The 140,168-nt window shown below is 50.1% G+C and overlaps 6 protein-coding genes across 18 annotated transcripts in view; 2 read left to right on the top strand and 4 right to left on the bottom strand.

Moving 5' to 3' along the window:
* ANKMY1 (ankyrin repeat and MYND domain containing 1) overlaps positions 1–6,165 on the bottom strand; it is a 23,541-nt gene extending 17,376 nt beyond the window's left edge. For 5 of the 7 annotated variants that reach the window (XM_054220949.1, XM_054220950.1, XM_054220954.1 and 2 more), the window contains exons 1-3: positions 5,899–6,165; positions 4,643–4,789; positions 532–968 (exon numbers count right to left, since the gene is read on the bottom strand). In XM_054220949.1, the coding sequence (XP_054076924.1) occupies positions 532–968; positions 4,643–4,789; positions 5,899–6,021 (707 nt within the window). In that variant the 5' untranslated portion in view covers positions 6,022–6,165. The remainder of the gene's footprint in view (positions 1–531; positions 969–4,642; positions 4,790–5,898) is intronic. The other 2 variants (XM_054220951.1, XM_054220955.1) reach the window with 2 other exon arrangements.
* Positions 6,166–32,752: 26,587 nt separating this feature from the next.
* LOC128917502 (ficolin-2-like) lies at positions 32,753–41,684 on the top strand. The gene is made up of 9 exons (XM_054220696.1): positions 32,753–32,967; positions 33,835–33,948; positions 34,677–34,730; positions 36,332–36,367; positions 37,698–37,733; positions 39,189–39,320; positions 39,706–39,852; positions 40,406–40,540; positions 41,437–41,684. Exons 1-9 carry the CDS (start codon positions 32,889–32,891, stop codon positions 41,682–41,684), a joined length of 981 nt encoding a protein of 326 aa, XP_054076671.1. The 5' UTR covers positions 32,753–32,888.
* A 3,499-nt stretch (positions 41,685–45,183) lies between these two features.
* Positions 45,184–88,221, bottom strand: LOC128917357 (dual specificity testis-specific protein kinase 2-like). 6 transcript variants are annotated; one of them, XM_054220214.1, is made up of 10 exons: positions 63,689–63,849; positions 59,999–60,104; positions 59,667–59,866; positions 55,019–55,140; positions 54,815–54,863; positions 53,932–54,081; positions 51,756–51,929; positions 51,075–51,158; positions 49,898–49,984; positions 45,184–48,510 (listed from the first exon to the last, which is right to left on the bottom strand). In XM_054220214.1, exons 3-10 carry the CDS (start codon positions 59,853–59,855, stop codon positions 48,409–48,411), a joined length of 957 nt encoding a protein of 318 aa, XP_054076189.1. In that variant the 5' UTR covers positions 59,856–59,866; positions 59,999–60,104; positions 63,689–63,849; the 3' UTR covers positions 45,184–48,408. The 6 variants fall into 6 exon arrangements, with proteins under 6 accessions (XP_054076189.1, XP_054076187.1, XP_054076190.1 ...); XM_054220212.1 differs by lacking the exons at positions 59,999–60,104; positions 63,689–63,849 and adding an exon at positions 88,087–88,221; XM_054220215.1 differs by lacking the exons at positions 59,999–60,104; positions 63,689–63,849 and adding an exon at positions 86,724–87,262.
* DPP7 (dipeptidyl peptidase 7) lies at positions 87,346–113,209 on the top strand. Its single transcript, XM_054220211.1, has 13 exons — positions 87,346–87,488; positions 87,641–87,754; positions 91,453–91,592; positions 92,214–92,377; positions 94,153–94,288; positions 98,569–98,650; positions 100,311–100,477; positions 101,657–101,717; positions 110,235–110,353; positions 110,435–110,591; positions 110,906–110,970; positions 111,768–111,838; positions 112,351–113,209. The coding sequence occupies exons 1-13, from the start codon at positions 87,428–87,430 to the stop codon at positions 112,490–112,492; spliced, it is 1,479 nt and encodes a 492-aa protein (XP_054076186.1). The 5' UTR covers positions 87,346–87,427; the 3' UTR covers positions 112,493–113,209.
* LOC128917359 (kelch-like protein 9) lies at positions 102,547–109,219 on the bottom strand. The gene is made up of 4 exons (XM_054220218.1): positions 108,177–109,219; positions 106,626–106,878; positions 104,630–104,790; positions 102,547–102,945 (listed from the first exon to the last, which is right to left on the bottom strand). The coding sequence occupies exons 1-4, from the start codon at positions 109,209–109,211 to the stop codon at positions 102,547–102,549; spliced, it is 1,848 nt and encodes a 615-aa protein (XP_054076193.1). The 5' UTR covers positions 109,212–109,219.
* Positions 113,210–113,874: 665 nt separating the features above from the next.
* Positions 113,875–137,997, bottom strand: MAN1B1 (mannosidase alpha class 1B member 1). 2 transcript variants are annotated; one of them, XM_054220209.1, is made up of 13 exons: positions 137,775–137,997; positions 135,433–135,541; positions 134,658–134,794; positions 133,454–133,614; positions 131,628–131,743; positions 129,430–129,615; positions 127,009–127,157; positions 126,178–126,366; positions 125,001–125,191; positions 123,460–123,580; positions 120,345–120,542; positions 119,923–120,054; positions 113,875–119,067 (listed from the first exon to the last, which is right to left on the bottom strand). In XM_054220209.1, exons 1-13 carry the CDS (start codon positions 137,904–137,906, stop codon positions 118,864–118,866), a joined length of 2,025 nt encoding a protein of 674 aa, XP_054076184.1. In that variant the 5' UTR covers positions 137,907–137,997; the 3' UTR covers positions 113,875–118,863. The 2 variants fall into 2 exon arrangements, with proteins under 2 accessions (XP_054076184.1, XP_054076185.1); XM_054220210.1 differs by having other exon boundaries at positions 131,634–131,743; positions 137,775–137,996.
* Between the last annotated feature and the right edge of the window lie 2,171 nt (positions 137,998–140,168).

Raw genomic sequence — 140,168 nt, 5'->3', positions numbered from 1 at the left:
TGATGTGCAGTTGGCAGTTCTACTAGCTGTAGACTTGCTGCAGCATGTTTTGTATAGCCTTAAAGGAGAACAAGAGTCAAAACAACCACAAAAAGGTATCATTGGCCAGAGTTTCAATGCTTCCGAAAATCCGGCTCTATGCGTCTCCATATTTCTACCCCTACACAAGACACTACACTCTTGGAACAGGGGAGATCAGAACAGGTCTCTACAGCCCTTGCCTCCTAATTCCTTTCAAAACTGGACTTCCAGAAACTCTGACATGCTAATGAGTAATGAGACTATTTTTACAGGTGTAACCAGGATAAAATTGATGTTTCAGTAAAAGGAATAAAATTTGTGAACTGAGAGATGAATATGTTGGTTTTTTCTTGTTCTGCCAATCCTCATGGCAACTTGTGTAACCTCAAGGCCATAAAAACCAATCTGGAGTGCAGCTTTTATCCTGCAACATCATTTTGAAAATAATGAATACTCATGGATAATAATTTCTAAAAATCCATACTTAATAAACAAATCATCAACAGTTACCTGTGCTTATAAACATGCATCTGCATTCTAACGAGTAGAGGGGTTACATTTGCAACAGGCCATGGGTCTTCCTCAGGCAGCTTTGGGGTGTTCTGAAAATACCAAGCATCACACTCTTCCAGGAAGGAGCGTGTCAAAGTAAGATGATCTGTGTTACGAGAATATGCAAAGACTCCTTCAGGAAAAATATCCTTATCATCAAAAGGGAGATGTTTATAGTCTCGGAGAAACGGGTCTTCCTCAACTGAAATATACTTCTTTTGAGAACTGTCATCAATGTATCTGTAGTGTGCTGGATAATCCAAGAGAGAAAAATAACCAGGTACTTCAGTACACAGTTTAATTAGATGATTCCTGAGCCACAAACCAACGTCCTGACAGCCATCTGGATAGCTCTCAATCCCTGGTCCAAATCGCTCATCAGTTTTGTACAGCCCCTTAAGAAACAAGTAAACTCATTAGTATCAGTCAGAGACCAAACAAGTCCGGTTTCTATTTAAACTAATCTGTCTGGTTCCGGCCTTACCGGTCCACTTCCTAGTGCCAGAACAATAACTGCTGAAGCCCATCTGAACAGCAAAGCTTTCACACTCGCTTTGGTCCATTTAATAGCAAACACAAGTCTTCCAGCCCAGGAACAGTGGAAGGCCCTAAATTTAACTACAGTGGGATGTAATGTTTGGATGAAACTTCCTGATGGGCTTAGGGCCTGAGCAAGATTTTCTTTTTATTTTTATTCTGTTGTTACCTGAAATAAAAGCTCCCGAAACCAAAAGTAGTTTAGAGAGGAGATACTGCTTTATTCAATGTCTAGTGCTAGGGGGAAAACCCACAAATCTAGCACACTTTACTGGGGATATTCACCCATTATTTATACACCAAAGATTCTCATAATTCGACCTACCTAACACATAACTCCACCTAAACTTACATATTCATTAGGATGACCGAATAGTCTTTTTGCACATGCGTATCAAATTTTGCTGCATCGTCAAAACACTACTGCGCAAGCATGAGTGTTTCGGTGGTCGTTTGGGTGAGAAGACCCTTCCTCACATCACCCTTTTAAGGTGTTGAGTCGTCTCAGGACAGTAAAAGTTTAGTGTAAGTTTGCCAACTTCTTGAGGATGATAAGGATGTTCCTTGAAGTAGCCCCAGCTCTGTCCTACTTGGTACAGGAGTACATACTTGACGCATAGAAGAAGCTCGAAGTGATTAACTACTTCTTGTTATCCCATCCTTGGTGATGAGCTACTTCTGGCTGTCTCCTCATTATCACTATCTGTAACATCAGCTCAGCGACTGACTATTTTCTCCCACAGTAAGAAGGTTAGCAGGAAACAAACAACAGTTTAGTTAGCACATGGTTATAAACAAAGCAGAAGCTGCCTTTGCTAACGCTGTGACCAATTTTAGATTTATTATCCAGGCTGCTACCTTTCAGGCCAGGACAGATTTATGGTTAGCTTTTCCTACCTAATCAAAACAAACACATCTGGCACACATCTACACAGACACAGAATCTGGAATGGACAGTTATTTCCTTTCTTACAATGGTAACCAAATTTAGGATATCTACGACCTTACAAGCACCACAAGACATGCCAACAGAAGAGTCTCAGTATCAAATAAAGCACTACAGGACAGGAGTTTTAGTCTTCCTATAAGGGTATCCTAGTTTGGCCATGACACTACAGTAAGTAAGGGATGAGCATTACCAAATTTACGCAGACTCATGCATGTCTGGATCGCCCATATGTGTTCTTGAACCCACCTGTTCAAGACAAGTTCAAACTAAGCTATCACAACCTCAAAATAGCTATTTGGAGCAAAAATTAGCAACTTCACATTGAGCTGTTTAGCTACAAAGATAAAGGAGCAGGAGGAAAGCGCTACCACTGGCAAGAATAAAATTCTGAGTATGGTTATGATCTGAAGCTTCTCTATTTCCCCCCTGCGCTTTAGATTATGCATCATATACCCAAATTCATTATCATATACCCAAATTAAATCTGTATATACCCTAAATCTGTAATTAGTACCATATTAACAACATGCAGCAAGAATGCTATGTTCTTGTTGATCACCCCAATGCAAAGACTGTCATGTTGTTTTTCTATATGTTTTATATTATTTGACAAATTGCAGAGCTACCCAGGGATCAGTAGGAACGGGTGGGCAGTGTTCCCCTATGCTTGGGACTTTTCAGATATACCTTCTAATGAAGAATCTCTTAGAAAACAAGATTTCCAGCTTCTACTAGCAACATCAGGTCTGAAAATGATGCAAAACAGGTAACTAGCTACCTGGACAGTTCAGACTGCTGTCTATCTCCACAGTTGCTTAAAATGCAGTATTTTTCCAGTTTCATATTGCTGGCATCCTAATATGCCTTTTGAGAGTACTAACTAACAAGATCTTCATCAAAGAAGATGACTAAATACTGAATTCTTATATGTTAGATACCAGAATAGGAAACTTTTCCAGGCATCGTTTTTTTAGTTCTGGACAGAGGGTATCACATCACAGGGCTAGAAGGAGGATCCAGGGAACTACAGGCCCATCGGTTTGACCTTGGTGCCAAGGAAGGTTATGGAGCAGATCACCTTGAGTGCCATCACATGGCACATACAGGACAACCAGGCAATCAGGCCCAGTCGCCACGGTTTATGAAAGGCAGGTCCTGCTTAACTAACCTAATCTCCTTCTATGACAAGGTGACCCACTTAGCGGATGAGGGAAAGGCTGTGGATGTTGTCTACCAAGACTTTAGAAAAGCCTTTGACACCATTTCCCACAGCATTCTGCAGGAGAACTGGCTGGTCGTGGCTTGGATGGGCGTACGCTTTGCTGGGTAAAAAACAGCCTGGATGGCCGGGCCCAGAGAGTTCTGGTGAATGGAGTTAAATCCAGTTGGCAGCTGGTGACAAGTGGTGTTCCCCAGGGCTCAGTATTGGGGCTTGTTCTCTTTAATGTCTTCATCAACGACCTGGATGAGGGGATTGAGAGCGCCCTCAGTAAGTTTGTAGATGACACCAAGTTGGACAGGAGTGTTAATGTGCTTGAGGTTAGGAAGACTCTACAGAGGGATCTGGACAGGCTGGATCGACGGGCCAAGGCCAATGGTATGAGGTGTAGCATGACCAAGTGCCGGGTCCTGCACTTGGGTCACAACAACCCCGTGCAACCGCTACAGGCTTGGGGCAGAGTGGCTGGAGAGCCGCCCGGCGGAAAAGGACCTGGGGGTGTTGCTCAACAGCCAGATGAATACGAGCCAGCAGTGTGCCCAGGTGGCCAACAGCATCCTGGCGTGTATCAGGAGTAGCGTGGCCAGTAGGACTAGGGACGTGATCGTCCCCCACTGATGAGGACGCACCTCGAGTATTGTGTTCAGTTTTGGGCCCCTCACTACAAGAAAAACAACTGGAGTGTGTCCAAAAAAGAGCAACAAAGCTGGTGAGGGGTCTGTAGCACAAGTCTGATGAGGAGCGGCTGAGGGAGCTGGGGGTGTTCAGCCTGGAGAAAAGGAGGCTGAGGGGAGACCTTCTCGCTCTCTACAACTACCTGAAAGGCGGTTGTAGCCAGGTGGGGGTCGGTCTCTTCTCCCAACTAACAAGTGATAGGATGAGAGGAAATGGCCTCAAGTTGCATAAGGGGCAGTTTAGATTGGATATCAGGAAAAATTTCTTCACCGAAAGGGTTGTTGAGCATTGGAACAGGCTGCCCAGGGAAGTGGTTGAGTCACCATCCCTGGAGGTATTTAGAAGACATGTAGCCGTGGTGCTGAGGGACATGGGTTAGTGGTGGATTTGGCAGTGTTATGTTCACAGTTGGACTCAATGATCTTAAGGATCTTTTCCAGCCTAAATGATCTGATGATTCTATGATCATGTCCTTCAGTATTTCCCCATGCAAAAATTGAGTACAGCAGAAGCTAAGCTGTTGAAAAGACTGCCCTAACTCACTGGAGATCAAAGCATGACGAATTTGCTCTAAAGAACCAAAACAATAAGGGAGCTGCTTGAAAAAAAACCACAGTCAAATTTTCCTGTACTTATGCTGACTTTGAAAGGCAAGGAAATCGCAGTATTAAAACAGCATTTTTCGTTACCTGAAATTTTCTGCCATCCTTCCATTCCAGGGTCCCATAGCCTTCTAAGTGGCCAAGATAAAGAGCTCCCGTGAATTTGGAACCATCAGGCCAGTAGCAAATCCCCTTCCCATGGCGCTGATCCACGTAGAACTGTCCCACATATTTCTGTAATCCACAAAAGAGGACAAAACAAGAAGAATGATACAACTGACAGGACAGACATAAGTGAAATGCTTCCTGACTGCAACAGAGCAGGACAAACGAGGTGCAGGAAACTGACACATGAAGAGGAGGAATCTGTTACACGCTTAAGATAAGACGGGGCATGGTCTCAACTTCATTTTAGTCACGGGCTTCAAAACTCAGCTGGGATTCTACTAATTCCTCTAGAAGCTCTTCCATCATGTAGCAATCAGTAGTTCACACTACTTCAGCAGATGTATCTCGGCATTCATATCCCTGGATCCATGGCCAGATGATGCAGGCTAAACCAACATCTACTCGATCGTTCAACAGCTTTCATAAAGACCTGTATGCCAATACACACCTAGCATTCTGCATTCAAAACAGAAGGGAAATCAGCATAACCATGGAGTCCTCAATTATCAGATGCAGGTGAAGTGACTGGATTATTAAACCTTTACACACCACTTGCTTAAAAGATAAATACGACTGCTACTCCAAAACTGCCACCTTACTCTTCAGTAGAAAGCACTGACAGAATTTCACATCATAGGTAAACATAGTGCCGGACTGTATGAAAGTGGCAGATGCTAAGTCAAAAGGTTGTCCATAACCCCCTCTCTCTTCAGTGAAGAAAACCTATCAAATCAAACTGCAGTCAAGAACTGTCAGATGAGCAGGCTGAAATTTGGTCAACTGGCACTGATTTCAGTAACAAACACTTTAAGGTGTTCACTATTTTGAAGCAAAATCAGACATTTGGAAGATATTTCATGTCTGGGAGGCAGCCCAGGCAGCCCTGCCTTTCACGACCCCTCTCCGTACACAGAGGCGATGCCGTGAGCTCCCCCACGGAGCCCCCAGGGCACCCCCACCCAGCCCCGGCGGACGGGGCCCAGCCGGTGCCTGCGCAGCGCCGGTACCAGACGGGGGACGAGCGGGCCCCGCCGCCGGCCCCTGCGCCCGCCGCCGCTGGAGGCCCGGCCGGGCCCGCGGGACGATGGTACTCGGGCGGCGGAGAGGAGGCGCCTCCGCCGGCCCCTCTTCCCCCGCGCCCAGGCCCGCAGCCCCGCTCTCCACCGGCGCCGTACCTCGCCGGCCCACGGCCCGCGGGACAGGCCCTGCCCGGGGCAGGAGCCGCAGCCGGCCGCCCTCGCCGCCTCTCCGCCCTCAGCCACCGGCAGACTGGAAACTCTGCCGGCGCCGACCGCCATGGTAGCCCCACCAGCAGCGCTCCCGACCCCGGCCGGTGGGATGCGAGGCCTTGCGTTGCCATGGACACCCGGGCGGGCCCGGAGCGGGGCAGGGAGCACGGCCCCCGCGGCGGCGGGGCGCGGAGAGGCCCCCGCGCGGGCGCGGCTGAAGGCGGGGCGGTGCCAGAGGCCTGAGGAGCGTCCGCGGGAGGCAGAGGCGGCCGCCCAGGGGCAGGACCGCTCGCTCCCGGGGGTGGCCCCGTGGGCCGCCCGGTGGGGCCGCGGGTGGAGCCGCGAGCCCGGCCCTCCACACCGCCTTCGGGCCCGGCCCCTCGGCCGGCGCGGAGGCTCTCCGGGGCCGCTCGCCCCGCTTTGTCCACGCTGGTATCTACCAAACCCACAGCATTTTCCCGATCGATTGATGAACTCCAAGCTCCAGGCCAGCGAGAGCAGGGCCGATCGTTATTTTAGCGTAAACGGCTGTCACGGAAATAAATGGAGTCGATGTCAACCCGGGTCACCAGGCGGCTGGGGCAGCGGCCTCCGCCAGCCGGGACTTGGCACTGGCCCACCGTTAGGTTAGCGTGGGTTGTCTGTCTGTGTGAAAAAAATTGTATTAAAATCCTCCAAAGTGCCAGATTTTCCAGCATTGTTAGAGAAGCCAACTAATCAGTTTAAACACAGCGAATCTGAAGTTAAGTCAATACATGGCAAAGTTTTTCCTTAATCTCCACTGAGCAATAAACCCCTGAAATGGGCTTAAACAAGTCACTTAGCTGTAAAGACTTCAGATCTGCTTTTGTAATTCTTTTTTTTTTGTTTTAATTGTTTATGAGAAACTTACAGTCTCTGGTTTAATTTGCAGAATTACATTGCAATCTGAAAGCCATAGACTGCACATGCAGTGCCAGGGTGTGGAAGATGCCAAACAGTAACTGTCTGCCTCAGGCGTTTACACGCGGCAGTGCGCTCACTCATCACCTGCCAACTGCTGCTGGGCATATCGTGGTATGAATTTTAGATCACACAGCTTTCAAAGAAATCTGGAGTGTTTCTCTTCAAGAGATATGGAGGACTTTCTATGCTAAATTGTAATGGGAGGTTATAGCTTATTAGAATGAAATTAGGGATAATTTGCTGTTGACAGAAAACTGTAGGACTAGAAGAGGCCTGCTGGAATTTCATCGTGATTATTTTTCTTTTTTTCTTTACTACATTTTTCAGAGTCACAGACTGGCAGGGGTTGGCAGGGACCTCTGGAGATCATCTTGTCCAACCCCCTGCTCAAGCAGGGTCACCCAGAGCAGGTGGCACAGGAACGCGTCCAGGTGGCTTCTGAATATCTCCAGAGAAGGAGACTCCACACCTTTCTGGGCGGCCTGCGCCAGTCCTCTGGCACCCTCAAATTAAAGTTTTTCCTCATGTTGAGATGGAATTTCCCGTGTTCCAGTTTGTGCCCAGTGTCTCTTGTCCTGTTGCTGGGCACCACTGAAAAGAGTCCAGCCCCATCCCCCTGACACCTGCCCTTTAGCTATTGCTGAGCAGTGATGAGACACCTTCTCAGTCTCCTCCAGGCTGAACAACCCCAGGTCTCTCAGCCTTTCCTCACCTGAGAGATGCTCCAGTCCTCTGATCATCATCGTAGCCCTCTGCTGGACTGTCTCCAGTAGTTCCTTGTCTTTCATGAACTGGGGAGACTTCATGGTAAAAGCAGTTAGATCTTTCGCATCTTTATTCCTTTTTAAAAAGCAATAATCTCACTGTCTCGACAGAATTATAAATGGCTTTCATATCCATTTTCTCTTGTGTTAACACCTCTTCCCCTTTTAGTTCCTCTTGCCTGATGAAAATACTACACACAGTTCTGGGTGAGATCCTCTTTTAGCTTTGAGGCCAGAAATGAAAATGTTAGTCAAGATCAGTCCCACACTTGATCCTCAAGGGAGGTCGCTAACCGCCTGTAGTCAGCTATACAGAACCCTGTTGAACATTGATATTTTTTACTTTGATTTATCGAGTTCCTCACCCCCTCCCCATATCCATCACTTACAGCATTTGCAAAAATGTGCGCTTTAACTGGAAGAAATTTTTTTTTCCAGAGCCCTGCACCAAATCTTTTACTGCATTCCAGAGACACTAGAGATATTGCATCTCCCTTTTCCAGGGAGTCGTTTACCCCGTCAAAAAGAGGTACTGGCTTGGCACAAGCTACCATGATAAATCGAAGTCATATTTACCACATTTGCAAAATACTCCCCATACACACAGGGAAGATCAGTCCCCTTATAAAATGCAGCCAGGCTCTGCTCTTTGGAAATCAGGCCAGTAGATGGAGCAGAGAGTGCTCAATGGGAAGGACAGAAGGGTGCCAAGAGGAAATAGAAGAATCCCTCTGCCCGTCGAGGGTCCCGCGTGGGATAACCTTGCCCACCAGCTGACAGAGACATGCTCTTTCTATCAGCTGGGGTGACAGCAAGTGTAACTAGTAGAAGTAACCTGAAGGTCTGGTGACAACTCCGTTAGCCTGAGAGGTGGGAGAGGTGAGACTGAGCCCTGTCCTCCTAAGGGAAGCTTTAAAGCTTACTCTTGGCACTTCTGCGATCAACGTGCTGTACAAATATGACAATTCATTCTGTAATAACTGTTTTTAAAAAAATCTGGGGGAAAAAAAAAGGGTAAAAGTAGTTGACACTTTCATCACAAAATACCTGGGAGATGTGTAATGTGTCAAGCCAAATGAATAGTTTGCATTTTGATTAACATCAGCATTTTATAAAACCTCCTGGGCCCTCAAAAAATTCAGTTGTTCTAGGCAAGGTGCAACATGCTCGTATTTCTCTTTTCTTTCATTATAATCATCAGTTATATCAGTGCTTACTGTAACAGTAGTTTTCCAGTGAGCAACAGCCTGAATTAGGTGGTTGTTTACTTTGAATTTTTTTTGTAACAAGCTGTTATCAGCATGGGGGCTGAACCAATACAGTCTGGTTTACAGTTGATCCACGAACTCTGAAACAGCTTTCAGTTCTGAAACATTTCATTCACTCTTTCAGGCAGCAGGACCCTCCCCAGTCCTTGAGGTCTGATACCGGGTGGGTGCAACAAATACAGCGCAGCAGAGATCTCAATGGAAAATGATATGAAAGTTCAAAATGCTGCTGGGGAAAACAGCACTTCTGATTAATTGAGGTTAAAATATCACTTTGTGCTCCTTTTCTGTTCTTAATGCTCCTCAGGGCAAGCAACCTGTGCTGACACTGCACCCTCTGTTTGCAGCGCTCCAGCTTTGAAAGGTCACTGTCTCTGTGCTTATCAGCAGTTCTAGGTCTGCATTGGTTAAAGAACTCCTTCCTCAAGAGGGAGACAACTTCTGTGTTAATACCTCCCGCCAGCAACCATTCCCCAGCCTTCGACAAGCCAGAAGTTATGTGGGAATGTGGTAAGGGTGCCAAGACCCTGCAGAGCTGCCCAGGACAAGCACAGGAACCAGGCAGCAGCAGTTCACAGCACTGTGCCACCCAGGTTTGCCAGAATGTCTCTAGTTTGACTCTCCTGAAGTTTCTCTCTAGGCCTCCTTGTATTCATGCCATTCTTTCCCACTCTCTTTCATCTGTAGAGCTCCCTGCCTCTGAAGGACCAGCTAATGCTTGCACTCTTGGGTATGTAGGAAGTACAGCAGCTCTGAGTGCACAGCAAATGATTGGTTTCAGGGACCAAATCAACAACTTTGCTTATATTTCTGGTTACAGAAGATCTCAGGTAGAGAATACGAGCAAGCCGGAAAAGGAGGATTACCCTCTCCTTACTTGCAGTGCTCCTGGAACGTCAAGTGTTTGAGAGCAGTGCTGGTTTTAGGACAGGCTGGGACATCCTGTGATGCCCTGTGCACTTCTGAAACCCTCCTTTGCCTCCTTCTGTCTGAACTGTCAGGATTTGTTTGCTGGGCAAAGTGGCTATCCACGCCATGGAAATCGGAGGGCAAATACACTCCGTCTCTGTCACCTTCCCTGACTGTCACCAATCAGAGAGGAGACCTGCTTGCAAAAATGAAGCAGCTCCAATGCCACAGACCCAGCAAAGGCTCTGGCAGAAATGCAGTTGTTTTCAAAGATCCCTTGGGAAGATCCCTTGGGAAGATGAGCTGAGGCCTTGGAGAGGGCTTTTACCTCAGACTCACTGAACCCACTTGCCAGTCCCATCAGGAGAACTGCAACTGCAAGGAAATTTTCCCTTTCTCCCCACTATTTTGTTAACAAAGCAGTACCTGGCTGGCAAGATCTCACACCCTTCCCTCCCCACATCATCTGTATGAAGCGTCCCCTCTCCTGGTCTTGGTGGCTTCTGTCTGCCAGACCATATATCACACCCTCTATGCAAGTTTCAGCAGGCAGATGCAAGCAAAAGAAGTTTTATAGCTTCCCATCTTCCTCATCTGCCATCACCACTGGCAACTCTCAGCGTGGGGCCGTTTCTAGCAGAAGACGTTTCTCCGTGTTCCCTTCTGAAGGAGAAGGAACAAAAGCAAGATGGTGTTTGAGTGATGCTTGCCATGTTTCCCAGGTTGGAGTCAGTTCGTTAGTGTTTGAATAGATACTCTAAATTAAATTAAATAACCTTCCTGGCAGCCTTGGAAGAATAGATTCAGCAGCAAGGTGTGATTTAAGAGCAGGCGATGACCCAGTGGTGACAGCTGAAAAAAAAAAATGAAGCATTTAAAAGCAGCTGAAGGGAATATAATTTCTTTGATAAAATTTGCAGCATGGCAGGCTGCATACTTAGGACAGGTTTGCCCGGGCTGTTTATATGGGACAGGTTTGCCCAGAGAGATCAGAGGCTGCATCCTAGAAGCAGGTAACGCTAAGGCCAGTTCCACAGGAAGGACTGCACAAGCTGTGACTGATCCTCTCCATTTGAAATGGATCACATACAGAGGTCTTTTTCTGACTGAAAGTACCTAATTATAAAACTGCACTGACTTTTACTAGCAGTGACTGAAATTACAAATGGCTTTGCAGCAAATCTGATGAAGTATTTTCTTCCTTAACCCACTCCCACCCTCCAAAGGAAAAGGTTTTAAAAAGCCCATTTGTTCAGGGCTAGAAATTGCCAACTGTAATGGATTTTTTTTCCTTGTTAGTTTTGAAATGACACCTGGATTTAGCAATTGCTGAGAGATAATCTTGAAAAGAAAAGATCTATCAGAAACGTGAAAGCTGTTCAGGCAGTAAGAAAAGAGACAGGATGGAGATTACCAGATACTTCTTTCAAGTCTATCCATGACAATTTTTTTTTTTATTCTGCCAGGCAACATACTGTTCAGTTCTTTCCATGTTGCAGTGCTCAGTTATCTACCCAGATTTCCTACATTGGCTTATTAGTGGATGCACCTCATTCCTGACAGCCTGAGAAGTGATCTGTGGAACTCATGTGTGCTCAGAGCTGCGTGCCGGAGAAGGCTGCACATAAAATATTCTCATTTGCTGAGATCACAGAATCATAGAATGTGCTGGGTGGGAAGGGACCTCTAAAGGCCATCCAGTCCAGCCCCCCTGCAGTGAGCAGGGACATCTTCAACTAGATCAGGTCACTCAGAGCCTCATCCAGCCTGGCCTTGAATGTCTCCAGGGATGGGGCCTCCACCCCCTCTCTGGGCAACCTGGGCCAGTGTCTCACCACCCTCAGTGTAAAGAACTTCTTCCTCATGGCTAATCTAAACCTGCCCTGCTCTAGTTTAAACCATTGCCCCCGTCCTATCGCTACACGCCCTTGCAAACAGCCCCTCCCCAGCTTTCCTGGAGCCCCTTTAGGGACTGGAAGGGACTCTAAGGTCTCCCCGGAGCCTTCTCTTCTCCAGGCTGAACCCCCCCAGCTCTCTCAGCCTGTCCTCACAGCAGAGGGGCTCCAGCTCTCTGAGCATCTTCGTGGCCTCCTCTGGCCCCGCTCCAACAGGTCCATGTCCTTCTTGTGCTGAGGGCTCCAGAGACAGCACTCCAGGTGGGGTCTTCCCCGAGCGGAGCAGAGGGGCAGAATCCCCTCTCTGGATCTGCTGGCCACGCTGCTTTTGATGCAGCCCAGGAAGCGATTTGCCCTCTGGGCTGCGAGTGCACATTGTTGGCTCCTGTCCAGCTTTTCACCCACCAGTGCCCCCAAGCCCTTTTCCGCAGGGCTGCTCTCTGTCCCACCATCCCCCAGCCTGTATCGATGGCGGGGATTGTCCCGACCCAAGGGTAGGACCTTGCACTTGGCCTTGCTGAACTTCATAAGGTTGGCTCAGGCCCACCTCTCCAGCTCGCCCAGGTCCCTCTGGATGACATCCCATCCCTCTGGCACATCGGCTGCACCACTCAGCTTGGTGTCATCGGCAAACTTGCTGGGGGTGCACTTGATCCCACTGTCTCTGTCATTGATGAAGATATTGAACAGCACCGGTCCCAGTACGGATCCCTGAGGGACACCACTTGTCACCCCTCTCCATCTGGACATCGAGCCATTGACCACCACCCTCTGGATGCGACCATCCAGCCAATTCCTTATGCACCGAACAGTCCACCCATCAAATCCGTATCTCTCCAACTTAGAGAGAAGGATGTTGTGGGGGACCATGTCAAAGGCCTTGCAGAAGTCCAGATAGATCATATCCGTAGCTCTCCCCATGTCCACTGATGCAGTCACTCCCTTGTAGAAGGCCACTAGGTTGGTCAGACAGGACTTGCCCCTGGTGAAGCCATGCTGGCTGTCTCGAATAACCTCCCTGTCTTCCACGTGCCTTAGCATAGCTTCTAGGAGGATCTGTTCCATGATCTTCCCAGGCAGAGATGTGAGGCTGACAAATCAAGCCTGATCAAATCAAGTAACTCCAAATGAGTCATTCAAAAGTAGTGAGTACCTTTGACTGGTGTCATCTCCCTGAGCCTCGGATTGTAACAGAGCCTGCTGATCTCGCAGAGGTCTTATGAAGGTTAATTAATGTGTCTGAAGCTCACAGAGTTCGTAATTAAGTCTTTAATCAAAAAGAAAGTGAAGAAATCAATAATGCTGGATTCAGGGAGTAACTTCAGCACAAGTGGTCTAGTACCCCGCATTAAGCATAGAAGGTGAAACAAAATGCAAAAGTCTGAGCACTGTTCGCTTTGTGCCCTGAAAGAGGCAGGAGAAAGTACAGATGTTCATGGAATTAAAAGTAACGTATGGATAACCACCTGAGGGACAAGTTAAGGCACTCCCAGTGTAGTTACTCACACATAATATACACTTCTATCAGTCTGTCTTATATCACTCTGGTTCTAACATCTTCCTTTTATCTTCACAAAAATATTTTAACCTTGCAGTCACAAAGCTAAGGCAGACAGCCTGCATGCAATATCAGTCTGGATAAATATTTAAAACGGCACTGGCACAGTCCTAGTTCTGCAGATGCCTGTTATACCAGCACCTGATTTGATCTTTTTTCCTCTCCCTTCTACAGTGTTATCGCATGCAAGTGGATGTTATGATCACATCTGTGTGCTGTTCAGGATTTGCTATTTCAGTCTCTTGAAGGAAACAAAGCTGACACCAACCTGCCATCTGTGTGTCTGCTTGACCCCTTGTCAGTTTTTCTGTTTCCCCATCCCTCAAGAATTAAAGCTGGTTTGTGAAAGTAGGAGATTGACCCAAACAACCGCTGCCTGCAGGGAAACCATCAAACTGTGCCCTTAAGTGTTCTGAAGGCCAGTGAGTCTATCAGCACATGCTCTCAATAACAAATTAGCTTACCAAGAGCTCTAAGCCAAATAAATGGTAACCAGAAAAATGGGTAGAAGGCTCGGGAAGGTTGCTGTATTAACTGTAGAAGGGTTTGGGTATGAGGAGAATTAGCAACATTGCAAGGAGGATTTGGAGACAGGGGAGTGCTGGTTAGAAATTGTAGGGGCTGTAAGGAGAAGATTTTGGTAGTTGGGGAGAGTATTCTGAGGATGAACTGGAGTGATTTGAGTAAAAATTACAAGCTGCTGCTTTGAAGTTTCCATTCAGGTACTTCAGGGAGGTACTAGATGTTGTCTCCACGTTTCACGACACTGGGAAACCCTACAAAGCCAAGAGAGGCAAAGAGCATAGTTTCTATAAAACTGTACCGTCTTGCAGCCAAATGCTGACACTATAATTCATTTATCCTGAATCCTTACTCAAGTCTTGTACCATTGAACTTAAGGATGCTTCCTATGAGACAAGCTAAGCAAGGAGCTCAAATCCTGTAAAAACAGGGGGAGCTGGTATCTCAAAAATCCCATTTTGCTCAGATAACTGCAATTAACATTTTTATTGAATACTGCATTACTACCTGATGCTGAAATTAAGCTAGGATAAAGCAAATAGCCTTCCTTTGGGCCCTTTAAAGTGCACATGGCTTGCAGGGTTAACTCTTGTAGCACACAATTGCTATTTTTGGTTTCAGGCCCTTTGCGATCTTTCAGAAAATACCCACACGCAAAGCTTTCTCCAGAAAAATCCTAATTTTAAAGGAGAAATCGAGGTGTTCCAAATGGAAAGCATACATCCTCTAGCTATGAAGCAGCATGTAGCTTGTTGCGCAGGCTCACAAGCTGGACTTTTGAGCCTGGAGCAAAAAAAAGCTCCCAAATGATGCTCCCAAACTTATCCGAAAAGATGCTTCACTGGCATGCCTCTGCTTAGCTGCAGCTCCTAGCGAGCACATATCTTCTCCAGTGAGGGGTCTTGTACCATGCTATTAAGAGATGCTGCCATACGCTTATTTAGTTTTTTGTTTTTCTTGCTGCTGTAGACCACATATTTTGGTGATTTCTGAGCACTGTAATAGAACAAAAGAGCTGGAGAATGTCTGGTCATGTTTGTGTTTCCACCGTCGGTCCCCAGGGTGAGGAATTCAGCAGGGCTGTTGCTAAACAACAGGAAAAAGAAAACCTTAATGCAAAACATATTGCACGCAGCCAAGGCCATTTAAATCTCTTGTGGTTGCTCCCGGCAATGCCCAAGCCACATCAGCCTTGCTCCCGAGAGCTGCCGGCTCCTGGCAGGGCCCTTGGCTCTTCCCCAGGTTTCCCTGGCTCCAGGAACCCTGCTGTCTGCCTCAGCCTAGTGCTCAGCCACAGAACTCACCCTTGCTGCCACTGCGTTCCTCGCCAACTTGGTCAGTCCACAATACATAGCTATTTGTGAATCGAGACCGAGAGCAAGATCCTGACTCAAGTCAGTGAGCAGCAACCTACAAAGGTGCTTGGTGTTCAGTGATTCCCCAGATTCCAGTTTAAATAGGATGTATCAGCATGGACAACATGAGACATTTGCAGATGGTGAAATCTGGGAGACAGACAAAGGGTACTACTGCTCCTACAAACAGACAGAAATGAAATTCCACACAGCATAGCACAGCAGGAACTGATCCAGATCCAGTTATTTTTGTCAGCTTCCCCCGCCATTTCTGTACCAGTGTAGCACTGTTCTTTCTCAGCCTTAAAATTTGAGCCATTTGGAAATGCGATTGCTCATTGATCCTGATTAACCAACAGTTGCATCATAAAGCCAGTACAGAACAAAGTGGGGAGAAAAAGAATAGCGAATGGAGAAATTGAGGATATCTGAATAGCTTGTGTGAGCTGCTTTTCATTGCTAATCATTCGTAGAAATTAAAAAAGCTCTGAAATGTCAAGATTTCTTTGTTTCAAACAATTACAGCTGGTATAGCAATCTCCTTATAGCTAGCTCTCCAAGTAAGATGTCTCCTGCAGTCTTGTCTGGTAGTCACATAGGGCTCTTATAGGGGTGGATAGAAGAGACGGTTTGTTATGGGGTTTTGGACTGGTTTAGCTCCTTTGGAAGGTGTTTGTATGACCAAAGGTAGAACTTCATTAAATGACTCTTTCGGTATGCAGATTTCTTGAAAGGTTCAATTTATTTTACTCCACTAGGTAATGGGGATAATCAAGTGAGCCAATGGATATCTCTACACCGCCTAGCTGGTCTTCCTGACTAACACCTACATCTGACCACTCACATGTGTCTTTTGGAAAACTGGGGAAAGCTCTAGAAAACTAGAGAGTTAACTCCTGGGATATGTTTGAGCCTGGTGTATTGCACAGACTGAGCCTTACATCTCATTTCCAGATAGAAAGGCACCAGACTTGGTGCCAGTGCATTAATAACAATGCGCTATACAGTTTGGTGCTGTGGACTAAGTCCATGAAGGAGAAACGTTCAGTACCAAGCAGCATTGTTATATCACTGGGCGTTTCTGCCATTGCAGAAAAGTCAAGAGCAACAAAATTTTGTTTACTCCTGCTAGAGACTGGCCAGTAAACAGCAGAACTAGAATTTAAGACTAGAATTTAAGGCTGAATCACTGTTAAAAGTCACTCCCCTGTGTCTCAGAGCCTATACAGAAAGCAAGAGAGGAAACACAGAGAAATCTGTAAGGGACATGAAAAGGAAGGCTGACCATAAATGGGGGCTCTTTCTTCACATACATATTGACTTTAGTGCCTCTTTTTCCCACTTGCATCTAAAACCTCCCATCATCCATCCAGACACCAGCCTCTCTTACTGTGCTGATGAGACCATGCCAAAGTTCACTATTGGATCTTGTAAAAATGTTTCGCTCCTGGAAGGTTTATTCCTCCAGTTCAAAGAGGACAGAATAATAACCACGTAGCACAGTAGAGAGTTGGCATCTCATACCGTCGCTATTTTCATCTGCAAACATTTACATGCTGTACAGAGAAAGAGTGCCATGATTGTAGCTAATCAGAGGCACAGAGGTTTTGTCCGTATTTTAGCACAGATGTAGGCTAACGCAGTTCCTATGACTGGATGCTGCGCCTGTACAGCGAGTCTCATGGCTGGGTTTCCAACATGTCCATAGACTGCACATGAAACCAGAACCTTTGTGTGCTGCCAGGTGTACCCAGGTAGACTCAACACAGACAGTTTAGCGGGCCTCTGTTGTTGGGAGGTAGAAAAACTGCAGAGCAAGGCCTACTCTGTACTGCTTCACTGATTGTTCAAGATCAGAGGGACTCAGAGGATTAAAAGTTGCTCAGGAGACAAATGGTAGCTGCTCCTTGCCTTGCCTTGTCTTGCTTTGACTTGCATTGCCTTTCCTAGCCTTCCCTTTGCGTTTTCTTGCCTTTACGTTTCCTTGCCTTGCCTAGCCTTGCCTTTGCCTTGCCTTGCCTCGCCTTGCCTCGCCTTGCTTACCCTGCTCTGCCTTGGCCTGCCTTGTCTTGCCCTGCATTGCCATGACATGACCTGACTTGCCCTGCCCTGCCTTTCCTGCTTGCCATGCATTGCCTTACCTTGCCCTGCCCTACATTGATCTGCCCTGTCTTGCCCTGCCCTGCGCTGCCTTTCCTTGCCTTGGCTTGCCTTCCCTTCCCTGTCCTTGCCTTGTCTTGACTCACCTCACCTTGCCTTACCCTAGCTTGCCCTGCCGTGCTCTGCCTTGCCTTGCCTGGCACCGCCATGCCTTGTCTTCTCCTGCACGTCTGTGACCTGCCTTCCCTGACTTGACTTGCCTTGCCTTGCCATTCCTTGTCTTGCCTTCCCTTGTCCTGATCTACCTTGTCTTGCCCAGCCTTGCCCTGTATTCTCCTGCTGTTCCTTGCCTTTCCCTGACTTACGTTCCCTTGTCTTGCCCTGTCCTGACTTGCCCTTGTATTCCATGCCTTACCTTGCCGTCTCTCGCTTTGCCTTGCCACCTTGACTTGCCCTGCCTTGCCTTGCCTTGCCTCCTTTCCCTGCTTTACACTGCCTTGCGTTACCTTGTCTTGCCTTGCCTTCCCCTGCCCAGCCCTGGCCTGCATTTGCATGCCTCTCCTTGCACTACCCTTCCCGGCCCTGCCTTGACTTGCCTTGTTTTGCCTCTCCTTGCCCGTCATTGCCTTGCCTTGCCTTGCCTTACTTTCCTTGCTTTGCCTTGCCTTGCCTTACCTTGCCTTGCCCTGCCTTGCTTTGCCCTTCCCCTGCTCTTCCTTGCCCTGCATAACCCTGCCCTGCTCTTCCCTGCCCTCCCTTCCCTTCCCTTCCCTTCCCTTCCCTTCCCTTCCCTTCCCTTCCCTTCCCTTCCCTTCCCTTTCCCTTCCCTTTCCCTTCTTTTCCTTTCTTTCTCCTTCTAAGCTCAGCTGCTTAAATCCTTGCCCTGCAAAATCCAGTGGGATTAGCAGGCTGAGCCAGTCAAGGCAGGATAAACTTTTAATACAGGGACAAAATTCTTTGTCTCTGGTAATGTACGTCTATTTCCAGGTAGGTTTCCTTATATAACATCTGGCCATAGAGGAAAATGAATGCTTTTCCCTTGATGAAATGCTCTGTAAAAGCTCCAGCGTGATGCCAGGGGAGGTCATGGCGGTGGGCTGGGTTGATAATGGCTGCAGACAGTTGTCAGAGGCCAGGGGAGCTGGCACAGCTCCCAGGAGAATTCCCCAATCCTTATCCTGGGAAAAACAGGGAGGAGGAAAACAGATAGCAAGAGATGGATGCTGCTTGTTTTCCAGACCCAAATTCCCTCGACCTCTGATATTGGCTGTCACAGAAACCTCATCCCTGCCCTGTCATCTCAGAACAAGCCCTCCTGCAGAGCCAGGGGGACTTCTGCGTTGGCTGGTTGTCCTGGTTTGGCCTCAGATGGACAGAAGAACCAGGCGGCCGCTCTCTCACCCCCCCACGGCTGTGCGGGAGCATCGTAAGAAGAGGCCAAACTCTGGGGATGAGACAAAGGCAGTTTAACACAACAGCAAAGGGAACAAGAAAACAACAACAACAACACGGATAGAGGAATGTAGAAACACAATGACGGAACCACCGCTCACCGGCCAGACCTGGGACGCCCCATCCTGCTCCCAGCGGTGACCTCCCACCCCCTCCGCCGGCAGCTCCTGGCTCCAGCCTGGGCATGGCTCCCATGGCATGGAATACCTGTGTCCCTGCCGGAGCCTGCGGAGAATTAATCCTATCCCCGCTGGAACCACGACACTGATGAATGGCAGGGGCTGGAGAGGAATTAATGATGGCGGATGATAGTTTTCTGAAATTAATGAAGGCAGATGATAGTTGTCCGAAAGGGGAAGATCAAGAAATAGGGGCTAGAATGAATTGCAAGCTACTGTATTTAGCCCTGTCCCTGGGCAGATAAATCTTTTTTAACCTAGGATCAAGGAGAAAGGATCTAAACCAACTTACTTGCCTCTGCCTAGAAGAAGCATACCCCAGAGGAAACACCAGAAGAGTCAGCACAGCACCTCATCATGGCACAGTGTTGGGGGATACGGCGGGTCCGTAGACCCCTTGACAGAAGAGACAGAGATTGCAGTGTACCCATAAGAAGGCCGCGAGTTGTGTCATATAAGGACAATGTAACAAAAAGGAGAAAGAAGAAGATTGCTTCAAAGAACAAGGAGAGTTAGGCTGTGAGAAAGGCAGATTTTGAGCAATGTGAACAGGATTTCGATAATCAATCGTATTGTAGCTACGAGCGCCTGTGCTGTGTAACCTAACCGATTGAATGCGTAGAAAGAACGCGTGAACGGAGCGTGAACAAAAGATCAGATATATAAGAAAGCCAAGTTTGTAACAAAGGAGAGAGCTTAACTTAACTCTTCAAGGAGAGTCTTGTCGTTTGTCCGTCCCGACTGAAATGACAGCACAGCTCTTTCTGTGACTTGGGAATTTTAGTATGATGGTTGTGGGGTGTTTTACTGAATGATGAAATCCCAGTTATCCAGGAGTAATTAAAGAGTTCACACATTTTCATGCAATCCGTGCTTTCTTGAAATATCCGATTCTGGCTTCCCCATTGGGTGGGGTTTTAGTCCGATCCAGCCTTGCAAATCCAACTGGAAATACTGCATCCGCATTTTTACATTTTCCTTCCATGGCTCAGGGCATAGCAGATATATTTCCCCCGTCTTCTGAGCTTTCTGGGGGAGCAGATTCTGCTGCGCATCTGAATCTGATCACTTCCACACAACAAACTCTCGCATCTTCCTCCAGCCATATGTGGGTTCTGCAAGCCGCAATGTGAACAATGGGCACCTGAGTGATTTTTCTCGAGTCAGATGATTAAAAGTGGCATGTCTTTTGATTCTTGATTATTGAGCAATATCGAAATAATTTTTTGAGAGTTGTGGCTGAAATTTAAACTGCTATTTCTGCAGCTTATTCAGTCTCTACAGATCTTTTTTTAAGGGATTCTGAACTCATGGGTTCCAGAAAATAAGTTTTTTCTCCCTATAAATGGAGTTGTCTGCTCCTTTACCACCCAGAGGACAACTGACTCAGTTGTAATTCTCACCGAGTGTGATGGTTATTTCAGTCATTTCAGTTATTTCAGGACCTGTCAAATACCACTCCTCCTCCTATCACAGGCATGGCCAGGTTCTGTTCCTGCTACTCCTACAGTCTTCGGTAATAATATTTTTGCCCAGGTTACTGATGAGATATCTCTTCCACTGAGTCTTCAGTGTGTGTCAGCAATTACATAAATCTTAATTTCAACTGTCTTTTTTCCTGCAGCGGAACGCATCATCTTAAATACAAAGCAGTTTTTGGAGAGCCATGAGCCGTGACAGTCAAGCTTACGAGGAGGTGTTGAGCAGTGTACAAACAGGGGAAGGAAAAATTCAAACCCTTCCAGCTTTTGCAGACCCTCCCCTTCACCAGAGTAACCAGCACTTTATCCTTGTCACGTTTGTCTTTCCACCCTCTTCTCCCCATCTTGTCGTACCTCTGGGCAGGGTTGGTGAGTCAGGGTTTGACATACACCCCATGGTTTGTTTCTGGTGGCTTCTGTGTCCAATACCCCCCAGTGCAATGACCCATCCTGAGATGTCTCTTCTTTGCAGCACAGATCAAGAAGCAGAGCTCCTTGGATAACAGCTTTGGGCAAATAAACCTTCCCAGGCCTTGCCGAGCAAGATCCCAGTGTCAAGGCCCAGAAGTCACGCCAGGGGGACCTCTGGTTAAGATGATGACGACATCAGAGAAAACCCCAGGAAAACAGGCAGGTTGGACCCGCTCAGCCCCATGGGGAAGCATCGGCTGCCATCGCTAGCCAGTGCAGCTGCCCTGGGCACGCGCTGCCCATGCACACAGCGTCAGAGCGTGCACAAGACCCCAGTTGAGAGTGTGCACAGGGATCGGCCATGTGCTGCGTGCAGTGCAGGAGTGCTTCGGCCAGGGCTCAGCCTTCACCCACACCACTGGATCAGCACTGGCAGGTCCTTACTGCCATGTCTGCCATGGCCAGAGCTTTGTGACTGGCTCTGCCTTTGCTTGACAGCAGCAGCTGCCCATGTGCAAGGTGCCCACAGCTCCGCGCAGCCAGCTCCAGAAGGTCCTCGCTGGGGAGAGGTAGCATGAGTGTCCACAGCCCTCGTCCAGGCTCCCCCACTGCCACCAGCTGCACGTGGGTGAACAGCCTCACACCTGCTGTGTGGACACTGCTCATGCACTAAGGTGGGTTTGGTGGCCCCCACAGCCGCCCTCTGTGTGCTGGGGAAGCTTGGGGCAGGGTTGCCATCTCCAAGCCCCATAAAGCCCTCTTCAACCTGTGTCCCCTTCGGGAAGATGGCAAGGAGAGGAAGCACATGCAGCCAGCTGGGAGGTGTCTAGGAGAATAATTTTCCTGCTGGTTTCATGTAGTGATGTACTCCTGCCAGCTCTGGTGATTACACTTCAAATGAGAGGACTTGATGCAGCTACCCACAAGCACAGACTGGATTTTATGGCATAGAAGGCCCCTTTGAGACCTGTTACACCACTCATCAGTAAGCTATAGCATTGAAAGAAACTTCCATCTATTTATTATCAGTCATTATCTATATCTGCTGTAATGGCAAGTGTGCAAAGGATCTTTCAACCCCTGCATTGTGCAGAACATTTCTTCTGAAAATGAGTTAAGTCAGGGAATTCCCATAGCATGAAGCAGGGCAGGTGAAGATTGTGAATACGCTCAAATGACTCGCACCAGGGGTGCTGGGAAACACGTATATCACACTAATTGTTGTCCAGTCTTATGTGCTTGCTAGTAGAACATTGCACTTAGATAACGTGAGTCTGCTATGGGCTCAGGGACACCTCATCTATCCGCTTGAGAATCCTGGCCCGTTGTTCAAGATCGAAGCGCAGTGGGAAAACTAAGCCTGCTGGAACTCTTGAAATACCGTCAAGAACAGGGAGTCTGTGCGCTCTCGCTCTCTCCCTCTCTTGCTAACAAGGCCTCTCTTGCTAATAAGGTCTCCCTCTCACTCCGCGGTGCCTGCGTCCCCTGCTCGTGTGCCTCTGCCCGGGTGCTGCCTCAGAGATTCCCCGATCCCCGAGGTATCAAGATTAAATTTGTACTTTGCCTTTCATCTGTGGTCTTGTGGTTGTTCCTGCGTCCTGCCTGCATCGGCTCACACACTGTGTGAAACAATGAGAATCTCCCATGGGCTTCCTGACACAGCCTCAGAGCTGATAAAGCAAAATCTAATAAAATAAAGTTATTTCCTGCTCTGATTTTGCATGGAATTAGTAGAATCAGTAAGATAGGCGAGAAAACACGGAGAGAAAATACATGCTGTAAAGAGCGAAAGAAAGACAGAGGACAGTCAGTGTCATCTACAAAGCCTGTAGACACTTTCTGTTTTCCTTCTTCACGTGTAATGCATGTGGCGTGGTTCTCCACCAGACCCCTCGGGGCTGCAATACCCTGTGTTACCAGCATAGAAATGGCTTGGAGATGAAGACTGAAGCTTTCGTTCCCATATGTGGGTAAGCTGTGCTGAGGGTTGCACTTTTTCCTTGCCCTCACAGATGACGTGTCTCTGTTGCCAGACAATGCTAAGGTTTCTGGGTCTTTGTTTCTACATAGAACCATAGAATCACAGAATGGTTTGGGTTGGAAGGGACCCTAAAGCCCACCCAGTGCCACCCCCTGCCCTGGGCAGGGACACCTCCCACCAGACCAGGTTGCTCCAAGCCCCGTCCAGCCTGGCCTTGAACCCCTCCAGGGACGGGGCAGCCACAGCTTCTCTGGGCAACAAAATGCACTCTATTTTGATTTGACAGAGAGAACCAAATTAAGCCTTTTTTCCCTAACCTGCCCAAGGTTGATGGTGAAATGTACAGTAGGTCAGGGAGCCAGCAGCAGGTCTGTGCACTGCTTCTGCTCTCAGCATTTCCGAGTATGCACTTGGAAACAGGACCAAACACTCAACAGCAGCTTTGCAATCAACTAGATAATGATCACTTTCATACCGAAAACAGACTTCAGCTAGTGATTAAACAAAACCTTTCCACACAAATTGTCGCAGGTTAACAAGTGGGAATGGGGGGAGGGAAGGCAAGCTGGGAGTCTGACGTTTGGGAAGTGCTCTTCCACTGCTTATAAGAGGCTCAGAGGTCTGAAAGAACAGGCAAAGACACTGAGCTGATTCTGGAGAAATCACCGCCCACCATGGGGAGGACTGGCCAGCAAACACCTCTTGCTCTCCTCTGCCTAGCAGCTGTAGTCCTGATGAATCGTGTCCAGGCAAGTGAAGGTGAACCTCCTTCCCCACCAGTCCTACGGACCTTCAGTCAGCAGAGGTGCCTCTCAAGTCTGCTGAATATGCAGTGCCTGAGGGACAAAGGGTGGGGAGCGTCCCCAGGACTAAGGATGTAGTTTTACAATAGGATTTCAGGCGCGTGAAGTCACTACAAGCGTGTTTCAGGGTTTTGTTTTGTCTGAAGAAATAGTTTCAGGGCAGACTGCTGAGGGCCATGATGCTTGCTGCTGGTGACAGCCCGTGGTGCCGTGGGAAGTGCCTGGGCAGAGCACGGACACTGAGGTGCTCTTCCAGGGAAGCCCTCCCACATCCCGTGTCCCACGTCCCGCAGGCTGTCATGGTGATGCTCCTTGAAGCAGAAGAGCATCTTGATGTAGCCTTGGGGTTTTTGGGGTTTGGTTTCTGCTAAGAATGTATTTAATCCCTTGCCAAACTAATTTTTTGCTCCTCTCTCTCACACACGCCCTTTTTTTCTTTTCTCTCTCTTTTTTTTTTTTTAATAAATATCTTGCACTTTTCCTATTATTTTACAACCCTTTATAGCTTCTGGGCCAGAAACCCAGCAAGTATCGACTGGTAAGGATTAGTCCAGGTGTGTCTTGGTGAGAGGTTTCTGCTCACTTCTTTTCCCGCCAGGAAGTCTAAAAGATGTCAGCATATGGGTTTTCTACATTATTCCATAAATCAAGGAAAGAAAGTTACAGTGTACCTGCTTTACAGGAGTCAGGTACCTGCGCACCGGGAGGTGTGATGGGCTCCCCATTGCTGTTGTCAGACAGCAAAACTGAGCCATACAACTTGAGAAATCTGTCTCCCTCGGGGAGGCGAGTGGCTCCTCCACTCCCCGCAGCCCTTAGGGGCACCTGGTCAATGTTCCACAGAAACCTCTGGGTCTACATCATCCGAATAAAACAAATTCAAGCACATTTCTCCCATGAGGAGTGCTGTCTCCATCCGCAGAGATTTTCAAGACCCAACTGCAAAAAGCTGTGAGCAACCTGGTCTGAGCTCAGCACTGAACCTGTTTTGAGCAGGAGCTTGGAGTAGAGACCTCCTGAGGTCCTTCACAGCCTGAGCTATCCCCTGATCCTGTGGTGACGTAAAAAAGACATTCCAGGTGGAGACTGGTCTCCTCTTTCCCGTTCTTCTTAAAACTCATAGACTTACATGTCCAATAAAGTATACTCTTTTCAGAAAGAAAACTCAAGATCTGTTTAGTAATAACTGCACAACAGAAACTATGGGCTGATGATTTTATTATTTTATTGCACAGAAGAAATAAAGAGGTTTTCCGATCTCTACTTACTTAGGTGCTTTGTGTTTTTTCTGGCAGATGTGCCAGACCTATTGTGTAGAAAAGGTGGGTGTTTCCCAAAAAACCCATCTTGTTGTCTCTTTTTTTTGTTGTGTTTTATATCGTCTGGTCTTTTATATCATGTCTGTAATAAAATTTCATTTTGCAACTGAAGGTACACAAATCTACAAGGATCTACAAAAAATTCTAGAAAATCTAAAAAAAACCCTAAAAAAAAAAAAAGCCAAACGGAAAAGCTGCTTCGAGCTGAAATGAAATGATGGGATTTGGGGAACATGTGCTTCGGTCAGTCTCTTTAGACAGAAATATGTGTCTCTGAATAAATTCTTGCGTACATCTCCATCTAAAAATAAACAACCTGAGAATAAGACCTGTGCCCAGCTGAGTTCTACCCAACTATTGTCAGCACTTTCCTTTCCCTGTATTTATACAGTTTTAAAACCCCTAAAACTGTGACAACCTTGCCAGCAATTCTAGTTTCCTTTTCCAGTTCACTCACCAGTAATTAATTCTCGGTTTAACATCTACGTGGGAGCAACAAGCTGCCAGGAGCTGGTAGCCAGAGGTGGGTCCTACGTGGCTGGTGCGTCCCCGGGACTGCCGCGCCGTGGCTGTGCTCCACGAGGTGGACCTGGATGGGGTGCTCTGGAATTTGGATAATGAGGTGAAATCTCTGTGCTCAAAGAACAATTAAGACTGGCTTTGCTACTCTTAGAATCACAGAATCATAGAGTCTTCATGGTTGGAAAGGACCTTTGAGATCACCAAGTCCAACCATACACACACCAAAAAAAAAAAAAAAACCACCAAAAAAACCCAAAACGAAAAAAACCCAACCAAACAAAACAAAAAAACCCCTACAATCTCTGCCACTAGAGCATGCTCCGAAGTGCCACATCTAGACTTTTCTTAAACACCTCCAGGGATGGTGACTCAACCCCCTCCCTGGGCAGGCTGTTCCAGTGCCTGACCACTCTTTCAGTAAAGTAATTCTTCCTCATATCTAACCTAAACCTCCCCTGCCGCAGCTTCAGACCATTTCCTCGGGTCCTGTCATCATTCACCTGGGAGAAGAGCCCAACACCCACCTCTCTCCACCCTCCTTTCAGGGAGTTGTAGAGGGCAATGAGGTCTCCCCTCAGCCTCCTCTTCTCCAAGCTAACCATGCCCAGCTCCCTCAGGCTCTCCTCATATGCCCTGGTCTCCAGACCCCTCACCAGCCTGGTCGCTCTCCTCTGGACACGCTTGTGCAACCCAGGGGAGCGGAGGCTCATCCGGCCATCGTGGGATGAAGACGAGGAGGGAGCTGCCTTGTGTAGACAGGACAGTCCTACCCCAGGTTGTATTGTTATTGTGTTTGCTAGCAATATTAACCTTCATTAATAGCGCTGTTGTAGTTAGTGAATTTATCAACGGCAATCTCGAATCTGTTCTGTCGCTCTCAATAAATAACTAATTTTGATTCTTGTGAATCTGATGCTGCGAAGGTCCTTTGCTGGGACTCTCGATAAACAAATCAGTGAAAGTCCTGGGACTCTGACAGACAGATATCGAAGCTACATTCCTTTTAAGGTGGCAGGCGGCTGGCTGGTGAGTGGCCCGGAGCAGAGGAGTGAGGCTGTCCCGACGCCTGCGGGCGCGCAGCTCCCTGCCCCTGCACCGGCCAGCAGCAAAAAGAGCTCCAAAACATCTTGTCACACCGGCTTTTTGACTGTGAAAGTCTGGGGGTCTTTAAACTAGAGTATTTAATGTGTGAAGCATAAAACACAGAAATAAATATCAACCTCGGGTTTTTTTTGGAAATATATTGTATGAGGATTTTTGGTTTGAGTTAGAGCCAAAATAATCCCAGACTTTTATTTTATGCTTTTCTTTAATGGCACTGAAACGAGGAGTGTTAAAATTATGGAGTGAATTTCCAGGACTATGCATACATTGCTAAACTATCAAAGTAAATATTGTCCTTAATTCTAATCACCATGCCAATATTTTGTTACGATTAATGGTTATTACCAACCCATAGTCCAGAGGTGCGCGAGTAGGGACTACCGCTATATTTTACGGAATCCCCAGCAAATGCACACAAACAAACAACCTTTTCCCCAAAAGGGACTTTGTCAATCCATCTGCTGTAGCTCACGTGACAACTGGAACACCCTCATGATAAAAGGACCTTGGGTGAAAATCTCCCTGTCGTTATTCATCTTGCACTGAAGATCCTCTAATTGGTTTAGGCATAACTTTTCCTTCTCCTTCTCCATTAAGACCCATCTGCCTTCTGCCCTGGCAGGCTGTCCAGAGATGAGTGGATGGCTCCACGGACTTTTTCTGAGACTGGAATGCATGTAAAAAAGGCTTTGTGAGCCAGCTGACTGAATTCCGGCTTGGGAATGGCAATAGTCGCATGCTGACATCAGAGGGTAAAGAAACCGCTAACACGTTTTCTTAACACTGTTCTCACCTGGCAGCAGGAACAAAATATCTGTCCAAATGCAACAGCTCTTCATCGGAGCCTGGCCAGGGAAACGTGGAAACAGCCATGTCCCCAACCCCTTGCCTTCAAGCAGAGCCTGTGAGGGAGAAAATGGATGTGGCTGCTATTTTGGCTGACTCAGTGCGGCTTTACTCCAAGACAAGAGGGAGAAAGACAATGGAGGAAGGCCCTAATTTTAGAGGGAACAAGATAAAGATGGAACACCGAAATAAATCGTTATAAACAAAAGAGAAAAAACAAAAGACTTGACAAAATCCGGGGTTTTTTTTTTGAGAAAAGTCATCAGCTTTTCCTGGAAGTCTAAAGGTGAGGCAGGAGAGTCAGCTAAGATCCAGGAGCACTGACTGCAGTTGTGCTATGGATATTTAGAGAACTGAGGAGTGGCTGTGAGATAAACAGGGGTTAGGAGTCTCTTCACTAACAAATCAGAACTCCTGAAGACCACAGAAATAAAAATACAGAATAAAGAAAACCCAACAAAGCACGGGCAAATTGTGTGTGTCAGTAAATTGTTGTTATTAGGCAATAATGAGCTTTGCATTGACCTGAGAGACTTTGACAACAACCATCATTTTGCTTAATACCATCACTCAAAATTTTAGGGGAGGCTGAAAATTAAAAACTGATCCTTGGAAAGCTCGGCAGTGGCTATGCAGGTATGGAGGGTCCACGGGATAAACTGGAGCTTCCAGCAAGGCAGGGTGATCTGCAGATGAAGTGCTGTATTATATAGTGTCAAGACATGAAATGCTTTTTGCATCACGTAAATGATCGTGTCTCGTCTGTCCTGTAAGGGCCCGTGCATGACCTTCCATGGGCTGGCACCGCCAGGGATGCTCAGGTAATAGAACATCGAGCATAATCACAGAGCCCTGTGAAATACCACCCCGGAACATTACCCGTGCTCCTGGGTCTACAAGTTCTCCTCAGACCAAGGTCACTAATCCTAAAGAATAAAAAGGCATAGCATAATTTCTCTGGAGATCTGTGAAGGCAAAGCTCTCACTCCATCAGGTATCTGGATTTAGTCATACTGCCTAAGCTTTCCACTTGCAACGGGAAACTTTGATGCAGCAACACTTTGCTGAAGAGGGACCTAGGTACGAAATTTATTGGACACTTTAAATAGCAACTGAGAGCTGCTGACATTTGAGGCCTGAATGGGGGTAATAGGAGAAGTATAAGCAAAACCTTTACCAAGAACCAAATAGTTCACCTCATGCAGGTATAACTTCCAGTTGCGTGACATTTGTCTGGTCCAACAACAGGCAAATTGTTGGGAAAATTATTCTGCTTTTTAGCTCTGGCCATCCTCGCCCGTTTGGTGTGCGTTCCCTCACCAGGTGCCCCTGCGGTAAGAACCTCCTTTGCCCCTTTCCTGAGCACATTCCTCATCCAACCAGTTGTGCCAGAGCAACCAGTCCCACCTCTGTCTCCACAGCTCCGTACATGGGAAAATCAGTATCAGCAAAGAAGAAGGTCTCGGGCATTGCCTTTACACTATTCAGGATCCATCTGAGCGGGGAGGGTGCAGAGCAGCTTCTGCCTATCCTATAAATCCCGTCCCTGCCTGTCTTCCCTGCTCGCAGTGAAGAACAGCTGCCAGCCTTTCACAGACCAAAAGAGGTGTTACCAGAGACTGTCAAATAAGTTAAAAATGGAACGCAGCAAGAAATATCTTGTCGAAGCACAGAGATAGAAAGGTTCGTAGGAAAGAAACCACTAAAATGAAATCCTTTTTGGGTAGGCTGTCTCAATATATCACCATAAGGAGAGTTAAGCAAAGGCTCCCCAACACCAGCTGCTAAAGGAAATGAAGCAAATGACAAACCTCAGAAAGGGGATGCGGCTGGTGTGCAATAACTGGTAGAGAAGCTTCTAATCGGTTCTTGAAATTAGGAAGCTACTGTGCCCCAAAACCAGCGTATGGCCATGTGGGGAAGGAGCCCCTAGATGCACATCCAAAGTTGGTGCTCTGTATTCATAAATCACTGCGCTGCCTGGGGGCCCAGTACCAAGACATGCTACAGCCGGCAGCTATGGGAAAGGCTTGCTTTGCTCTGCCCAGCAGGAAGGTTCTGTGGACATCAGCCAAGACCAGTGAAACCACCAGCCTGAGCTCCTCACAGCCAGGAGCTCCCATTGAAGCTGCCCTGGAAAAGCAGAGAGTGAAACCTTGTTCAGCAACACAGCGTGTGAAACCCCAGGGGTGTGCAGGGGGAAGCCTCCTATCTTTGCTTCTCCATATTTCCCCTCCCCGGGGAAGACAACTGTCTTCAGAAACTCTACCTGTTACCTGTTGCCCTTTTGGAGCTTCAGAACTGGTTTTGTAGTAAGGACAAGGGAAATGTGCAGCAGAACTCTCAGCGCTGAGGGGCTCAGGCACTCAAAGACAGCATATGTTCACGAAACCCGGAAGCAGAAAGGGAAAACCAAGGAACATCTTTTGAAAAAACTGCTATCTTAGTGTGGGCAAATGTCCCCACCACAGATTCTAAGACTGGTTATGGGCTGAAGAAATTCTCCCTTGTAAATACAAGTGTTCATCCAAAAAAACCCTGAAAACTTTGTTATTTGCACATGGTGAAGAGCTATAAATAGCACAAGCCACAAAAGGCTAAGCCAGAAGAACATCTTTCCTCGTGGCTTTGGATGATAACCTACTCTTGCAGATTGACATCACTCCTTTCCCAGCAAGGCAAGTCTCCAAAGCACATGGACGCTCCTCTTGAGCACACGTAATGGTGCCACCACACAAGCTAACTCTGATTTCACATTGCTTAAAGTTAGATCTGTCGGAGTTTACCTCCCAGCTCCCCAGTGCCAACTGCCTGCCCCTCTCGCAGCTTTAGGAGTTGCGTGGTGGTGTCCTTAGGTTAGCACAGAGCAGAGGAATGCAATGACTGGGGCTTGCTGCTTGTTTTAGGTCCTCACAGCTTTTGCAGCTTTCCGCATCCTCCCTGCAAAGCTTTAGCATCCTGGTGGCAGCAAAGCCCCAGGGCCCCACCAGGACCCAGAATTTCACCTGCAATTTTGCATTAACCAGTGCTAAACCACCTGTTCACACAGTTACAATGCTCTCACATGAACATTTTGAAGCTCTTCTGTCATCTGGCTGTGCCTTCTGATTTGCTAAACTTCATTTCTTGGGGATTTGCAGCACAGTTCACTCCTGGGGACTTCACTCTTGGCATTTATGTCTCTAGAGGTGAAGCGATGGGTCACAGCGTTCAGAGTTACTTCCCGTTCACCAAGTGTGCCTAAAATTCTTGTTTTCTCATCCCCAAAGTGGTTCTGGACTTTCGAGATTCACAGGGGACATTCCCCAGGGCTTGAGGGAGAATCTGCATAGAAAGAAGAATTGCTGATGGTGTAAATGATCAGCCCCCTGCAATCTTCACTGAGTCCTGGCATGAGGAAAAGCAATTAAGGACATATTGATCACTGGGCCAATTTCAAAATCTACCCTCCGGGGCCTGACCTACTTTGGACTAAGCTCGTTCATTGGCAGTTTTCCCCCCGCTCCCAAAAGTGGCTGCGTCCATAAAGACACTGCTGCTCTCCTCTGACGGAAGTGGGGTGACATCTCCACATGTCCCCCATGTCGGATGGAGCCTGCAGCTGGTAACATCTAAGGGGATGCAAGCAGATCCATCACAGCTGCCTCCACAACACGCATTCTCAGCCCAACCCAGAGCTGGCCACTCCGCCAACGGAGCAACTGGGAAAAGCTGGGCAAACCCATTCTTACTATTTTTGGGTGGTTTTTTTTGGCAGGACAGATCTAGCCTGGAGCCCTTGAGACACGGTAACGATGGGGTAATCTTTAAGGCCAGTTTTACCATTGCTTTTTGGAGTGATTTACCAAAGGAAAAAGCTGGAAACAGCTGATGGCAGCAGCTTTTGCCTCCAGACAGTTGGAACAAGGTATTGCAGCTGTTTCCAGACACAGAGCACAGGGTGCAAGGCACTGGAATGGAGAAGGCTTCTCGGGGTCGGTTCTGGCTCTTCTTCATCTCCACCTGCCCCAGGCGGGCAGCACAGGCTGTACAGACGAGGGAAGAGGGGTGCACAAGTCTCCAGTCACCCTATAGCTGCCCCACACAGACCTCTCCCTTCCGAGCAGCTCAGAGGCACCTGCTCATCCCTTTTCTCTTTCCTTCTGAAAGGCTCAAGGAAGAAGTCCCTCTCGTTTTGCCTCAAGAACTGCACACGCAGCACTTGCCGTGGATGAGATACTTCTTCCCATGTAAAGTGAATCCCAAACTTGAATGCAACCAGTCTGACCACAATCCTTCTCATTTCCCTGCACTTTTTTCAGACGGGGGCAGGAAAGCAAGGTGTGTGTTTCCCTGCCAGAATTAGTTCTCAGGAACAACAACAATCAGAGCATCTACTGAATTATTATGTTATATGCATGCATGTATGAATACGTGTAAGAACACGTACATGAGTGTGTGTATGTACGGGCTGTTTGGGGGACACAGAATTTAAGTGACAACCAAAGATTTATCTCTCCCCTACCTCCTCCCATTTGCTTAGCATTAAAGTAGGCTGTCATATATCATTGGAATTTGGGATGTTAGAGGGACCTCATGATAGAAGGGAATGCTTGGGGAGAGCTATGTTCTGCCTCTGATATCCTGATAGCTGGGAAAGGCTCCAAAAAATCAGTCTCCTCTGAACCAGGATGCAACAATAGGGAGAAAAAAACTTAAACTCTGCCCTCTGCTAAAATTTATAAACTTTACGGGCTCGGTGTCTGATGGTAACGTGGGGGTCAAACTCGATGGGTTCGGACCTCTAGTAATGCTGTCACAAATGAGCACGGGAGTGTCACAGGGCAGAGCAACAGCAAAGCTAAGCAGAAATCCTGCTCGCTACTGCAACGAACAGGGACCGAAGGAAAAAACGGGTAGGGGAAAAAAAAAGAATCAAACATGCTCTGCCCACCTGACCTTGCCTGGATACACAGAGTTTTAAGTCCGAATCAGTCATGGATCATGTATAAGCTGAAACCTCTCTTTGAAGGGTTGCGAAGCGGTGCTGGGCTGCCCGGCAGGCAGAGCGCCGCAGCGTGAGCCAGCCTCTGCACCTCCTTTCTGCCAGTGGCCTCAGATGACCTTGGGCTTTTCATCTCCCCGTACCTCAGTTTCCCAATCTATACCATAAGCTGTGCTCTTTGTAAAAGGCAGGATGAGGGGAGGTGTCTGCGCTTAGCTACACCTATGTTTTTCCTGCTTCATTTCCTCTAGAAGTACAATATGGGAGAGCAAAGGCATCCAAAATCTGCAGAGGATGGAGGTGAGGCAGCTGGGCATGAACCTTCCCATCAGGCTTGTGGAAAATGGCTTGTCTCGGAAACAGCTTGAGACTCAGCCAGAACCTCGGACCTGAGAGCAGGCAGTGGGCAAGCGCAGAGGTGGAGCTTATGTCGGGATTATTTTGTTAGATATAAAAGGCTCGGATGGGTCAGTGCTAACCACAGCGCCCGGGACGTGGATGAGGGGAGCTGCGCAGAGAGCCGAGAGCAGTGCCGGCCATGGGGAGGGCAGCCCCAACCCTCCTGGCACTGCTCAGCCTAACAGTGACTACTTGTGATGCCCAGGACACCTGTCCAGGTGAGTGGGGCACAAATCCTACTGCCATCCCACTGAGACAGCCCGTAACACAAGGAGCTGGGGGCTGGGGGGTGGGGAGGGGGGGCGGGAGAGGTGGGGAGGAGGATGGACGACACGACAGAATATGATTTTTTTTTTTCCTTCTCTGCGTTTTTTAATTCAGCTGCAAGTGGGAGGAGGGGGAGGGGGGGGCTGAAGTCTCATCAGCCACTTCACAAAACCGCTGTCTCCAGCCAAAGATGGCTCATCCTCCCCCACTCCCCAGTGGGATCTCAAGGAACAGGCTGGCCCATACCAGGTTTTCCATCCTGGTTAAGGGCTCATGGTTCAAGGTTCATGGTGCCTTGGCTCAGTTAGCAGAGGATGCAGAGCAATACAAAGGACCAGCCGAGTGCTTGCTGGGTGCCAGGCACGCTGGCAGCCTGGGGACGCTGCACAACACAGCTTTCTGTCTGTATTCCTGGAGAAGGTGATAGGGGCGATTTCAGACAGACTCACTGTCAGGAAATTTAGTAGAACCTTTACTGTCCACTGATCCGCCAGTGTCACTTACTCTGCTGTCAATACCCCCTCAGGGCACCTCTCAGCTTTTGTTTTATTAAGCTACAGTATATTTGTCATGCATGTAACTTCACATACAACAGCTTCCTCTTCCACTGGACTCTCCTGAAGAAAGAGAGGTTCAGTGTCTGGCTCCTGTAATACGTGATATCCTCAATACCATCTGTTAATCCACACAACATCTCCAAAACTCCCACCCTTGTTGCTTTTGCTTGCACTGTTCCTCAACTCCAGAGGGTTTGGCTTCCTCTCCAAGACATTTCAGAGCCCTAATAATCTCCATGAAGACTGTTTTCATTTCCTCAGACGTGAGAATAGTGGGACTTGGTGATGCTGACCGGCTCGCCATTCTCCAAGGATGCCCTGGGATCCCAGGTGCCTCTGGCCCAAAAGGAGAACCAGGTCTCCCAGGAACAAAAGGTAAGGCCCCAAAAGCCAGTGATGAACGCTGTGATGTGAGGTGGCTTTGTTGCTTTGGGTAGGGTAAGCAAGCTGAGGCTGGAGCAGGCTGGCCTGGCACTGGCTTCTCTGAGCAGCTGGAGAGTGGAAAACACCCCATCTGGAGATCCAGAAGGATGGGATCATATGGAGTCGTCTTTTTTTCCTGAGTCCTGTCACAAGTCTGAAGTGGTCCTGGGCTGTGAGTGTCATCACTCACTTGTTTCTTCTACAGTAAAAACATCCGTTAATTTTCTGAGTCTTTATTGAACAGTCTGGGCGGGAGGGAGACTGCGGCGCTCCTGCACATCTACCAGGAACAGTTTGGGAACTGTACTGGCACCCCATACCCCAGGAAGCCAGGAAGATGGGGGTCTTCAGGGTTTTCGTAGCCAAAACACAGAGAAGGTGAATCACATTAGCAGAGGGAGCAGATCCACTGCAGCAAAATCCATGGGCCGGCTCCAAGATGCGCAAAGCTCAAAGGAATTCATACATGAACTGCAGGTTAGGACTTACACTGGCAGTAGCAGTGTTGTGTAGCTTCAACAGAAGAAAAGGAGTAAAATACATGGCAAGACTGAATCTAATTAACAAAACCCAGCTTCCTTGTTTCTGCGAAATCCAAGGCCCAGCTGCTCGGGCTTCTGTATCATCTCCCCTCGGGTTGGCTTGCAACGTGCGCGTATGAACTGAGTCTTTCCTTGTAGGAGAAATGGGAGCCCAGGGATTCCCCGGGAAAGCAGGACCACCTGGCGCAAAAGGTAATGCATAACATATTCGGCTCTAATCCATAAATCTACCCAAGTTCAGGACATGTACTGGGAGACCGAGTCTACAGAGATGAACTGTAGAGCTGGTCATAGTCCGAGAAACAGCCCTGAAATAGGGTACGCAAAGCAGGATTTGGGGGGATGGATCTTGCATGGGGTGAGTACGAGAAACAGTGTCCTTGAGTGGGACCACATCACAGAGGAAGACACTACTCTTCTTCTCGAAGTTCCCCACTCACCCTTCCCAGCCCCCTAAAATCAGGCCTCTCCCCATTCCCCACTCCTGCCCTAACCTGCCTCCACCATGACAAACCTGCCCAAATGCCCCCCCTCTCTGAGAAGCTTTGGGGTGCTTCGGCCAGGACGTCTGATGCAGAGACACCACGCTGAGTGCTTCCTGCAGCCTCCAGGCCTGGACTTGGCATGAGGAGCCATTTTAGCCCACTTGACCAGAAGGATGGGATCAAACCACCAGGAAACAGCTGGCACAGGGTGAAGCAAGGAATTGGGGGGGGGCGGTTCTTTGAAAAGAGGAAGATGTCTGCTGAGAAATCAGCTTTCACTCCATCCAGGCTGCGCTTAAGGTCTTCAGTAGGATCTGCGTGCTGCAGGCGTCGAAAAAGCGTCTCTTCTAAAGAAATCAGTTCCCAGCACAAGGTGGCAGCCAGGAACTGAGCACAGGTGCAGTGACCAGCTGGGAAAACAGCCCCTTTACATAGAATTATAGAATTGTTAGAGTTGGAAGGGACCCTGAAGATCATCTTGTTCCACCCCCTGCCCTGGGCAGGGACACCTCCCACCAGCCCAGGTTGCTCCAAGCCCCGTCCAACCTGGCCTTGAACCCCTCCAGGGATGGGGCAGCCACAGCTTCTCTGGGCAACCTGGGCCAGGGGCTCACCACCCTCACAGCCAAGAATTTCTTCCTAACATCTAATCTAAATTTCCCCTCTTTCAGTTTGAAACCGCTACCCCTTGTCCTATCGCTACACTCCCTCATAAAGAGTCCCTCCCCATTTCTCTTATGGGTCCCCCTTTAAGTACTGGAAGGGGCTGGAAGGTCTCCCCAGAGCCTTCTCTTCTCCAGGATGAACACCCCCAGCTCTCTCAGCCTGTCTTCATAGGAGAGGTGCTCCAGCCCTCTGATGCTGAGTTTGTAGCTATTTCCCAGCCCAGCACCCAAGACTTCAGCTGAAACCCCAGCAGGAGACAGATGAACCTGCTGAAAAAGCAGCTGTTGCCCCAAATCTCACAGCTGCCTGGCTTTTCACAGAAAGCCCCCACAAAGAGTCACTGAGACAGAGCTGTGAATCCCCCATGCACTCCAACAGATGGACCAGCAGCTCGCTCTCTCCCATGTCCTTGTCCTGTTCTTCCTGCTGTTCCTGAGAGATGTTGCTGATCCAGGGAGCGGCCAGGCTGGGGTGGCAGCACCAGCTGGGACACTCAGCAGAGCACCATGGCTTTGCACCACTTGGCAGCCTCTCTTGTACATTTGGGACATAGGGAGGGGTTGGACCAGCCACCTGGGGAGCTACAGTGATTCACTTGGATTGGGTCATTTGTGATGAGCATTTTCCTCTTGCCTTTTGCAGGAGCAGCTGGAGAGCCTGGCTTCCCAGGACCAAAAGGTAAATCATGCTGCAGTGAATTTGTCATGTGAGCTGGTTTAGTTAAACTTCTACCCTGTGCTGTTCTGGGAAAACAGACCAGGTGGGAGCAACTATAGAGAAAAAAAGAAAAGTGCCCCACCAGGTTCTGGGTGGGGCTGTTTGGTGACAGTTGTGCCCTAGCGCAGGCTCAGCCCCCGGCGTGGGTGGTGTGAGCAGCCCCACTGGCAAATCGGCTGTTCGGCAACAGGAGCTGCCCCCAGCTTGGGTGCCTGACGCTGCCACCCAGCACCGTCAGCTACAGAAACTGCAGCGCTTCACACGCCCCAGCCCGAGGGACCAGCCAGATTCGGGCAGAGCTCTGAGCTTCCCAGGCTACGGCAAAAGGCAAGGGCTCGGCTGAAGCTCAGTCACTGCTAGTGCCAGAGGTCTCTCTACCAGCGCTAGCAGCAGAGGGAAAACATGCACCCTGCACGCGAGGACCACGGGCACCCATCGCTGAACATGGTCTGCACTGCGCCTTCCCTCACTGGAGCTTGGCTTGTAATAGCTGGGGGCCAAGTGCTGCTGGTCTGGCGGCCAAGTTCAGCGCACTTGCTCCAGCTGCCACAGCTGCTCCCAAACCACTGACTAAAGCCCTCTGCCAGCAGCAACCATTCCCTCCTGGGGCTTTTGACCCTGCCTTCCCATGGGCGCGGTTCCTCCTCCGTTCCCCACCCACCTGCTTCTGTCCCATGTGTCCCAGCCCAATGGGATTCACTGGTGCAACATGTTGGTACCCAGCTCCGTGGGCAGAGCAGCCAGGTCCAACAGAGACACATCTGTCAGCCTTGCCATTTGGACCTCCCAGCCCCGAATCAGGTGTCAGGGGAAAATATATCATGCTGGGTCCAACAGCCTAAGAGAGGCAAGGCTGCTACTCCTTGTGCATCTATAATGTGTTCCACCCCCTGGCAGCCACCTCGTGTGACTGCTAGGTGACCTGTAGAGCTGCTCCCAGTGACTGAGGATGCTGGGTATCACTGCTGTAATTACAGGAGTCTGTGACTTGGGTTCCCACCTGCACTTGTCGCTCTGTGCAGATGTGCCTTTGATGGGCTGGTGGGTCTCCTCTGGTGGGCCTGGGAGCAGCCAGGGCAGGACGTATATTGAGTTTCTACTCCTGCCTGGTTTCTCTGTGCCTCTGTTGTGGGCGCAGATGAACTAAACACTTCCCTTAACGTCACGGCCCTTCACCAGTGCAGCAGGATTTGTCTTGAGGAGCACTGATGCCAAGTGCTGGGGGCGGGGGGGGGGGGGGGGGCGGGGTGTGGAAGGTGAAGAGCAATTGATGGTGTTGTTTGTTCAACAGGAATGAAAGGAGAGCCTGGATTTCCAGAAACATGGGGTGAGTTTCTTCCTAGGTCCTTCATGACACCATTGGCTTTGCAGAGCAGGTGGTGGTGGACTCCCTGCACCAGAAGTCAGGACAGACCAGCAATAAAAACAAATTCAGAGTGACACTGAAAGACTGAGTAAGGAAATACCACTGTTAACCCATTTGCTTCTCACAGCCACATGCAGCTTCTGTGTGTCTACTATGTAATCCAGACCTGCCAGGAAAGTCATCTCCTCTGAGCATTACTCGAGTCGCCTGTCCTCTGTGTGTCCTGGAGGAGGTCTGTCTTAGTTTTTGAGAGCCTCAGTGTCCTGGTTGCCAAGATGAAACAACTAGAAACATCTCTATAGGCATACTGGTACTTCAAAGGCAGTTACACCACCACGCTTGCTGTGGCATGTTCAATAGACACAGAGTCCACATGTGTCATAGTTGTGTCAGATTAACTTAATCATTAAAAAAAAAAATGAAAGAAAGAAAACAAACAAGCTTCAGTTGGCCCATCTGTCTCCATGAGCTAAAGCCAAAGCAGAACCTGCTCTGGCTCCACACGGAAGCCGTAGGGCCACAGCCACGTGCAGAGGCTTGGGCAGATCAGAGCTGCTGTAACACCTGAAAAAGAGAGACTGGGATAGCACTGAACTGGCCCCTTGCTGCCCCAGGCACTCCTCTGCCCTTTTATGTAAAAACATTTGACTAATAAAGAACAGGCCAAGTCCAGGACCATCCCTCCATTAGGAAGGATACCCATGCCCACAAGACAGCCTGGTACAGCTGCACGTCCGTTCATCAAATACAGCACACGAGGACACCTGCACCACCAGCACCACCGTCTCAGGTCATCTCCCAGGGCTCTTCCCTGTCAAAGCCACAGACACACCTATAAGCTGGGATGTCTAATAGGGACCATTCCAGTCAAGCCTTCGGCATCTGTGAATCTGAGCTTTTGTCATCAGGTGTGGTTTTGGGGACTAAAAAAAAAATGTATACATAATATATATGTGTATGTTCAAAAGTACCGTCTGTCCAATCCACTGAGGATGATCTGAACGCTGTTTTCTGTGTTACGGGTATGTGTTTTTCTGGTCACCCCTCCATTGCTGCCAAGTACGCCCACACACACTCCGTGTCCTCCATAAGTACCTGAGCCTGGACGAATTCCTGGATCATGAGTTTTTCATGCCACTCAGAGCAACTCCATCACTCAGATCCCCAAAGGAGTTGTTGCAGATGAGAGGAGTCTGAGCATCTTAGACCATCTCTCAGAAGGTGTCCATCTCCCCTGCGACATACGGACTCAGAAACCACAGCGGGGTTTGGTTCCCAGTTGCGCCAGAGTCCTGCAGTGCAAAGAGCCATCTGGGAGGCTGAAGGGGTCAAAGCCTCCGGCTTAGGGCATGAGGCTGATGTGCAGTGAGCATCTTATAACTCCTTCTGCTTGATCTCTTTCCCTGATTTGCACAGAAGCCAGGAATTGCCAAGAGCTGTTGGGTAAAGGAAAGATCCTGAGTGGCTGGTATACCATCTACCCCCAAGGCTGCAACACCACCACCGTCTTCTGCGACATGGACACAGATGGCGGAGGATGGATTGTGAGTAAGATGAGGTTTCTATGTCCCTATAGAGATTTTTACTAAGGCTGCAGCAAAGGATTGCACCAAAATAGAAACAAAAAGGGAGGAAAACACACACGGAGGGGACAGCTGAGGTTCACATCAGCAAGGGTGGATGAGTCCCTATGGGTGCAGGGGATTCTCCTGGGAGATGTCTCTGCGAGCAGGCTGAGCACCACATACCCACTCCCAAATAATTTCCTTCTTATTTCCAAGGGCAGATGGAGGAGATCTGTAAGCGAGGGATTCCCCTGGGGTTTGGTCCCCAGAGACCCGCGGGAGTGCCCTGCCGCAGGGGGAGCGTGCTGCAGGGGGCTGTGCCACCCAGGCACTGCAGATGCTTTCAGGGGGGAGCTGGCGGGGCTGAGGCTCTCCTTTCCTGCAGGTTTTCCAAAGGCGCTGGGATGGGTCAGTGAACTTCTTGCGAGACTGGGACTCATACAAACGAGGCTTTGGCAACCAGCTGACAGAGTTCTGGCTGGGGAATGACAACATCCACCTGCTCACCTCACTGGGTAAGGTCTGCCTCCGTCCCGCGCTGGGGCCCTGAGAGTCCGACCCCTGTGCCACACTTGGTCATTAAAGGATGCTGAACCTCTCACAACCGTCTGAGGCCCCAACAGTTAATCCTAAACAGCATGCAGGCTCTTGCAGCCCACTGCACACAGGGAATTGCACTCTAAAAAAGGGAAATCTAGAAGCCACAGAAGATGATGAGCTGGCTGTGACCTACCCTGGAGATAGGCCAACACATCTTCCTACTAGGACTGGTTGTGATGGCAGACACCTTGTCCACACGCAGGCTTGGAGTCAGAGTTGTGTGCAGGACTCCTGGGCGTGTAGCTCTCAGTGCCTATGAACGCCCAACACCATGATCAGAAAAGGTGCTTCACAAGAAAGCCATCAAAGGTACAGGAGGTTCTGCAGGAATTTCAAACAAATCATAACCTCTCTAGTAGTGGAAGCTCCTCTCAAGTTAGCTCAGGGCTCCTTAAACCCTCCATCCTAAAATCCAGGTGTGTATTTACCATCAGCCCTGCACCACCACTTGTCAACCTTCTCTTCTAGGACCCTGTGAACTCCGCATTGACTTGAGAGACTTTGAAAACAACTACTACTTTGCCAAGTACGCTTCCTTCAGAATTTTAGGAGAGTCTGAGAAATATAAACTGGTTCTAGGAGACTTCCTTGGTGGAAATGCTGGTAAGTTAGCAGCAGCTCACTGGGAAAGGCTGCTGTCTAGAGCATTTCAGAAGCATTCAGCATTTTTAATGAAGAGCTGTATCACGCAAACTCTTTGTACCATCTACATTTTTGGTCAAGTTTTTTAAAAATGTGAGTAAGATGAAGTTCCATTACTCCCATGAGCGAACATGGTACCCCAGGTGCTGAGTGACCTCTGGTGCAGGGAAGGACAGGGACACCCATCACCCACAGAGTGTGACCCAGAGCATTACCTACAGGCCCAGTCATATGTTTTAGCAGCAAATGTGGAGTCTGGTCTTGAGCAGCACCTCATCCCACATAACCTTCCCAACAGCTCTGCAGCAGCTGGGCAAAGTTCTTCTTTCGGTTCTTTGGAATGAAATATTTGCCCGTGAGGTTTGGCATTTCCAGGGCTGGGGTGCTGTTCAATACCTGCAGCATCAGCACTGCGTCCTCTTAATGCCTGATGTTTTGTTTTTCCTTAAAAAGCAAACAAATCCTCTGCAAAATTCAGTACCCCTCTCGCAGGAATGAGTGAAACCAACACCTGAGACAGCAGGGCTCTGGGTTTACGTGTTTATGTTTATGCACGCGGCAACTCTGTCTGATAGTCCAGACCTTGGCATGTCTGCAGAGAATCTGAGTGGTGAAAGAGCAGAATCTGGCCCATTTGATTCACAGGCCTAGATAAGTTCTCCGTGTGTTTTAGCAGAGATCAGGATACTCTTTTTCTCCAGGACCAAGGAGGAAACCTGGGCAACCCAGAGAACAGCAGGATTTATAAAATCTGCCCTGCATCCAGCAAGGCCCAGTGATGCCCTGCAGTGCTGCAGACACCTTAGGTTCCCTTTTGTGCTCTCCCTTGCAGTAACTGTGAACTGTACTCCCTGCAGGAGACTCCTTATCATACCACAAGGACATGCCATTTTCAACAACAGACCAGGACAACGACATGAGCTCCTTTAACTGCGCCACAGAATACAAGGGAGCGTGGTGGTACAACGACTGCCATTACTCCAACCTGAATGGCATGTACTGGCCGGGCGTTCACGGGAGTTATGCTGATGGCATAAACTGGAAGACGGGCAAAGAATACCATTACTCCCATAAGCGAACGGAAATGAAATTCAGGCCAGTTTAACACGGCAAGCGGGTGCCTGACTAGCACCAACAGGTGCCACTCAACAGCCAAGAGAAGACACAAAACATAACGTTGTTTGAGGGCAAAATTGGACTAGCAAGGATATTACAGCTTGTGCCTTCAGCCTAGAGCAGACTTTTAGAGACCAGAAGAGATCAGTGCCGGTTTGAGGTCCTGTAAACACCAGACTGTCACCCTGGACTATCTCCAGCAGGGCCACAGATGCCGACTGAGCCTGAGCATCTAAATCTTTGATTTAAAGACCAAGTGATGGTGAGGCTACTGCTCAATAGCTCTCAATATTATTACACTAAATGGTAATTACTGGTAATTTTCAGTCTAATCCACATATGTGAAGCCTCCAGTGTTCTTGCAGCCTCTTTTACCATTGGACCCAAGAGCCATCTGAAAGGCAGTGAATTCCCAACCCCCTCACTCTCCCTGCAGGCTGTGATGGAGCCACGATGTAGACAAGCTTGGAAAGGACTGAACTTCCAGCACAGGGCTGTAAGCACTGCCACCTCGGAGTGGACTCCACCTTCCCTCCCTGCTTCCTCACACAACATGTGCTCCAGGACCTCGGGTGGGACCTCAGCTCCTGAAACCACAGTAGCGTTGCTCGGCACTTCCCACCACAACACAGCTGCAGCTGGGACCACAGCCAGCTTCAGCCACTCCTCCAGGGCACGTTCCGAGATCTCATTCTTTAGCCGCTGTGGACCAAGACCCAGATACAAAACAGTCTGTGCAGCAACATGTGTGGTCCTAAGTCAAGCCTTGCACGAGTGGACATCATGTAAATTGCCAGTGGGTATCAGTATCTTCCATTTCACCTTGTTTCCAGTAGCATGTGAAGATGGGCTATCTGCTGGCAGACGGAGGCAGTTCACCCAGTTTGTGTGATGTTTTATTTGACTATTAGCAGAACTAGCTAAAGGGTCTCTTCCAGGACTCCTGCTTCCAGACTTCCCCACAGCTGATGCAGGGGAGGAGAGCCTACTGCTAACTCCTCACTGCAGGGACACCCCAGAGTTAGTGGAAGTAGAATATTTATTTGTGTTATGTTCCTAGCGGTCCCGGGTTTATCACGTTATTTATTGCTCAGCTGTGTACAGCTCCAGCCCTACAACACTGAATCCAAACCATGTGGGTGAGAAGAGCAAAGAGGTGACTCACCCAGCACAACACAGCGGGTCAACGGTGTGCTAAGAAATAAATCTGAGGTTTTGCATCTTCCTATTCACTAGGTCCTGTCCCTGCTCACTTCTCCTTTTCAGGTACATGAGAAAGCGTGTGCCTGAGCAGAGAAGCACACACCGAAAGTCCCATAGTCATTTCCCCATCTCCAGGAGCTCTGTTTTGTTTTTCTCCCACTCCCAGTCAGATTGATGTGCCCTCAGCAGGAGCAGGAGCAGGAGCAGGAGCAAGGTCCCACAGCGTCCAGCTGTGTCTCACCCCACCAGAGAGGCCCAAGGTGCTGCCACAGACTCTTTTGCAGAACCACAGAACCGTCTGCAGAGATGTTTGAGCTGGTGCTGACACCCTTAGCTTTAACCTGGCTAGAAGTGCTGGATCGCCTTTTTCTGCTCCCCTCTATCTTCTCCTCTTACTACACAGAAACCTCCACCATTTAAATGTCATCTGTGAAGGACACCAATGTTAGAGCGATTAAGAGCACACCAAGAACAGTTTACCCAACCCCATCTAGTCAATATTCCCAGACCACCATCTGACTCCATAGAGGAAATATTCAGGTATGACAAGCCACCACCAGTGCCAGGTGAGGCGGTTTGGACCTGGCTGCAGAGTGAAATTCTCCTGCATCCCCCTCAGCTGGTGCAGTGAGCCATGGGCTGGCACTGCCTCCCCTCCAGCATGAGCCCCAAACACTGCAAAACAGAAAAATGCTCCCTGTGCTGGTACAGGCACATGGGGGAGAGGGTCATTGGGGCTGATGGTCCATCCCAGGCACTATGCTTGTAGCAATCACAGAGGGGGCTTGCACTGACTCCCCCCAGGAAGGACTGAACCACTCGAGCCAGGATCCAGTGCCCTAGTTACAGATACATACCACCAGCCTGGAGCTCCCACCTCTCCTCAGCAGAAGGGTTCCCACTCCTCCATCAGCCCACGCTCCTGACCACTGGGGGAAAAGGCAGGGAACAGGCTTGAGATGTTCTAAAGGAATATGCTCCCCAAACTGCCAGGATACCGTCCAGTCCCTCCTGCTTTCCATCCTCTTGCCAAGGGTCCCCAGAAGAAAAGCAGGATAGCCACAGTCAATCTGTGACTGCTCATCTCAGGGCTTTTTCTGTGTCCTGGAAAGCTCAAGGATCGGGTTTGCATTTTGTGTCTGAAAACCCTCTTCTGCTCATTAGTGGATCTGGAAAGGGACAACCTTGAAGGCTAGAAATGACAACATCCCTGGAGCTTCTCTAGACATTTCCCTTGCTGCAAATAATGACAAGTGAGGCTGGGGAGTCACCAGAGGAGTAGAGTGGGCCAGGCTATGGGGTGTGGGGAGAGGACCTGGTTTCTGCCATGTCAGGGAGCCTGGAGAAGAGGCTGGAAGCATCTCTGATGGCTTGTTGGTGCACAGCCATCTGAAAGCAAAAGCGGCCCTCCTAGTCCTCTCAGGGCCCACCCAGACCAACCTCCTGGACAGACCAGGGCTGCCTCCAGCAATACCCTCCTGCATTGTCTGGGACATGGGAAGACCCAGCATTCCAAACTATTGATGGGATTACTGACAGCCTCCAAGGGCTGCATAGATGCTCTTTCCAGGGAGAAACATGGCACTTTGGGCACATGCAAGTGCCCGGAGATTTCACAGCTGTAAATCGGAAAGCTGACTGACTTTAAGAAACTGGACTTTAGAAGGAAAGCTCTTCTTCCTACCTAACGGCTATCATGCGAGGAGCTCAGAGAAATGAGCTTCAGCACTGCTCTATGATTTGTGTTTGGATGCAGCAGACCCAGTAGTCCTGGCATAGCGAACGCCTTCCTCCAATTTTCCGAGGTGTCCTTGTGAGAGGGTTGCATCCGGTGAGTAACTAATGCCGTGTATGAACAAGCATAAAAGAAGCTGCAGCTGAGGAAGGGAAATCATTTCACTGTGGTTTGGTCCTTTTGGCTTATTGTCTGCTGGGGTGGAAAAGATGAATCCAACACCCTTTACACAATGCTCGTGCTGCTGCTGTTACCTTGTGCCCGGCCAACAGATGTGAAGGGGTGACTTAAGACACCAGCTGACCCTGCCACAAACCGAGGGCGCCGGGGAGCAATGGCCTCAAAATGCCACTCTCGCATAGGTAATACTCTTTTATAAATGACTTTTAACTAAAGGCTTATCATGCCAGCTATGCTGACAGAGCACGAAGCTGTTCACTTAGTTGTGTTTGGAAACGCGGCATTTCGGCAGCACCACTCAGCAGACCCAGGATGATGAAACACAGCAGCCAGGGCTGACGTGGAAAAGAACCACTAGACTTTATTCCCAAATGGCATTTATAAAAACAAACAAAGACACACACATAATGGAGGATACAGGAATGCATGGCCTGTGGGATGCAGCATGACCAGGTCCGTGCCATCAGAACCTGCGGCAGGCAGCCAACAGTGGGAAGAGAGGCAGAGGAGGCAGTTTCGGGTCAGGTCCAGCAACAGCGAGGCTGCTGCGCTGCCCAGACCCACCATCACAGTTGCTTCAGTTAAGAGCCAGGACTCCGAGACATGAAATTCAACCACTGACCTGGACTTTGCATCAGACCGGCATGGGGGAGACAGGCACTGCGCTCCCAGCACAGGGGCTCGTACCTGGAGGGCATCTCAGCAGGTTTTCCATGCTCACTTCTCCCTCCAGCTCCGACCAGTGAAGAGAAACTCTTGGTCCAAGAGATGCACCAGTCTGCAGACTCCCCACATCGGCTTTTCTAGTCCATATGGTGCCTGCAGACACTCTCAGTCCCACCTGCCACTGCAGCAGGCACCAAAGGTCCTTCTAGCAAGGACCTGTTATCGTTCAGTCACCTGAGAGCCAGCATGGGGCCTCACCATGAGAGTGGATGGGTTGCATGGCAAGCCCAGAAGAAACACAGTTCTGATCCACTGCAGCTCAGATCATGCTGGCTAATGCTATCCCCTGTGCAGAAAATATCCACCATCACCACCATGGATCTGTTTAATCTTTGAGCTCCTTACCCCTGAGCAGATAAATAAACCCAAAAGATCTTCCTCCATACCTCAGCATCACCAAAGGATACACAACTCCATGCGCCTTTTCTACTGTGTCCTAGACACAGTTGCTCTGTTGTTGCTCAGCAGGTTGTATGGCTGGAGGAAGCATCAGCCCAGTCTGCGGTAGGGCACCACCGGCACCAAGCCTTGCTTGTCCTGGGAAGGGGGTGGCCAGCAGCGGAGCCACCCTGCAGGGAAGTGCCCCTGGAACAAGACACCTTCACCCCGTAACAGGCCATTTGAGGGATCGGTATGTTTAGGGATCTTCCTCTGTATCTTCCCCCTCTTGTGCAGGAGGGGCAGAGGAAGAACAGACTTCAGCTTGGCAGACCAGGCAGCATGAGGAAGGCTAGGGAAAGGCTTTGTGGGACTGAGCCAAGGTGGACAGCTATCCATCATCCACAGTGGCCTTTGGAAAAGGCTGTGTGTCCTTAATGCTTTGGGTGTTAGGACATACTGTTGGATTCCTCATTCTCAAGCCTATTCCTCTATGGAGTAGGGAGCCTCGGAAGCCTTAGGGGGTTGCAGTTAGCTCCTCAGGTCCATCTCCTCGTAGCCAAATATACACCCTGTGATTTTCATCCAACACATTGCTGTGATGCTGGTGGTGGGTTGTTCTCACTGAAGACACACACACATGTACATCAGCACGGCTTGCACTGCTGTTGCAGTCCATTTCACTTCACTGGTCTGAAGTCCCCAAACTGCTACAGGACAAAAAGTGGCCATTCTCCCCCCTCCAGGTTGAAAAGCCTCCCTTAGTTTCAGTCTTCTACTTCTCGAGGCTTTGCTTCCCCCCCACTGGCAGTATCCAGCTGGGATGAAGGTATTTGCTGGGCAGCTTACTGTTGAGCAGGAGGTTTCTTGTGCAAATAAGTTAGTAGCCCACAAAAGCAAAATGGCACCTCCAGGAAACGAGGAGCTGCAGATGCCCCCTGGAGATGTGGCTGAGCTGGTGACCCTGGTGCCATTCACTGCATTCCATGCCAGCTCCCAATTCCTTATGATCCCTGGTGAAAATGCACCGTGGTCCTCCACTTTGTCCCAGCACACCACTGACACTCCCTTCTGCGGGCACCATGGCACAGACCTTGGGCTATATATGACACCAAAGCCAGCTCCAAGAGCTTGAGATGAGGGCCCCAGGTAGGTCTACCACTATGTGGGAGAACAGCCTTCAAGCTGTAGGTTGAAGGCCCATTGCGCTAAGCACTGTACAAATACTTTTTGGTGGACACATGAATGATCCTTGCTCCAAGAGCTTACAATCCACAGGAACAGACACAGCTCCACCACTATACAGACATTACACCTATTTACACCCACAAACATTTTAGTCCCAGCAGAACACTTCTTTCAGAACAGTGGCCCAGCAATCAGCTGATCTGAGGGCAGGGACTCGACTGCTCATCTCTTTCTCTTGATTTGCAATGCCAGACCATTTCTAGCTGTTATTCTTGCCGCTTCTGGTTTGGATCTGCAGCCCCAGCACCCTCTGGCCCACAGAAGAAAACATGGTGTCAAAACAAAGTCCTTTCCCGGCTGCACGAGCCCTGGGGCCTGCGAGGGTGTCCCACATCACCAAGGAGGCAACGGGTGCTGGGCTGGGCAGAGAAACGGGCGAGATGCTGGATGATGTTCTCCCCCCATTTTGGCCTCACAAGCTGTTGGCACTGTGCTCATCGCCGTGTTTGCAGCAGGACGAGAAGGGGGCAGGCAGACCCCTCCATGTCTGAGTCCCAGTCGAGGGCAGCAGAGAGAAATCCAGACTGCTGCGATGCTGGGACTTGTGTCTGACAAAGCTCTTCTGAGAGGAGATATTAGCTGGTTAGTTCATATCTCGATAAGGCACACCCTCCCCATCGCCTCGGACGGTTGCAGGTCAGCACCCCGTGGGTGACCCGAGCTGACTCTCCAAAACCTCGCCAGATGCCTCCGTGCCTGCGTGCACCCCGAGCGCGATGCCAGGAGACCCAGCCAGAGACATTACAGATCATACCCGTTCCTGCAGGGCTGCCGGATGGGTGCTTTAAGGCTTTGAAATATAAGGCGACTCCGAAGCTCACAAAGCCCCTCTCCTTCACACCACACAGACCCCTGCCCCCAGGGGGCGACTCCCCAAGGCCATGGGTCCCGGGGAAGCAGGAGAGGATGATGTTTCTGTCGGGGATTTGGAAAGCATCCTCAAGGGAATTCAAGTCCCTCCAGGATCATTTGCTTTTGACAAACAAACAGGCAAGGCTGCCCGGTGTCCTAGTTACATCTGTTAAAAACCTTAGCTAGGAAAAATATACCCTTGGTAAGTCCTTTCTCCATTTTTAACCATGTTTTCCATCCAAGAAATTAGAGACCAAGACTATGATTAAATAAACACCAGCGCATCACTTAGCTCTTCCCTTTGCCACCTTCCTTCTTCACTCCTGACCCCCCAGACAGTTCATTTACAGTTTGAGTGATTCTCTGCCAAGCCTCACAGGAGGCAGGCAGCTCAGCCTGAAAGCTGATTGTCCCTCCTAGGCTCCAGTCGCTCCGCGACATCCTCCAACTCATCCAGGATTTCAGAGAAAGATGGCCTCTTAAGTGCTTCCACCTGGAATGAGAAGGGAAAGCTGAAGAGGACGCCCTGGGACAGGAGGCATCCATCTACCACTAGCCCTGGTGTGGGTCACAAGCCTGGTGGTGGAGCCTTCTGGCATCACCCAGCACCTGGTGACCCAGCCCCGGGCTGCTGCGAACGAGCAGCTGCAGGACAGGTCCCACGGCGCGGGGCACAGCTCAAGCAAAGGCAGTGAGACGCTGGAAACCAGCCTGACACACCCCGGCCTGGGCAGGGGGTGGGAACTGCTCGCTCCGAAGCCCACCCAAACGGTGCAGAGGCGGGCGGTCTGCAGGAAAGGCTGCAGGTTGGTATCAGGAGGGAGATGTATCATTCCCTGAACTTTTTTGTGACGCTCAGGACCTGTCTTGTCTCCCTGATGCGGCTCGCCCTCAGTGGGCTGTGATCCCCCAGCCTTCCCAGTGTCACCGGGGTGTACCCAAAGTGAGGAACATGGCCCGGGGCACCCCCATCCCGCAGCCCCACCATGCCGTCCTGGGACTGTCCTTTGTGTCTGCCCCCGCAATGCCAGCCTGGGGAGCTGCGCCAGAAACTTCCCAAACCTGCACATCACACAAGGGCAGAGAAGAACAGCCCCAAGGGGCATTTCGGGCAGAAGCACCAGGAAGCTGCCCGTCAGAGGTACAAGATCTGAATATACATAAAATCTAAGCCAGTTGCTGACGTGAATCACTCCTCTGATTCAGGACAAGTTATTCAGGACCCATGCAAGGATCTACTTCCATTTGCTGCCTTGAGCTCCTAGCAATTAGGTGCATTATGATCACCCAGATTCTCTGCTCTCTCCCCGATTACCACCTTTGTCTTTCTGTTCCTTTCAGAGACTAACTTGAGTCCTCGCTTTCTCTCTGCTTTGCCTCCTGAAGTTTTGGGCAGCATGTGCGGGCCCCCCAGCTTTCACCATCACCTTTTATGCCAAAGCAAGAAAGGCTGGAGAACTATGCTCCGACATCTACCACACCAGGGCTGGTAGGAGCGAGGCAGCGCCCTCCAGAGAGGATCAGCCGGGTGCCTCTGCCTGCAGCCTGGCTTAAGGAGGGACCGGCCACCATCACCACCCTGCTTCCCACTCTGCGGTCAACGTGCAAGGGAACAGACAGGACCATGGGATGTTTCGGGGTGTAATACACAAACTAAACACTTCTCCTAGGGGCAAAACCGCACAGTGGATGAAAGCATCCTAGTGACCCGGGAAGATCTCATCACTTCACAGCTCAAGTGGTAGAGCCCTGTGTGCTAGCGCTGAGAACGGTAGGTTCGAGCTCTCCAGGGTTCACACAATCTTGGTCTCGGTCACACAAGTGTGATACAAATCCAATAAAACCGAAGGGAAACAAGAAAAAAAAAGCAAGAATCTCACCCGACAGCAGCTAGCAGTGAGATCCATCACCCGCTTGGGGCATTCACTGATCATTCCTTGGAAGGCAGCAACATCCAAGCCATAATCCTGTGAGGAAGGGGGAAGAGTATGTAGAAAAGACTTCAGCTATAAAGTCCTTTAAAAGCTCTTCATCCTCGTCAAGGTGTTAAAGCACAAAACGCTCATTGTTTAAAGCTCTGAGGGTCTCCATCACAGCTATTTATTTTACTGATGGCTTTGCAAAGGTACTGGGCAACATCAGCTCTGGCAGGACTGCACAGACGATAAATCACTAGCAGAGCTGGGAGACTGCAGCATCCTTTCGCTTGATCCTTCTGCTACCCCTGCGGGGCAGTATGTGTCCTCCTGGAAAAGCTCAGACTAAGGCAACAAGAGCCACAAAGGCAGGAACCAGCAGAGGAACCAGCACCAGGTGCTGAGCAGCGGCTGCGGAGGACAGGAACTGCAGGCGATCTGCTCTTCCAACAGCAGCTGAGAGCCAAAGTGGTCCGGCTAGCTGTTTCCACAACTACAGCTTGGTCCCTCCAGACTATGAGAGTCTCTGATATGGAATTCTCCTTCATCTCGTGAACACGGACAGAGCGGTAGTTCCTGTTCAGCCTCACAGAAACATGGAACAATCTCTGGTCACTGCGGGTCCCTTGCATTGCTCCTCGAAAAGCAGCAATTTGCTGTTTTTCCTGCTGGATTTTTCATTGCTGTTCAGGTTAAACTTTCCCTTCCCACTTTGTGGAAGGGAAACGTTGCAAAGGTTTAAACAAAAAAGGCCACGTCTTTAGAGAAGCCCACTGTTTCCACACGAACTGTGTATTAACTGAAATGTATTTGAAAATAAACATTTTTTTATGAAAGTTGTGTTTAACCTGCCACTTCGGTGGAGAAGCTGAAACATCAAAGCGAAACGAAGTATTTGGAATTAAGGTCTTTAAACTTCATATCAAATTGTTGATCTAACAACATTTTTGAAACTATAGATGCACCGAACTCTTGTGCACTGAAAATTTTGAGATCAGGTTTTCTCATGGAAAAACCTCTAGAGAGAAACCTCAGCATGAACACATATGTGCACATGTGTACAGTCTGTCTGGTCCAAAGAGAAGCCACAATCTGATACCATGGAAAAAACACCATTAGATTTGGCTGTAGGAATCATTACCTGAGTCCTAGGAAGCACTTCGGGGTCAGCTGGGATCCTGCCCAGGATTTCACAGAGGACAATGCCAAAGGAAAACACGTCCACCTGCAGGAGGGGTGGGAGGGCGGGAGGTGGGACAGGACATGCACAAAAGCAAAGAATGAGAAAGGGGAGTACCAACGACAAGGTCTTTCCATTAGTTATGCAAAAGCCCATCAAAAAAAGCCCATTGGAGAGAGACGCAGCAAACCCCTGGGTTTGCTGAATCTGGGCTTCTGAATCCACCCAGAAATACCACAGCCCCTCTTGGAGTCCAGACTCGTCTTCGGAAAGCCTGGCCCTGTGCTCTTGTTCGACATGTCTGGTGCTTCGCCCGCAGCTCTGGCATCCCCACAGACCCTGCAACAGGCTCATCGGGCTGTAACTCACCAAGTATCCTCCTCAGAGAGGTTTCACTGTGTTTGTCCATGGCAGCAATCCACTTCCCTAGAAGTTTAACTTAACAAGGCCACATAAGGAACTTCCAAGTTGCTAAGCAGAGCATTACTAAGCAAAGGTCCGGATAGCAGGGCAATGTTTCCTGGGGAAGGAGGGAAGGGCTTTTCTGCTGTTGGGACATGTCACCAGCAAGCAGAGGAGACATCCTCCACGGTCGCTCGGGAGCTCTGAGGCTGAACAGGGGGATGGGAAGCAGTGCCATACCTTCCGATCATAGGGCTCTCCCCGTAGCATCTCAGGAGCCATCCAGAAAGCAGAGCCCACCAGAGACAGCTTCCTCTCCACATCCTTCACAGGCAGCTCCACCACCTCCCTGGCCAGCCCGAAGTCGGTCACCAGCGCCTCGCGGCCCCGCGGCGTCACTCGAATGAGGCAGTTCTGAAAGGAGCCCATGGGGCATGGCATGAGATGCCTGGCAAGGAAGAGCCTGGATACTTCACTGAGCAGTGCCTCGCCGTCCCTCAGCCCCACCTCACCATCACAGGCTCTCCCCTCCCCAGAGAGCTGCATCCTGGCAGCACACATGGAGTGTGCGGGGCAGGTTAGGGGTGGACTGATCACATCTGAAGCCAGGAAAAGTCCTTTGAAGAAGCTGTTCAATGGACAGGGTGATCCACATCCTTTCATCCGAAATGACCTCAAAACGTGCGTGTTGACCCTGTTCACCATTCGGCCGAAGGTGGGTGGGATCACAGCCACAGCCCTTCTCACTGCCCGCAGCCACACATCCTTAACACGGCTTTCTGGAGGAATTCCTATAAAATTATCTTAAGCTTTCTCAAAATCCCAGTGGTTTCAGCCTGTTCAGTTCCCCAGGACTTCCTCCTTGGCATCTGCTCCCAGGGAACTAGCAGAGACAACAGGGATCTGCTCCAGATGGCTCTCACTAACAACTAGATTTGAAGTGAGCACGTACACTTACTTCTGTCCTGTACCTTCAGCCATCATCACTGCAGGTTTACTAGGTTTCCCTGGGGAAGGATGAACCTCTCTCATGGTTGAAGCACTACAGTGAGACAGAAGGGACAGGAAGGGACCTCCAGCACCCACTAACTTTCCACAAGCAGATCTGGAAAGGTCCTGAGCTCATTGGTCACCACCAAATAGGAAATTACATCTCACCTGACTTCAGAGCACATTGGCCAAGAAACCTGCAGTCAGAATGAAGCAAGCTCTTGCCTTGTCCTTGCCTGGTGTTTGCGATTTCATGGTTAATGACTGAGCCAAGTAAACAGCCTGAGATTACAAAGGTGCGTTTAACTCCTGTGCTGATGTCTCTCAAGACTGTAACATGTGACTGGCTTCCCCACTGCCAACCTTCATCCACATTTCAGGTTTCTCTTAAAAAGCTCACAGAGCACCAATAAAAATGGCTTGTAAGAGATACACCACCATCCAGTATCAACTGCAAGGACGTGTAGGCCCCACTTCCATGAATCACCAAGCCAAGCTCTGGCGTCAGCTGACACAGATATGGTCCAGGCTGGTGGGCAACCCTTCAGCCCGCATTCCCTATGATATCATGGACATGCTCCAGATCTACCTGAGGTTTGGGCAGTATTACCCAAAAGAGATCAACGAGGCCCTGCCCCACCATGTTCCTACTGCCGTACCAGTGGCAGAGGAAGAGCCACATCAAAGCCTGTCCCCAGGCCTGGTCAAACCTGGTCAAACCTGAGAATGGCAACGCCTCAGTGCTGTTCCTGCCCTCATCAAGCAGCATGAGCCCATGCTGAGGAAAACAGCCTCCCAGCCAGAGGGCCAATACACCAGAAACACGACATGCCTTTGCGTTACACCCAAAGCCTGTCTCCGGACACCAGTCTTCACAGCTGGCACACTGCCAGGGTGTGAAACCCCGGAGGTGACCACCCTAAAACTGGTGACCTGGACCCCCTGTATCAAGGAAGAAAACTTCCCTGCACTTGAGTGAGGAGACACATCTCCTGAGCTCTGCTGGTGCTCTGCTCATAGACAGGGACCGTCTCACATGGCACTTGCTCCCAGAGCCCGCGACCAGCTCCTGTTAGCAACAGCTTCCTCCTTGCTGTGAGCAGGAAAGGAAATCTCTAAATCTGGCAGAGCTTCTCCTGCAACCACAGGCAAAGAAAGCCATGTGTAATCCTGCACACATTTCCATCTTCTCTGCCAGCAACAGCACTAGGAGCAATATATTTTTATCTCTATCTGGGTCTGCTGCTTGGGAAGCGATGAACGCAATGTAATGACAGGTTTTATCAAGAAATCCTTGCCTGCAGAGGGATTAGCATGGAGCAGGGAACCAGCATGAGGCCTCCTGGTTACAGCCCTAAGGGGTCCCCATATGGTGCCCTAACACCTTCAGCAGTCCCAGGATGACATCCCCTTTCCACCTGCATACCTTGGAGTTGAGATCTCGGTGGTAGATGTTCTTGGAATGCAGGTAGATCATGCCTCTGGTGATGTCAGAAGCTAAGTCCACTTTTTCCTTCCATGTCAAAGCAATGTCTTTGCTGGCCAGGAGCTCCTCCAGGCAACCCCCATTCACGTACTGTGAGCAGAGAGAGAAAGCAAGTGGCTGTGTGGCTGCGCACAGGCTCCGCTGCAGCTTCCCGGGCGCTGAACCCTCCCTCGCCAACCCAGGAGCCCCTCCTTCAGGATGGGGGTTGGGAATGCCCCTGCACGTGGGGGCCCCTGTGTGTGGCACAGTGCAAATCCTGGGCTCTGCCCCACTGCAGGGACGGCTGTATAAGCCAGCCACGGTCCTCACTCACAGGCAGCGAACTCGAGGCAAAATGCATGGCAGCGGTTCGGTCAATGCCTCCTCTGCCACCGACAGCGTAGGAACAAGGGGAGACCTCCTCGGTTCCAGCCCAGGCTTTTCCATTAGACCACGCAACCATTCCAGAGCCACCCTGGAGGTCCCTGCCTCTTTCCATCTGCTTTCCTTTCTACTCCTGTCCTCCATCCCCGGCTCCTCTTCTCCCCACCAGCTGACCCATTCTGGCCCTTTGGTGGTACTAAGCCAACCTGAAACACTTTTAGGCTATCCTGCCTGAATCTCATGCCCCTGCAGTGACTGTGCCCCATTCCAGTTGTGACCAGCTGTCGGGCAAAAAGGACGAGAAGCCACTCTGAGGCAATCTTGCTAGTCCAGAGCCATTTACAGGCGCAGGAGTCAGAGAGGTGTAGATACGCATTACAGGATACCTGCCATCCCCGCTGCCAAAGAACCGCAGGGTCCTTGCCTGCCCACAGCACGCTTACAAGAGAGAAACCTTTACCTCCAGAATCGGGTAGAGCTTGTCATCCTTCACGCATATACCAAGGTACCTAAGCAGAAGAACACACCAAAAAAAAAAAAAAGAAAAAAGAAAAGAAACCATCAAGGTTCAGCTCAATCCCTCATTGCAGAACTGCCTTAGAGACACCCAGCCAACTCCAGCCCCTGCCAGCGCCCACTGTTCATGGCCACAGGATGTGCCCACCTGACAATGTTGGGGTGGGACAGCTTCTGCAGCAGGCTGATCTCACGCACAATCACCTCTTGGTCCACATCATTCTTGTAGATCTTCACCACCATCACTTTACAAGACGCAGCCTGGGTCACCTGGAGGCAAGGTTGGAGTAGAACATCTCTTAGTTTCCAGAGGTCTGCCAGCCCCTCTGGACAACAGCATCCCTTCCCAACCAAAGGCCTGAATCTCATTTCCCTGCTGCCCAGAGCTTTGCACAAGTGCAAGGTATTGTCCCTTCCACACATGCTCTGCTCCAATGCTGCCTGCCTGGCTGGCTGGTGACAGCTAGGTGCCTCCTGTCCCAACACATCACATTGTTTCTCTGCCAAAATCTGTATGTTCCTTGGGCTGGAGCAGTTTTTCAGCCCACACTGGGTTACCGCGGAGCTGACCTTCTCCCCTCCAATGCCTTGCATGCAATGTCCCTTCCCAACCACAGCCTGTCCCACATCTCCATCTGTCCTTCCTACTTGGGTCTGATCACTACGCAAGGCTGCTAGCCACACTCCTCATCCCCAATTCCTCCTGCACCCCGGCCCACGGCCACTCTCCACCCAGGCTCTGCCAGACACAAAAAGAAAGCACAGAGCCAGCTTGTCTCTCCCCCACATGCCATGACAGAGGTCCTGTGTTTGCCTCCCAGCCACATGCTAACCTGAACCTCCGCTATGGATTACCACCAGACATTTCACTCCTAGGGCCTCTGCCAGGCAGGGATACTGGAAGCTAAAGAACGGAAAACAAAACGCTCTTCCCCCGCCTTACAACACTGAACAGGCTGAGCAGGCATTTTTAGGAGGAAATTTGCCGTCCCCTGGTGGCACCGGGGTTGGGCTGTACTGAATGCAGGGGTTTCGTGCAGGCTGCAGGACATGCAGGGGTCCCCTGGCCCTCAGCCAGGACGGGACTGTCCAGGGCTCCTGCACTACAGCTCACGTAATTGGGGTTAACGATCCAAATAGCAGTTTCCAGACCACAGCACAGAGCATTGTGGTACTTGAACAATTCCACCCTCAATTAACGGAGACTTATGTGTCAATTGTGGCCCACACTGATGTCCTGACAGCTGTCCCAGGGCCAGCAGAGAATCCAGCCATGTGTTTAAGGTTTGTGGGGTCTTGTTTGTTTGTTTGTTTTAAGGGAGGAATAGTTTAGATCCAGCATGAGCTGGCTATCAGCACTCTGAGTCCCAAAGTGTCCCCATTGCTCTCTGTGATGGTTACTTTACATGTAAGATGACTAGCCCAGGTGAGGAGAACAAAGAGCTGCATGTAAGATCTAGCTGGGCTGGAAGGACAGAAAGGTTCAGGGTCACAAAACAAACTGTCTTGGGAGTAACATGAACTGCTGCTTCCTTTCTGAAGGAACGCAAGCTGATAGTCGATGTTATCACTGGAATAACTGTGCCTCGAGCAGGCCATAAGGAAGCCAGGGCTCTGACACCTTCACCTGATGGGACTTCATAACCACAGACTGCGGGTCACTAATCAGATGTAACTGATTATTAACTGTAATTGCACAGATGTAAATCTAAGAGATGCTATCAATCATCTTTGCCCAAAGACTGTGAGTTCCCTTACGTCCAGGACAGAGTACAGGGAGCAGCTGAAATCTGGAAGATCTGGAAAACTTTCAGAAGAGCTAATACCGAGTTTCAGTGAGACCTACTAGCCCTGAACAAACTCTGGTGGAGACACTGAGCTACACTGACCTTCCAGGTGAGGTTGCACGTCCCAGAGTCCACAAACACTGCCTGGGCTGGTGGAGTCGGTGAGCACTGGGGGGGTTCCTGTCCACAGGGCAATGCAAAGTCCAGCCTGGGCTGGATAAGAAATGACTAGAAAGCAAGAATAGACCCATACCCCCCCAAAAAAAGTAGTGGGAGAGATGGGCAAAGGTAATGGGCTCAGAAGGCCTCTTCCAAGACCACAAACCCTAAGACTTTGCTCTGGCCAACGTGGAGCAGCCCTTGGTCCACTCTGAATCATGCAAAGTGCCCAGTTTTGCCCTGGATCAGTGTGGGAACCAGGAAAGCACAGAAGAGCCTCCAAGGTAGTCTCACTTCATGCTAACGAGCTATGAAGGGTAAAGATCTAGTGTCAGCCTTGAGTGGAGAATAAAGGTGAAAATCTAGCACTGGGAAGTTGCAGAAAGACAGGGAGTAGGACTGTGCTTCCTAATGTGTAGGAAGCTTTTTGAGGGCCAACAGAGAAAGAGGGTGCTCAAAGGCTCCCTTTGGGTAATGCCTTAAACAAGCCTCAGAAAAAAGAAGTCACGTTGCATTTTGCTCCTGCTTTTGAGCATCTCAGACCCCTATGTATGAGTGAGCTGCTAATGAAAGAAGCTTTATGCTTTCACCGAGAGAAACTCATACTTGAATAGCTCCTCACTGCACATCAGAAAACTAAGGCAGGGAAAAAGAGAAAATACCTTGTGCCCAAGTCATGCAATACATAACCCACAGAGCAGAAGGCTGTGCCCAGACCTCTTGAGCCTGAGTCACCAAGTAGAACCAAGTGAATCCTGCTTCCTCAGCTGACCCACACATAACAACTCCTGACAATGGGCTTAACCGAAGGATAAAGGATGGCAAAAGCAACAGGCAGCCAGCACAGGCAGTGCCAGCACTTTGGGGAGTCTACGTCCTTGCTGTGGGAATGCTTTGGAAGGCAGCATCTGTTGGCAAAGAGCTTCAAAGGACCATCACCAGTGAGGCTTCACAGCAGGAGCGCTCCTGTTCAGGGCTACGAGTCCACAGGGGACTGGATGACCCAAGAGGAGCGCAAGTCATCAAAGCACTTAGTTACTGTCGCACACAAGGCCCCAGACAAATCTCATGACCCAAGTCCTCCTCCGCGGTCTTCTGACTATTTGACCCATAGCATTTCATTCAAACTTTCTGGTTTTTTGCATTTCTTTTTCTGCTTCTGCTTCAAGAAGTTATTTCATTTTCATTCAAGGTCCGTGTCTCCAGCCTGCCTACTGATGGAATTTCATTTACTGCCAGGGCAGGAAGAAAATGTCATGCACAGAGGAAACAGCAACTGTTACTATGAAAATCTGCTAGATAAAGGAAAGAGAAAGCGATGGCAACAGCATGCTGCGTAGGGGGGGAAAGCAATTACTAGAGGGAGGGAGCGGTATTTGTCATGTATTGCTCCAGTCTGCAAAGAGCTGTCATAGACCTTTGGCTGGAGATTGCCCTTGAACAGGGCACTGCCCCTGGACCTGACGTTCACCAAATGGCTTTATCGCAGCACCAAGCCCAGATGCAGTAGAGGAGGAGATGCAGCCTTGAGAAAGCAATGTGTGTTTATCTATCCAACTTGGGTATTTTCTGCAGTTCCATGGCCAGATCCTGCCAGCCTGGCTCCCTTAGTTTCAACTGGCCACATGTGCTTACACCAGCCAGGGATCTCACCCAGAATACGTCGGAGCACTCCTCTGGCAGAAGCATTTTGTGCTGGCGCAGGAGAAAAGTGCAGTTGTGATGTTTATCGTGGCACCCATCAAGCTAAGGAGCTGAAGGCAATGGTAGAATCAGGTCCAGTTTGTTTCCATTGGGTTTGTCGCGCCCCAACAACCAAGACCAGTGTCAGCAGCCACATTCTGGAGGGCTGCTGGGAGGAGAGATAAGGTGGGCAAACCTGTCCACGCTGCAAAGCAACGTGGCACCTGCTTTCAGAGATGAAGGCTGAGTCTCATTTCCTAACGTGAAGTACCTCCTTTTGCTCTGCTGTTCATAGAGCAGGGATCACCGAGGGTTGCCGGGAAAGACCCCCAGGTCCCACCCATTCCCCCCAAATAAGCAGCGGCACTCCCGGGCTGAGGAGCAGCACTGCAGGGGGAGCAAAGCTAGCAGCACCCCGGACCCTGTGCTTGCTCACAGAGGGTTAAACAAACTCCCACACCAGCGGAGCTCGGTGCAGGGAGTGACTCACAACAGTCCCAGTGAGAAAAGCAGTTTTGTTTTGGTGACACACCATCCACATCACGCGCTGCCTTGCGGGGAGCCATGGGCCTCCTGACATGAAGGCAGCAGAGGTAGAAGTGGACAACCAGCAGCCTGTCCCAGCCCGCCCTTGCCCCGGGTCCCCGGCCCCTCCCCAGCTCCATTGTAACGCAGGGCAGCAGCCAGAGAGGGGTGACGGCGCTGGCGTCTCCATGGGGTGTGGGTGGCAGGTATTCTGGGAGACACACGCAGCTTAATTTTGCTTTCTTTTTCTCTATATATTTTGCTAAAGTTTTGACAACAAAATCTGCACAGAGCATAAATATCCCCTAATCTCATCCAATACCCAGTTTAGCTCCCTGACGAGCCTGTTGTATGGCTAGACGGCAGTATCAATGAACACCGATTGATCGAGTCTCCCATCCCCTTTTTCACTCTGGAAAGGGAGATTTGCATCAAAGGGGGTGTACTGGGTGTGCAGAAGGGGATGTCCTTTCCTCCTTCACTCCATCCAACCTGCCAGAGTGAGTTGGGAGTGATGAAGACTGGAGTGACGAAGGAAATAAGCTCAGGGACAGGTTCCTCAGGTGAAACACCATCTACACAGCCTCAGCAGCTGCTCAGCTGCTCTCCCAGAGCAGGTCATGGGCTGCCTGCATGTCTTACCTTGTAGACCTTGGAGAAGAAGCCGCTGCCTATCAGCTCAGCGTTGAAGTTTTCCCAGAACTCCAGCTTCCTGACAGCTGTGCGCAGCCTCTGCCAGCGGTCCACGTGGTAGTAGGTGTCAGACGACTCGCCATAGTACTGCATGGGGCCAGAGGGCTCCGGTGTGATCAGCCCTGCCTCACACATCATGGGGGCAGCAGCTAAAACACAATGCATTTCACAGTGAGCCAAGAGTGGCATTTGGACATCAAACAAATACCTGCACTAGAGACCAGCGCTGGACGAAGCCTCAGGAACAGGGGGAGAGAAGACGAGGCACCAAGATTACGCACCCTGCAGCACACGTTGCACTGGGAAGCACCGATGGGCACTGTCTCCTGGATAAGTCACCCTGGGCTTAGGCCTGCCTTAGGCAGGTTGTATTCGGACTTCTTTAGACTAGGACTAAAAGGTGCCAAATCAGCATATATTGACTTATACTTTCTAAAGGTTTAGGATAGATAGGATACATCACTTTCAACACATGATAGTGCAGCCCAGGAAAAGTGCAGAGGACTCGGGCTTGCTCAGCCAGTTTACGTTGGGTTAAAAGCCACTGTGCCTAAATTGGGCTTTTAGCACAGGTCACGTGCCAGACACTAATGCCACCTCCATCAGCCCAGAGCTCCAGGCAGGGCTGAGCTACTGCTGCAGAGGGTCATGGCTTGGGCGTGCTAGCAGGAAACACTCAATCTTAAAAGGGTCCTCCCTTGGCAGGTGCCTACAGTTCATTGCAAGCCCTAAAGAATCACAGAACAAGGAAACACCCCAGCAACCCTCCTCCAGGCCGTGTATCCCCAATTTGACTCCAAGCCCCAAGTGCCTCTGCTAAATTGTCTTCCTTTTCCACTGCTCTGATTCTCACACTTCTCTCTCCAGTCCCCTCCCTCTGTTCTCCTTTCTGCCTTCTACAGCAGCAGGCTCTCACTCTCCCAAAGCCGTATGTCATCCTTCCCCTTCTCCCGCATCGCTTGTCTCTAGTTACTTCCAAAGATGCAGGGGAGGTAAATCCAGTGGATAACGGGCTTCTGACACCCTCAGCAAGGCAAATAAGGCACCTATTTCTGGATAATTGTAAACAATTGTTGGCACACTACAAAGGTGTCTGAGCACCTTCCACTCACAGCATGTGCTCTGGGTCCTGGGGCCTGACGAGCTGCTTTGCCAGACTGTGACCAGATGAGACAACAACAGGTAGCTCTTCAATGCTTACAGCTGAAGCAAAGGTAAGCTCTGCCCTCCCTAAGTTTCATTCCTAGATCTTGCACCAAACAAGGAACCGTATCAGCATCCCTTGATCCCATGGATCATTTCACGGCTACTTTGCTCCTCCAGGGCAAGGCAAAATCTGCACTGAGACGTGCATAAAATATTTGCACCGGCCACCCACAATCCAGCCAAGGTCCAAAGAGAGAGCTGCCAAACGGGGACAGACAGATGTGGCTGGGCTAAGCAGGGCAGGAATTCAGGGAGAGACAAGGGCTGGGACATGGGCCAGGCAGGCAGACAGTACCAGGCAGCGCAGGGTTCCCCGACACACACAGCAGGCAAGCTCCAGGCTGAGACGGAGGGAGCTGCAAGGCGGGGGAAAACCCGCACGAACTTCTGAAAGCAGCCAGACCCCAGAGTTGCCACCACAGGACAGTCCCACACAGACTGCAGGAATCCAGCCCCAGCAAAATCAACACGACACACGGGCTCCTACTTGATTGCTCAGCAAACGCCCGCAGGACCAAAGCCCCAGAACTGCTGGTGAACTGGGGAGCCAGTGGCCGTGATCGGTGGAGAGCGCTCTGATCGGGCAGGGCACATGGAAGAGGTTACAGGGCCACAGGTTCACCCCTGCTCTGACCCAAGGACAGGCAACCAAGGAACATCCCATGATGGAATGCAGCTGCAGGGACCAAAAACCTGGAGGTTTTTGGCTCGGGACAGTCACTGGTACTGACAGCCAGCACCCTCTGAGACACAGCCCCCTCCCATCCAGCCTGCACCCAGGCACCGTGCACTGGCGCAAGGGAAGAGGCTCGTGCAGAAGCAGGGGACAGGACTCACATCAACCATGCTCTGGCTGTGTCACTGAAGGCATTACCTTCCCACAGGGACGATTCATCCACATTCCACAAGGACAACGCGCTCTGGTGTGCAAAACGGTCCAGCTTTGGCAGGGCTTGGGGCACGGGGGCAGCGGGGCAAGGCACCGGCACAAGCTGGTGGCAGGGTGCGGCAAAGGGCTTCTCCTGCCCATGGCCATGCTCAGCATGCAGGGGCGAGGGGCAGGAGGTGCTGCAGCTCCAGGCTAAGCAAGTGTTGCTTCACACGCAGCCAGCGAGGCACAGAGGAGCTCCTCCACATCCTGCGCAATTGGCCAGGACATAAGGAGACGACGACAGGCTCTGATGGATCCCGCTGACCCCAAGCCACCAAAAAAACATGGAGAAGGACTGGCAAAAGGTCACCCTGAGCATCGGACCCATCTGTCAGGATGCACTCTCAGGGTTTACCCACTCCTGCCCCCAATCCTGGGACACAGATTTGCCCCCTCCTGTTGCGTGGCTGGCGAAACAGTAACGCAGCAAGCCACAACGTCACCCTGGGGTGCCGGTCACTCACCAGCAAGCATCCCCAACTGCTGCTCCAGCCACCAGAGACACACTTACCCAGCAGGCTCTGAAAGCCTCTCCCTCCACTTTAGCACTCCTCAGTAACAAAAGAAAGAGAAAGAGGAGCCTTTCCCGACTGAGGTGCCCCGATCCTCAGCCACCTTGGAGCCCCTCCTGCCTGCAGGGTGACCTGGGCACAGGCACGACAGGTCCCCTTGAGTAAGGCGGGCTGTCTGGGGCTGCCTCTTCCACAGGGAATGGTTTCCTTTTCAGAGGCCTCTCTGTTCAGTGCTTTTCCCACGTACCATCTCCTCCTGCCATGACCTAGTTCATCAATTGCCTCTTTGTCCAGTAAAGAATCCCTGCAGCATCCCCAGCACGCTGGGAATGGCCCCTCACATTATGCCGCCGAGTGGGAGCCGAGTCTTTATTTTCTTCTTATAAATGCGTCTGTTTGTCCCCATATTAGTGCTGACACGTAGGCTGGGGGAGAAAATGGCCTTTCAAAATGCCAAGATTTATTTGAAGGTGCTGGGGAGGGAGGGAAAGGATGGGAGAAGGACGGGGAGCAGGAAGCGCAGTCTCGGGGGAGAGCCCGCAGCCCCGGGCAGGGTGCATCCTCGGGGTCACCAGCCAGGTTTAGAGCTGCCAAAGCCATGCTTTTGCCTGAGCAGGCAAAGCTGCCCCTATTCCCAGTGCTCCCAGCTCAAATTCAACCCATGGTGGGGAGACCAGGCTCGGGCACATGTGCCCTTCGAGGCTGCCCTGCCGGCAGAGGAGGGAGCGGGGTGCCCCTGGCTTCCACCGCACTCGGGAAACTGCCCATGTCCCCGAGCTGTCAGCTGTGCCCACGGTGAGGAATGAGCCGACACGAGCCTGTCAGCTCCCCAGGGACACGAGGAACAGCAAGGAAGCAGCTCACAGGCAGCTGGGAAATGTTTGGGTGCTGTGAGCTGTCGCTGCAGGAAACCCACTCCTTGCCAGATTAAAAACTTGAAATTAGCAGTCATTTTGAAAAGCAGACCTGGGGCACCACCTTCCTCTGGGCTTTCCTCATCCGCAGACACCAGGGAGGCACCCGCATGCTGCAGGAAAGGGTCCGGCTCCCTGCCAGGGCTCGCTGGGGCTGCCCACCCTTGCTGCCACGACACGGGCTCAACCAGGCTCCAGCCGCTGCCCGGGCTGACGGAGGGGCCGTACCCAGCCCCACGCACGCGCTCTGCAAGAGCAATGGCGCAGCCAAAAGCGTGGCTTCGGCCTCACCGCCACGGCTGGCTCCAGCCTGTCCCTTCTGCCCGGCAATGCAGCACCCACGGCTCCCCAGCAAGACACCGCTCGTCAAACCGGCTTCTCTCCCAGACCTGCGCACCGAGAACCTACCCAGGCTCTGCTGCGAGGACACGAACCTCAGGCTTCAAACCCCTCTTCTAGACAGCAAATCTTCCCGCAAAAAGGGGAGGACAGACTCTTCCTCCCCTCACCCACCAGACAGCCAACCTGCCTCCCCTGCCACGGTTTCCAGGACTTTTCTTCTCATCATCAGGAAAGCAGAGAGCTTCTCCCCACAGCAAGCAGGAGGCTGGACCGGCCCCAGGGACCACCCCCCCCCACCAGGAAGCCCAGTGCCTGACGGCGGGAGCCTTGCGCCGGGGAGCAGCGTGTAAAAGCTCAGCTGGTGCTTACCAACATGCCATGCAAAAAACCTGCTGTTGAGTGGGATCACTCTGTAAACAAAATATCTTTGCCAGGACAGCAGGGTGCCAGCACTGGGGCGCAAACAGGGGAACCCACCCTCCTGGTGGAGGAGGAGTTGGCACCGACCGCGTATGCGTGCACGTGTGCAGGATTTGGCCTTTTAGCAGCGATCGGGTACAGAAGGATGTTTAGAAACCTGTAGGTGCTTTATCAATATTTTGTAAGTGTCCAGCACTAGGGTTTACCTGTTGTGTTGCTGGTAACGATCCTGATGCTTCACTGAGGGCCAGTTGTTTGCGTCTCATCAATAAATCGGTAAGCCACTTCAGTGAGCGGTTTTCTCCTGCAACGCTCCCTACAGCCCTCTCCGTCCTGCCCTCCCCGGGCTGGCTCACGCAGACGGCGGGGTGAGCGCTCCTCAGCCCCCGGGTGAAAACGCAAAGCAAGTCCAGATAACGATGGTGACATTAGATGAGATCATCTGTCTAAGCCAGATGAACAAAACGCCTCAGTAGAGTTACTCAGCATGTATCTCTGTCAACAGAAAGGAACTTTCTTCCGTGCTGTCTTCATAACGGACACCAGCAAACCTTCTTGTAGCATGAGGAAAATGTAGCGGGACAAGCAAAACCAAAATGGATTTGCTGACCAGTGCTATGTTGCTGATCCCTAAAAATAGGTCATGGGTATTTTTGAGTTCTTGACCCACAAAAACAAAGGAAAAAGTATTTCCTGAATACTCCTGTCTCAGGGAGGAGGCTAAAGACAGACCACAGCTCCTACTGCCCAGCGAGAGGTGGGCTTCCCACAGATAAGACAGTGACATTCACCAGCGCAAGCGTGTCAGGAACGGCCTGGCGGCCCATAGCTCCCAGCACCAACGGCAACCAGCTGGCCTCCCCCGGGTGCCATCGTTACACAAGTCAGCGGCTAGCTTTGCGTAGACAAGCTCACATACATGACAACATCTACTCTAAACCTGGCTGCTTCCCTCAAGCTAACCTCAATATATTCATCTCCCCAGTCGAAAAGACAATTAGACAATTTTCTTCTGGGTGGGGAAATAAATAAATAAAACCGAATCAGGAAGGCAAATTAAAGTAAAATACACAGCAGGGATAAAGGGATACTCGCGTTTCATTTGAGCATGAACGCACTTTTCATAAAATGAACTAAGTAAATACAGCCCAGAAAGACTTAAAAAGCTCAGGGTAAGTTACTGGCAGGATAAATCATTTTCACTTTGCAAGTTCAAGTGCTTATCATGCTGCTGTCAACAAGGACATCCGTGAGCCACAGACCTGGACAAAATCCTGCCCTCCTGCGATGCCATCATGCTCGCAGGGCCGGGATCACACCCTGGGTAGCAATCCCAGCTTTGACTTCACTGCTCTGATTTCAAACCTATTCTTTGCCAGGTAAGAAAGAAACCTTAGGAAAGATCTAAAATCTGGGAAAGCTGCTTTCCCAGGATATTTAAACACAAAGGAGTCACGAGAAAACGGACAGCTAAAGTGTCCTTTTCCTGAGGGGAAAACACCAAGTAACAGGGACAAGGGCATTATAAGACCCAGCAAATGGGAACTTAGACAATCCACGAGGACGGCAGGTCCTTGGCACAGGTAAGCACAGGTCTTTGTTGTATCTGGCCTCTGTGTGACATAACTCCCCTTCAAAATCTGAAATAGTTGAAAGACTCCATGCTCGTTATGCCGAGGGAGGGCCTAAGCATTGAAAAACCTGATCAGGACACACTCTTGATCCCACCTAACTTATAAACAAGATGCACGTCATTCAGAAAGCAACCTAACCAAAAAGCATAAAGCTTCAAGGTGAAGATCTATGGCCGATGCTACCTGCAAGGGGGAGACAAGCTCGTAAGATCTTCTGGTCCTAAAAATCAGTATTTCCCCGAGGCCTTCAAGGAAGAGATTAATTGTGCAATGAACATTTTTGAAGATAAGTGGAGAGGGACTGGCTTCTCCAGCAATCAACTGTCCCCCTCCACAAAAGACAAGCCTACAGGGGAACGAAGACACAGCTGGTCCCCTCCTCACCCAAGAAGCCCTGATCTCCGGCTCCCTTGTGCCCACGCCCAGCGAACCGAGTCCCACTTGAAATGGCTTTCACAAAACTGATAAAGACCCGTCAGGCCAGGGTGCACAAAGACATTTAGGCAGCTAAGATGCAGTTTGGCCTCTAGCAGGCTTAAGGACAGTCAGGCACCTAAGTCCTCCAAGGAGAACTTGTCTGTTCTGCACTAAGTTTTGGGCAAGTTTAACCCAACCATCTGTGAAGGTCTCTGTGTGGAGTCCACCCCAGGAACGCTGCCCATGCACAGAAAGCGCCCCAGCGCTGCCTGCCAGGTGGGAAATCGGTGGGTGGTTTGAAGGAAGAGAAACAAGACAAGAACAAGTGAAAACACCCTCTCCAGGGCAGCCAGCAGACAAGGCTTTGAGTTGGCTCCCCTTGCAAAATCGATGATGATCAACAAGGCACATGGATTCCTTTGAGATGGAAAGGTGCAGAAAAGAGTAGAGGAAAAAAAAAACAGTTGTAACAGCTCATCAGTCACAAGCCTAATCCCACACATTTACTGTCTATCTCGGCTCCCTTTGCTACATTCTTCATACATTTTCTGTGATTTTTGTTTTAATTCTGAAGACTCATGGTACCAAACCCCTAATTGATGTCACGTGGCACTTATTTCACCAGCATATATAAACCTCATTTTCCCCTGATATTTAATTGACGCTATACAAATGAAAAAGCAGAGCAGGGCACGTGGGTGTTTAAAAGGAAGCTCAGCATGTGGGAACTGTCAAGTGTTTGAGCTTGCTAGAACATCCCCAGCCCACTCTCTCCATCAAGAAAAACGCATTAGGATGAGAAAAGATACCGTGACCTTACTGCTGAAATGTTAAGAGGTATCATCTGATAGCGATTACTGCAACTTGCTTCTTGTTGCAGCCCAGAGACGAGGGCTGGAGGCTGTGGAGGGACCGGGCAGGAGGTGGGGGCCATACTGTCAAACAGCCAAGGAACGGCCCCGCTCCCTGCAAACCCAAATGTGCTCCACAGCAGGTGAAAGCCATGCGCTTTATCTTCGGGGTTTCCAACCAAAACCCCAAAGATAAATCTCAAATCTTAACCACTCTGTGTTGCTTCCCAGAAGTCAAGAAATTATTTTTAGCTCAAGGATTGTTCTGGGTGCAGATGTCCAGAGTCCTAAGCTAGAATAAAGGCTTGGGCTCTCTGCCACGCACTGCTGGCAGACCGCCCCACGGTAAACGAGCCTCCGTGTCCATCTCACCTCAAATGCCAAAAAGCAGTAAAAGCACTTTGCTGGTTTCACAAGACATTCCGGTATCTCAGCAAGGAAAACCCCACCTGCAACAACCAGCATCACTCCTCATCAGGGAGAGCACGGTTTCCTACCCCTCGGGTCCTCTCCTGCAGGTCTTGCTCGGAGTGCTGAAGCGTTTGCTACCTCCTGTCCATAAGAACGCACCGAGCTGGAGACGGCCACGCGCTGTGCTGCGAGCGCACCGGCAGCTCCCCGCAGCAGTAGTACCTGGCACTAACAGTGCTTTATACGTTCAACAAGCTGCTGGAGCTGTGCATGGTCTTCGCCAGTGGTTTCTGAGCAATGCAAAAGCTCCCTGCTGAGCTTCACACACAAGCTCTCACCACACCTCGTGAGCACTTCTCCTCCTAAACACAGTCTATCTCTTTTCAAACCACTGTATGTCACTCGGTTCCTACCAGCTCTTGTAACACCCACAAAAAAAACACTGAATAGAAACAGCACCAAATCCCCTGAAAGCACTTAATTCTGGGGATGCTTAGAGGGCATTAACTGGGCTTTGCACTTTGGGATCCAGGTGGGGAGAAACTTGGTTTTACACGTGGAAAAACATCAGGAGATGGCTCAAAGTCACAAAACTGCCCCAGCACCATTTCGGAGAGGACCTAGCGAACCCGAGATCCATGCTGCAGCCATATCTCCACCCCTTAGAGACAACGGGATGAGTTGGGTGAAGAAGATAGCTAATGGGGATCCACCTCCTGTTGACTGCTGTATCTACAGGCTTCCAGTGGATCATGGAAAGAATAACCCGATGGGTCCTTGCAGCATCCTCCAGCACTGTGGTGCTGGCTGCCATTGGGGACAGGGACAGCAGCCTGGAGGGACCACAAAACCCTGCTTTTCTCAGGTTGTTCCGAGGAACACACTAACCATGATAAACAGAATCAAACATTTTAAGGTCTTTGAAATCTGTAGGTGGGCAGACACCAGAGTCACCACTGTGACCATGCTGCTCCATGAGATTATTCATGTACGACACCAAAAAATCCTGCAGAAGTGGCACAGCCTAGTGAGTAAGGAGCTGACTCGGGACACGTAGGCTGCAGCTCCAGCCTGCATCTCCTTGGCATCACCTTCCCTCCTCCTTCCTCTTCTTGGCTTTTCTCAGCCCCTCAGGACAGGGGCCGGCTCTTAGCCCACACAGAGCTTGCAAAATGGGGAAAGTGCTACCAGAGCTAGAAGTTCATGAGGAACAGCTGCCCCAGAAACAACCGTTTACCCCCATTTCTCCTGCTCGGTGTGACCGGAAAATCTGGCCCGGGACACACTGAGCACAAGGACACTGTACCTGGGCTGGTGATGAAGGCCACAGTCCCGCCTCAGCTAAAGCATCCTGCCCTGCCGCCCCCCTGCCCTGCCACACGTGCTAGCCACTCTCACGTGCCTGCTTTGATACAGTCTGACCGCTTTAACTATGCATCAATTCAGCTGAAAACTATTTTTGCAGGGTTCGTCCTCAGCCGGATGATTCCCTGACGTGCCTCACCACCAGGACCTCCAGTGCCGGACCACGGGCAGGCACGGTGGACCTGCCCTTCCCTTTGCAGGCTGGACTCGCGCCAGGCGAGCGGTCTCATCTACCATAGCCTTAGTCCAGAGCAAAGGGGCCACAGCTCCGAAGCTGGAGACAGGGCGTTTCCTGACCTGGCCCACGCTCCGGCAGAGCCCCTCGGAGGCTGGATCAGTGCAGAGCCAGCACAGCCCAGCTGCCAGGTCTTCCCAGAGCTTCATCTCCTCCTGATCAATGCGAAAGCACCCTGAGCCAGGGTACCGCACCCTCCCCAGCGCCTGAGAAATGGCTCTTTGCTGACATTTGCCCAAAGCCATCTTTGCATCAAGCTGGGGAGAAAGGAAGGGACAGCCCTGAGGGACACGTTGCCGCCCTGTTTCCACAGGAAAGCCACACTCCGCAGCGTCCCGCAGCCAAGGTGGAAAGCCAGGGACATGGCACAGGGCGTCTGTGTCTCCAGGGCTGGACCAGGGGCTTTTGCATCAGCTGCAGCCAGCCAGGGAAGGAGCATCTGCTGTGCGCCTTCTCTGAGGCCAAAGAGCCTTTTGGCCCCACATCCACTTACAAACCATCGCTTCCCACCACCTCGGGGACACAGCAATGCCAGATGGAAGGTGGTACATTTTCCAAACACCTCAGGGACTTGATCAGTTTAAGGGAGAGCAAATCAACCCCTGGCTCATCAGGCATGAAAAGCACTCATTCATCACCTGCACGTCCCACTCATCACCCTCAGGTGAGCAAAGTTTCTAATTTTAAGTTCAGGGCTGCCCAAAGAGCACCACTATCACACCATGGCACCAAGCACCAGCACAAGGCACTGCTCAGCATTCAAATAGAGCGCAAATGGGGACCAGAATAAGCTCTTTGAACTGCTCCGTGCCGTTCTTCGGCAGGCGCATAGATGGAGCGGAAAGTTCAGTTGAAACTAGCACACAAGAATCAACGGAGGCAGCTGTTCTGAAACAGGGCACCTGAAAGCCGTGGCCTATTTGGGATCCTGTGCACTGGGGCTGCCAGGAGGCTTGAAGCTACGCACAGAAGAGCGAGGGCGGCGTATGTTGGGTGTTAGAGGTGTGATCGTTACACTAATTGCAGAGGGGAGAGGCTGCTCTGCCCCGTGGGGCTGAGGGGATGCTCACAAGGGGCTCCTGAGGGTGGGCGCGCAGCCATGGGCGCACACGTGGCTCCAGGGCAAAGGAAGAGAGCTGCGGGCCGGGCTCTGACACTCAGCTGTGGGGATGGTGCCCACCTGCCCCCGGTGCCCTAAAGAACCTGGGCAACGTGGGACACAGCCCATACTGAGGACGCTGCAGAAAGATACCCCAGGAGGTGGGATCAGTCTTCCTTGGGAAGTGCTGGTCTTTCTCCAGTGAGCGTTAAAACCAGCAGGGAGACCTGCTTGGACCAGGCACCCCACTCCGAAAGAACTAAACCTGGTGAGAGACAAGCCGGGGCTCCAAATACCCTCGGGGCTCTGGGCCTTGGTTTGCCCTTCTGCTGACGGCAGCTGTTTGGGCAGAGGGGAACAGCAGCTGAGAGACACCTGACGGAAAGAACTTGAGAATTAAAACAAAGCAAACCCAGGCGTTAATTTAAGGGCCACCCCCATTCTGGCAGAGGGCGATCCCACGTCTGAGGGAGCACAGCCCGCTGTTGCTGCCCGCGGGCTTGGCAGACGCACCAGCACGCAGGGAAAGCGGTGGCCATGCTTTTTTAACCGAGGCTCAAACCAACAACCAACCAACTGGATCTGGTGACAACAGAGGTACATCGAACAGCCTCGCTGCACTCCTCCACAATCCCTCCCTCGCTCCATAATCACGGCGTCCCACCCTGGCCCGATGCCCTTCCCCGTTCAGCAACGCTTGGGCTCTGCTTCGTTTTCCAAGCTCCATGAGATCCAAGGCAAAAACAAAGCATCATCCTTCTGTTAAGCAGAAGCCACTCATCCCGTTCCCTTCCTAAGGAGACCTTTCTTCCCCTCTCCATGTTTGCAGGTCGCAGTTCAAGGAAAAAGACAAGCCAAAGAGCTGCTGAGAAGATGGACAAAAGCTGCCCCCAGCCTCCTCAGCTGCGGGAGCAGCCGCAGCGAGGGGCACTCCAGCAGGCAGCCCCCAGCTGGCTGAATATTAAAGCCTGCAGAATTCAGCAGTGAATTTGACTCATGCTTCCTAATCCTGCCTCAAGTGCAAGATGCACGTGCCTCCCTGAAGGGATGGCTCCGAGCGAAACTTTAATTAACTCTTGATCCACCATGAGAGGAAAGGCCAAGCTTCCCCTGGGCTGAGGCACGCCAAAATACCCATATTCCCCAGCCCTTTCAGCTCGGCCGCCTCCGGAGTGAAGAGGCGTTCACTCAGCACTGGGACTTTATATGGCCCAAATTGTCCTCTGGATGTGTTTCTCTCCCTCCATCATTTACAGGAGCCCCTGGGGCACTATCCAGATAATTCACAGCCGAATACCGCATTCCCCACAACCTCCCTCTGCCTCATTTCCCAGGCTGCACACGGGGGAGAAGAGCCCGAGCCCTCGCATCGCCACATTCGCTCCAGCGCCTTTGCGGATGCGCCACCTCGGACCGAACCACCCCCGTGCCGGGCAGAGCAGCGCAAAGGGGACGAGGTGGCGGTGGGTCCCCGAGCAAGTGGCACCTTAGCGGCAGACCTGAATCCAGCAGAGGACGCAGACAGCATGGTAAAGCCGGTGTGGAACCTTGCTGCTTCAGAGGGGTCGTTCTGGGAGACATTCTGCCCCTTGCAAGCTTAAGAAGCCCCCAGCACGTGTTTCCCCTTACATGTTTTCCGCTCTCCAGCCAAAGCAGGACTGTAGTAAATATCCAGCAGATAAAGCTGAAATCCTGTTAGAGCATCTCAGACGTTATTTTTCCCAGCAGTGGAAAATTAATAATGGCAGCCCCATCGACCCCAGCTGGCTCGTCCCCAACGCTGGAGCTACGGTCTTCAGCAGCTAAACAATTGATCTTCCCAGGCAGCTTAAAACAAATTAACAAAAGACAAAGAATTTGGAGCAAATTTTCTCAACCTTTCATAGATAAGGGGCAGAGAATCCCTTCTCTGCTTCTTAGCCCTTTTCCTGCAAAAACCTAGAGCAAAATTATTCCAAGGGGTTTGGCAGATGCTGCTGTGCTTTGAAGCTTTCTCAACACCAGAAAAAACACATTTTCAGACCTGCTTTCATCACACTGTGTAACCCGTGCACAGAAACAAACCTCCCCCTCCCACACTATACGCAGTCGGGAGGTGACGAATTGCCTTAGCTTCACCAGCGTTGAAGAGGGCTTGTTTCAGCCAGCCCGTTTCTCAGTCTCTGCCACCCAAATCTTCCCAGGAGCTGGCGTGCCAGCCAATGCTGGCATGATGGCCAACGCTGGCCAACTGTCCACCTCTGCCACACCGGCTGCACCAACAGGCGCGCAAGGAAAACCCACAATCTTCAAGACTCTGTGTGACAAGAAACATGACTGAGGCTCCAGGTCTCAGCTGTGGCAGAGGTTTTTGAATTGCAAACATAGCTACATTCATTAACTTTTTTTTTTTTCCCCCCCTGCAACAGATTTACTCACGCTCAGCAAAAAAAAAGCTACTTCAATAAACCGCTGCTGATGGTGGGACGCCAGCGAGGGAGCACCCCGCGGGCGCTGGGCCGCTCCATCTCGTCTGTAGGCAGGGACTAAAACCACGGTGATCTTCCTGCCCGAGGCTGCAGGAGATAAGTGGGTAAGAAATAATTTAAAAGCCCGCACTTTGAGATGGAGGTAACCGGCCCCATCTCAGCACGACAGCCGAGTGCTTTCTCAGAAGTTCAGCATCTCGGCAGCACTTTTGGGCACCGCATCCCTGCCCTGCACTCGGCCCTCGCCCTGGCTCCCCGCAGCCGGGCTGTGCAGATGCAGGGGAGACGGTCCCTGCTCCGACAGCCTCCAGGATACATCCTGCAAGACACGAGTCCTTCCCAGGGCAGAGAAGGAGGGCAAGCTCAAATCCTGCTGCATCAGGGCAGGGTTTGCCTGTCTGCCTTGGGGGCAACACCTCAAGCCCAGTTTGCCTCAAGCATCCAGGACCGCTGTCCCCCCTCTCCGCTCCGAGCCCTTCTCTTGCTACCACTATGGCGGGATGTATCAAATCCACCACCGGCCTGTTAAAAAACACATGACTTGCGGGAAGTTGAACTTCAGCTGGCTGACAAGCCGCCCAGCTCTCCTGCACGCCTCAGAAAGTCAGGTTACCCCGCTAGGGAAATCAGTCATTCACTTGCCCCCATTAAATCCATGTCTCCATGTAATGCTAGATAAACAAGCAGTATTTGCATGACAGCACGTTACAAAAAGTTTCTCAAGACAAGCAAGCTGTTTCCAAGAGCTCTGCACACAGCATCACAGCCAGCTAATGCCAGGGACACCGAACGCAGTAAAGTCTCTCTCCAGGGAACAAGGTATCACTCAGCAGCTCCCACAGGGCCAAGGAAAGAGAAATACTGAGATGAGCATTTTCTTACCAATGCAGCTCAGCAGGCTGAGCCCCTGAGGCAAGCCCAGCTCCCTGCAGACGTTCTCTCATACCAGTCCACTACTGCAAAGCAGGAAGACTTGGCCATCGCTAAAGCTAAAACATACGAAAAGCACATTAAGTGAGTTGCCCAAGGCTGTGTGATGAGCCAGTGTCAACGTGGGGTGTCAAGCCTGAGCCGTGAGGGGTGAGAAGGGCCCCCCCAACCCCTGGGCTCGCAGACTCGGCTCTGCCCGTTTGCCTTCCAGGCTCCCCCTCGCAGCTCAGCACAGAGCACATGGTGATTTGCACTGAACAGCTCTTAATGCATGATTTTCTTCTGTGAATCTGCCCAATAAAGCTTTCGAAACTACATGCATTTTTAGCCCCAGAACATACTTTGTCCAGAAGTTGCCCAGCTCGGTAGCATGGCCCGCTGCACGGGGAGGGAGAGTTAGACCTGCCGAGACCGAATGCAGCCCGGGCTGCACGGCCGGCAGTGCTGCCCACCGCAGCCGCCTCTTCCCATCCCCTACTGTCGCTGCAGAGCCCTTAACCCAGCGCTGGCGGAGCGGCAGCGTGGGGGCAGGTCGTCAGCCGGCAGGCTCATGCCCACTGCGGGTTCCTACGCTGCAATTTGCTCGATGCCCACTCCCCCACCGAGGAGGGAGAGGAGCAGAGAGGAACCCCAGCGGCGACCCAGCGGTTGAGGAGTAGGAGGCTGGTGAGGATGCAGTTCGTGCAGCTTACCTCTGCCGGGACACCAAAGCCCCTTCCCACCCCACTGTAACTCCAGCAGCTTCCACCAACTCGCAGCAGGATGGAGCTGACCCACGGCACACGCACTTTATCTAATCACAGCTGTCCCTGGGGACACGGGGGGAGCGCGGCACGGGCCGAACACCTGCTAAGTAGCAGCAACACGACACTCCATGTTCGGTGGCACCAGATGTACACCTCTAGCCTTAAGCACTCACGATGAAGATCAGATGGGGCAGGAGCATTTGCCATCAACGCTCAAAGTTGAAAGTTGCCTCAGAAACTGTGCTCCAAGTCAAAACCCCATGGCCTTACTTTACGTGAACCCAGGCTGCTGCTTTACATAAAGTTTTCATTGCAAAATCTGCCCTTGGGGGAGAAGATTACGCAAGGCTTCATTTGAACAGTAGGAATGACCCTGAAGTGTTTTCTTTAAAGGCCCTGATGTTTTTAGCTCTGACTGCAGGAAGCCGCCAGGCTTCCAGTCCCCAGCAGAAGAAAATCAGCTTCTTGTGCTCACAAGGATGACAAGCAGCAGCTTTCTCCATACAGCAAGTGGTGGGGAGGTTGCAGAAAAATCCCAGTTTCTGCCATAATTGGGCTTCCCCATTTATGCCAGGTGCTTTTCAGGTAACTCCTGTGCCGCTCCCCCGGTGCGGGTACATTTTGTGTGCAGCCTGAAGATACTGAACATGCTCCCAAAAGCTCTGCCAACTGTTGTAGAAAGGTACTTTGGTTACAAGAGGACCTCCAGTTTCAGCCCATGAGCTTACACATTGCTTCAGGAGCTTCTGAAACATCACTAGAAAGCACCAAACCTGATGATCACAGGGCTAATAATTTAGAGAGAAAATAACAAGAGTGTACCAAGAGCAAGCAGAGCAGTGGGGACTGCTGGGGGCTTTGCTGTGCGAGGAGGACCTTGCCTGGTGGCCCTGCGGAAGAGATGCTGGAAGCACAGCTGCAGCTCACCCCACGCAGCCCCCACGCCAGGTGCGAGAGTGACATTCCTGCAGCAGCGCCCGTTCCCGGCAGAGTAAGATTCAACGGGAAAAGGACAAGGAGGTATGTGCCACCCTGAGTGACTCAGCCCTGACTCCTGCCTGCGGAAGGACCGTGGGCCAGGCAAGGACCCTCCAGCAAGGTCCCTGTGGGGCTCTCAGTGCCGCCCGGTCTTCCCCACGCTGACGGGCCCACCCCGTGATGAGCTGACATCCCAGCTTTGCAGCCCGGTGCATCCCTCAGCCTCACTGCTCGGGTCCAGCTTGGCTTTAGAGTCTGTTCCTGCTCAGCGACAGCAGCACTGTAACTCCCGTCCTGTGATTCACACCCATCCACATGCAGGTACCCCCCCTTTGAACACTTCAGCTCCAGCCGGCGGCTGTTTGGCCCCTTGCACGTTTGTGCCACGCTGTGACTGTCAGCAATGCTTTCACTACTCGAGTGCTGGCTTTTCACCATTTGTTTAGCCCGCAACTTTACCCCAACTTTGCATGCAGGTTTTACACAGCCTCCACCTCAGTTTTCCTTGTTGTCTGAGTGGTTGTGGGTTTTTTTTAAAAAAGAAAAACAAGATACATTTGGGATTGAAGCAGGAGGCAGGATCCTGCAGCTCGAGTGTGCTCTCTCCCGGGTACTGTTTCTGCACTGGAATTGCTGAACTTGGCACGGAAACGGGAGAAATAGACACTGGAGCTGCTGGGCCACAGATGTGGGAGAATCCTGCCCAAGCTGCCCTGAGCCATTCCTTGCTGCTCCGGGGCAGCGCGGTGTCGGCATGCCAGGCGCACCGTGAGAGAGCAGGGGAAGAGGGACCTTTTCTGCAAAGCAGAGACTGGGTTGAAAACAGATCTCTCCTTCAGCAAACCACGCTGAGCCACCGTCTGCACGGGGTGCGCAAGCAGCATCAAAGGCAAACTACTGGCTCGGAGACAGGGAAGGGTGACACAGAGCAACAGCCTAGGAACTCCACGCCAAGCACAAACTCTATTTCCCCCCCCTGCCCCCCCTGGGGTCTACTTTTTTCTGGCAGCCTTCTAAAAAGCCCAGAGCCCTTCTCCGAATGAAGACTAGGGACAGTTTGAGAGAGACATCGGTCTCCTGGGACCACCGAACAGGTGCCGGGGGCAGCAGATGGGAAACCACCTCTGGCTCGGCTCGGGACCAGCCCAGGCCAGGAGACCCGCTGAACCGCTCCCCCGAAGCTGCTCCTCCTCGCCACCGCTCCCGGGAGCGGCTCTCCCCCATCCCCTCCTCGCCATCGCTCCCGGGAGCGGCTCTCCCCCATCCCCTCCTCGCCACCGCTCCCGGGAGCGGCTCTCCCCCATCCCCTCCTCGCCACCGCTCCCGGGAGCGGCTCTCCCCCATCCCCTCCTCGCCACCGCTCCCGGGAGCGGCTCTCCCTCCCCCCGGGAGGCTTCAGGACACGGCGCAGAGGAGGCCCTCGGGACTGGAATCACCTCGGTCTCCATCCCTGAAGGGGGGAGCAGGGCAGCCCAAGGGGGTTAATTAACGAAGCCGCGTCACCCTGCAGCTCTCTCAAGCGCCCTACGAGCGGCAGGGTCTGGGTACCCGGCACGCCGGGACCGCCCGCCGCCGCCCGGGGACAGTGGGGACGGCGGGTGGTGCCGCTGCCCAGGGCTCGGCTCCCGGAGGTGGAGAACGCCCGGGGAGCGGGGCCGGGGGTGCTCCACGTCCCGCCCGCTCCGGAGCTTCCCGGTGGGGACACGGCGCGGGACAGCCCCGGCGGCGGCTCGGCGCCCCCCGCCCGCCCCGACTCACCCGCTCCGGATGGGCCCCGCCGGGCCCGGCTCCCGCAGGACGCGCTGCCCTCGGCCCGCCACGGCACGGCACGGCACGGCACGGCACGGCTCGGCCCCGCCCGCCCCACGGCGCTGCGCCACCCCCCGTGCCGTGCACCGGCCCCCTCCGAAGGCGGCATCGCCTCCCCCGAACACCCCCTCCCCACCCCCCAGGGCTCCCCCCCCGCTGCCGCCGCCCCCTCCCGGGATAAAGCGCTGCGGCTCCTCCCGACGCAGCTGCCCCCCCGCCCGAGCTCCTCGGTGGAGCGCGGAGAAAGCGACCCCCGAGCATCGCACCCCCGCCCCGCGGCGGGCTGGCTCAGACCCTGCCCGGGCCGCGCCGCTGCACGCCGGGGCCAGGGCTGCCCGGAGCGGCCGGTCCCGCCGGGACACCGCTGTTAGACCCCAGACATGAAACGGTGACAGGCCCTGGCACTTCCCAGCGTTTGAATGAAGCCAGAAGAGCTCCCGCGACCCCAAGCCTGAGGAAAGAAAGGACTTTCTATTCCCATCTCTGACGGTGGGCCGAGTCTCCTCACCTCTCCTCCAGCTCTGGCTCCTCTCCCAGCTGCTATCCCACCCCTTCACCCCCCGGGGCGTGGGTGCTCACTGAGGGCAGCCACAACAGCACCCACCACCATGCGCTTGGCCTCCCCCTGCGCCCAGGGGGCAGGAGCAGGGTGACCCCCCTCACTTGTGTGACCAGCACCGCAGCGTTTCTCCACTGAGAGAGACGCTGCTGCGACACGGGACGAGGGTGACCTGCAGGTTACAGTAACCTGTCGCAGGCGGAGTGATTAACTCCACTTGTAAGAGAGAAGTAGTGAAATGTTTATTAACATAAAATAGTGATTTAACAAAATTAGTAGTGAATGCGACAGTGTTTTACGAGATTCAATGCCAGGGTACACTTGGTTATTTACTGCCTAGAGGCCAGGGTCAGACAGAGCTGTCAGGGAGACCCTCCCGTTGAGTCACGAGGTTCAGAAAGGACCCCCCGGCTTTCTAAACTCCTCCTCAGAGAGGAGTCTGGGTGCGGCTGGATCCAATCCCAGCCCCAGGCTTGGTCAATGGTTTATGTCTAAAGGATTATATATGCACAATCAATCCTTAGATCCCTTAGCTAAGATTTCAAAGTTTAGCATGCTATTAGTCACTTACCGAGAATCTGTTGCGGCAAGGAATCTCTCAACCTCGAGGGGCAGAACCTTAAGTGAGCGTCCCCACTCCAGGGGAGATCCTGTCGTGCAGCCGCTGCCGTGCAGCAGAGCTCAAAGGGCTCTTGGGCTGTCCGCTATTTACGGAGTAAGAGAATTGGCCTATAGACATATTCGCATGGGAGCAAGATACCTAGGTCTCCGCTCCAGACAGTGTTTTATGTTGCCAGCCATCTCCCACAGTCCAAGTGCAACCCATCACGACTCCCGCTGGTGGCCACGGCTTGAGCAGGAGCCGGGGGGGAAAAGGGGAAAAGGGGAGAGCACACCGCCACACAGCCCCATTACGAGAGCACCCGGGACTCACTTCAGATACTTGATGAGGACAAGACAAATAAAAATCCGGGTGATGCAGGAGCAGGAGGTAGCTGGGACTCGAGGAACACAGCTGGTGACATCTGCGCTGCACCAGTGACTCTGCTGTGCTCCCGAGCAGGACAGCAATGTGTGACCGAGGCAAGTGCTTAGCCCTCCGTCCCCTCCACAGCACTCCTGTCCCCACCAAACAGCAGGGGCTAGGGAGAGGCGCAGGCGAGAAGGGGCAGTGAAGCCCCTGCCCTCCTCTCTGGCCCCGCCGGCTCCTTGGGAATGCCTGGCACTGCCAGGGTCGGAGGCACACGGGGCCAGGAGCAGCAACGCAGGCTACAGGGGAGATGCTTGGAACAGCCTCTCCTGGGTGAGGGTCCTTAAATCCTCTCTGCAGAGGCATTAACCAGCCAGGGTAGTTTCCAACAAGAACAAGATCAGGTGGAGCAAAGACGGCTGGCTGGGTACAGCAGGAAACATCACTTCAGGGGTGTCACAGACCCTCTTCCCCTGAAGCACCGTAGACACCCTCCGTCAGAGCTGGCACAGGGCACTGACGTGTGAAGAGCAGGATCTAGCTGCTACAGACCACAGGTTCTGCCCACATCTCCTCAAGGCCCCAGACACGGTGTCTTGAAGCCCCCTGTACTTCTGCATGACAACCACCGGCAGGGGAAGCAGCAGAAATCCCTCCCTGGGATGTCCACAGGTCACGTTCACCACATGAAAGGCAGGTTCTGCAGATCACAGCACAAGATGCACCTTCAAAGCCACCTTCTAGTGCAGAAAGCCAGCACTTAGACATAACTAGCTGTTAAGGCTCTTAATGGCTTCTAGATACCTGACTTGAAGAATATTTACTGCCCATTTACTACTATCTTGTAAACACGGTTGCTAAGATGCAGCTGTACGATGAGAAACCATCTTCATAAGTGTCCTTCCGCTGCAGCACGGGATCCACAAGCAGCTGTTACTGCGCTGAGATCTGGGGAGCAGCAACCCACAGAGCTGCCCGACCCAGGGGTACTCACAAGTCAGGCTACAACTTTGGGCTACAAACTCCTCCCTCAAATCGGTGACCATCTCAGACATTTTCCTTACGACCAGTACCACAAATGCAGCGGGAACATTGTATGTGTGGCATCAGGAGCTCGTCAGCAGCCTGGCACCCCGAGGCTGTTGGTCAGGCTGTGCCATGGGTACCCACAGCTCCACGGCTCCACTTTCTTCAGGGGAAACAGGAAAAGGGATTCACAGGGACTAGAATCAACTCCATTCACAGGGCAGATGCGTCAGCGGCCACAGCAAATCCGACAGGTCGGCCAGGCAAGCCTATTTGCGGGGTGAAGATCCCATGACCAAAGCTCACGTTAGGATGCAGATGCATCCCCAGTTACTTTGGTGCTCGGTGCCAGGCACGCCTCCCCCCGCTGCTGGGCGGTCTCGCCTTCAGGTGTGGCCATCTGTCCTGCCTTCCCTCCTGCCTGCTCCTTCTGCAACGTCCATCAATAGCAACATCTCCAGTGCTAAGGAAAGAGGGGAACCCTGGCTCCTTTCTCCCCTTTTGCTTTTCCCAGCACAGGCACCCCTTTACAGGCTGCGTGATGCACCCGGCCAAGCTCGTGACCAGCTACGCTCCACAGAGCACCCTGCCACGCCGTCCTGCCTCAGCTGTGAGCACGGATCATCCTCCCTGCAACCAGCGGCAGCAGAGCAGCCCCGGCAGCAGCTGTCTGCCCTTGCAGCCAGCAGGGAAGCCGCGAGCTATCAAGCGACCGTCGGCACGTGTCGAAGACAGAGGTGCTGTCTCGATGCTCAGGCCCAATCCAGCTGAACATCACACGAGCAGCACCATCAACACCAGCCAATGGCTCGGTGGCCCCAGCGTCCACATCATTAAGGCAAACGAACACCAGAGAGACAACCCACCAGGAACAGCGCTATCGAGCAGACACTGCCAGCAACAAACTTCACCGTGTGGATGGCTGAGAAGCCCCTGCATCGCTCTGCAGAAAACCACAGGAGCCAGGCGTTAAGTGCCACTTTTGTTTCCTCGTGCAAGAATTTCCTTCTTTTGTCCAGGTGCTTTTCTCCCCTGGCAAGATCTTAAACGATGCCGCCACCTCTCCCAGCCTCCTTGGTGCCCCCAGCTCCTCCCAAGCCGGTATGCAGGGGCTCCGGCATGGCTGCGGCAGCACCACCAGGCAGCAGCTCTGCTCTAATGGAGCCTTGCAACCCTTCCTCCACCCCTGCTTTCAATCAGTTTAGGATTATCAAGGACTCTGGGTTCTTTTCTCTGTGCTTGCTGTCACTGAAGGAATTAAACGAAGGTCAAAGGATGTCCCTGCAGGAGCTGAGCAGACAGTTAAGCCTCTCATGTGAAGCCCAGCCCAGGATGCCAAGTGCTTCTGAGCATTTCCAAGGCAGCCAGCAGCCATACCGCCCCATCGGGAACTTGCGGGGTGACAGCTGCCTCTCCCAAACACTGGAGGTCTCTGCAGGTAGATGGTGAAAGATCATTGATAGAACCACACGTGTGACAGCCACAGCTGGGATGTGCTCCCAAGAGGAGCTTCTAGCAGGTGCAAAAGAGCCTAGCAGAAAAGGTCCAGCCTAGGGAGAATCCCTCTGCTGAGGACGGACGGGGGACCAGCTGGCCCTGCAGACCAGGGCAACAAAGAGAGGAACACAGAGAGACTTGAGATGGGTCTAAGCACTTGCCTTTTTCAGACACAAATTCATGGAATGACCATGTCCTCCAAAGCACAGCCTGACATCACTCTGTAGGTCATTCAGTGCAGTGCAAGATACTTGTTCCCTTTGTGCTCCTTGGGAGGTATCTTCTAGAAAAGGCTTGTGCAGTCACACTGCCTCCACTTGTTTGTCCTGCCTTGGACAATTTTGGGGCTCACTCGTCATTTCAGCCCTGTTTGACAGAAGGGTCAAGACCTCAGAGGTGCTTGGTTTTGTGAAAACAGGCAGCACATGGGGAGGTGAGACCCTATTTGCGCTCCCAGGGCAGGAGGTGCTGCAGCCTCTTGCAGACATTTGAGAATGCACACCGCAGAGCAACTGCCTCAAGGTCCAGCAGCAGGAGAGTCTCTGGTAGGAGCTTGCACCTTCTTAGACACCAAGACCAGCACAGCAGCATACCCAACTAGAAGAAACCCTTGACGAGTGCCCCTAGGCACCACAGGGACTGCCCATGTTTGCCAAAATACCTGCTGAAGCTCCTCTTGCCAACGTGGGACAATCAGGAGACTGCTGACACTGAAAAGAGCACCACAGAACTGGGTCCTGACAGAAGAGGGAAGATGATAGCTTGAGAAACTGTGTACATAGACCCTTCTCGTGTCCCCAGGGGAGGAAAAATCTGGTTGATGTGTCACCCCACAGGCAGTGTGTCTTACTTTGGTCCTTTAAACAAGGCTGAGGTTGCTGCTGAGCCCCATCCCACAGCAACGCCTGCCCCTCCCACCAGCCTGCCGCACAGCTGTGCTGGCCATGCGCACCCCTCAGCAGCTGCTCCAGGGCCTCGTCCTTGAACGTCCTTGAGGACTGATAACATCCCTGCCTGCTAGTCTGAGCAGGGCACACACGTCGTCCCTTGGCATGTTCCCAAACCATAGGATCTGCTGCAGCCTGTGCAGAAAGGGCAAAATCTGGACTCAGGCAGGAGCGGCATGTGCAGGGAGACCCCCAGCCCCACCTCTCCTGCCTGCAAAACCTGACGCTCACTGACCCGCTCTGCACTACGAGCTGCCCATGGCAGGGACGGCCCCTCCAGCACCACCAGCCCACCCTCTCCCACCCACAGACAAGTCCCCCATTTTCTGCCTTAAGAAAATCACCGTTAGCTTTTGGCATCCCTGAACCTCACTCAGGGGCAGACTGTGCCCTCCTGCAAGACACAGCAGCCAAGTGGCACTGAATCTGTCACACACCACCCAGCCGTGCCCCACGGGATGCCTCAACTGGATTTGGAGTCATCACTTACAGAGTAAATTCGGAGCAATGAACACCCGCCAGAAGCGCACAGATTGCTCAAGCTGAGAAAAGCCAGTGATGAAAGTGCGTTTTGTGGGGTCAGAGCCCCTCACCAGCACTCTCACCGACACCTTCCCCAGGCCGCGCAGCAGCCGGGTGGTCCCTCTAGTTCATGCCCACTCCTGCCTGCAGTGTGGAGCTGCGGGTCCCAGCAGCAGCCCGCCACCAAGTGCCACTGGCAGATTTGGTGCACCCCAGCGCTCCGCTCACAGCATCTCCAGCCAGCGGAGGCTCCTCATCCCTGGCCAGGCTCTGCCAGGCCCAGCCCCCAGCTCTCCGGCAGCAGCAGCGCAGCCACGTCACTCCTTCAGCCTCCTGGTCCCACTAAACCTGACCTCCTGAAGCATCTGATCAGGAGACTGGTGCTGTAATGCCACTTTGCACAGTGCACGCGCGCTCTGCTTTGGCAAGCCTGCAGCTGGATTGACGTTTGCCCTTGGTCACCCGGCTGGCACAAAGCGCATGCTGCCTCCTGCGTCACACCGCGCCACCCCCAGCTCCCCGCACTCCTCGGGGACAGGGTTTCTTTGTGCCTCCAAGTGCCGCCGAGCCGAGCTTTGGCTCAAAGCAGCAGCTAGCACGGCCCGGGGAACATCCACCCAGTGGATACAGGGATAGGAGCAGCAAAAGACAAGGTGAAACCTTTCCTCTGACAACCACCAGGCCTAAAAAAGATTAGGGTAAGCACAACCTCTCCAGGGAGGCCTTCTCCCAGGCAGACACTGCAGCCTTCTACATCACATGTACAAGAGGGACACTGAAGTGCCGGAGCGTGTCCAGAGGAGAGCGACCAGGCTGGTGAGGGGTCTGGAGACCAGGGCATCTGAGGAGAGGCTGAGGGAGCTGGGCATGGTTAGCTTGGAGAAGAGGAGGCTGAGGGGAGACCCCATTGCCCTCTACAGCTACCTGGAAGGAGGGTGGAGAGAGGTGAGGGTTGGCCTCTTCTCCCAGGGGAATAATGACAGGACCGGAGGAAACGGTCTGAAGCTGCGGCAGGGGAGGTTTAGGTTAGATATGAGGAAGAATGACTTTACTGAAAGAGTGGTCAGGCACTGGAACAGCCTGCCCAGGGAGGGGGTTGAGTCACCATCCCTAGAGGTGTTTAAGAAACGTCTAGATTTGGTACTTCAGGGCATGCTCTAGTGGCAGAGATTGTAGGTTGTTTGGTTGGACTCGATGATCTCAAAGGTCCTTTCCAACCATGAAGATTCTATGATTCTATGATCACATCCTCAGCGAGCTAAGAGACCTGCCCCACAGCATTTTCCTGGGCTACACCATTTCTGCAAGCCGGAAGACATCCAGCTGCTGCTCGAAGGCATGGCCGCACCTTCCCGCTGCCCTCCACCCTCTGCTGGTATCAGCCTCCGCACCAATGGTCCTGTGAGCCAGACCTGAAGACCAATCCCTCAGAGGATTAATTCAACAGGAGGAAAGGAAATGTATTTTTCAGCTGCTTAGCTTCCTGGTCCTGCCCTTTACCGAACAGCACAAACCCGTGCCTGGCGCGGATCACGATGAGCACCATGACGGTGCCCCCTTCTCCTAGCCCCGACCTGGGCACACGCAAGACCAAGTGGCCAGGTGACCTTGGCCTTGCTGCAATTCCAGGGCCAGCTTCCCACCACCACTGCAATACACAGGCCAACCTCCAACACTCATCTTTTTGAAACCTTGACCACCTTCTGTATTTTCCTCCATTTGCTCCACACGCTGAAGCACAGGGACCTCTTCCAAAATCAAGCTGCATTTTTTTGTCCCAGGGGAGGCTCCCAGGCTGACAGGTAAAAGCAAGGGAGAGGGGGCAGCAGGCAAATAACACTGTGTCGTCTCTCAGCAAGGCTGCTCCAAGTCTTGATGCTGTTCCACGCCGTCACAGCAAGCAGCCAGAGGAGCACAGGGAAGGGGAGGCAGGCAGCTCTGCCGGGAACCACCGCAGCAGGCGGAGGACTCAATGAGGCGGCACTCCCATCTGGCCATCGCTCAGGGAACTACGCGGGTGAACACCAACAGCCCTCGGTCTCAGCCGTGGCTCACCAGGGAGCTGAGTTTTTCCACCCATGGAGCCAAATCCCATCAGCCGCCCCACAGAGCCGCCGAGCCGAGCAGTGACGCAGGCGTACCGGGGACGCCTCTCAGGCTGTAATAGGTATTGCTTGATCTCAAAGGTGCTCTGGGATTTTTTGTAAACAAAGATACACAGAACCCTCTTCCTCCGAAGAGGGAAACTGAAGTTACACAATTACTATGTGCAAGGCTGTTTATAATTGACTACATGCAGATCGAAGGAGGATTTACAGAATTTTAAATTAATAGACAAAAATGTAAATGCAGCCATCTATAAATACAGGACTGCACTGTTCGGGTCCAGAGGTCACTCCAACCACTCCCTGCTCTTTTATCCCACCAAGGCCAAGGATCCGAGCAAGGGAGATCGAAGGAGCTTGTCCAGCTGGAGCTGCCCAGGGCTGACAGTCTGAAGGTACCACCAGAGAGAGACTTGCCTTCTCAGTTTACTGTCTTCGTATAATATTATTGACAGGGCAGCGACAAAACCAGACTTTCTTTCTCTTTTCACATCTTGGAAAGCTCTGGCTCTTTGTCCCATCCACCAGCAAGTATCCTCATTTCTGAAGATATTAAGAGCCTTTTTAAAGGCGTTATTTTCTTAGGATTGGTTTACACAAAAGGCTTTGGGGAAAAAACCCTTTTCCTCACCCCAGGATGAAGATCTTTGCCCATGTCACCTCATGGATTTCCCTCACCTCTTCATAAAGCTCGGCACCGAGTACAAATCCTTTCTTCTTACCTGAAAGCCCTGGATTACACCCCTCATAGGCATTACTTGTAGTCTAACTCTGCAAAGCTCTTTGGGACAGAATTTAGATAAGCAGTAGTCCAAAAATAAGATCTTAATCCTGCTGCGTGCAGCACAGCCTTCACGCTGAACTCCCACAGGACCCGCTCCAAGGACCAGTTCCAGCCTTTCCTCTTCACTGCAAAAGCAAACAAGTTCCTGCCAATGTGTTTTGTTTCCTTTGTATCAGTTCACATTTTAAGCTAACAGATCTGAAGACTATCCAGTGGTTTAGGAAGTAGAAGAGCTTCTTATGTCACAGCCTCCTCCTCTCTGGGGAGGTGGAAAGTTGCTTGAGCCTCATCCTTTGCAGAAATAAACCTGCTCAGGAATATCAAGCCAAAACAGTCTTAAAAACAAGAGTCCCCCAAAAATCAGGGATTTCAAAGTCTTAATTAGAATGACACTTTACTGAAAGCACAAACCTGGGAGTGCAGGAAATTAATTAAAAAATAAAGTAATTGAAATACTGCTCAGAACTCCTCGGAATATATTTTTATTCTATTAAATTCATAAAGAAAGCATAACACTGTTTAAGTCCTAATGTATAAAAAAACACATTTTCAATCAAGTGACCAATCTATCAGGGATAAATCTTATGCAGGTTTCGGACAAGAAGCTGGCAGGATCTCTGTACCTCCTCAGGCGGGAACCCGAGTACAAAAATCAGCCCGAGAGAAGCGCTGGCCAGAGCATCCTCCGAGCCTGGTGCTCTTCTCTCATCACGCCAGGACAGGCCAGACATGACTTCCACCGGCTTCCCTACCTCGTACCGCCTGAACCGCACCGAGCTCCCGCGCTGTGGTTGCCACCGTGCGGTTGCAGATGGTCACAGCAGACCTGAGAATGCTGCTGCTGCTGCAGCTTCCCACGTATGACCGCCCCCTTTAAATCTTCTTCCTATAACAGCTCCTTCGCTCTTCTGTGAACTAAAACCCTTCCTTTATAAAATATAAACTTCTATGACATTCACAGACATCTTGTAAAGTCTCTGCAACATTTTGAATAAGCTGACAATGTACTGACCCTTTGGGGTAAAACCACGTCTTTTTTTGCACTTTTATACAGCGCTTGGCGTAACAAGATCAAGCTAGATCACAGGTACTGCAGAGTTTACTTACAGCCACACCAGCCAGTTCAGCCCTGCCTAGTTTGCAACGCGACTTTCTCCATTCCCCTTTTCCTTCAGGGCTCCAGGCCCTTTGGGGTATCTGCTGCGGCCTCCCTCTGAAACCAAAAACCTAGAGGAAACCACGCATTAAACGATTTCACACGGCTCCTTACTTGCTCTCAGAGTAGCGTAAGCTCCCTCTCTCCCCAGTATGCCCAACCAGTGGCTCACCAGTCCACGACCACCACAGGGACACGCTCGGCTCTTGTCACACACTTATACCCTCATGCGGAAAGTGAGGGGCGTTCTCCAGGCCTCCTCCCCTCTGCTGCTCCCTCACCCACCGCTCCTCAGCCGAGAGGTGGATCCTCCCCCTCCCGCACCTCCCCGGGGGCTGAGCCGCCATGGCCCCCGCGTGCTGCCTGGGCTGGGCTTTCCCCCCTCCCCAGCTCTTCCTTCTCATGCAAACGCATCACTGAGGGGACCGGGGGTGCCACCACTTGTCCTTGCGAAGGCCCGCACCGCTTCAGCGCCAAGAGGCAAACGCTGCAGGGCTCTGACAAGCAGAAGCCAGCGGCGAGGCTGCCCCCTCGGGGGGAGGCGCACAGGCCACCGCCCGGCACCACCACCGGCCCCGCCTCAGCGCCAAGGCTCCTACCCCGACCCCCCGCACCCTGCACGGGGCGCGGCAGGCGACTCCCGGCCCCTCCCGCCTCAGCCCCACCGGCAGCACCCCCGGGCCGTGCGGGGACGGCAACCCCCCAACCAACATGGCGCTGCCCCGGCAGACATGGCGCTCGCGCGGTCACGTGAGGGAGAGGCAAGCCGCCACGTGATGCGCACGGCCCTGGGATCACGTGACCAGCCGCCTGGGGTTCCCACGCGGGAGGACGGCTTGGTGCGCGTGGAGCGGAGGCGCGAGCCGGCGGGTTGCCATGGGAACGCTGCTGCCGCTCCTGCTCCTCTTCCCGCTGCCGCCGGCCGCTGCTGCTCCCGGTGGGTGCCCCGGGCGGGACCCCTCCCAACTGGGCCGGCGCCCCCCGCCGGCCTGGGGAGCGCTGGGCGGGTGCCCCGGCTTCCCCTGGGCCCCAGTTGCCAGGGCCGGGCTGGGCCCCCGGTTTTCCCGGCGCTGACGCTCCCTCCTCCAGCTGCCCGGGCAGCGGGGCCCGGCCTGGCGGAGCGGTTCTTCCCGCAGGTGCGGGACCACTTCAGCTTCGAGACGTGCGGCAACGAGACCTTCCCGCAGCGGTACCTGGTCTCAGGTAGGCGCTGGGGTGTGCTGCGGGCCGGCCCGGCCGCGGCAGGGCCCTGCTGTGGCCCAGGGCTGAGTTTCTGTCTGCTTAAGCTTTAACCGGCCCTGTGCAGGGCAGAGCCGCTCTGCGTAGTGCTCGGGGGGCCGGGCTGGTGTGGTTTAACCCCAGCTGGCAGCGAGAACCACGCAGCTGCTCGCTCACTCCCCCGGGTTTGGAGGGGGAGGACGACATAATCAGGAGGGTAAAAGGGAGAAAAAAAACCTCGTGGGTTGAGATTAAGACAGTTTAATAGGTAAAGCAAAGGCTGTGCACAAGCAAAGCAAAACAAGAAATTCACTCACTGCTCCCCATCGCAGGCAGGTGTTCAGCCATCTCCAGGAAAGCCGGGCTCCATCACGCGCAACGGTGACTTGGGAAGACAAATGCCATCCCTCCGAACGACCCCCCCTTCCTTCTCCTTCCCCCAGCTTTCCATGCCGAGCACGATGCTCCACGGCGCGGGACAGCCTTTGGGCAGCTGGGGGCAGCTGTCCCTGCCGTGTCCCCTCCCAGCTTTCTGGGCACCCCCAGCCCTCACCGGTGAGAGGCAGAAAAGGCCTTGACTGCCCAGCAACAACTGGAAAACACCAGTGTGCTGTCAAAAGTATTTTCTCATCCCAAATCCAAAACATAGCACTTTACCAGCTGCTAATAAAAAAGTTAACTCTATCCCAACTGAAACCACAACAGGAGCAGCCAGGAGTCAGTTTGAGCTGATTGTCAGCCCCTTATCAGCCAGTCATTCCCCCTGGTGTTGTCCGTATCCTCCTCCTCCTCTTCCTTTCAGTTCGGTGTGGGGTGCGGGGGTGGGGATTGGCCTTTCAGGAGCAGGAGTTGACTAGAACAGCAGCTGCGTTAGGCTTCCACCAGGGCTGGCTCTGAGCACGCATGTTGTCAGTGGACCACGGCGTCTCTTACAAGTGCCACTCGGTGCTCCAAATGCAGCAGAAAAAACAAATAGTGACCCAAACATTGCACTCTGCACCCATTGTTCTTACGAGTGAAGATAACTCCTCTTGGGTCAGTGTTTTTTGTTGTTTGAACCCCTGCAACTTTAGATAGCTTAAGCTGTGCTGAACAATGGGGGCTTCCAGCAAGGAGTCTGGCAGTGTCTTCCTTTCTAGCCAGATAATGAGTTATCTTCTGTGCAACAGACAGTAAGAGAGAGGAGGCTTTTCTAAACAGCATGTGACTAAAAGGCAGCAATTTCAATAACTAGCATTACATGTTTTTCAGTCCTGCCTGCTTGGAGGACTCAAGGAGAGATTTGCAGGGAGAGAGCAAAGGTGTAGCTGTGAATCGCACCAGCCCAGAGCGCTGCCCAGCCTGGCACCTGCCTCACACACCGCCTGCCTCTGGGGCTTCCTATGCAGCACCTCGTCTTCTTCACATCACCTGTTGCTCTGCGGCTTGTTCAGCACCTGCACCCAGTCATATGTGTTATATACATTTCACCAAGTGTGAATTCATGGATCACTTCAGCCCAAAGATATAGGAACACCACTGAATTTTGATAGCACACCCAAGGCTGAAATTTCACTAATTAAGTGGCCCTTTTTGAACAGAACTTTGGGATCACCTGGTTTAAAGCATTGCGTAATTTTTGTTTTCTTTTTAAAGTGTTTTATTTGCGTGTCCTGAGCAGAGCTGAATAATATTTGTGAGAAACGAAATATTAACATTGCATTCCTGCTGGTTTACAAACCAGCAGTTTGAGTTTCTTACTCAAAATTCCTGTGAGTTCCTTTCCCCTCTACTGCTTGTGCAATATGAGACTTTTCAGATTATCAGCGAGAACTTGAAGGAAACTGTTATTTCACAACCAGGCATCTGACTGTCTTGAGTTTAACTGGCAGCTGCCCAGGATTTCAGTCTAAAAATAGATATCCTCTTAAGCAACCTGTCTGGTTTGGTTTTGGCTCCTGTGAATGGTCGATTGCTCCAGGAGCCACAAAGCACGTCAGAAGAAAAGCCAGAGTAAAGATAGCACTTGAGTTTCCCACCTGGTACCCACAGCAAATGCAACACAGAAAGAGAATCAGCCTCTTTGTTAACAAAGAGCAGTGGTTTTGCTAAATGAAAGGCTTCAAACCCATTTCCAAGCTAAATCCTGCTTTGGCAAGTCCGTGTTGAGAATGCCAAGGACTAAATACAGGCCCCTCTGTTAATGTAAATGGCCCCATGTGACGTGCTGCAGCGGCACCTGTAGGACAGCCACTGTTGGAGGGTCCCTTTGGGTCATGTGGCAGTGTGTTGAAATCAACACTTTACTGATGGTCTGAGGTCTGTTGTTGAAGAAAGCTATTTATTATCCCTTTTAATTCCTGTGTAATTTAAGACTAAGCTAAAATCAAATGTTTGTTAAAGTCAAGCAGGCATTAAAGCAAATGTTTGTTAGACAAGCAAGTCTTGACATCAAGGGTCAGCTTGTCCCATCAGTCTCAATTTGCCTTCAGTTGTAAACAAATTGGAGGATGAAGCACATCATCTTCATGTATCATCACGTATTTGTATATGATATATGAGAGAGAGATGTGCGTGTGTTACACATATAATGTAGATCATCATATCAGCACCAGCATCTCCTGGGCTCATCCCCAGCAGCGTGGGCAGGGGGGCGAGGGGGGGATTCTGCCCCTCTGCTCCGCTCTGTGAGACCCCCCTGCAGTGCTGCCTCCAGCGCTGGGGCACCGACAGCAGAAGGACACAGAGCTGTTGGAGCGGGGCCAGAGGAGGCCCCGGAGATGCTGGGAGCCCCTCTGCTGTGAGGACAGGCTGAGAGAGCTGGGGGGGTTCAGCCTGGAGAAGAGAAGGCTCCGGGGAGACCTTATTGCAGCCTTTCAATATACATAGGGGGCTTATAAGAAGGATGGAGAGAGATTTTTTACCAGGCCCTGCAGTGACAGGACAAGGGGCAACAGTTTCAAACTTGAAGAGGGTGGATTTGGATTGGATTTAAGGAAGAAATTTTTTATTATGAGGGCGGTGAGCCCCTGGCCCAGGTTGCCCAGAGAAGCTGTGACTGCCCCATCCCTGGAGGGGTTCAAGGCCAGGTTGGATGGGGCTTGGAGCAACCTGGGCTGGTGGGAGGTGTCCCTGCCTACAGAAGGGGGATTGAACTGGATGATCTTTGCAGGTCCTTTCCCACCCACACCATTCTATGGTATGTGATTTACAGCTTGGCTCTATGCTATACGTCACAGCAGGAGCAGCAGAAAGATGCAGGAAATTCCCTAACATCTATATTTGTGGGAAAAGTGATCTGTGCAAGTGTTTTGGGATCAGTTGTGTATATAAATATAATATATAATATTTATATAATATATAAATCTGTTTGGGACGAGGGTATATAAATCAGAAACCGCTCTTTTGGCGGGTAGGTGTTCCCAAATGCTTTGCAGAACTGAGATTTTAGGGATTTTCTGCAGAAGCAGAAGTTCCAGGCCATGTGCTGATCTCATGGAAGCTCTTTTCACCCCTGCTCAAATGAGAGGTTTCTGTAGCCTGGCCTTTCTAATACCTTTATGCCCCAGCTCAGCCTGTTCACAGAGTTATTCCTTGTTAAGTTCCTGCCCAGACTTACCAAAAGTAGTCATTTCATGCTCATATGTTGTTTTGTTGTTTTGTGTTTTTTTTTCAAATTTGCTTCTGTCAATTGTCCCACTCAGAAAAGTTCTGGAACAAAGGATTTGGACCCATCTTCTTCTATACTGGCAATGAAGGTGACATCTGGACTTTTGCTCAGAACTCTGACTTCATATTTGAATTAGCAGAGGAACAGCAAGCACTTGTGATTTTTGCTGAGCATGTGAGTATTTTAGTCATTATGCATGCTACAGAGTCTTGTTCTGTTCAGGATTACCAAATTCAGCTTTCTGCAGGTCGAGAAATAATATCTCTTGAAGCTGAGCTATACCTGCTGTAAGCTTTCTCCTCGTGGTAGCAGCTCTTCTTTACTTAACCTTGGCTTCTAAATCTTTTTTTACTGTGCCTGCCAGCAGTCCTGGATACAGACTACTGTTTCAGTAAAACCTATGCCATGGTGTATTTGCCTTAGACCAGAGCTTTTGTAAGTAGTTTCCACAGGCCACACCACTCTAATAAATCTTCTGTTCCACAACTTATGCATGAAGAGATTACCCTGTTCCCTTTTCTACTTGGGGGTTTCAGGAGAGAGATACGTGCTGAGGGCCCACTTGGCACCCACTCAAGTAGCTTGTGATGGACTGTCAGTCCTCTACAGGATATGTCCTGAAGGTCTCTGTTTATCAGGTGAAGGAGACCAGGCACTTCCTCAGTTATGAACAAGTTAGAGGACACCACGTGCTCTGTTACCGTTTCCCGTTTGTGCACGCTTATCCCAGTTCTGGAGTGAGAAGAACCAGACCTTGACACCAGCATTTCTGCAGCATTATCTCTTTCCTTTCAGAGGTACTATGGCAAGTCTCTTCCATTTGGACTTGAGTCAACGCAGCTGAAGAAGACTGGTCTGCTTACTGTGGAACAAGCCCTCGCTGACTACGCAGTGCTAATTACTGAGCTTAAGCAGCAATATGGTGCTGCGGACTGCCCTGTCATTGCTTTTGGAGGCAGGTAAAGGTTTTGTGTGCTCCTTCCCTTCTCTGCATCCTTTCCCAGCCAGAGTTGTGCTGTTCTTACAGATCTATTTGTCTCTCAAGTAAGTCTTAAAGGCAGAGCTTTAAGCTATCTTTGATAGAGAGCAGATGTGCCTGTGCATGAGTTCCCAAGAGCTCATCACCAGGTCCCAGTCAGATATCCCATCAAGAGTTAGTCTGGATTTGTGATTGCTTTGGAGAAGCACCGCTGACTGGATGTTTCTAGGTATCTTCAGTGTATGAGTCAGACAGAACTGCAGAAAATAGGAAATTGCTCCTGCAACATCCAGCCGTTTTCATTGTAGGCTCCTTTGTAATTCTGCTCTGCACCTGCTGCTTGGTTGCTCCTGGCTTCTTAGCAGCTCCTTCCCCAAAGCACTTGCTCTGTTGCAGCTCAGAGCTGTGTTGATGTGATGTTCTTGTCTCTTGAATGGCTCCCCACGCTTCCAGTAGAGGGATGCTTCCCTTTAAAAAGCTCCCACCAAGTACCGGGCTTCTAATTCAGCTGCAGTGAGCTAAGAAGCATTTGACCTGACAGTTGTTAAGTTTCCAGCTCGCTGCGGTGATGGCTGGACTGTTGATCTCAGGGGTGTTTGTAGTGTGACTGTCAGGCCACGGCTAGTGTAAAAAGGGCCAGGAACTGTCCTGGGGCGGGGAGGTGGGAGAGAGATTCGGCAGAATCTGCTGGCTGAGCTGCATGTTAGACATGTGTGTGTAAATCAAAATCACAGTTCAGTCTGCCACAGCCCTGAGCAGCGCTAAACCACGTGAAGAACGCTGAAATAGGGCAGGGATGGAGCAGCACAGTGTTTCCCATGGGAGGAAACAAAGCCTCTTCTCTTGCTTATAACTTTGCCAAACTTGTGGCAAGGTTTCAGCTAATGCCAGCTTCCAAGACCAGGGTTAGGGAAATGCGTGTTGCTTTCCATGTGGGTGATGTGGGACCGGTATTTACTGCAACCACTTGAGGTTGTGGGGAGGGAAACTTGAATACCTGCAAGCTTGGTGTCACACCGGGTTTACCTGCGTTTTGGGGGTGTCACAGCCCCGGGAGTGACCTCAGAGTAACTCCACAAACATCAGCGTATGAATAACTTTTGTCACCATGGCTTTATCTAGCAACCCTTGATATATCTGCAGATTGTGGCCCTGGCACTGAAGCTACCAAGGTGGCTTTGAGTTTTATTGTGGTATTTGTTAATGTCTCCCCTTCCCTAGATCTGTGCTGATCATCTATGCAGCTGCTATTTGGGGTGCCCGGGGAGAACACTCTCCACTTCCCAGCACTAGAGAGGGCTGCAGATTCTGTAGTGTACAAGGACACCCTTTGCTAAGAGCCTAGCTAGACTTTATCGTCCTGTATGTAAAATGTGGCTACTTCCCCCATTGAATAGTGACCGCTTCACTTGTGCCCTGCTTGGTTTTGCACTGAAGCTGTCAGGACACACTCAGGATGGTGCAGAGTTAAATATTGAGGCAGGGTTTCCATTTGGCTGCAGAAGCAAACTGGGCTGCTGTGTTCCCACCAGAGTTGGTGTGAGCATTTGGGGAAAAGGCCGGTAAGAACACATTGTGTGCCGCCTCCTTGACCGTAACTGGGTCTTTTTACGTGAAGATGGCATGTACTAGATATCCCTAAGCTTCTTGTTGCCTTGGGTTAGGTAAGCCTGTGAATGCTCGCCTGAAATGTTGAGTTGCGGTGTTATAAGCTGCCTGTTAGAGGAAGTAACCCTTTTGTTTATGCTGCGGCAGCTATGGAGGAATGCTGAGCGCTTACATGAGGATGAAATACCCAAACATTGTGGCCGGAGCATTAGCTGCCAGTGCTCCTCTGTTGTCTGTGGCTGGGCTTGGAGACCCTACCCAGTTCTTCAGAGATGTAACAGCAGTAAGTATACGCTCTTTCCAGGAGCAGTATTTTCTTTCTTTAATGAGGCTGGATTTTTTTGTTTTTTCTATGTATTTAAACAGACAGCTGTCTTCACAGCATCAGTGCTGGGCAGGGAATGCAATTAAATGGGAACCTGTAAGGAAAAGCAGCAGCTGCAGACATGATGGCTGGGCACTGCCTTGGCTGTGGCAGCTCAGGGCCAAAGGTGCTGCTCTGCTGAGCAACACAGCTCGGTTCCAGCACCTTTAGTAGCACTAAGGATTCACTTGCCCATTTCTGGTGACTTAACCATATTACAGCCTGAAAGTTTTCCTTTGTGCCTGGACCAACACCCTTTGGATAATTTATTCTTCAAATCCTCTCCCCAGATGCTGTATTTTGCATTGATATCAGTGGTTCACAGCAGCTCCTTAATCCTGTGATGGTCGCGTTTCAATGAAGAGCTTCACTCCACTAACTAAAAATACGCAAGGTGTCCTGGGCTCACTTAAAACCAAAATTTAAATGTAGCTTTCACATTTTGAGGACATAGGACCTATAGGAAGGTGGTATTGCTTAGAACTGACTTACATTTAGTTTATAAGGAAAGAAATGTACTACCTGGTAGTACTGGTCTTTTTGCTCTTATTGACATATACGAGAATCTTATTTCAATGCAGAGACTTACAGGACAGATGGCATTACTGGTAAGTGTAAAGAAAAGTCTATCATATGAAAATAACCACAATAAATGCATTGAAATGAAATTTTAAGTGTGTAAGAGAATAAAAGACATAAAATCATACATTTTAAAACAAAAAATGTAATACCACAATCATCTAACGGGCCTTGCAGTGGGAATTCTTCCCTGATTGAAAGTAATTCCTTTCAGAAGCCTGTGCAGCTGATAGCTCTGACTTGCTTCGGCTGTGAATATGCTGTGAGTCACTACACACCCATGGAACTAGGGCTTTGACCTTTTCATGTGAAAAACTTTCCAATTAATTTTAAAATATATTCTCTCTGCAGCAGTAAGTCATCCTCTGGGCTGAGATTCTAAGCAAGCACTTTGTGTTGTTCTCAAAGTAATTCCTTCCCCCTTCAGTGTATTTGCATAAAAGCAATCTGTGCATCTGAAATCTGAATTCAATTGCTCCTCTTGGTGAGAGAACACCCCTGAGAGCTGTTAATACTAATGAAGATGCAAACCTTTCATGAATCATTGCGGGAGCGCTCTCCTCCCGTGAGTCAGAGAGCATTGTCTCGAAGCAGCTTTCTCTGTGACTTTTACTGAGCTTTTCCAGCTTCCTTCGTAAGCCTCCAGCTCACAGGGGAAGCGAGCAGAGGGCAGAAAGTTGGTTTTGCAGAAGGCATTTAGGTATGACGCGGTCGGGCAGAATGCCCCTGTGTGAGTACGACACGCGCAGCCACATCCCTGCTTCCCATTAGGCGACCGATGCAGGGACTGTTCGGGCCGTCAGCTTGGGTCAGTTTAGACAGCTGACTTCGGTGTGATTCGAGAGTAAAGCTGGCAGCCTGGAGGGGCAGCAGCTTTCCTTGGAATGGCTGTAATGCCTCCTGCCTCTGCTTCCACACCAGCTCAGCTGAGCTGTTCCCGGGTCCGTAAGGCTTTGTGGGGGAGAACTGGAATGGGTGGTGTTCCCCAGCGTGCCGGGAGTGCCCTGCAGCAGTCCAGCATTGCCCAGTGGGGAGCTCGCCCATCACAGCAGCCAGAGCAGACCTGCTTCTCTGTCCCAGGCTGATCTGTCTCCACGCTCCCATTAGAGCCATTAGTAGATGAAGATCAATAAGCACATCCAGAAGGAGATTTGGAACCCCTAAAGGAGTGCCCAGGTAAACTGTGGAAAATTCCGTAGTCATTTCTCTAAGCCTAACTATCAGACAAAAAGGCAGAGTTAGGAATAAAAGAAAGGTCCCAAACCTATTTTTCATAGAATCATTGAATCTTGATGGTTGGAAAGGACCTTTGAGATCATCGAGTCCAACCATACACACACACAAAAAAAACTAAACCCCTACAAATCCCTGCCACTAGAGCATGCTGAAGTGCCACATCTAGATGTTTCTTAAACACCTCTAGGGATGGTGACTCAGCCACCTCCCTGGGCAGGCTGTTCCAGTGCCTGACCACTCTTTCAGTAAAGTCATTCTTCCTCATATCTAATCTAAACCTCCCCTGCCGCAGCTTCAGACCATTTCCTCTGGTCCTGTCATTATTCACCTGGGAGAAGAGCCCAACACCCACCTCTCTCCACCCTCCTTCCAGGTAGCTGTAGAGGGCAATGAGGTCTCCCCTCAGCCTCCTCTTCTCCAAGCTCAGCGTGCCCAGCTCCCTCAGCCTCTCCTCATATGCCCTGGTCTCCAGACCCCTCACCAGCCTGGTCGCTCTCCTCTGGACACGCTCCAGCACCTCAATGTCCCTCTTGTACAGCGGGGCCCAGAACTGGACACAGCACTCGAGGTGAGGCCTCACCAGTGCCCAGTCCAGAGGCACCATCCCTTCCCTGCTCCTGCTGGCCACGCTGTTCCTGATACAAGCCAGGATGCTGTTGGCCTTCTTGGCCACCTGGGCACACTGCTGGCTCATGTTAAGCTGGCTCCACCAGCACCCCCAGGTCCTTTTCTGCCGGGCAGCTTTCCAGCCCCTCTGCCCCGAGCCTGTGGCGTTGCTGGGGGTTGTTGTGACCGAAATGCAGGACCCGGCACTTGGCCTTATTAAACCTCACACAGTTGGCCTTGGCCCATGGATCCAGCCTGTCCAGGGCCCTCTGGAGAGCCTTCCTACCCTCCAGCAGATCAACTCTCCCACCCAGTTTGGTGTCATCTGCAAACTTACTGAGGGTGCACTCAATCCCCTCATCCAGATCATTGATAAAGATATTAAACAAAACCGGCCCCAAAACTGAGCCCTGAGGGACACCACTGGTGACCGGCCGCCAAGAGGATTTCACCCCATTGATCACAACTCTCTGGGCACGGCCATCCAGCCAGTTTTTAACCCAGCGAAGAGTACACTTGTCTATGCCATGATTCGCCAGCTTCTCCAGGAGAATGCTGTGGGGGACGGTGTCAAAGACCTTGCCAAAGTCCAGATAGACATCGTCCACAGCCTTCCCTGCGTCCAGAAGGTGGGTGACATGGTCATAGAAAGAGATCAGGTTGGTTAAGCAGGACCCCCCCTTCCTAAACCCATGCTGGCTGGCCCCGATCCCTTGGCTGCCCTGCACTTGCCGTGAGAGCTCGCTCAAGATGATCCTCTCCATGATCTTTCCTGGTACTGAGGTCAGGCTGACAGGCCTGTAGTTCCCCGGATCCTCCTTCCGACCCTTCTTGTAGGTGGGTGTCACATTAGCCACCCTCCAGTCATCTGGTACCTCCCCTGTTGACCAGGATTGTTGATAAATGATGGAGAGAGGCTGGTTTTAGTTGAGGCTGGGTCTTTGTAAGAAAACTGCTTAGCTAGTGATTTGTGATTACTTAACCATTGGTCTAGCAGGGTAAAGAGACCTTAAAAGAGCACTACTAATTCTTATTTTTACAAAGCACTGGTTGCCAACTGATCTCAAACTGCCTTACAAGCTGACAGAAGAGAAACAGTTTTGGCTGCTAGAGCTTTCAGTGACAGAAACAACTTCTTCCACCAGCATAACCGTCTGTAGTTCTTCGAACATACCTTGAAGTGCTTTTTCAGCATCGGTTATGTTTTTTTCCAAGAAAAAGGACACGGCCGCCTTGGTCACCCGGCAGGTCGCTGGCAGGCTTAAGAAGTAAAGCAGGTCTTGGTTCCCAAACCGGTGCTCTGCCCCCATGCATAACTGACTTCTCCATGACTCCTTCTCATAGACAAAGTGGAGTTGGAAGAAATCTATGGTGTGTTTGGAAAAAAAAAAAAGGCACAACAAAATTTTTTTAGGCCTGGCAGCCTCTTCCCATTTGCTGGCCAAGGCACGTGTCTCCTCGCTGCTTCGTGTTCAGTCTAATGGCTCCACTAAGTGCGAAGTGTTTTGTCTTAACAGCTCATCTCAGCGAGACCTGGTGAAACAGTTGCTGCTTGGACTGACCTGTGCAGGCTGTTGGCTTCTGCTGGGGTGTGCTGATTGTCTGGGGGACAAGGCAGAAGCACCGGTATCACTGCTCCTGGAGATGCAGATGAGGTTCTGACCAGTGGGCCAGTAACCCCTCTCATCTCCTGGTACTTCTGGCAGTTCTTACCAGTGCAGCCTCCACATGCGTCTCCTCTGTGCAACCGTAATCCTGTGTCTTTTCTGTCCCTTCAGGATTTTCAGAAGTCCAGCCCTGGCTGCGTCACAGCTGTCCGCAAAGCCTTCCAGCAGATTAAAGATCTGTGCCTGAGTGGAGGTAAGGAGAGACAGCCCTGCAGACGGTTCCCAAGGGCAGCCAGCAGGCAGTCCCCACGGCCTGGAAAAGACCTGATTCAGTTTTACTTCAGCTAGGTCTTCAATTGTTCAGCTAAATCAATGCAAATGCCCACCTGGCTGCCTCTTCCTGCTTACACGATTGATTTTTGATTTAATGAACAGTTTCAGTTGGCATTAAAGATAGTAACCAACACCAAAACGAAAGTATCTATATGGGGGCTGCAACGGTGTTAATGAAACTCTCTTTTCTACACCCAAAGTGTCAAAACACCTGCAGGTGCAAAACACCTGCATTTTATGCTTGTAAAGCCTCATGCTTCACCAGATGCCTGTCCTCAGCACCCGCACCATATGACAACTGAGAAGTATTTGGAAGGCAATCTAGGTTTTGAAGCAGCCATCACAGTCTCTTTCATCTCCAACCTTGGGCAGTCAGGTGAAGCCAAGGACAGAGACTGGTGAAGATGTCTGCAATGCCTCCGAGCAGATATCGTGGGCCAATGCAGCATCTCCTGGGAGCCCTGCATGGTGTTGGAGGAGCTGTGGTGGGTTCTTGGTCTGTCTCAAGGCTTGGCTTGGCCTGTGGTGCTGCCCCTCAGGGGCTGTGTGCCTCCTGCCTCGCTGCAGGAGCTCGTCCTGGAATTGCCCAGAGGGGCCAGAGGTCCAAAATCCCACTTAGCTTTGGGTGACAGCAGGACAAATGTTACCGTTAAATAGCCAAGATCCTCAAGGTCTGCCTGGGCCACACTTACTGCAGTGGGGTGGATAAGGTGGTCATATTTAAGGCTTAGGCTCTCAAGTGAGTATCCAGAGGCAGGTCGCTGGCCTTGGGCTTCCAAGTAAGGACAGCCGGGCTGCGGTGGGCGGCTTGTGGAGTACAATAGGGACAGACAGGAACTGTGACGCCAAAACGCGGAGGATGAAAAGAAAAGCAGCAGCATTCCCCAGTAGAAAACCAAAGATATATGAGTGCATCTTGAAGGGATCTCTTCAAATTTGGATTTCCTGACTCCAGCTGACCTCTCCGTGTCACACTGAAGTTTGAAGGCTCGTCTCGGGAGCCCTTTGTAACTCTGTGAGGACTGTTCCCACTGGCAATTCTTACTGCAAATGCACCCAGCTCCCAAGGAACTCGCTCTTTTGTTGGTTTGGTTGGTTGTTTTTTTCCCTGACAGTTCTTCCAGCTGTTTAATCCCACCGGGACCTGCATGCTGGACCCTGCTCTCCTACATGAGAGCTTGCCGGGGGGGCTGCCCTGGGGGGCACAGCAGAGCCCAGGGAGGGAGCCAGGCAGGGCACCAGCGAGGACGGGCTCGTACCAAGCTGCTCCTCTCGCTGTGCCAGCCGGGACTGCTGCTGTCGCGGTGGGTGCCGACTCCTCTGGGCTCCCCAGGGAGGTGTCAGCGGCTCTGCGAGGGGCAGCTGGGGACCATGGGCCACACGGCAGCGTGAAGCTGCACAGGAAGGCTGTGTCTGAACATCTACCTGTGTGTAAATTTAGATGTGATGTGTCCTTCCCACTAGAAACCTCATCTGCGTGTTACAGCATCGTCTTACTTCTGAGTGAAAGAAGACGCTGAAGGCTGGTATTATTTGCACCTGTTGAAGTTTGTGTCTTTCAATTTTCCTTCTTTCTGCAGCCTTCGATGAAATTAGCAGGAAAATGGCCACATGCAATAAGATCTCTAACAAGGAGGATGTTTACCAGCTTTTTGGGTTTGCTAGAAATGCCTTCACCATGATGGCCATGATGGACTACCCTTACAAAACCGATTTCATGGGTCACCTCCCTGCCAATCCAGTGAAGGTGAGTTCCAGGACACAGGTGAGAGTTGCAATTTCTGCCGTGCACTTCGGTGCACTGTCAAGCACACGCCATCGGTGATGGTGACAGGGGCAAGTAGTGGTGGATGTTGCAGCCCATCCACCCTGGCAGTAAATCTACACACTTTAAACTCTGTGAGGGCGAGTGCAGTGTTTGAAGTGCCGTAAGGCTCGTCAGGGAGGGTTTGCTGGAGCCACTTCTGCCCTGCTCTGCCTTTACCTTAGACACAAAGACCTGTGCAAGCTTGTTGACTTCAGCTTTTAAACACTAAAAGCCTGTAGCTTTTAAAAAAATGTAATTTTGTTGTAGCCCACTTCAACACACTTTCATAGATTTTTTTTTCTTGGTGGGTGAGAAGGGAGACCTAAAAATCAGGCTCCTTTCTGAGTATTGCCCAGGGAGATGATGCACCTCAGAGTATAATGCAGAGAAATGTCTTCTGCTGTTGGGACTGGAGAACCTCTAAACTTTCCGGAGAGTCAGAGATGGGGAAGTGTGGGAAAGGGACCTGGTCCTCAGGGGCAGAGACTTCTGAGACAGCAGCTGCTTTGGAAGGATCCCAGCGTTGATCCCAGATCACCAGTTGCTGCTGCAATCCTTGGTTCCTCCTGGCGTGCTGTCAGCGTGGTGCTGCTGTTCTCTGCTGTGCTGCAGCACACCACGCCGACCCCACTTCATTTGCCTTGCGGCGTTTGTGGTTCGGGTCCTACCTGGAGCGACACGCGTGCTGCGCATGTCATACAGGCTACGCTGTACTGGGACTCAGGAGGGGCTGTCTCTGGCTCCACTGGGCATCCAGTTCCCTTCTAGGGTCTGTTTAACAACCTGTAAAAAGGAAATAATTATTCTACACCCCCCTGCCCCCGGCTCTTGAGGAGGGCATTGAAATATTCTGATTGTAGGAGGAAGGAACTCCTTGCAGTGTATCACTGCAGCCTCTGCACAGCCGCTTAACTTGTCCTAGCCCTGTCTCCTTGTTCCTATGTATTTTGTTGCTAGAAGGGAGGAAAAATACCCCAAAAACCATTAAGCCCTTGGAAAGCTGCTGAACCATAAAATGTCTACGTGGTAATTTTAGTGAATCTTCCAGCTTAGCCATTCCACAGAGCAGAGACTGTTAACGATCCTGTCTGCAATTTGCCTGTAATGTGTCTCATCCAGGTTGGCTGCGAACAAATCCTTGCCCACACAGACCCAATTCAAGGCCTGGCTGCTCTTGTCGGTGAGTTAACAGCATCCATTTCATCTTTTATTTAGCGCCCTGTTTTCTAGAAGCACCTGTAAGTAGAGCTGTCGCATTGCTGTGTGGGTTGTGGATCGTGGGACCTGGTATGACTCCCACTGGGACGGTTTGCCCCATATTGGCTCTGTCCATCAGGGTATCCATGGTGGCCATGGATTCATTCTCACACCTTTCCAAACTTATCCTCGTCAGGTTTTTTGTCCATTCCAGCCCCTTAGCCCGTTGACTGTCTGTGAGATGTGGATTTCTAAGATACTTGGTTCCTTTCTAAAAGTTTACCCATACTCTGGCTCAAGCAGTCACGGGTTCAATGCATGTTCACTGAAGAAAGTTTTCTGGTCTGCTTGTTGAGGACAAGGTTGTCATCACAGTGCCCTATGGTCTTAATCCAGTGTCAAGACAGTTTTAAATACATTGCGTATATGTGTCTCTGTCAGTACTTAATTTGTGAGCCAGCAGTGTTTGTAAGGAAATTACTAGAGATGGAATTCAAAGCTCTTTTGAAGACTTCCTCATAAAATCTCTGAAGTTGCTCATGGAAAATAAGTTCTACATTGGTCATTATTCAGAAAAACAGGTTCTTAATGACAAAAAATTGATTTAAGGAATTCTTATAGGTTTGATGTAGCTTAGTAGGATTGGGAACTAATTCTTTTTTTGCAGATTATGCATGTCACCATAATAACACCAAGTCAAAAATGTACCAATTCCAAATCACTGCTAGAGATGTTCGGCTGGCAACTGGGAGAGTTGTTAAAATACTACACTGTTGGCAAACACTGTCAGATCTGCTTGACTTATTCACATCCTACTTCTTTTCTGAGGCAAAGTGGGACTCTTGTTTCTTTGTGATGAACAAGCTGAGAGTAGATTTCTTCCTTCTGCCTGTGGGGGAGCACTTTATGCCTCTCCTCGTCTCACCAGCTACGTTCACTTGGGACAGTTTAATCATGCAAGAGGCATGATCCACCAGAGCTTTAGGCAGGGGACTGGCTTTCTTCCATGCCCAGCCCTCTGTGTCATACAGGAAAACACTGTCTTCTTTCTGCATGTGCTGCAGTGACGCACCTCCTGTGAGGTAGAGCGTAGTGTGGTGGGCTGTGACGCTGAACTGGCAGCAGCTGAACGGGGATAGCGTTAGCGTTGTCCACTGGTTGCTTCCAGGACAATAACACTCCGTCTCACTGACGTGAATCCATTCCTCCGCCTGCGAAGAACCAGACCAACACTCACCCATTGTATCACGCCTCGAGTGGGCGTCACTGTCATGTCAGGCTCGCTTGGTTGACGATAAAGGAAACCAGTGTTTCATAGACTCATAGAATCTTCATGGTTGGAAAGGACCTTTGAGATCATCGAGTCCAACCATACACACACACAAAACCCTACAATCTCTGTCACTAGAGCGTGCCCTCAAGTGCCACATCTAGACGTTTCTTAAACACCTCTAGGGATGGTGACTCAACCCCCTCCCTGGGCAGGCTGTTCCAGTGCCTGACCACTCTTTCAGTAAAGTCATTCTTCCTCATATCTAATCTAAACCTCCCCTGCCGCAGCTTCAGACCATTTCCTCTGGTCCTGTCATTATTCACCTGGGAGAAGAGCCCAACACCCACCTCTCTACACCCTCCCTTCAGGGAGTTGTAGAGGGCAATGGGGTCTCCCCTCAGCCTCCTCTTCTCCAAGCTAACCATGCCCAGCTCCCTCAGCCTCTCCCCACATGCCCTGGTCTCCAGACCCCTCACCAGCCTGGTCGCTCTCCTCTGGACACGCTCCAGCACCTCAGTGTCCCTCCTGTACAGAGGGGCCCCAAACTCCTGTTTGAATACCACGGGGCTCGAGGTGCCAGATTTTTGACCGCATTTAGCAATTTAGCAGAGCCTCAAAAGAAACTGAATAAAACACCAGAATGGCATGGCTTTAAAGGAGCTTTTTCCTTCTTGGAAAATCAGAGGAGCGAGCTGAGCAAGGTGCCACAGGGACCTGCTGGGACTGGCATAGCCCAAGTCCTGCCTGCTCTCTAGATATTTAACACATTACGAAGGAACCCATCTAAAGAGGGCTATATTGCATCGGATTGTGGACCACAACTGAGTTTGTGTCATCTGGATGAATTTGATGTCCGCCTGGATGTGCAGTTTCTCTTTATAGATTTCTATCCTTTCCTCAGTGAGCAATTAAGTACTCTGAGATGCCCGTGCGTTCCTTCGAAAGAAACCGTACCCATCGTGGTAAAATGGGGCCAGGCCCTGAGTCTTTACACTTTCAAATGGGAATTGATGAATGATCTTGGAAAACTCAGTTCTCTTGGCTTCAGGGAATGGGATTCTGCTAGAGCGAGTCTTTCAGTCGTGGTCAGGTCTCTTCCCCAGGAGACTGGGCAGTGCTTTCCCTCCTCTTTCCGAGATGGGAAGTACAGGTTTGAAGAGAATTCATTTGCATTCCGTCTTTCCTAAAATCTAGGCTAGCGTCCTCCCTGCAGTCCGTTCCTCCTCCCGTCTGCCAGTGTTGCGCCCCTTTTCAGCTCGAACAAGGGAAATCAGTGTGTTGGGGCAAGTACGTGACTAGTTTTACACTCAGGTTTTCCCGTGTCAGCAGGCTGCACCTCCACCATGTTTTCTTTATTAAAAAAAAAAAAAAAAACCCTTTGAACAGCCTTTGTACTTTAGCAAATCGAGTGTGGTAACAGGGCAGCTTGCGACGTGCACAGCTGTAACGGCAGGCACGTTTTCATACGCTTATTGGCCTGACTTGCTGACTGTGCCGGTCAGCTAAGAGGCCAAAAATAATGAAGTTACTGGTCAACCTGTCGGAATAAAACACTCAGAGCCTGGCAATGTAGAGACACCATTTTGCAGCACATTTGGGATTATAAGAGCAAATGAACTTACTCCTTTTAGTGTCCTTCCTCCAATGCAAAAGATCCTGTCCCTGACTGTAGCCATCCCGTGATCACAGCGGGTAAAAGCCATGGCACTGTTGCCAATCCAGCGTCGGAGGCGAGGGAGGTAGCTGTAAGTGTCTCGTAAGGTTTTACCCCCTGAGAAGCCCCCTACAAGGAAAACAGAAGTCTTGAAAATCTATCCATCATCCTCTCTGACACCCAGCAAACCTTCTGCAAACATTAGCAGAGCTGATTTTTTTTGCCTTTAAAATACCTAAGAAGCTCAGGTTTAAAATTTCACACCGTTCTGCAGAGGTGATGCGGTGTGAAATTTAAAACCTGAGCTTCTTAGGTATTTTAAAGAAAAAAAAAATAATAAACTCCAAACCAGTTCCAGCTCCTTCTGTAAACAGTTTTCCACAGAAGATTTTGGAGTGAAGCTCTGGGAGTATTTCGAGCGTAACCAGGAACAGCTTTAATTAGGGAATCTGCTTCCAGAATGCGCAGTCACAACATGGTGGCTTGAAAGAAAAGCGTTCAAAGCTCTTTGAACTTTGGCTTTTTGACAGAAGGTCAGAGCCAATCTGCCAGTGCTGGTGGCAGCTTTTTCTCCTGATGAAGCACTCACTTGAGCGTTGCAGGGGTGCATTATGAGAAGCTCCGTGCAGCAGGAGGGTGCTGCTGGGGGGGGGTTAGGCGCCTCCAGCTGCCTGCCTGCTGGATCCCAGCCTGCAGAAAGTCTTTGCCAACACGGGAGGTGGTATCTCAGGTTGGCCATAAGCCCCAGCTCACCTGGGTGCGGACGCTTTGTCTGCGTGGAACTCGTGTCTAAATCTGGTACTGAAGTAATGGGCGTAATTTTTCAGTTTGCTTGGGCAGGGCTGTAGGCCGGCCACAGCAAATTTGCCGTTACCCCACTAGTTCAGAACAAAATGATTATTATAGGTAGGTAAGGTCTTGTACCCAAGGGCTATGGCGTTATCCAGCCCAAGCCACCCTGGGGTGTGGGTGTGTGAAGCTCCGTGAGGCAATTTTGTCCTTGCTGTCCAACAGAGAGACCAACAGAGGTGCCGTGGGCCAGCTGGGTCAAAGCAGGGACTTGCCCCTGAGCCTCAGCCCTTGCCCCAGGGAACCCATTATCCATCTGCGCTGCCAGCGGGGGCCAGCCCTGCCCTCAGCGGGCACGCGTCTGGGTAGGACAGCCCGCCCGGCCCCTGGGGGCTCGCATGCACGGTCCAGCACAGAGAAGTGCCGCTGTGCGGTTGAAGTTAGTCCGTGCTGGACGAGTAGAGTGATCCCAGCTGGCCGTAGCTGGTTTTCAAAGCAGGGAGCCTCCGGCGTTGGTAGGCTGGCCCAGGGCTTTTAACTGCAGAGGCAGTAACACAAACAGCACAGTTCTTTCCCTAGGACAAACCAAAGGTTAACTTTTAAGTCCAAATTAGTAGCTGCAAAAGCTAAAGATCCTACAGCAGTTTCCTGATGTGCTTAAACCCATGCTGCTTTATTGTTCAACGTCCTGCGCAATCTAGCAACGATCCCTGGAAAGACGGGATCCCTCGTAGGGCAAGAGCTGTGCGGGATCAGAGGGTAAGAGCCTGCACGATACTGCTTTTTGTACCGACGAACAAAGCCGCGCAGTGGGGTTTAGTCCCACACCATCCATTCAGATTAATACCAGGGTTTAATCCCATCCCCGACACCACGGCTGCCCGCTCCTGCTTTACCTTTTCAGGCAGCAAAGCGTTGGGATTCAGCCAGGATTGCAAGGTCAGAGGCGAGCAGGGGTGTGGATTGCAAGGAGATGATGTCACCGTTGATGTCTTGGAAAGAAAAGAACTCCTGCCATTCAGGAGGGCAGTGAGGCTGCGCTAACACAGCAGGAAAGGGACGCCGGAGCCGTGGGTGTTACTGGGGCGGGTGCAGGCTTAGCCTGTGACGTTAACATGCCAGCAACAATCAATGACGCTATGTGAAAATATGCTGCTTTCTACTAGCTCTGTCACCTGAAACGTAGAGGATTCCCTTGTGGGTTGTTCCTGCGTGGTCAGCAATAGGCGTGGGGAACGGAGCCGTGAACTCCCACTTGTTGTCGGCAGGCTGGTACGATTCCACGGTGCAGGTCAGGGCCCCCAGCAGCGTCCCGCCACCCACGGCAAGGATGCGATCAGAGAGCACATCCGCGTGGAAGCGTGTCCGCCTCTCCAGCATGCTGGCGACCTGGAGCCAGGTAGCGTTGCGGGGATCAAATCGGAAAACCTAGGATCGCAGCAGATGGGTGATGGTTAGCGGAGAGCGGTTGGCCCACTTGTGTCTCCTGTGGCTTCAGGAGCCGATAAACGTTCTCCCTGGTCTGAAGAAGGTTTTATATTCAGACCTAGACAGGCTCGACTTCTGGTGCCCGCCAGCTGATGCAGCAGTGCCTCCCTGGTGGAGCTGGAGGCTGGATTAGGCCTTTCTGCGGGTCTGGAGCTCTGGGAAGAGGTTGCGCTCTCAGTTTAGAGCAAGCAGGAGGTGAAACAAGTTGGCTTAATGAAATACCTTTGTTGCAAACACTAGCTTGCATGTGTCAGCTGAAAACTGTTTCAGTGGGATTTAAACAAGCACGTTTTGCATCTCTGCTGCTGTTTGAGTGTGTCGTAAAGGGAGCAGCTGAGCTTTGCCTGCTGCTTTTGCCCAGGAGAAGGCAGGAGTGGCTTCCCCTCCTCTCGTCCATGGCGGCATCACCGCAGGGGCACAGCACCTCTGGTAAGGTTGGGCTTTCACCCCCGTCTTCCTCAGCAGTAAATACCTCCCCAAGCTTGTTTTGTCAGTCCTGGGGAGGAAGCCCAGGTCAGCATCTGCAGAACCACATGGGGTGAGTGCCGGGCTTGGGCTGTAGCCCAGCAGCCAGCGCCCCGTCCCTGCTGCTCCCGCGTCCTCTGCTGCGCTGCTGCGGAGCTGCCTCCGGCCTCCAAGGCGGTGGAAGGGAGCGGCTGTTTGCAGTGGCAGTGTCGAACTAAACACCACACGGAAATAAGCCCCCTGGGAGCATGGGAAAGAAAAACATGCTGGTGTTTCTAGCAAGCTCACTGAAGCCATCTAGGGAAACATAAAACCCTGCACAAGTCTTTTTACTCTCCCGGCAGAAGGGGAAGGTCCTGGGAGCTGAAGCAGGTATGCCTTTCAAGGGCAAAACCAAGGAAGGAGCCGTTCTCAAGCGGTAGGCTTCAGCCATGCCTCCCCAGCGTGAGTCCCACGGCGGCAGCAACGGGGACGGGGGCAGCACTCGTGGGGTTGCTTGATTGAGTGATGTGGACGTGGCTGAACCCACCCTGTGGAAGCTGTGTACGGATTAGGATGACAATTTAGAGCGGGAGCAAGGTGAGACCAGGGCAGGACCTGATTGCTTCCCAGAGGGTTTGGAAGCTGTATTCCCCAGGGCCTTCAGTACTGCACAGAGCCCTAAGAAATATGCAGAGGTGGGAGAGCTGTGGTGGGCAAGAGGAATGACTCCCTTTCTCCCTCCCTCCCTCACCCAGATGTTGTTCCGAGGCTAAAGGCTTCCCGTGTCTTACCTCATTTGATGGCTGCTTTCCTGTGGGATCAAATTTGCACTGTCCCCCGATGACAAAGAGGAAGTCATTGATGATGGCGACGCAGTGGTTGTACACGGGCACGCAGAGGTCGCCGACCTTGTGCCAGGTGCTGCAGCTCTGGTCCGCAGCCCACATCTCTCTGGAGACGCAGTTGTTGGTGGTTCTGCCACCAGTGACGAGCAGCACGGCGGAACCGGAGCGGGGGCTCGTGCTCTGGGTCTGCAGGACTGGCTGCGCGTACGGCTGGGAGTGGTAATTCAGAGCCTCCTGCAGGTATCTGTGGCAGCCTGAATCCAGCCTCATAAGAGGCATTTCTCGGACGTATCTGTGCAGATCCTGTAAAGGAATGAGAGGGAATCTTATGCGCCTTAAAATATCTGCTGCATCTTTCAGCCGCGCGTGGTCATGCTGCAGCCAGCTCACGGCGGCCCTGAGCAGCTCCAGCTCGCTGTATCCCTCGCTGTCGGTCCTGTCTAAAATTTCACAAAGGGTTCCTCGGTCCAGGTCTTTCAAGCGCCGAGGATCAGCCAGGATCTGTTGGCAGTGCTGCCCTACGTAGCGCATGGCTTTCTGTCTCAACTCTGCTGGGCCGAGTTTTTTAGCAATGTTAAGAACATCCATGCAGTTCTCACAGTTCAAGCAACCCTCCAGAAAGCAAAAGCACAGCTTGATCACCTCCCGAACCAGGAGGGTTTCTGCGGCTTTGAAGGTCTCCTCAATATTCTGTAATGAGAGGTCTAGTTTGTTGGAGTAAATGAAGTTGAGAACATTCCTCAGCCCGGCAGCGCTGACGGCTTTCAGCCGGACATTACCATCCCGGCTCCCCGCTCTTGTCAAATTTCCAACAAACAGGATCTTGCAGTAGTTACTTGCTGAGGCTAAAATGATCTTGTGGGCTGGAAAGCAGACCCCTTCTGCCTCCAGTGTCACGTCGCACAGTGCGCTCTGCGAGCGAAGGCTGCTGAGCCCTTCCAGGAGTTTCGCCAGGTAGGTGTCCGACACGAGCCTGGCCATGCCGGCCTGCGAGCCGAGCAGCCTTGCTCTGAATGCGGCGTAGCCCCGGGACTCTCCGCCGCACACGCTCAGTGCATCTCCTGGGCAGGCGTCTGCGGCCGAACCGGTGGCTTCATGCTTCAGGGGGGCCGCGGCTGTGCTGCCCACGCCACAGAGCCATCCAGAAGCCGGTGGCTGCAGCAGCCTCCCTCCTCCACGGCCTCTGCCTGGTGCTTTGCAGGCACCGCGCGCCGCCTGCCTCGCGGAGCCGCCGGGGGCCGTTTGCAAGCGGAGCCGTTGGAGCTGGTTATTGCACAAAACCCGCAGTGTTTGTGGATTTTGCCTGTGGGCTGTGACACTGGCAGCAGCGGATGGCCACGGGCGTAGCCGCATTCCTCCTCCTCGCTATCTGGTAACTACCCATCCACACAAAAAGCAGCTCATTCCTGGGCAGCTACCCGGCTACGCTTCGCTGGGCCGCCTGGTCAGGTGCTCTTTCATCTGGGCAAGCCTGCACACGCTGTCTTTCCCTTCTTCAACAACGGTCAAACAAAATCCTGCCTGTGACCAGCCAGCCTTGGCCCTCTGATGGATTCAGACAACAGCTACTTTCAGGGAGGGGGTGGGAAGGTCTTAGCAATCGTGTCCCGTTCGGTTTGAAGCATCCAGCTAACGTCCTGTACACAGCCTGCTCCTGGGGGCGTTGGGGATCGGAGGCTGCGGCTCTCCCAAGGGCTAGTGAGCCAGTTGCTTGGCTTTTGGCACGAGCAGGGAGCGCCCGGGAGCCTCTTCCTCCCCATGGATGCAGCAGAAGCAAAGGATATCCTGCAGCCGGGCTTGAGACCACGTGAAAGCTGTGGCATAGAGTTGGGATCGTTACCGAACGCTGGTGCAGACCCTGCTGGCTCTGCCCCAGCCCACTTGCCCAGCTGGGATGGCTACCCCTCTGCTGGGTCTTGGCCACGAGGCTCGTGCGGGAGGCGGTGGGCGAGACAGCGGAGAGGTACTGACGGGTTGGCTTTGCGCTGTGTTTCCACCTGGCAGGGGTGTTTTACAACTCCTCCGGCTCGGCACAGTGCTACGACATATACCAGCTGTACCAGTCCTGTGCCGACCCTACGGGCTGCGGCATTGGCTTGGACGCCAAGGCCTGGGACTACCAGGTAAGGTGTTGGTGGCACCAAGAGGTTTCAGCTGCTGCCCTGGTTACACCCCTGCCCCACGACAGCTCTTGTACCTCTCAGGTTTGCACCGAGATCAACTTAACTTTCAACAGCAACAACGTGACTGACATGTTCCCTGCGATGCCCTTCACGGAGGCCATGCGAGAGCAGTACTGTTGGAGCAAATGGCGCGTGAAGCCGCGAGCACGCTGGCTGCAGACAAACTTTTGGGGAGGAGGTGAGTCGTGCCGGCTGCTCGTCCCCTTGCGTTACCCTGTAATTGGCTGCCCGTCCCCCCTCTGCCCAGCTGAGCTCCGTGGGGACAGGCACAGCGCTCTAAGCCCCGGCAGAAAGTCACAGCCTTGTGCTGACTTGAACCAAACAGGCCTTTCTGTGCCTCCTTGAGACAAAAGTGGAAATCCTAAAAACTGCCGAGAATTTCTTTTATTCTTGTGTGATTTCTGTACTTGTCCATGTTTGCTGTAGTGGGAAACACGTTTGGGTAAACGGGCAGGAAAGAGGCCTCTCAAACGTTATCTCTCTGAATTTCAGACCTGAAAAGTGCAAGCAACATCATTTTTTCAAATGGAGACCTGGACCCGTGGGCCGGAGGTGGGGTAAGCACGTGCACTCCCGCAGCCCGAGCACAGCCTTTCCAGGTGCCATGCCTCCCCTCTCCCTCTCCGAGCAGCGCGGGTGATTCATCTTTAGCCCGTTTTAGTTTCTGCAAGCGGCTGGTTTATGTGAACCCTCCGGGAGCCTCAGGATATTAACAACAGATGCCCTGACTGGAGTCCGTCAGCCGGGAGCGCTGCTGCAGCGGCGCAGACAGAGCAGGAGCCTCCCTGCCCAACAGCCGGGCTCCGAACCACGACCCGCCGCGTCTCCGTGTCGAGGCGAGGTCCCAGTGCTGACAGCCAAGCGCTCCTTGCCCTTTCCAGTCTCTGTACGCTGTGTGAGACCAGGTGGTCGCTGTAAGCAGCCACTCGGGGCATATTTTGGCTTAGATTGAACAAAACTTCAGAAGGGCGGCAGAGCTTTAGTTAAAAACTTAAACACTTAAAACTGGGCTTTGAGGTAGTTTAGCTCCCGATTGTAACGCAGGAGTTCCTTGGCAATCCCAGCTGCAAAAGGAAGCGGCCGCTCGGGGGCACGGGCTCAAAGGAGCCTGTTTCTTCCAACCGCCTGTACTGGAACGGGCTGACAGCTTTCGTCTTGGGGGAAGCCTTCGCTTCGTTTGAGGCAGGGGGTTTGGCTCATTAGGGCTGGTGGCCACCCACGCGATAGCCACCATAGCACGGAGCTCTTCCTGTGCTTTTCCTCAGTCCTGCCCAGCTCATCTTCCAGCTCTCAGAACCCACGTCCGGTTCCGCCTGGTAACGTGGTCAGAGTTTGTCTCTGCTCCTTCTTCCAGATAAACAGCAGCCTCAGTCCTTCACTAATTGCCCTGACCATTAAAGGAGGCGCTCATCACCTAGATCTCCGGTAAGTACTGAATCTCCTTTAGCTGACAAAATCCTGCTGCCTTGGCTGTTTGATCTTAGCTAGCCACAGCCGAAAGAATCAGGAGATACTTCACTTAAGGCAGACCAGACACCAGCCTGGCGCAGCGTAACCACGGAAGAGCAATCTTCTCCCCCGCGCAGGGCTCTCGCAGCCTTCAGGGAAGCCGTGCTGTGCAGAACGCCGCACTAAGCTCTGGGACTTCCATTAGAACTTGTTCTTGCACGAGCATTGGCACAAGCGTGTGACAGCCTGTAGCGATCAGTCACGTGAAGTAGTCCAGTGTCTCTTGGCATTAGCCATCAGCCCAGGCCCGGAGCAGAGGGGGCAGCAGCCACCGATGCCTCCCAGCCTCCTGGTGGGGACGACACTGTGACTTGTTTTCCAAGTACAAAACCCAATCGCTGTCCTTCGGTTCCCTGGCTTGGCTTTCCCTGTGCAAGAGGCACGGGGCTGCTGCCCGCTGACGCGTCCCGCTGCTCTGCTTTCTCTAGCGGACACAATCCAGCTGACCCCCCATCCGTCACCGCGGCGCGCAGGCTGGAAGCCAGCATCATCAACGGCTGGGTGAAATCTGCGGGGATGGAAGGAGCAGGGGAGAAGCGCTCGGGAGCTCCAGCGGGCGCGTGGCTGTGATCAGGTCCGTCCCTGCAGCGGGGGTGTGAGGCTGCCACCGGGACACAGGGCGACAGCAGCCTGCTGAGCTCTGCCCGCGCCGCTTGAGGAAGTGTCCTCTCCTCTGTCACGACGGTGGAAATTCACCTTTCTGAAGTGTCCCACCCACCCCTGATGAAGCGTCAAAAGAAAAGCAAATGGCCAAATCACTGACTGAAGCCAAAATCGCATTGTATGGATTTTGTGCTCACCTGCTCGGAATGAGAAGGCATTAAAAATGGTGGAAATAATAAAAGCTTGTCTGAGTGTCCAAGAATCGTCACCGTCCTGAACAGTGTGGTTGCAGGAGGCACCTGAAGGTTGAAGCTAAATTATTTTTAGACAAAGAGTAAATAGTGGGTGACTAGTGGAAAAGCAGAGGTATAGTCATGACTTACACAGGGTCGTACTCCACTAGTAGACCGGTTGTATGTCAGCCTCATCCAGGGCGGTGGGTTTGGGTTCTTTGTTTGTTTTGTTTCGAATTTGCACAAGGGATCTCCACTTGTCGAGCTGGAGATCTACACAAAGTAATCCCGGTCTACACAAAGTAATCCTGCTGTCACTCGAGAGCTGCATGTTAGTGACCAGTCAAGCACGCTTCCACTTGAGACAGCATCACATCTTTTTAAAATAAAGTACAAGTTTATTAAAGTGTGTGATATAATTTCGTGGCTTGGTAGTATAACCAAAGAAGCTAAAACAGGATACTTCTCCCCTTCCCAGGTGGAGTAAACTCATCTTTGCCCATGAACAGGTGCGTTCTGGCCTACTGGAATTACTACGTACGAATAAATACCAGCGTAAGTGCAAAAATACTAAGTCCTGGTAATCAATTGGACGCCTCAGTTGATCCATTTACAGGGATTTTACGAGTTAGAGGAGAAGCCTCCAGGGTGATCAAAGGCTTACGTTGCCTACCCAGGCGAAGTCTCGGCGTTGCTTCCCCGGCTGTTACACTGCTCAAACATAACGCCTTGTGTGCAGCGTTTGCGCCGCTGGGCCCTCCCTGCCGTCACCGTGGGGTTGGTTCCCGGAGCTACAGTATCAGTCGCTGAGGTTATTTCACAATATTCACTGGGACAAAAGGGGGTTTTGCGTATGACCCACTTTCCTCTTCCCTGTACCAAAGGGAGTACAAAAGGCCAAAGCTTCTGCTCCCCCCCCCCGGCCTGCCGAGGAGTGCGGGGAAGAGCAGGAACGGACAAAGTCCATTTATCAGCTCTCAGATATGCACAGACGAAGGACAACATATGGAAGCCGCGACTAGTCAAACCCCAGCCCCCCAAGGAATACCCTTTCAGACTGTTAGTGGAACTACGGCCTCAGTAAGCCCCGTATCGTCCCCGTTTGTGCTCATGAAAACGTCAACGCCCTTTTGCTCACACTCAAGTCAGGCCTCGGGGTTGTTGTTGAAACTGCGGTTTAGGGCAACGCTGCCGCTTCCTGCCTTACTGAGGTGCCAGAAGCTGGTCTCCACCCTCCACGCTCGCAGAACCCCACGACTTTTCTGAATTTAGATTTGCCGTACCCCGGCAATCATCCAGGACGAGCACCACATTACAAAAAAGCTGCCAGCGGTGGCTGTGCCTGCAGAGAGGGGGCATTTACCTCCTGCGTTTATTACCTTTCTAACGGCATCCTTAGCTCCCCGCACGCAGGAGTCCCAACTGCACCAACCCACCAGGGCAGTAAAGCAGCTCAGTACGAGGCTTTTGGAAAGTGATCTGCAAGTTACCGCCTTTGGCCGATGGCTTGTTTTGTGCCTGAGTGAACAGAGGCCCAGGTGTCTCTGGACCTTCCCGAAGGGTAAGAGTTCTTTAGTTCTCTTACAGCGGACGTCACCGATGTCTTATTTTCCTCTTACAGATAGTACGTGCCCCAAAGGAATCCACGTAGTTTGAGACACACAAATGGTTTGATTTACATGGAAGGATAAACTAAAGGCTTTCAGAGGTTATGTCAAAGGGATAAACAAGCTATACATAGATGGATCATGGATGGAGCATCTTCCACACAGATGACAGATGAGCGGCCCTAAAAATAATTACAAAAACAGGCATCAGAAACTGTGGCAAAGTCTGAAGCCAGTGCCACCAACGCCCATAATGTTTTGAAGCCTCGGGCAAGGAAGAATGGGATCTAAGCGGAAAACTTTGGTTGTGTGGTGCTCCCTGAGCTGAAGGGAAGAGCCCAACAGCGGCAGCTCATGGCAGGACCAACTGCTCGGGGCTGAACGTCAGGGAACACCAACGGAGAATGGAGTGCAAGCAGAGAGCAAGTGACCCAGAGCATCATCCATGGATGGAGCCCCCGTGCTGGTTTAAGGCCCGTACCAGTGGGGTTGTTGAGAAAAGACTTATCTGGTCTGTCTTCCCACACCAGCACGAGGAGCGCGACCAAGATGGGACCATTGCACGAAACAGTAAGAAACATCTTTCTGGTCACATGCCTTTAAGTCAGAGCTTGAAAACTGGGCATGCAAAGCAGCAGGTTTTCCTGGCAAGCACAAGTGATTCATTTCTGAAGAACTCAGGGTTGGTTTTCAGCGGAACCTGAGGCCTCCAGCCTTTGACAGTAAGTTCTAGCAATACTTGAGAGACAAAAATCACCCAGGGCACTCCTTCCGACTCCAAAGCCGGGAAACTCTTAACCCTTCTGTCGAAGCAACAAGCTTGCCAGACAGCATCATGGAGCTACCCCGACACGTCACTTTTACTGGTCTTGTTAAATACATTGAGCGTGGCACTGGAAAACAGGAGCTGAACTGCCCGTGGGGTTATTTCTAGGAGTGCACAGCTGAAGGGAAGCAGTCTTAAAGGGTAGGAGAAATGCACAAAACTGTGTAAACGCGTTAGCTGCAAAAACCTATCCTGTCTGCATCCCTCATCACTGCCATGGCACACGGGTGTAGAACAGGAAACAAAGCGGATTCTTTCGCCCTTTGTATGCGGGGTTGGCACCTCACGCTGAAAATCTTGGTAACGGAAAGCCACCTGAGACACGGAGGGGCCCCTGTCAGCCAGTACCATAGACCCTGCAAAACTGCCAGTTTCTAAGACCTGCAGCAAGACTTCAGTTCTCCAAAAGCTGAGAGATCAGACTCCAGCCCCCTCCATCTACTGAATTTTCTGCGAGCAATCGGGTACGTATTATTTTTCTGAGCTGTGGCTTAAAGCCGAGCGCGAGACTTCCCCGACCTCCAGCTGCGCAGCGCTCCCCGGCCGTGCCCACCCCGTTCCTGTTTCTGTACGAAAGCGGCCGTGACCAGGGCAGCCGCGTGGGGCCGGGGGTTGTAGTTGAATTAGGGAAGGCACTCAAGCTCAGAGAGAAACCAAGGCAGCTCTTTCTGCAAAAGGACACAATCACTGGCTGAAGAGACGGCCTTTCCACCGCGTTCGCCTGCAGCATCAGAAGCGTAGCAGCAGTCTACCAGCACGCTGACACCCCGCAACGGATCACAGACCCCGCAGGTACGGCTTTGGCTTAAAGAACCACAAAGTGCTCAAAAGAAAACTCAAAGACGTGCAAAGCTTCTGCCGTGCCGGGGGAGCACGTAGCGGAATTGAGAGGGGCTGTGAAGCTCAGAGGCTCATCTGACAACGTATTATGTTAAGGAAGTAAAAATAAATAAGTAATTATAGTGACCTTTGCAAAAGAACAGGAAGAAGCAGATGAGCTTTTATCAAATTATGTAGGTTTGTGCCATTTCACATGTTCCACAGGAGTCCGAAACAAGCATTTGTTCTCGGAGGCAGAGCGAACTGAACAGTCTGAACTCTGACTTCAAGGATGAGGACAGCAAAGCCGCACTTTGCAGGGATTCAGTTTCCCAGGAAGAATTAGGCAGAAAAGAAACCAGTTGGACCGAGAGGCTCAGCTGAAAGACAAAAACGTGTTTGGGAAAGTGATGATTTATTTTTCTCTCCTTCCTTTAACTCATGATGAAATGGATCATTACTCTCAAGCCAATCATAAGGAAAAAAAAAAAAAAAAAGACAAAAAAAAAAGACTCCCACAGTCCCATTTGCAGAGTCGATTACATTAAGACTTCAAAAACAGAAGACTGATGTTGAGCGTGTGTTACGTATCCCACTTTCTAATACATCTCTTTGTTTCCTCAGTAGCACTGCCAAACACCAAACTCTGGAAGTTTTACAACCCATAGCAGAGTTATTAATTAAGGGTTCAATACTGGCTTCAATCAAAGGCACAAGGCCAAAGGAATGTAAGTCAGCAGGGCCCGCGTAGCCTCGCTGAATTTTTCTTTTTCTTTTCTTTTTCTTTTTTAATCTCCAGTTTTAAGCCTCCAGCTTTTAGCCAGAGCTCAGCTCCTCAGTCACACGAACCTGCTCCACAAACAAAAGCACTGAAGGTGTTTCCTCCCACGTTTCAACAGCATTTTCTTTCTTCGCTCGTATGTCAAAGAAAACAAAAGTCTTAGGAGCAAATCAGTTGTGCAGACAAAGGCTGCAGCGACCGGACTCCGCTGCACGCCAGCGAGAAACTAATTTCCAGAGTTACTGGTGGCACGTGAACTGGAGGAACATTAACATTCTGCACAAACTTGTAATGTCTCGCAAATCCCAGGATCCCTGTGATGACCGAAAAAGGTGCATTTAAATAATCGGTAGAATTTTTCCGTTTCCATAAGCCATCGTTAGTCCATGGAATGATAAATATTCTTTAAGAGACTTACACGGTGGTCCCAAGGGTAAATTCTGACTCCAGCAAACAGAACTGATCAGCAAACAACAAATAAAGATGAATCTTAATTTACAAATCAAAGGTTACAAATAATATAAAATACACGAACCCCTCTCAGCCACTGGAAAATTAACCATTACAGTCAGAATTAATTAGTCCCATTTAACAGCCCTAGATGTAGAGGGCCCTGTACCTCAGTCGCTACCACGCACCTGTGCGCTTCCCGCCGCTCCCATTAATGTAAGGGGAAATGACATTTTGGGGAGAACAACCTCTTTAGGAAATACGAACAAGGACATTTCTGAGAACTGATCTGTAACTACACGACTGTCCAAGTAGCTACAAAACCCAATGGAAAAGCACTACGGAAAGCTGGTTTCCAAATTCACGGTTTAAAATCTATTTGCGCATATAAAAATTAAAGATCCCGATATTCCTGTAAGACTCTTAAAAAAAACCCTGGGTCTGCTTCGTCTTCAGCGACTGAACGGATTTCACTAATTGTATTGGGACCAGGAATTGTTGTAATACATTTAGACCGTCTGCTTTTAATACTACTAATGAAAATACTTCCATCCAAGGTACTCCCAAGGAAAAAGAAAAAATTGACAATTTCTCCACGGTCTAAACTACGATGAATAACGTGAACTTTGCTGTATACAGCTGTAAGCTTGTTTTGAATCAACAAACATCTTACAATGCAGTACTTGGACAGGAGGGGACAGAAGGAGACTGACTTAGAATTATACCATACGTGCTCACAAGCTTTCCCAGTGCCCAACCTCAGAAAGCAGCTTTCAGTCAGAATACCTGAGTCTAACTGATGCAAATAATATATAAAATGCACGTGTAGTTTCGCTTGCGTTTCACATTATCTCCTGCATTCCTGCAGATAAGTTAAAAAACCGCAATACCTCTACAAAATTATATACCACTTTGAGCCAAACCAGCAGCAAATTCTTTTCCATCGTTCATTTCAGCCACAGCTCGAACAGATTGTTCAAAGTGCTCTATAAAACTAAGACACGGTACAACAGAGGCGTTGCTGCCACTTCCTTCTCCTACCGTGATGCAGCATCGCTCGGCAGTCTGGAATGAGATCAGAGTATCAGTAGCAATACTGACAGCTTTGCTTCTACCTGGGACAACGTTAACAGTTCTCTGTTTGCTCCACTTCCCACCTGAAACACTACACGTTCTTACAACGGATGGCGCCGTAACCGAGTGTTTCAGCGAATCCAGAGTAAACCAGAAACCTGTAGGCTTATTCCTCATCTCCAGGGACAATCCCGTGCTGTAAGACAACGTGCTGCGTTCCCGATATTTAATGAGCGTTTAGTAAGACTGACACGAGTGAGTTCTGGTTCACCAGAGCCCAGTGGATGTCATGGTCCACGCTACAATTATTCTCCAAACCTCATCATCAATACCAGGAAAAGCAGCTCAGTATGGCACAGCTTGTCCATCCCCGAACCAGGGATTAGATTTAAGACTGACATGACTTCTGCAAACCAGAGATGCTTTCCCAAAGGTTTTGTTTCTTTTAAGCCAAAAAAGGTGCAATACAGCATCTCTCCTCAAACCCTGAAAAGTAAAGTGACTCGAAGATAAAAACGCCACCATTGGAAGGTCGACTGGCACCCAGTCTATGCTGGTGCCCAGATAGGGAGTGGATGAGCTTCCGTGTTAAATACGTATTTGTCAAGGTTGATTAAGTCTATGTCATCTGAAAACAGCAGAAACATGTATTTGAGTGTTTCCCCAAGGAAGAAGCTCTCCATCTTATCTCGTGGCTCCGGATTACTGGGATTCTGGACGTTGTTAATGGAAGTATAACCACCTGTAGGAACCTGTGACAAAAAAAAAAAAAAAAAAGCAGAAATTTGGTATATTTCGATAATCTAAAATAAATTATTTTCACTTCTTATCATCCAGATGCACTTGGAGAAAATAAGTGCTAAGAAACAGATCGGCATGTTTTTCATTTACACATAAAACTCCCGTTATGAAAAAAAATCTCATGGCATTTTAAAAGAAACCATAAGGATAAAATGAAGCAAAATGTCTATTTATGCTTACTTTAAAGAGGTATCACAAAGAACATCCTCTTGAAGTTTCTGGACAAAGGTACAGAAAGTAACTAGTGCAAATTCTACATGAGAATTCATCAAAGTACCATGCTTGTTCTCTTACGAACAGACCATGGATATTTCATGACCACTGGCATCTCGGCCACACTTTTACAGCATATTGGAGTGATATCTCCGGCAGCACTGGAGTCAGAATGAATACAAAAACCCCTCTATTAAAATGATAATGCCATTTTGTGGCACATTTTTTTTTTTTTTTTTGCAACTTCAACCAAAGGGTTCTTTCCATCCAGCCAGGTCCTTCTCAGCTTCTGAACTCTAAAAAGGTCGTAGCAGATCTTACAGCTTCCAAGAAGACACAGAGACACTTTAGCAATCTGCACACAACTTCTGCATTTTAATCAATGCAATACAAGTCCTTTCCCTGGAAGAACCAAGTAGCGTATCGCAACCCGTAAGGCACTGCATGAACTGAACTTTTCTGTTTGTTCTGATGAATTTCCCCACAGGTATTTGATGACTCTTCCAAGACAGCAGGTTTCCAAAGTTCTTGCTAGAGGGCAAGTGAGCGAATACGGTCCTGACAGAAACAAGGTCATGACAAGCTGACCTTACCCGTGTGTACTTATTGAAGTTCTGCAAGATTTCCCAGCCCCAGTCTTGGTATTTCTTATCACCGGTGAATCTGTACATATAAAAAAGGCTTTCCACAGTTTCCGGTCGCAGTAAGTTGTGCCTGTCTGCAGGCTATAAGAGAAAAAAAAAGGCAAGAAAAATTCAGACAGGGAATTTCCTCAAGGAAACGTGCAGGAAGACAAAAAGTTATTCCCATCTACGTCTACCCCAGAGAGCTTATTATGCATATCTCAGCTTCTAAATACACTAGAGGGGTAATTAAAAACAAAGGCTAGGGTACACCTAGAAAGCGAGGCAGCAAAAGAACAAGCTGCTCCACAACAGAGCACATCACCAACATCCAGCAGAACAGAGAAACAGAAGAATAATCAAATTACGGTTCAGGCCAGCTAGCTGCTCACCTTGATTTCCACATCTTTGTGGCCCTTTTGTGCGTGAAGATTGAAGTGTACAATCTCCGGACTCAGGCCTGTCTCTACCTGAGCGTACATCTGGTAACAGGTTTCTATAAGGGCTTCAGCCAGTTTCATATGATCAGCAGTCAATCCATTGTGAGCTCCCAGTGCCAAAGTACCGGGCAAAAAGCAAACCAAGTGATCCTGCAAGAGAAGACAACTATTACTGGGGGGGGAAAAAAAAAAATAAATACGGGTATTTGTGTGCGTGTGTGTGCGCCTCTGTGTCCCTATGTATGTGTCTCTGCTTCCCCCCCCCGCTTCTTTCTCTTCTTCAAAACACATTTAAGGTACCAAGAACTCGAGGATAACCTTTTAATAGTCTGATGTCATGCAGCATGAGGCAGGCAGCACTATTACAGGGACACCACTGATTTGGAAAACGTACAAGACTGTGTGCTTTTTATGTCAAGTGTCTGAAAAAAAGGTCTCAGGACAGGGCAAGGGGGAAGAGAGTGTCTTTTGGTTTCCCAGAAGTGTACGTTTGATACCAGCTCACGGAGAGGGGCAGGCAGAATCACCTCAAGGTTTCTCAACAGAGACACCTAAAGGGACAACCTAAGGGACAAACTGATCATCTGAACTTGATTTTAAACTTAAAATGGAACAGAGGTGGGAGTCAGCCACAGAAAACAAAGCTTTGGAGAAGCGGAGAGGTCAGATGAAGATTTTCATCCTTCTGAAATAATCACCTTAGCATCGCTGTACGAGAGACAACATCTGCAGAGATCATTAGATCCACTGGTAGAACTGGAAAACGCAGATAAGCTTCCAAGCATGCTTCTGCCTGAAAGCTTGCCCCTTTCTTGCAACTTTGTTATTTGGGTAACAAAAATCTATTACCCCTCAAGTCTATAGGGCACTAAAGATGCAGGAGCACCATTTCTCCAGAGCCTGGGATACAGCTGGCTCAAATTCCCTCCGCAGGCTCTCCTAGACTTACTCTCTTGTTTACAGCCGCCTGAAGGCCACAGACACCAGGCACCCTGAACAAAACATCTCCGGCTCTTCGTGTACGTGTGGAAGAGGGGCACCTGAGGGTGACGGTGGGGAGAACATTCCTGGTTGCTTTCCCAAGACACAGAACCAGCAATGAAAGGACTGCAGGGACATTTCTGTCTTAGCTGTTGCTTGCTACAGCAAACAGTTTGTTCAAAGGAAGTGCGCTATTACTTCAAGAACTGTGCAACATCTGTAAACAATCAAGATTAATTTAGTTAACTTTCCAAGAAAGCTCGATCATCAAAAGTCAAAAACATCAGAAAACAGATTGTAAAAAATGACAAAAATTCATCTCCAACAAAATTCAATTAAAAATACTAGATTGATTGTCCCCCTTCAGGGGCTGATCCACCACTGATATTGTGAAGGTAAGAACACAGATTAATGTCACATATGGAATTTCAGTTTATTCTTACCATTCAGAATCAAAGCTCAGGTATCATCACCCAAAAAACATAATAAAAACACTCTGGTGCACAAGCAGCACCCGTATGGACCTTTAAAAGCTTTGCCCAGTCCTAAAGGAAATGGTTGAGGGTGGTGAAGGTCAGCACAGACAAAGGAGATGAACATCCCTCACTTTTCCAGTTGGCCGGGGTACCTGTCAGGCCTTTCATAATTAATTAAATACCAAAAACGACTCCCCGGAATAGAAGCAAGTTTTCTGACACATACAGAAACCTAAGCCACAACTATTTGTCTGAATTCAATTCTGTCATATCTTGGGATGGGGGAGCCCCCCTCTACCCAAAACCCAGACTCCAGCCTCACTCACAGCAGGTCTGGAGGGCCTTTGGGAAATTCAGATGCAAGAAGCACACGCTGAAAACCAGAACTGATCATCTCAAAAATGCTACAAGAAGTAACCAAACAGGTCAAAGAATTCACTAAAGCTCACTTCAGGTATTGAAAAAGTATGTGTAAGGCTACACATGTATTAATAACGTACGTGGGAGGGACTCTTCATCAGGGAGCGTGGCGACAGGACAAGGGGGAATGGTTTTAAACTGAAAGAGGGGAGATTGAGATGAGATGTTACGAATAAATTCTTGCCTGTGAGGGCGGTGAGCCCCTGGCCCAGGTTGCCCAGAGAAGCTGTGGCTGCCCCATCCCTGGAGGGGTTCAAGGCCAGGTTGGACGGGGCTTGGAGCAACCTGGGCTGGTGGGAGGTGTCCCTGCCCAGGGCAGGGGGTGGAACGGGATGATCTTTAAGGTCCCTTCCACCCCAAACCATTCTGTGATTCTATGATAATACAGCACTAAGCTTAAACAAAAAAAAACAAACACACAAAAAGGCCACACACGCTTGCATGAGATATGTAACTGAAAGATCTTGAAATGCATGTTAAAGAGTACAAATGCACAAATTAAGAGCAGGGAGTTAAGGTCAATCAATCTTCCCTACAGTGTTTTACTCACTAACCCTACGTGTAGGAAAAGAAATAAATGTCATGAATGGACAGCACCCTCCAAAATTACCAGATTTGTTTTTGTAGACCCAGTAACACAATATTATGTCACTTGGTTCTTTTGAAGGCGACTCTGAAAAGCCAGGTGAGCAAGCGTCCACGTATCTTTTGGAATTACGGAAGATAAATAATATATAAAATAGGCAGTGCCTCGACAGTTTCAGGCACTGGAATTTTATGCCCAAAACGAAGAAAAAAAAAAAAAGCAAAAGAGAAAGAAAATTTGGCTCCAGCACCAAAATGTTCAGTCTTGCAGGAACATAAATGAATTTACTCAAGTGACTTAAATAGAAGGCCCCTGGTTTGCACAGGTGACTAGTATCTATAAACTAGTTACTCAGTACTGCCACCGCGCTGGCTATATATGTAGAGTCTTGGCTTTCTCAGTCTTGTTTTTTGTTGTTGTTTGTTTTGTTGGGGTTTTTTGTTGGTTTGATATTTTTTTTCTTTGGAGGGGGGAAGGGGGAAAGACAGCACAGGAGCTTAGCATTTGCCGGTCCACATATGGACCAGCATATGTGGGGGGGCGCAGTGTGGTGGTGATTTTTCTGGTTTGTGGTTGTTTTTTTAAATGCAGTTGTACTTCTTACCATCTTGGCACTGAAATGGCCATGAGCAAGCTCTCCTACAAAAGTAAGCTTCTTGGGTTGTGATCTCTTAAGAAGATGCTTTTTCACTCCTTCTATGGCTCTCATGTAGTCTTCCAACAGCCTGTGAATTGAAATAATTCCCAGTTGGCTCCCATACACACAGCAAGAAACGTAGCTGATGTTCAGCACAATCCTTTTGGAGGCTGTTATTTCAGCCTAAAGAACAACATTTAATCAAATGTGAAAACTGACAAAAATACCTGTCACCATCAACTGCACGTTAATTAGTCGTGGCTACCACGTAGCAATATTGTACCATGTAGCTGAATTTAAGCGTCACAGAAAACACCCCCAACTCTATTTCTAGGCAGTAACCAGTTTTATTTCAGGAATCCTTAGAAGTACGGTAGTTCAAATCACAGAAAACTTAGGTTCGTAAGGACCTCTTGCAGGTCTCTACCTCAACCCTCTGCTCTGAAGCAGATTCAACTAGATCAGGTTGCCTGAGGAATTTTAATCAAAATCTGAGCAATTTTATAGTAACTCCATCCAGAGGTATGGTATTATCTCCATCCAAAGGTGGAGATTCAATGACTTTGCGCAATCTTTTCCAATGTTTGAGCACTCTTATTGTGAAACATTGTTTCACAGCATTTAATTGGCCATTCCCTTGTTTTAAAGTACTTTGTGGTGGAAAAAACCCTCTTGAATAATTTCATTTTGAGGCTCACAAAATGCCATCGTTCACGGTCCCAAAGACAACGGTTCTCCATTCACTGTGAAGTATGGCTTGGAAAACGCAGTCACGCAAACTCTCTCTGCAGAGACGCGCCTGCTCTGATGTAAAGAAACGCCTCAGCGAGGCACATTGTCACTGTATGCATTAAACCCCTTGACATGAACAGGTCCAACGCAATTAGCTTATAAGCGGACAAAAGCTGCTTGGATTTTTTTGTCTTGTTTTGGAGGAAACCTTCTTTTCCAATATCTCTAATTCCTCTGCTCCTTGCAAACATTCTCTTCCACTTAACCAGTGCAGATAAGAGAAACTTATGTAAGAGACTTAAGGCAAATTCTACACAAACATCAAACTTCAGTCTCTCCTTCTTTCCAAGAACAGTTATTCCTTATGAACTAAATCTCCCACCTCAACCATCTTGTAGGATTCACCTTTCCTTAACAAACCCAGAGGAGACAGACATCAATGGTGAAATGAAGTATCATCACTATTTCTGAAGTGTCTAATTATGCTCCGTATCTACCGCAAAGACTTAAGTCTCTTCTGTCTGCAACGCTCCTCACATCTGATGTGCTGAGGAAGAAAGGTTTTCTGAGGAAGAGAAGTTTGGAGACTAAGCCCAACCTCATGCTGTTTTTACATGGAATTACCACACGGCTTGCTTAGCCTGCTTTTAAAAACAGTGATATTTTCAGCTCGCTGTTGGGCGCATAAATTATTTTTCTTTATGCAGCAAACTACAATAGAAAGTTTTACAGCTCACATAATTTTCACATCGGTATGAGAAGTGGAAAGCACTTACTCGTTTTCTTTTTTCCCACCCTGAATCCATTGCTTGAGCAAATACTCATAGTAGCTGTCAGCTCTGGCTCCCAGAGTATAGACACCCAAGTGAGTGAACTGCCCGCTGTTGGTGTTTATGAACATAGGCACTAGTCCGTCATTTTTCCCTGAGAGGGTGTGAACGTGCTTCATCACCTCATCTACAGCTTTCTAAAGGAAAGAAAATAGCAAACATAAATTACAGGTATAAATGATGGGCAAAACCATAGCTAGTAGCTTCAGGTCGATAACAAATATTTATCCATCCTCGAATTAGCAGCACGGACATCAAGTTCAGCTCGTGCATTATATTAAATACAGGATTTCAAGCTTTCTGACTCTCAAAACATGATGTTCTGGGTACATTTAAGTACGCTGAAATAATTATAGCTATTTCCTTTCCTTCAAGTAAGGCCACTCAAAAGCCAGTACCATGGCAGGGGACCATGATCTGACTTACTCATATTTGCAAAGTAGAAGTCCAGCTAAAATAACTACACGAATCACGCAATAGCTAAAACTTCTTTATTTAACCACGCTCTTCAAAACTTTCAGCTGTGGATACAGTTTAAAACAATAAAACAACTTCTCCAAACAAGAAGAGGAGTAGAAAATACTCTTTTCTGTGGAATTATGTTTATTTCAACTAACTTCTCCTCACACTGTGACCTGCTGTCAGATCCTTCTCTAGTGAGCCACGTTTCAGTTCCTTGGAGGGCAACAGCAAGGTTTTGTTCTCTGCGTTCAGATAATGGCATCAAGAAACCACAAACAGAATTCTAACAACATGAAAGTAAGGCGCAGTTTCACAGTCCCCTGTTTAGCTTAATACTTTTTTCAAAATCTGATAACATAGTGTCAAACAAAAATGTCAATAATAAAACTGGGGGATTGGGGGAGGACAGGGTTTGGTTAGGTTGGGTTTTTTTTAAATCAAAAGCTGTTTTTGAGGGGGAAAATAATTATTCACCTTCACTACTACTTTTTGGTATTTAAGAAAATAATTGGAATTACTTTCTTTTCCTTCCCTCATCTAGAGTTTCACAACTCATTTAATGTCACTTAAGACACTAGAGAGACGGCGTGTGTTGATGGAGAGTCACTGGTAGTGCCATAAAAGCGGAAAAACAGAAAAACATCGACTGGTAGTGCCATACCTGGAATTTCTCATCGCCGGTGAGACGAGAGAGCTCCCTAAACTCCAGCTGAATACTGGTCACCTCGGCCACGGTGCTGTCAGATGTCCAACGAGGTGGATGTGCAGTGCCCCGGCCAATGTTGACATCGGAATATGGTATCTTGGAGGGCGTCTTGAATGCTGGCATAAGCCTGTTCCCAATTTCTTTCTAAAGAAAACCCAAGCGCACAGGACAAAACAACAAGCAAACCAAAAAATAAATATATACACGCACGCACATCCCTTTAGATTTTCTTTCACCAAGCAGACAGAAAAAGAGTGAACAGCAGCTTCGTTTTAGATGGTGCAAGAAAGCGAAGAATTAAAAAGGGTCACGGATTTATACATAATGAGTACAGAGTTTCTGCTTCGTTACTACTATTGCATGCCGCCTTTACGGCTCCAGTCCCTACGCGACGTGATGCAATTCTGAACTCACTGACTGCATCTAGCGCATCTAAGGAGGTGGCTGGTGCTATTAAGACACATAGAAAGGGTGACAAAAGGCAACTATTCCTCTTTGCCAACCATTTCTTTCCTTTTTTGTTTCATGAACTTTATTATGGCCAGCTCTTCACCAACAGAAGAACAGACATAAAAGAATACCTGATAAGGCACAGCAGGGCTCTGAGGTTATCCAGAGAGCAAACAGAAGCACAGGCTTAAGAGATTAACGGTAAATCCCTTTCCCACCACTTTCAACATGAAACTATTAAAAAACATCAGCATTTAACTTCCTGATGGATCTTCCCTCAACTTTGTCCAATATGGAATACATAATCCGATTTCATTTGTAAGAGTAGTCACTCACAGCTTTTTCCAAGAAGAGGCTGTCTCCGGAGAGATGGTAGGTGCTCAGCAAGCCCCCCAGGATACGAATAGTGCTCTCAAAGAGGTTCACATCCACATTTTTATCAAATACTAAGTCGTTCGCTACCCATTTTCTTGCTTCTTCAAACTCTGCAAAGTATAAAAGGTAGTTCAGTTATGAACTTCTGGCATATCCCAACAGCTAGACTAGACATCAGGACTCCGTATAGCCACGGCAGTTTCTTATATCTGTCCACAAAGATCATAATTTTAGGTGGAAAACTAAAATGAAGAGTATATGCTGGCAGCAGTCTGACTACCCTTGGCTTAATTCTTATGCAGCACGCACCACTGATGCATACACACAGAAACGCCCAGCAAAATAAAAGGTTCCCAATAGTCTAAAAAAAGAAGAAGTTGAGGAATTCTTTATTAAAGTAGTCCAGAAATGGAGATCTTTTAATTCCATTCATTTGCATTTGACTTATCAGACATTAGTCACACTTCCACAAGAACCTTCTGAGCTTTTTAATTAAATCTTTTTAAACCAAAGCTGTTATCCATGAAGAAAACAGGTAACATTTTCAGTTAATAGCCATCAGTCCAGCAACGTCCCGGGGAGCCTGCCTCCTACTCCAGCACTTAATCCATGAAATCCCAACAGTCCACAATTTTTTCCCCAGAAACAAAACCCGTTGTTTATCACACTACTAATTGAACAGGAATGTAAAAACAGCCATTTCAGATTCACCAGTCACCTTAGCAGCAGCATAACTCCATGACTGCTTTTGCAGAGGGTCTAACTCCACGGTGCCTGTGAGTTAGCTCAGCCTTCGCTGTCAGGGACACGAGCCAACTTGAACCTCACACCTTCTGTGCCTGCTGACAAGCAGGAGTTCCTGGAAGAGCAACCAGTTTCCCAGAAATGGAAGGTATTCCACAGGAGACTAACTCTAAAGCAAAAGGATGTTTCTCAATCCTCACGAGAAAAAAAAAAAAGCATCTCGATGTTGGGAAGACTGAGAAGAAAAACGGAAAAATCTCGGCTGTCAGAACTTAGTGCCATCGAGCAGTGTCGTGGTTCCGGCAGGGATAGGATTAATTCTCCGCAGGCTCCAGCAGGGACACAGGTATTCCATGCCATGGGAGCCATGTCCAGGCTGGAGCCGGGAGCTGCCGGGGGAGGGGGCAGGAGGTCCCCGCTTGGATCGGGCTGGGGCGTCCCGGGTCCGGTTGGTGAGCGGTGGGACTGTAATCGTGTTTGTACATTCCTCTATCCGTGTTATTGTTGTTTTTCTTGTTCACTTTGCTGTTCTGTTAAACTGCCTTTGTCTCAACCCACGAGTTTGGCCTTTTTCTTCTGATTCTTCCCGTATTGGGAAAGCCCAAGCGAGCGGCACGTGGTTCTTTTGTTGCCGTCTGAGGCCAAACCGCGACAAGCAGTACAACAGAAGAGGTAAGGCCCGCTTTCACAGAAGCCTTAGCATCCATCAGCTTGTAAGAAATATTGGCAACCTCAAACAGAACTTTAATTTGTATAACATTTGCTATTCAGAAGAAACCCCAGGAGCTTTCTAAGGGAATCAGCAAAAGAACTGCTATAAAATATGAAGAAGACTGCACCAAGAACTCATTTTCAACATATCTAAATTACTAATAATTTATTTTAAAAGCTCTATGCAGTTAACAATTAATGTTTTATGAAAAAAAAAAGCAGCATACTGTCAGCTTGATGAAACTTCAAGATGGACTGCTCAGGCCTAGAACTGCAAACGCGTGATATGGAGTTTTTGTTTGACTTAATAATTTACACAAACTTCAAAGGCAGAAGAGACGAAACCATTAAAGACTGTTTATTGTCCCCTTACTAGCAGCTCTGTTCCTCCTACCTTGACACAAAAACCTGCAAGATTGATAAAAGTTTACTAAGGTGGCTATCTACCAAGGTTAAATAGATACAGTTTCAGAAATTTTTGAATACCATTGAAAAAAAAAAAGCACCACAAAAAAACCCCACAAACTCTTAAATACTGATTAAGCAAGGTGGAAGGCCTACAGTGGCCATATAATGGCATAAAGAGCACTAGGGTTTTAGCACAGAAACAAAAATCAGGCGGTTTCTTAATACATTCCTCAGTTTCTAGCAGATATATCCATCATTATACGTAACAGCAGAGTATATTTTTCTGGCTCAAAATTCTATTCCAAGAAAAATGGTGTCCTTTAATATAGTGGGGTATTTTATATTTATTTTTATACATACTATTTATATATATATATGCGTATTTACCCTCACATGAAAACTAAACTTACTGGCCACATGTAATAATGTTTCCCTCAAAGAACTCTGAACTGAACTGCCTGAAGAGAAAATAAGGAATTATTTTAGAGGGGAAAAAATGGATGAGGAAAAAAAATTTACCTTCTTTTAAGCCTAAAATCCACATGGTATCCAAGGCATCAATTAAGGTAAGCCCAAGTCCAAACCACTCGCTGTAGGACTTGGACAAAGGTTTCAGCTCGTCATGGCCCCAGGCAAAATCCTTGTATCCTTTCCAGGCATGGCGGAATGCTTCTATCACAGCCATCTGACGTTCGTTTATGGGCACTGCAAGAGGAAAACAGCGCCTTGCTCAAGACTTCTGCAGGGGAGTTACGCAGCTACACCAAGCCCCATTTTGCTGCGTTCTACCCCAAATAAACTTTCTTCCAAACTAAATGATCAGTGTAATGGAAAAACCATCCCCAGGTCATTCTTTTCAGGATGGCCTTTCCTCTGCAGAACAACCAGTCACGGAATCACGGAATCTTCAGAGTTGGAAGGGACCTCTAGAGATCATCTAGTCCAACTCCCCTGCTAGAGCAGGATTGCCTAAACCACATCCCTCAGGGCTGCATCCAGGCGGGTCTTGAAAACCTCCAGAGAAGGGGACTCCACACCCTCCCTGGGCAGCCTGTTCCAGTGCTCTGTCACCCTCACTGTAAAGAAGTTTTTCCGTGTATTTGAACGGAACTTCCTATATTCTAGCTTGTGCCCATTAGTCAATTCAGCCAGGTGGCAACAGATCTCTCCCTGGCAAAAAAAAAAGTCACTTCTGCAAATAAAACATTAAAATAATCACAGGCGCAGTTGTTAGATAAGTATCACTAAAGCTCAAAGACCTGAAAGTCAGGAAATACCAGAATTAAGATTGCTCAAATCAACTGTAATTCAGCTGCTGAATGCATAATGCTTAACAATACAATCCTTGGCTAATTTACCACATACCATTTTTTCTTCATCTTCCTTGTCTTATTCATTGCTTTCTGCTAAATTTAAAATCAGTTATACAAAATTATTTCTCTTGAACTTTTCATTTAATACGAAAAAGGAAGAAAATTTACATTTTCCATCTTTTTGGAAAGCCATGTCTTTTTCCACAGCTCTATTGATACTTTTGCTTGCTGTTTGCCATAAAGTTGAGCTTACGTTACACATCTAACATGAAAAATTTCAAGCCCATTAGCTAAAATTTTGCAAAATTATAAACAAACCAAGATTTCTAGAGTGGGAAGCACCAAGCGGCATAACCAACCCCATATATATTAAGCTAGCAAAAGCCAAATACATCACATTGTAATATGCCGCCTTTATCATATCAGAACTTCCTGGTATGATCCCAGAAAGCAGGACAACAGGTTCTTTACTCCACAAGGACAGCAACTGCAAGAACAACTTCTACAGCTTTCTGGGGAGCCTTAAAAATAACTCAGTTTAATTCAGGGAGGAAGTCACTTTCCCTGTATTTGCAGAACAAAAGGAAAAACACTGCTGAAAAAGGAAGTCGTCCCTTTCAAGCCCTTTCTCTTCAGACTATCCCTTTCCCAGAGAAAAGATGGGAATGTCTGCCTTCCTATTTGTCACTGAGTCCAGTCTGGAACTTCCCTAGTGCCTGCCAGTGACATCTCCCTGGGAGCTTAATATGGTTTTGTGTATATTTGTAGATATTGCATCTATTTCATTATTTCCTTTTTATTTTATTATTATTTCATTTGAGTAGTTTAGTTTTTTTCAAAACTCATAAGTCACTTTATCTCTCTTCTTCCTCTCCTTGGAGCAAGAGGTGGGGGAGAGCATCTGTCATCTTGTCATTGGCCAACCCGGCCAAAACCACGACAGGTAGTTACAGTCCCGATAATATTTCATGTAGCACCTAAGAGAGGACACGCAATGCATTTTCCAGAAGCAGACACGTGCACTTTAGGAGAGGACAGAGGCAACAACGAGCTGCGAGGAACAGCGCATATAACATACGCTCTGCAACCCACTGACACAGTACCTGGCCGTTACAGCCACTGCAAACAGTTTCCTGCCATGGCGTTGGACACATCACGTAAGTTTATTAAATACTGAAAACTGAGACTGAAATTCAGTGAAAATTCTGAAGTCTAATAAGCGTGAAGGCTGTCATGGTGGAATAAGGACACTGAAAGGCTTGGATATTCTAGGTAAACAATCTTTCGTACGCTTTTGGTTTCCTTTAATTAAAATAAATAATAAATAAAATAGAACTGCGTGGGGAGGAACTGCACAACTTCAACTATGAAAGCGAACAGAAAGACAGGTATTATTATCTGTACTTTCACCTGGTTCCTTCTGGTCTACATCTTCCACAGATGAAGGTTTTTCTGGTTCCTTTATTTTACTAGATGGAGGTTCGGTGCTTTGGTCAGGTTCTATCACTGCTCCTCTCCAGCTGCAAATACAAGGGATTGTAATTAAGACTTAATTTGATCACAGAGAGTCATGCAAATGAAGGAGACTTATCTCTACCTTTCCTTTTTCTCACAATACTTCGATAAGACGGGAGCTGGATTTTGTATCAAAGATCAAAATAACTATGTTGCGCACTAGATAATTTTTCTGTTCAAAGAGAGTACTTTTCACCAGAGAAATTTTACTGGATTAAGAAATGTCATACACGCTTCTGGAATTTCATTAAATATCTTGGCAATGGAATTTAAGAAAACTTCTAAAAATAACTAAAACACCTGAGAATGCTGCATTAAAAGTATTTTTTATCTACCAGTTCCGAAATGATCATAGGAGCCACTAACACCAAACAGTACCACACAAATGATCATTAAAAAATCACGAGTAAGCACACAGGACTAAACACTTAAAGTACCTGCTTTACTACCAAGGGGTTTGCAAGTCTTCCCTGCCACCACAGACGTATAAATCAGTTTTTACAGGTTTTTATTAAGAATCTCCTGAAGGAGAAGTCTTCCAGAATGGACTTCAAGTCAAGCCAAGTTCATCCCAAGATCAAACAATCTCAACCATGTTGTTTAATGTACAGATATGTCGCCTCTGAGTTCATGGTATGCCCCCTAAGGGAACCAGGCTAACAGGACCTTTAAAAGTTTATATTGTTTAGAGTCAGCATACCTTATGACTTACGTAAATCCCATCATTTCATGTCTTACTTTTATTCTTTAAATTTGTAAACTAGTCTTCACTATGCTTTCATTGCTCTCCTAATTTTTCCTGTTACCACCCATTTAACTCTACAAGTTATAGCGGAAGCACAGGAATAAAACATTTCAAGTCATTCTGAGAGCCTTCCGATAATACCAACAGCCAAAATGGTGATGCAGGCACAGCTCTGATGCTACGATCAGCTCAGCTGTGCTGGTGCTGAAAAGGACACAAACATGAAAAAACAACTCAAGCCTAATGTTCCAAATCTTAAAACCTCTGCTGAACTTGTAGCAGTCTTTTCTATATCCAAGTCACATCCCTTCAGTAATTCCCAAACCAAAATATTTCAGTCAATTAGGGAATAACTTTGTATAGATATAAACACAGCAGCATAGACCCTCCGTAAAAGATACTACTATGTCTGCAAAAGGGGTCTTTGAACTGTATGATTAATCTTTTAGAAGAAAGGAGTAAACGTGCACACAACTACATACGTGTCTATGGCTTCTGCCAGTTCAGTTGGGGCTTAGTGTGTTTAGTGGCATCATACCCCTAACCAACGCCGACGCTGGTATAATTTTCCAAGTCCGGCCCAGGACAAAGACACTTGTGACAGCATTATTGCATTGATACTGGTACTTTAATATTTACTACAAAACAAACAGCAGAAACCTACAGATACTGAGAATTCTCCTGACCATTAAGTGTCTAAGCACGTTAGAAATACAGACAGCCTTGCAGGGCTCCAAAAGCCTCTACAGTTCTATGATGAAAACAGTAAAAACAGAAAAGCCGCACATTCCCCGAAATTAAATAAATTGGCCTAGCAACATCAACAGCTGTCAGGCCAGACCTGAGAACAAACATATGCAAAGAAATAAATCAACCTCAGGCACAGACAGCAAAAAGCCCTTACAATTTTCACTCCAACATGCAGTGGATCTCGGGGGGGAGCACTGTAACTTGCTGAAAACATTTCTACCTGATAACGGATTTCTCCGTTTTCTCTTCTTTATCAGCCTGGACCGGCTCTTCTACGACCCTGCTGGTACCATGTCGGGTCTTCAGCCTCACATCCCTCCGTGGTGGCTTGATCTGAAGATTGGAAGGACCACGCCGAACATGAGGCGGTTTTGGCAGCTTCTGAGAAAATAAAGGAAAAAAAAAAAGTGCTTGGTACGTTGCAGAGATGGTAAAATTTCAAACCATAAATCAACAGAATTCCAGTGTTAAACATAACTTCAGATAAATCTTATTTCGCTACCGTATCAGCATGCAAGTTCTGCCCTGAATGGAAGGTACGCTTAAAGACCTTGGGTTTTTGTTTGTTTTAAACATTTGGTAAAGTTATACAGTTTTTAAGTTGACATTGATAAATTACTTTTAAACTACCTCTACTGATACCAAACAGTAATTTAACACAAGATGCTGCCAAAGGACTGTAAAGATATTGGATTCCATTTTACTAGGCACAGCAAATTTTTGCTAGAATTAGCAAAAAGCATGCAAAAAAAAAAAAAAGCTTACACAACGCCAGAGTTAGGTAATACCAAGAATTACTATGCAGTAATGCATGTACATTTGTGCACAATGAGGGAAAGATTTAATACAAAATTCCCTATTCATAAACTGGAGATGCAACATAGGCGCATGTACAGTAACCAGTATTCCTCTATTCCACTAATCTACACAGTCAGTTCATGTTTCTCTCCTGTCGCTTCCCCCACAAATGTAACCCTTCAAAATCTAGTAACATCTGTTTGTTTGCTTCTATTTTAAAAGCTACTCCAATTCAGTGTGACACTGACCGTATCCTTCAGCTTGTATTCAGGCACGACTCTATTTAGGCTCCTCACAACAGCAAGACTGACATCCAGAGTACTCCAAGTCCAAACAAATTAATCATAGCAGGAAAGTGAAGCCTCAAGTAAGAGGTCACCATGACGTAAAGTCCTGGCACTCCTAATCCGTGATTAAGAAATAGTATACTGAACACTTAAATAAAAAAGGTAAAGCCAAGAAATACTATACCAAAGCCCTTCCTGAGAGAAGAGCATTCCACCCAGAGCAGACTTTTATGGCAAGTTGTAACTCCTTTCTCCTCAACAACTGTTGGAACCAAGTGCTATTTGCAGCTTTCACAAACTCTTTGGGAGCTTTATAAAATTCATTTCTTCTCATAGTACCTGTGGTGAAAGCTCTGGGTAGTCTCCAAGGTTGGCATCGGCTTTCTGGGGTGCTGGTAGAACAGCTGGATTTGCCAGCTTTAATCCAGGAATTCCTGGTTCCGTTCTCTGATCATCCAATGATTTGTTTGTTAGACCTAGACACGCAAAACATCTCAGCACAAGGAATCAACAGTTTAGGCTCCATCTAGAAATTTATAACAGTTTGCTGCGTTCATATACTAGATGCACCTCCAAAACACTGATAAACAGACACTAATTGTTAGAAAGAAAGCTCCTTTTGGTATTAACGACCTCCCTAATATACAACGTGCCTGCTAAAAGGCACATGCTTTTTTAAAATTGGTATTATTTTAGCTTCTCAATACAGGCAGTAAGATAATATCACAGTTACATGTGCCTTCATATTGTAGAATTATTAGAATTTCTAATCTGATGGACAATCAAAACCAAGAGAGGATTACCTTATTCTACTGTTTAGGCTACCAATATCTACAGACAAACACAAAAAAAAATCCCACAGTCTCCAAATCTTAATCAACTAGAACAAACTGTTGCTCTAGTCAAGATAAATAACAAAAAGGCATATGAAAAATAGTTCTGATTAAGCAGAAACAAGTCGTTGAAACATGTCACATAAAATCACCTCACAACTGCGCTTCAGTGAACAAACCCCGTCATTGTCAATAAAAATTAAAACTAGTTATAAGAATTAGAACAACTTCTTAAATAGAACACCGCAATCCAGTAATTCTGAGCTATACAGAACACATACTTTTCCACGGTTCCCCCATGCTTGTGTATGAAATGACTCCACAGACTGCCAAGAAGGCAAACAGGAAGAGAATTACGCTCCTCTGTAGTCGAGACAGCTGCTTCCATTTCTTTAGGAGAGAAAATAGGAAAAGGAAGAACATTTAGCATGACATTAAGAGCCTACTCAGTCAAAAATAAACTCTTACCAGTTCATTCAGAGCAAGAAACACAGAACCGAGTAGGTTTAATTTTACCCTCTGTTTCCAACTGCAGATATCCAATGCTTATTTTCTTTGATGACAGAGAAAATAGAAACATACCATGCTGGCATATGGCACAGCAGGCTGAGAGAAACATCAGAGACACTTGCTGCAAGAACCTCAGACTGCCAAGTGCTGAGATTCCCAAAGAGCACTACTGTGCACTGACTTTCATCGCAACCTTCGCTGGCTGACCTGTGCATCTGCCCTGATGTCAACTGGGAAAAAAATCAAGGGCCTCTTTCCTCCCTTCTGACTGGGGAGGTACTGCAGAACACACATGCAACATAAGAAATAGAAGAAAGTGGTAGAAAAACTAAAAATGTTACTGCAGCAAAAAAGAAAAGCTCAAAATAAGCTAAGTATTGGTCACTGGACAAGAAAAGCCGGGCATCCTGCTTCTGACTAACACATGTGGAACTGTCACACAGAATGGGTCCTGCCACCACAAATAAAGTCACCAACCCACAGCAACATGAAAATTAAGTAAACCAACAGAACAACAAACAAGACAAAACCTCAGTCTTTTCAAGTTTAGTCCTGGGCAAAAATGTGTTTTTAAAACTGAAGTATATGGAACAAAATCACTAAAAGTCAGACAGCAAATGCTCTATTAACCTGAGAGAGAAGCTTCCTCCATTTGGAGAGAAAGCAGTTGCAGTTAAACATTAACTGCTAAATGATCACTTTTTTTAGTTTTCTAGCAGTCCTACCAAAATTCACCATAGCAGCATTTTGCTTCTAATTACTTGTTTGGGTGTACGGAGAGGGCGCATCAGTGCCAGCGCTACACTTGGGAACAACCTGCAGTTTCCTACAAACCTCTCTACACTTCCCATAGCCCTCATCCTCTTAATAACAACCAGAGGCTGCAAATGTTTCAGTGAAGAACTGTCAATGTGCCCACACTGCCGAGCCCCAGCACGCGGTTCCTGTTTTCCTCCCACACCGCTGACAGTACAGTAACCCTGTACAGCAATCCCGTACACCCTTCCCTACGCACACCGCAAGATGCTGATCCCACTCCTTCACCTTTGGCTCCACCTGCACAGCCAACCGCATCATCATCTCCCTGCTGGCGAAGGATGGGTAGGAATAAGGCACAAGAATACACGAGGGCATTCACCACCATCTTACTGGTTTTTTTTTCGACAAAGAATAAGGATAAAAGGAAGGGTGAAATATCTGTGCCCTGTCCCCACATTTCCCTATCTGTTAGTAAGGGAGAAGCTACCGTACAGTATCCCTAAACAAGTTCTTCATATGCTTCATCTGACCACCTGTAAAGCCTCTATAGGTGGCTACACCTCATCTCCTATCTACAAGGGTTATCTTGTCCCTTTGACCCACGCTTTTGCACCCTGCCTCTCCAGCCCAAGACTCCCACCCCCAGTAAAGCTGCCTGCCCACTCCCTACTGCCAAGCAGACGCGAAGGTCACTTCCACACAGCTCTGCTGGAGACCCCTCTTCTCACAGTCAGCCTTCCCACAGAATGCAGAACCGTTCCCTTTACTGTGCCAGGGCAGAGGACAGGGCTCCTCCTTGAAGCCATAAAAAAGGGCAAAGGGACTAAGACCAAATCCCCACCCCGCCTCTGCCCAGAGAGCACAGTGCTGCCCCACAAATGCCCACTACCAGAGGCCAAGATTCCCCTCGAATGCACTCCGCATCCCCCCACCCCAGCTTTGCTCACAAAATTAAGATATGGCTGGCAGCACCCTGAAGTAGCCTGCACTCCACAAACCCCTCTCAGGTGGGTAGCTGCCACCCGAAGGCAGCCAAAAGCAGAACCCCCAGCCCGGGACCACCCCTCCCCATCGGCGAGGGCCCGCGGCTTGGGCCCCCTCTCTAGCTGGGAACGGGGGGTGCCATGCCACGACCCCAGCACACACCCCAGTTGCACGCAGGGCCATCCCTCATCCCCCTCTCCCCACAGCCCGGCTCTCCCAGCCCAACAGGGCTCCCTCAGTGCCAGGTGCCTCGCACCCAGCTCGGGGGTACCCGTCACTCCCGCCCAGCTTCCCCACCCGCTCCAGGCCGCGTCCTCCCCGCACGGCCCGGAGCCCCCGGGTGCCCGCACGGCCCGCAGCCCGCCCTCACCCGCCAGCAGGAGCGCCGCCTCCACGCCTTGCTGTTATTGTAGCCGCCGGCCCCCACCGCCTCCTCTGGGCTGAGGGTGACGGAAATGAAGTCCCGTCGCGGCGGCGAGGCGGCGGCGGCAGCCGAGTACATGGCGGCGCCTCAGGAGCCGCAGCCCGCCCGTCCGCCGCCCTGCGCGCCGGCCACCATCATCCCGCGCCGGCCAGCACAGAGCGCGACGGAGCGGCCGCTTCCGGGTGCCACTCTGGCCCGAGAGTACTTCCGGGGCTCTATGGCGCCCCTAGCAACAGCCGCGCCGCGCCCTAGCAACGGCGGCCGCGGGGGGCGGGAGCGCGGGGGATCGTCCTCCGCACCGCGGGCGGGGAAGCGGCAGCCGTGGCCCTCACCGCCTCATGCAGCGCTAGTGCCGCGGGGGCCCCGCACCGCGCACCCGCCGACGACGCGGCCGTCGGTGTGGGCCTGGTCCGAGCCGGAGCAAAGCCACCAGTCCTCCTGGCGCCGGCACCTCGGGGAGCGGGGGGTGGTTCAGGGCTGAATTTCTTTCGCTCTTTCCCTTTGCTGGCCCTCACTTTACCTACTCTCACCACAGAGCCAGTCCCTACCCAGCAAGGACTTCACTGGCCCTTGTGGGAAATCATAAAATGGTTTGGGTTGGAAGGGACCTTAAAGAGCATCTAGTTCCAACCCCCTGCCCTGGGCAGGGACACCTCCCACCAGCCCAGGTTGCTCCAAGCCCCGTCCAACCTGGCCTTGAACCCCTCCAGGGATGGGGCAGCCACAGCTTCTCTGGGCAACCTGGGCCAGGAGCTCACCGCCCGCACAGTAAATGAGGTGTAAGGAGCCGCTGGGAGCGATCACTTTTCCTCTGTGTTGTGAGATTATAACATAGAGATCAGCCACAGAAATATTGGCCTGAAAGAAACATAAAATGGAAACGTGCGTGTGAGAGGTCATTGGGGAAAACAGCTCAATGACAATTAACAGAAGGGCCTGCGCGCTCCCATCGGTCGAGCTCGGGAAGGTGCGGCTCCCACCAGCCTGGAGAACCGCGCTGGTAAGGCCAAAGCACCAGCCAGGCAGCAGACGACACTGTGCCCCGACAAAAGGAGGATGCACTACAGACACTGCCGCTCCTCCTGCAGCCGCCAGGAAGGTGAGCACAGCCAAGGAAAACCCCAAACAACGTGGACTCCAAGAGGACAGAGAAGAGCTGCCCAGTGTCATTGCCGCCTGCCAGTGAGAACCACAGAGACACATTTGGCAGCCGGCATCCCTCTTCCTCTGCATCACACACACACGGTCCCGGGCAGACAACACGGGAACACAGGCCTGAGAGCAGACAACTGAAATCCGTGAAAGGATGTGTGTGAGCGAGTGAAAAGCAACTTAAGGGGTTGTGTAAATAAACCCCTAAGATCTAGCACTGAATTTTGGTACTCAGCAGCATCCACTCGTCCCACACAATTCCTTCCCTCACCCGCTTCTCCAGTGACCCCCAGCCCTTCGTCACTGCCTGTGCCAACAGTTCTCTGCATCTTCACTGGGGCGGCGGAGGGACGTCATCAGTGGGCGCAGAGGAATAGGGAAGAGCGCTGTTTGGTGATGTACACACACGTTCAGGGACTGTGGTTTTGTAATAACCATTACTTCTAGACCAGGTCCATCATCCAACAGGAAAAAGAAAGCCTTGAAGCAGCTGCTTTAAGACTACTGCTGTACTGGTACTGAATTCACCTGCAGCTGCGCCTATTCGGTGAACATGCATCATTTAGGCCTTTAAATTTGGACTCCACCTCGCACTAGATTTCTAGATAAAAATGAAAATAGGGTGTTTTTCTGAGCATTTAATGATTAATAAAACTAAGCAAGCAAACAATTCTGGTAGATATGAACACTCCACATAAAAAAGCTGAGGAACAAATTTAACAGAAGCCTGAAGCATGCATTCAATTTTTATATTTATTTTCCTATCACAGGAAACTACTGACTCATGTAGGTTAAAAACACATTAAAAACCCCAGCAGCTTTCATATGGGTGCCAAGAGAGAAACATGGGGTGAAACAGGTAAGGAAGGAAGAATATCTACTTCTGACCTTTGCTGGGTTCAGCACTAAACCCCCAAAAGAAAGGACAATCTGTCATTTGCGAAAAGTTACTAACTTCCCCTACTGATGGTTCTATAAATAGAACCCTGTTCAAAAAGTGCCTGTCAATGGGAAGCCAAGCAAAAGTTGCACCACAGCGAGTGCTCGTTACCTACACAACAGCTGCGAAAGCCTGACTCAGATCCAGATCACTCAAATCTACTTTAAATAAACGAAAACCGCACACCACCCACCACTCCCCTCAGTAAACTCAGTTGAAATGCTTGGGGAAAAAAAAAAATAAACAGG

Source organism: Rissa tridactyla, chromosome 14, assembly GCF_028500815.1.
Source record: "Rissa tridactyla isolate bRisTri1 chromosome 14, bRisTri1.patW.cur.20221130, whole genome shotgun sequence".
Classification (NCBI taxonomy): domain Eukaryota; kingdom Metazoa; phylum Chordata; class Aves; order Charadriiformes; family Laridae; genus Rissa; species Rissa tridactyla.
The sequence above is the reverse complement of the archived record's forward strand: the minus strand, read 5'-3'. Positions and strand labels throughout refer to the sequence as shown.

Bases quoted from the DNA above. Each gene is read 5' to 3' on its own strand.
- LOC128917502 (XM_054220696.1), top strand. From the start codon at position 32,889: ATGGGGAGGGCAGCCCCAACCCTCCTGGCACTGCTCAGCCTAACAGTG. The intron at 37,734-39,188 runs GTGAGTTTCTTC...TGATTTGCACAG, and splicing joins TGGATTTCCAGAAACATGGG to AAGCCAGGAATTGCCAAGAG. The intron at 39,853-40,405 runs GTAAGGTCTGCC...CTTCTCTTCTAG, and splicing joins CCACCTGCTCACCTCACTGG to GACCCTGTGAACTCCGCATT.
- DPP7 (XM_054220211.1), top strand. From the start codon at position 87,428: ATGGGAACGCTGCTGCCGCTCCTGCTCCTCTTCCCGCTGCCGCCGGCC. The intron at 87,489-87,640 runs GTGGGTGCCCCG...TCCCTCCTCCAG, and splicing joins GCCGGCCGCTGCTGCTCCCG to CTGCCCGGGCAGCGGGGCCC. The intron at 100,478-101,656 runs GTGAGTTCCAGG...TGTCTCATCCAG, and splicing joins TCCCTGCCAATCCAGTGAAG to GTTGGCTGCGAACAAATCCT.
- LOC128917357 (XM_054220212.1), bottom strand. From the start codon at position 88,117: ATGGCTGAACACCTGCCTGCGATGGGGAGCA. The intron at 59,867-88,086 runs GTGAGTGAATTT...ATTGTGTTTTAG, and splicing joins CCTGCCTGCGATGGGGAGCA to CTGCTGCCCCCATGATGTGT. The intron at 51,930-53,931 runs GTATGCAGGTGG...GGCTCCTTTCAG, and splicing joins ACCGAGATCTCAACTCCAAG to AACTGCCTCATTCGAGTGAC.
- LOC128917359 (XM_054220218.1), bottom strand. From the start codon at position 109,211: ATGGCCAGGCTCGTGTCGGACACCTACCTGGCGAAACTCCTGGAAGGG. The intron at 106,879-108,176 runs GTAAGACACGGG...CTGCGATCCTAG, and splicing joins GAAAGCAGCCATCAAATGAG to GTTTTCCGATTTGATCCCCG. The intron at 104,791-106,625 runs GTGACAGAGCTA...TTTTCCTTGTAG, and splicing joins GGGAATCCTCTACGTTTCAG to GGGGCTTCTCAGGGGGTAAA.
- MAN1B1 (XM_054220209.1), bottom strand. From the start codon at position 137,906: ATGTACTCGGCTGCCGCCGCCGCCTCGCCGCCGCGACGGGACTTCATT. The intron at 126,367-127,008 runs GTGAGTGACTAC...GGTTTTCTTTAG, and splicing joins GCCTCTTCTTGGAAAAAGCT to AAAGAAATTGGGAACAGGCT. The intron at 125,192-126,177 runs GTATGGCACTAC...TCTTTCCTTTAG, and splicing joins CCGGCGATGAGAAATTCCAG to AAAGCTGTAGATGAGGTGAT.